The 128,824-nt window shown below is 35.4% G+C and overlaps 12 protein-coding genes and 2 long non-coding RNA genes across 22 annotated transcripts in view; 6 read left to right on the top strand and 8 right to left on the bottom strand.

Moving 5' to 3' along the window:
- Positions 1-10,430, top strand: part of LOC122403055 — an 11,672-nt gene extending 1,242 nt beyond the window's left edge. The window contains exons 2-4 of the mRNA XM_043406335.1: positions 5,590-5,758; positions 8,704-8,963; positions 9,331-10,430. Of these exons, the coding sequence (XP_043262270.1) occupies positions 5,591-5,758; positions 8,704-8,963; positions 9,331-9,430 (528 nt within the window). The 5' untranslated portion in view covers position 5,590 and the 3' untranslated portion in view covers positions 9,431-10,430. The remainder of the gene's footprint in view (positions 1-5,589; positions 5,759-8,703; positions 8,964-9,330) is intronic.
- Positions 10,431-18,004: 7,574 nt separating this feature from the next.
- LOC122403053 lies at positions 18,005-18,905 on the bottom strand. Its single transcript, XR_006259580.1, has 3 exons — positions 18,691-18,905; positions 18,560-18,642; positions 18,005-18,490 (listed from the first exon to the last, which is right to left on the bottom strand). It is a non-coding gene; the product is annotated as an uncharacterized LOC122403053 (long non-coding RNA).
- Positions 18,906-21,680: 2,775 nt separating this feature from the next.
- Positions 21,681-27,985, bottom strand: LOC122403067 (breast cancer type 2 susceptibility protein homolog). Of its 2 annotated transcripts, none has more exons than XM_043406357.1 (13): positions 26,171-27,985; positions 25,932-26,075; positions 25,772-25,860; positions 25,468-25,701; positions 24,730-24,880; positions 24,447-24,650; positions 24,170-24,380; positions 23,389-23,582; positions 22,858-23,117; positions 22,566-22,749; positions 22,428-22,492; positions 22,217-22,349; positions 21,681-22,106 (listed from the first exon to the last, which is right to left on the bottom strand). In XM_043406357.1, exons 1-13 carry the CDS (start codon positions 27,641-27,643, stop codon positions 21,720-21,722), a joined length of 3,729 nt encoding a protein of 1,242 aa, XP_043262292.1. In that variant the 5' UTR covers positions 27,644-27,985; the 3' UTR covers positions 21,681-21,719. The 2 variants fall into 2 exon arrangements, with proteins under 2 accessions (XP_043262292.1, XP_043262291.1); XM_043406356.1 differs by having other exon boundaries at positions 22,217-22,492; positions 26,171-27,670; positions 27,796-27,985.
- Positions 27,986-29,114: 1,129 nt separating this feature from the next.
- On the top strand, positions 29,115-38,525 carry LOC122403065 (general transcription factor 3C polypeptide 1). Of its 2 annotated transcripts, XM_043406355.1 has the most exons (12): positions 29,115-29,183; positions 29,261-29,314; positions 29,630-29,823; positions 30,545-31,174; positions 31,273-31,441; positions 31,854-32,740; positions 32,800-33,171; positions 33,260-33,500; positions 33,574-37,432; positions 37,550-37,742; positions 38,143-38,230; positions 38,324-38,525. In XM_043406355.1, the coding sequence occupies exons 3-12, from the start codon at positions 29,689-29,691 to the stop codon at positions 38,443-38,445; spliced, it is 6,696 nt and encodes a 2,231-aa protein (XP_043262290.1). In that variant the 5' UTR covers positions 29,115-29,183; positions 29,261-29,314; positions 29,630-29,688; the 3' UTR covers positions 38,446-38,525. The 2 variants fall into 2 exon arrangements, with proteins under 2 accessions (XP_043262290.1, XP_043262289.1); XM_043406354.1 differs by having other exon boundaries at positions 29,144-29,314.
- An 8,263-nt stretch (positions 38,526-46,788) lies between these two features.
- LOC122403025 (long-chain fatty acid transport protein 4) lies at positions 46,789-76,910 on the bottom strand. The gene is made up of 13 exons (XM_043406302.1): positions 76,369-76,910; positions 63,432-63,627; positions 63,066-63,360; positions 54,497-54,647; positions 53,438-53,675; positions 52,064-52,298; positions 50,001-50,202; positions 49,558-49,750; positions 49,346-49,486; positions 49,025-49,162; positions 48,692-48,849; positions 48,453-48,606; positions 46,789-48,163 (listed from the first exon to the last, which is right to left on the bottom strand). Exons 1-13 carry the CDS (start codon positions 76,441-76,443, stop codon positions 48,009-48,011), a joined length of 2,331 nt encoding a protein of 776 aa, XP_043262237.1. The 5' UTR covers positions 76,444-76,910; the 3' UTR covers positions 46,789-48,008.
- A 4,440-nt stretch (positions 76,911-81,350) lies between these two features.
- LOC122403050 lies at positions 81,351-81,855 on the top strand. Its single transcript, XR_006259577.1, has 3 exons — positions 81,351-81,552; positions 81,641-81,724; positions 81,799-81,855. It is a non-coding gene; the product is annotated as an uncharacterized LOC122403050 (long non-coding RNA).
- Positions 81,856-82,022: 167 nt separating this feature from the next.
- Positions 82,023-84,034, bottom strand: LOC122403048 (ER membrane protein complex subunit 4). 2 transcript variants are annotated; one of them, XM_043406333.1, is made up of 3 exons: positions 83,815-84,034; positions 83,136-83,399; positions 82,023-82,524 (listed from the first exon to the last, which is right to left on the bottom strand). In XM_043406333.1, exons 1-3 carry the CDS (start codon positions 83,873-83,875, stop codon positions 82,328-82,330), a joined length of 522 nt encoding a protein of 173 aa, XP_043262268.1. In that variant the 5' UTR covers positions 83,876-84,034; the 3' UTR covers positions 82,023-82,327. The 2 variants fall into 2 exon arrangements, with proteins under 2 accessions (XP_043262268.1, XP_043262267.1); XM_043406332.1 differs by having other exon boundaries at positions 82,031-82,524; positions 83,136-83,407; positions 83,811-84,025.
- Positions 84,035-86,942: 2,908 nt separating this feature from the next.
- LOC122403035 (EF-hand domain-containing family member B-like) lies at positions 86,943-91,774 on the top strand. Its single transcript, XM_043406315.1, has 10 exons — positions 86,943-86,981; positions 87,501-87,665; positions 88,028-88,208; positions 88,685-88,808; positions 88,877-89,050; positions 89,177-89,405; positions 89,727-89,919; positions 90,027-90,104; positions 90,565-90,680; positions 90,787-91,774. The coding sequence occupies exons 1-10, from the start codon at positions 86,943-86,945 to the stop codon at positions 90,964-90,966; spliced, it is 1,479 nt and encodes a 492-aa protein (XP_043262250.1). The 3' UTR covers positions 90,967-91,774.
- A 175-nt stretch (positions 91,775-91,949) lies between these two features.
- On the bottom strand, positions 91,950-93,087 carry LOC122403049 (M-phase phosphoprotein 6). Its single transcript, XM_043406334.1, has 3 exons — positions 92,865-93,087; positions 92,667-92,767; positions 91,950-92,483 (listed from the first exon to the last, which is right to left on the bottom strand). The coding sequence occupies exons 1-3, from the start codon at positions 92,910-92,912 to the stop codon at positions 92,189-92,191; spliced, it is 444 nt and encodes a 147-aa protein (XP_043262269.1). The 5' UTR covers positions 92,913-93,087; the 3' UTR covers positions 91,950-92,188.
- Positions 93,088-94,831: 1,744 nt separating this feature from the next.
- On the bottom strand, positions 94,832-106,727 carry LOC122403081 (AP-3 complex subunit delta-1). The gene is made up of 14 exons (XM_043406386.1): positions 106,439-106,727; positions 106,213-106,308; positions 106,007-106,135; positions 105,515-105,925; positions 104,399-104,472; positions 103,716-104,159; positions 103,411-103,638; positions 103,177-103,339; positions 100,387-100,569; positions 99,695-100,079; positions 99,345-99,613; positions 97,328-97,897; positions 96,743-97,168; positions 94,832-96,671 (listed from the first exon to the last, which is right to left on the bottom strand). Exons 1-14 carry the CDS (start codon positions 106,532-106,534, stop codon positions 96,570-96,572), a joined length of 3,576 nt encoding a protein of 1,191 aa, XP_043262321.1. The 5' UTR covers positions 106,535-106,727; the 3' UTR covers positions 94,832-96,569.
- A 2,235-nt stretch (positions 106,728-108,962) lies between these two features.
- LOC122403082 (zinc finger protein 345-like) lies at positions 108,963-112,780 on the top strand. 2 transcript variants are annotated; one of them, XM_043406388.1, is made up of 3 exons: positions 108,963-109,107; positions 109,766-110,074; positions 110,149-112,780. In XM_043406388.1, exons 2-3 carry the CDS (start codon positions 109,772-109,774, stop codon positions 112,099-112,101), a joined length of 2,256 nt encoding a protein of 751 aa, XP_043262323.1. In that variant the 5' UTR covers positions 108,963-109,107; positions 109,766-109,771; the 3' UTR covers positions 112,102-112,780. The 2 variants fall into 2 exon arrangements, with proteins under 2 accessions (XP_043262323.1, XP_043262322.1); XM_043406387.1 differs by having other exon boundaries at positions 108,963-109,255.
- A 2,416-nt stretch (positions 112,781-115,196) lies between these two features.
- Positions 115,197-117,936, bottom strand: LOC122403080. 4 transcript variants are annotated; one of them, XM_043406384.1, is made up of 6 exons: positions 117,776-117,919; positions 117,294-117,401; positions 116,991-117,182; positions 116,708-116,895; positions 116,569-116,643; positions 116,403-116,482 (listed from the first exon to the last, which is right to left on the bottom strand). In XM_043406384.1, exons 2-5 carry the CDS (start codon positions 117,366-117,368, stop codon positions 116,598-116,600), a joined length of 501 nt encoding a protein of 166 aa, XP_043262319.1. In that variant the 5' UTR covers positions 117,369-117,401; positions 117,776-117,919; the 3' UTR covers positions 116,403-116,482; positions 116,569-116,597. The 4 variants fall into 4 exon arrangements, with proteins under 4 accessions (XP_043262318.1, XP_043262316.1, XP_043262317.1 ...); XM_043406383.1 differs by lacking the exon at positions 116,569-116,643 and having other exon boundaries at positions 115,197-116,482; positions 117,856-117,936; XM_043406381.1 differs by lacking the exon at positions 116,569-116,643 and having other exon boundaries at positions 115,197-116,482; positions 117,776-117,912.
- Positions 117,937-118,395: 459 nt separating this feature from the next.
- On the top strand, positions 118,396-120,096 carry LOC122403022 (bystin). Its single transcript, XM_043406297.1, has 3 exons — positions 118,396-118,590; positions 118,682-119,607; positions 119,682-120,096. The coding sequence occupies exons 1-3, from the start codon at positions 118,447-118,449 to the stop codon at positions 119,908-119,910; spliced, it is 1,299 nt and encodes a 432-aa protein (XP_043262232.1). The 5' UTR covers positions 118,396-118,446; the 3' UTR covers positions 119,911-120,096.
- Positions 120,097-120,480: 384 nt separating this feature from the next.
- On the bottom strand, positions 120,481-122,361 carry LOC122403023 (ribonuclease H2 subunit B). 2 transcript variants are annotated; one of them, XM_043406298.1, is made up of 5 exons: positions 121,994-122,361; positions 121,582-121,820; positions 121,191-121,476; positions 120,883-121,103; positions 120,481-120,810 (listed from the first exon to the last, which is right to left on the bottom strand). In XM_043406298.1, exons 1-5 carry the CDS (start codon positions 122,079-122,081, stop codon positions 120,718-120,720), a joined length of 927 nt encoding a protein of 308 aa, XP_043262233.1. In that variant the 5' UTR covers positions 122,082-122,361; the 3' UTR covers positions 120,481-120,717. The 2 variants fall into 2 exon arrangements, with proteins under 2 accessions (XP_043262233.1, XP_043262234.1); XM_043406299.1 differs by having other exon boundaries at positions 122,024-122,361.
- Between the last annotated feature and the right edge of the window lie 6,463 nt (positions 122,362-128,824).

Genomic DNA, 128,824 nt, shown 5'->3' with positions numbered 1-128,824 from the left:
GGATATAGGTGGTGTATGGCGCTGGAACGGAGCCAGCCAAAGTTGCAACTGCATTTAGTACGACTGGCGATCGTGAGTCAACGTACGAGGAATTTCTCCTCGAATTTCACGTCCATAAATCAATGGCGTTCGGCGTTCACAAGGATTCCGGCCATTCGCACGGTCGATAATTAGGTCTCCGTGATTCGGTGCTGACAAACCTCCTACAATGGGCCATTTACCCCCCTCTCTCTCTCTCTCTACGAGCAAAACCCATTTATGTAATTACAATCTTTTTAAAAAGAGCTTGTTACTACGGTTTCTATAATCCTTTTGTTCAAACGTCGTTTTCGTTTTGGCGATACGTATCTTCAATTCCTTGCAAACCTAATAAACGAAGAAAAAGTCAGGTGAGAAGGGTTGGTCATGCGTACCATAGAATGAAAATTAATTATTTGGGAATTAGTTTAGCTTGCTTCCAGACTGGTGATTCGGTGCTGACAAACCTCCTACAATGGAGCCATTTACCCCCCCTCTCTCTTTTTTCTCTCTGAAACAAACAAAACCCATTTATATAATTATAATCTTTTTAAAAATTAAACGTGCTTGTTACTACGGTTTCTATATTCCTTCTAAGAATTTTATATTAGGGAATTTGTATTTGCAATTTCTTGTACTCCCTAATAAACAAAGAAGCCACACGAAATGGGTTAGAAATGTACGTACCATAGATTGAAAACTAATTATTTGTGAATTAGTTTAGCTTGCTTCCAGACTGATGATTCGGTGCTGACAAACCTCCTACAATGGGGTCATCTACCCCCCCCCTCTTTCTCTCTGAAACAAACAAAACCCATTTATGTAATTACAATCTTTTTAAAAATTAAACATACTTGTTACTACGGTTTCTGTATTCCTTCTATTTTACGAATTTTATATTAGAGTGATAGTTTAGGATATGCACTAGGTATTTATACACGTGGATGTTGAAGGATTTCACACAGGACTCAGACACGTTTTTTGGTAAACAATTTATCACAAGGTACTTTTTAAATATGTACAGTTTGTAACAGTGCTGCCAAAATTGACACTCTTACAAATGGTACCAACATTGTATTCCAATATAACAACATAGAGAATTTTTATTTTCAATTTCTTGTATTCCCTAATAAACGAAGAAAAAAATTGGACGTTTTTACAAAAGCTCGTGTTATCGAATAGTGTTATTTGGGAATTAGTTTAGCTTGTTTCCAGACTGGTGCATCGGTACATTCCGCGAAAGGGTGAACCACCTTGGTGTCGTGCCACCTTCGATAAAACCGACTTGCATGCGCCATGCGAACGCGCCTATTTGCATAAATACTTGCCAAGCTACTTTCTTTTATCGTTGATACTCTACGACTCCCATGGTTACGTCGATTAAACGGGGAAATTTTGAAAAAATGGCTCGACGACCCCTACGCCCAAGATTCGTAGCTGACGTATCCCGATGATTGATAAAAATTACAGAAAGAAACAAGTGTCGAGTAAAATGGCAATTGTTTACCATTTACAGGGTAAATAAATGAAAATTGCCCCGTAGATTACGCGTAGAATGTTCAGCCGTTCATAATCTCGTGGCAATAAACACGCGGCCAAGTAGCGACACCTACAATAAGGTTGAAGATCGTGTGGGGATTCCCGTGGCTTTTGTTCGAGTCGAGTCATTTGTTTAACCTATTTAATATGTAAAGAACGATTAAAGTGGTTGTATTTAACATTTTAATATTGTCTATATAATAGTAATTATTCTCGATCCTTGAACAGTCAGACGATAGACAGAGATAATTAAGAATTAACAATCGAGGCTCGACGACCCCTTCCAACTACACGCACAAAAATATTCGTAGCTAACGATTGATAAAGATTACAGAAAGAAACAAGTGTCGAGCAAAATGGCAATTGTTTACAATTTACCAAGGTAAATAAATGAAAATTGCCCCGTAAATTACGCTCAGGAAAGTAATTATTCTCGGTCAGGCGATAGACATAGATAATCGAGAATTAATAACGCGCGTGTGTGTTCGTCTTGGGGAAAATTGTAGAGGAAAGTAGAGCAGCGTGGGTGGTGGTGGAAAACAGACGAGTCCACTGTGTTGGCGTTACGCGGAAATATTAATCCGAGGTGTTCCCTCCCTCTGCTCTGATTTCCTCTCCCCTTTTCTTTTCTACGAGCGGCTCGACGACGGGAATCCCAAAGCTTTTGGCAAACGTCCAAGACGAAGGGAAACGGGTACTGGTTGCACATTCGTGTGTCTATACGGCCGCTCGTTCCACTCTCCTCGGTGCACATGCACATGCAGCTCTGCAGCCATGACACTAGGAATCAGACCACTGTCCCAGTTTACGCCTTTCCGAGCAATAAAGGTTACCCCTTCGTCGTGCACGTAACCGACTCGTTGCAAAAACCAACGCTGCTCCTCGATCCATCTAAAAAATATCAAATCAGTCAAATAATTATATTTAACAAAAATCTAAATTCTACCAGAAAAATCGACAGGGAGCAGTCCCCTTTTTCGGTGAAATTGAAAAGTTTCGAATCATTCCGGAAAAATTATATTTAGTTACAGGGGTCATTTACACGCATTTTTTGTGAATAGACATACCCCCGAAATCCTACTCAGTTTTGAGAAAAAAATTCGAATGCCTAAATTTTTTAACGAAAAAAAAAATTTCAAATCGTTCTGGAAAAATTATTTTCGGTTGTGGCGGTCAATTACAATCATTGTTGGTGAATAGACATAACCCCGAAATCCTACTCAGTTTCGAGAAAAAAATTCGAATAATGCCTAAATTTTTCGATGGGGGAAAAAAAAATTTCAAATCGTTTTGGAAAAATTATTTTCGGTTGCGGGGGTCAATTGCAATCATTTTTGGTGAATAGACATACCCCCGAAATCTTGCGCATTTTCGAGAAAAAAATTCAGTACGGGCGGAACTGCGTAATCAATGGATATTATGCTTTACAAAAATTTGTAAACATAGTTAAATATATAATAAATATATTCACAAAAACGCCGATTAAGTGCTCCTCAATATCTCGCAAAAAAAAAAATTACAAACATCTTTTCTTGTCTGTAAGGTAGAAGGAGAGAATGGGGGAATTCCCCTTACGAGATTCGATTTAAAACAAACTACTATTAACTCCTTACCGTACAATGACGAGTTTGGGTTTCCTTCTATCTATCTAGGCTGTAAATTCCAAATTTCAGTGCAGTTGAATAGCCCTGTTCGTGGAACGCATAGCAATAGCGAAGCAGAGCAGGGAGGATCGGATCGCGTGTCGTTCATCTCTCGTCCTTCGCGAACGTAACCGTGGGCACGCGAGATCGATCGTGTTTATCATTAACACGTGCGGAATTATTCTTTCGTAAGATTAACGATCGAATCGAATACATTTTTCACGAGCTTTTCAAACGGAACCGCCGCCTCGCAGAGCTTTTCGAGCAACTTTCAACGTTTGATCGTCAGCCTTGCAACCGCTCGCTTAGTCGATACGCAAACGAAGAAAATGGTAAACATTATTCATCGCTAGACACGATAAAGTCGAAAGGTTATCCGCGGGATTCGCAAAACCCGTTACTTCCGTGCACAAACTATCGCAAATTGCCACCATTTTCCTATTTATGGATCACTGCTACTTTACAAAGCGATTAACCACCTTGATGGCTTCGTTAATTTTTTACGATCATCGTTGAAAAATACCAGCGAACAGTATCAAAACGATTAAATTTTTGTAACAATTTAAAGTTAAAATTGTTGGGAACAAAAACTTTTTTTCCCCCTTTGTCATTAGCGACAGGTTCTATGCGGTTATTTTTTGGGTCATTCTGTTAAATTTTATTGTATAATTGGGTTCCCCTCGGATAGTTCAAGGTGTTCCTGATGTGGTCCTCCGAAGTCGACAATGTTTCTAGATGGAGTCCATGTTTTCTTCTTTGAACAGCAAATCTTTCATACAGTAGATAGTGTGTTGATATTAGCTGGTGACAAAGGTTGCAGATCTGATTTTTGTAATAAGTATTCCTGTGTAATCCTTGAGTGTCAGGTTCTGAGTCTTGATAGAGTAGTTCAAGGTGTTCCTGATGTGGTCCTCTGAAGTCAACAATGTTTCTAGATGGAGTCCATATTTTCTCTTTTGAACAGCAAATCTTGGGAATTCATACAGTAGATGATGTGTTGATCTGATTTGTATAGCAAGTATTTGTGAGTAATCCTTGAGTGTCCGGTTCTGAGTCTCGATAGAACTATTCTAGGGCAGAAAAATGAACTAATTTAACAATTCTAATAGGTAATAATTTAAGACGAGTTAGAATATAAACAAGCGTCGACAGATGCAGGGTCGATAATCGAAAAATTCAATCGTCCATTAATTTTTAGTGGCATATTCCGGGGTGAAGCAAATACGAGGCCAAAAGTGGGATTTGCGATAGTTTTCTAGCGGTGCAGCTGCACCCGGTGCAACTCTTCTGTTCGATAACCGAGGTGCAACGGCCCCAAGAGCGTATCTAGGCCACCAGCACCAGCATTTCCACCTCCATGCCACCATCGATATCACTGCTACACCCGCCACAACCATCGTGCATTAATACTACAACAACGTTTATTCTCCATTTGTTCGCTTTGAAATCTACAAACAATTTCTCCGACAAAGTACCGTGTATAGGGGTCCGGATAACGCAAAACAATGGGAATTATTCTTTCCAAATTGTGTCCACATGGATGACACAGATCACCGCAAGACTAAAGAAAGAAATTAAAATAAGATATTATATTAACGTTGAAAACGCCATGAAAACCACATTAAACGTGTCTAAGAAAGTAAAATAAGACAATATACTAGCGTTGCTAATAGCGACAAACGATAACATCATGTTATTCGTCCCCCAAACGCCATGAAAACCGAATACACGTGTTGAAAAGTGTTGTTTGTTTTTTAACAAAAACTGCACAATAAATAGATATTATGCTTTGAAAAAATTTGTAGACATAGTTAAATACATAATAAATACACCCACAAAAGCTCCAATCAAGCGCTCTTCAATATCTCGCAAAAAAAAATTACAAACATTCTCTTTTCTTGCCTACAACTTGCGAAACAAGCTTGTGCTTCTGACGCTAAAACTTTTGGTTCGAAATTATCCAGTTATTAATCTTCATCATAATGGGAATCGATGGTAAGATTCGTTGAGAAATGCCCGCTGCGTTCGCCTCGTGGGCGATTCTGAAACGTATCGACTTCGAAACGCTTCGAAGTTGTTGGACACGTAGGTCGGAGTTCGCGCGACGCCCACGCCTCCGGGCAGATGGAAATTTAAATTACGGATAGTAGATCGTGTAATTGTCAGTCTGTTGTTTCTACGAGAAATTCTCAATTATTGATTGCGTCACTTCGTTTCACGATCGGGACAGCATAATTGTCTTCGACGCTATTACGCATATTTCGACTAAACTACAGATCGTCGATGGGAAATAAACGTTGTTGAGCTCTACGATTTTCGTTTGAAAATATTGCGAATAGGATAATGGCGGTACGGTGACAGAGTTACAAGCTTCTGTATTTTTCTTCAGAATGATCACGGCGTTGCCAGTACCCTCGGTGAAGGTCTTCCACAAAACATATTACCAGGAAAAGGGATCCAGGATAGCTAGCAGTCAACCTGGTAGTCCGTTGGCCGAAAGCGAGGCAGTTTTAACGTTAAATTACAAGGATCCTCCAGAATACTACATCTGCGGCAAGGTAAGAGTTATTCCATACCTAAAATTGTAAAAAAATTTTTATCTATTTGTACGTTTCAATACTATAGTTTGCTATAGGAGAACGATTAAACGTTTATTTCCATTGCGTTATACTAAGTTCTTTGGTACAAATAAACATACCATAATTGTCGGTGATTCTAGCGTTAAACAATAAATGGGAAGATTAATAAAAATTCGACAACGGTAATCAATATTAGTATCTAGAAACGTTAGCAACGCCCACGCGAAATACGTTGCTCACTTTCAATTACGTCGTTTACGTTTCGTTCTTATTTGCTTAGCCCACACGATTCCTCGACAAATAATCGACCTTTCGACGAACAAACATAATCGTACGAGTCGTCTTCGTCATCCGTCCTTCAAATCAACGCAATAATTTACACGATCCTCGATTTTATTAGAAACGTGTAATTTTACTCGACAAAACATTCCAACGGTTCATTTATATTCGTTTTGAACCGCCATCTTTGTTCCATCTTGGTTCCATTAATCTAACAGTTTCGAGTTTCCCATCAAAGAAATTTAATTTTAAATATTTTTCGAATACTCAACTGTGTTAGGATCGTGTAATTTTCTTCGACAAAACAGTCAAACGGTTGCTCAAAGTCGGGCAAATTTTAAATTCGTCATGTCTAATTAAAATTTACCCACCGTCACTGTTTTCGACCGCCATCTTTGTCCCAACCTACAACGAGCTTTTATGGCTCCATTAACCCCTTAACGTATAATTTAATTCTAAATAATTTTTCAGACGTATACTATTTAATTTTGTTTAAATTTGTTCGTACAAGGCCACGAAAAAGAATAGATTTGTTTTATGAATATCTCGCGAATGTTAAAATGTGTTGATTTTTGTATACAGGGTGTTCGGCCACCCCTGGGAAAAATTTTAATGGGCGATTTTACAGGCCAAAATGAGACGAAAATCAAAAGAATACCAATTTGTTGATGGAGGGTTCGTTAAAAAGTTATTAACAAATAAATTCAAAAATTTCAAATCGTTTTGAAAAAATTATTTTCGGTTGCGGGGCTCAATTATAATCATTTTTGGTCTTTTGACACACCCTCGAAATCCTACTCACTTTCGAGAAAAAAATTCGAGAAGGTACAAAATATTTCGGCGAAATTAAAAAATTTCAAATCGTTCTAAAAAAATTATTTTTGGTTGTGGATATCAATTTCAATCATTTTTGGTGAATACACATACCCTCGAATTCCTACGGACTTTTGAGAAAAAAATTCGGGAAGGTGGACAAATTTTTCAGCGAAATTAAAAAATTTCAAATCGCTCTAAAAAAATTATTTTTGGTTGCGGGGGTCAATTACAATCATTTTTTATGAATAGACATACCCCCGAAATCCTACCCACTTTCGAGAAAAAAATTCCTCACCAAAAACATAGTGTGTGGCCCGAAATGGTTCCCTAAAATTTGCAAACAACGCATATTTTAATGAAGAATATGTAGAAATGCTAAAAATATTGGAAAACTTGTTCCTTGACCCCGTAAAGAGAGAAAAGCTCCATAAAAGTGGTCCAATTTGCAAACGACCATAACTCCTACAATAGTCGATGGATTTCATTGAAATTTAGTTTGGAAGTAGACCTCATGGATACCTACGAAAAAGTATAAGACAACATTTCCGTGCAGCGCTAACCAAATTTATTAAAAATGAAAAACGAATTTCTAAGAAAAATCGATAAGGGGGTAGTCCTCTTTTTCGGCGAAAAAAAAATTTTTCAAATCGTTCTAAAAAAATTATTTTCAGTTGCGGGGGTCAATTACAATAATTTTTGGTCATTATACATACCCCTGAAATCCATCGCACTTTCGAGAAAAAAATTCCTTACCGAAAAATCTAATTAGGTGCCAAAATTTTTCAACGAAAAAAAAAATTTCAAATCGTTTTGGAAAAATTATTTTCGGTTGCGGGAGACAATTACAATCATTTTTGATAATTTGTCACACCCTCGAAATCGTACCCACTTTCAAGAAAAAATTTTCGAAGAAGTATGAAATTTTTCGACATAATTAAAAAATTTCAAATCGTTCTGGAAAAATTATTCTCGGTTGCGGGGGTCAATTACAATTATTTTTGATGAATTCGATATACCCCCGAATTCCTACACATTTTCGACAAAAAAATTCAGTACGTGCGAATCTTTAAACGTTAATAACTTTTTAACAAAGCCTCCATCAACAAATTGGTATTCTTGATTTTCGTCTTATTTTAGCCTCTAGAATCCCCCATTAAAATTTTTCCTGAACACCCTGTATAAGATTTAATGACGAAATGAGTAGCTCCATGATTGTAAAACTTGACATCAAGAACTTGATACGAGTCAGACTCGTCATTGTAAGATAAGGGGTTAATCTATCAATTTTGAGATTCTCTTCAAAGAAATTTAATTTCAAATATTTTTCGAATCGTTAAAACGAGCGAAAGGAGTATTTCAAGTTTTACGAGTACGCCTCGTAAACGTTCGCCTAAATGAAACTTCTATTTTACGTAAAGCTTGTAAAACGTGGAAACAATCTTTGGTCGTTTACGACAGTTCAGTCGCGTGATTCATCTGCCGGGGACACGTACGAATTACTGGGAAATCTTTCTTCAGCGGTTCGAAACGCGTTATACGCTATGTAGCGGTTGTTGCCGCAGATTGGCTATATGGAATGGCCGACGGATGACGTCATTCAAAACGCGTGGGCGTTTAGAGGCATTAAGCAGCCCGTTGCTACATGATAAACCATAATATACCTCCTCTCGCAGACATCTTTGAAATTCACGTTATTTTCTTCTTAAATATCTTCTCGCCGTCCGTTTAGTTCTCTGGAATGAGTCGAAGGTAGCTCAAATTCCTAAAAAATAAAAAACTCGTTGGAAAAGTAAAAAAATTGCTTTTAATATCTTGTTGCTTTTGGAAAGGTGAACTCTTTGCACGTGGTGGTTGGCTCGTTGTTGCTGGGTACCGTGGTATTGATCGTGGGTCTGGTGCAACTTGCACCTGGAGCCGAAGCTGCACAAAACTCGACTTCCCTGATAGTCGTCGGGAACACGTTGCTGGCGATCGGCGGTCTCCTCGCGACGGTCAGAGCTCTGTGCATCAAGAAACAGAAGGCTGCACAGAAGGATGGAACCCATCAGAGAAGCGTCACCAGCATAGACATGCTGCTGGCCCAACACAAGTAACTTGACCATAATTTTATTTTCAATAGCTATTTACAGATAGAAGGTGTTCGACCAACCCTGGGAAAAATTTTAATGGGAGATTCTAGAGGGCAAAATAAGACGAAAATGAAGAATACAAATTTATTGATGGAGGCTTCGTTAAAAAGTTATTAACGTTTAAAGTTAAAGTGTGCAGCGCGCACGGTTCCCGTCTCACAGGCGGAACTTTAAACGCTAATAACTTTTTAACGAAGCCTCGATCAACAAATTTCTATTCTTCATTTTCGTCTTATTTTAGCCTCCAGAATCTCCTGTTAAAATTTTTTTCCCAGGGGTGGCCAAACACCCCTGCACATCAGCTCACATTTCGCATTTTACGAGCAGAGACTTCACGGTTTTGACGCCCGACGAATTCGAGGACCTCGTTGCACGGTCGACCTCCGCCCTGGAGAGCAACATCCGCAAACAGGGCCACAATACCTAGGTACTGTCGGCCTCGAAGAAGGCCCATCCATCGTCACCACTGTGCTCGAACACGCCATCGTCGTCGACGTCGCCAGGAACTAGCTCATCCATTCTCTACACGCATCGTTACGACTCTCGTGAACACAGTCTGGTTTAAAAGAGAAAACAAACTGGCGCCAGCCACAAATTTATCTTATTTCGTTCCTTTTCTTTCTTTCGTTTGAATGAAATTTTGTTTTACTTTACTATCGTGCACGCTGCTGCCTTCAGCTTGGCGCAAGCGGCGATTTACGCGAAACGTCGCGGACAGATCTACACGACTCGCGGTAAGCAATCGAATTGCCTGCGTTTTGGTGTACGATCATCGATTACAAGATTCATCCACAGAGAAATGGACGAACGCGTTGCTCTCGATCGCGAAAGACGAAAAAACTAAAAAGGGACCTAATCACCGATCGATCCGGCTGCCTTTGTTCGCTACGAGATCTTCGATCGAGAAAGAAAGATCCTGGAATTTATTTTGTTCTGGAGTTTTTTTTTTTTTTTAATTTTCAGTTTTTCGTTTTTCTCCAGCTCGATCGAAGGATCGACTTATTCAAGTTCGTCGAGGATCGATGGTACAGAGACACCCGAAGGCTGCTTCACGGCTAACGATCACTGAAAGTTTTCGATTGTTCGAGACCAAAAAAAAATTTCGTAATTTCGTAGTTTCGTTCGAGACTTGATTGTGTTCAAATCGCCAAGATACAAGTCTGACAGTATGTTAATCGTTAACGTTAATAGGAGAGAAATTCTATCGTAAAGTCTTTTGTACGAAATTTAGATTATCGACGGTATTTGATTGTAATTCATTGTATCATCTTCGTATCGGTGGAAAATGGGCAAATACAGGGTGTCCCTTAGGGTGGTCCTTATTTCTCGACTTTCGATTAATTTTTGACGCACCACTCCAGATTGTGACGCTTGGTGACCAAAAGTTCTCTGCAAAGTTTCAACGAGATTAGGCAACAGAAACACGTGATGCATTTAAATTAAAGTTTTGAAATTCTTAGGATTTCGCGTTCTGGAAAAATTATTTATAATTGCAGGGGTCAATTACAATCATTTTTTGTGAATAGATATACCCTCAAAATCCTACGCACTTTCGAAACAAAAATTCAGGAAGGTGGAAAATTTTTCGAAAAAATTGAAAAATTTCAAATCGTTCTAGAAAAATTATTTTCGGTTGCGGGGGCCAATTACAATCATTTTTGGTCAATACACATACCCCAGAAATCCTATCCACTTTCGAGGAAAAAATTCGAGAAGGTATGAAATTTTTCGAAAAATTTAAAAAATTTCAAATCGTTCTAGAAAAATTATTTTTGGTTGTGGAGGTCAATTTCAATCATTTTTTATGAATACAAATACCTCAGAAATCCTACGCACTTTCGAGAAAAAAATTCAGGAAGGTGGAAAATTTTTCGAAAAAATTAAAAAATTTCAAATCGTTCTAGAAAAATTATTTTCGGTTGAGGGGGCCAATTACAATCATTTTTGGTGAATACACATACCCCAGAAATCCTATCCACTTTCGAGGAAAAAATTCAGGAATGTGGAAAATTTTTCGAAAAAATTAAAAAATTTCAAATCGTTTTAGAAAAATTATTTTAATTGCGGGGGCCAATTACAATCATTTTTGGTGAATACACATACCCCAGAAATCCTATCCACTTTGTAGAAGAAAATTCGAGAAGGTATGAAATTTTTCGACAAAAGTAGAAAATTTCAAATCGTACTAAAAAAATTATTTTTGGTTGTGGAGGTAAATTTCAATCATTTTTGGTGAATACACATACCCCAGAAATCCTATCCATTTCGAGGAAAAAATTCAGGAAGGTGGAAAATTTTTCGAAAAAATTAAAAAATTTCAAATCGTACTAAAAAAATTATTTTTGGTTGTGGAGGTAAATTTCAATCATTTTTGGTGAATACACATACCGCAGAATTCCTACGCACTTTCGAGAAAAAAATTCGTGTTGAGTGGACAAATTTTATTAATAATTTTTAACAATAATTTTGTTAACAACTTGTTAACGAAATCTCAATCACCAAATTGGTATTCTTGATTTTCGTCTCATTTTGGCCTGTAGAATCTCTCATATTACTTTCAACAATATGAATATGTTAAGAGTTCGACGTATGCAGTTCACAAAATAAAAAAGAAAAAGTGAATGTGTAGAAAAATAGTCTCCTTGTTCTTTAAATTGAAAATAATCGTATGACAAAACGTAGCCCAAAAAATATCGGTTAATAAATTTCGAATAAGACGACACAAGTATGCGAAATCGTTATAATTTAAAAACTTCAATTCAAATGCAGCACGTGTTTTAGTTGTCCAATCACGCTAAAAGGCATAAATGATTTCTTCATCAAGTGTCACAATCTATATGCGTAAAAAAAAAACTAAAAAAAAATTTTGACCCCTCTAGCTAAGGACCATCCTAGTGTCCCTCCGAGTCTCGACAAAATGGAGTCTGATCACGCCACGATACGATTCCGTGGAATATAACAAGAGTTGTCCGGTTGCGGTTTAACCGTAATTATCTTAAATCTTCCAAGCGCGTAAAAACTAATTATCGTCATCGGATTACATTTTGTTCGACTCTGGTGTCCCTGAAAATGATGTGCAAGTGAACACCAAGCGATTCCTAATGAAACAACATTTCAAATAGTAAAATAATGCATAGTTTACTATTTAAAAAACACACATAAACGGTCCGAAACGTATTATTTTAACGTAAATGTACGCGCACGCACGCGCCAATAATAGGAAAAATGAAAATGTTAAAAAGTTTCCTTTTCTGAAACAAATTCGTTTCTATATTTGTTCTATATGTTTTTATAAGGAATCGCCTGGTGAGGTTGGAAAACGATCAAGCGAATCACGTAGCTTGGAGCGGCCTTGTCACAGTCGAAAGACACTCTACGAATATAATCGCGAAATAACTTTTACTCGAGTTCTCGAACCCAAGTCACTTGCCGCTATAGTACGTTTAAGTAAACTACTTTTCACACCGCCATGCATTTACACGCACATATCTTCGAGCATTAATTAGACACCGTACAAAACTGAGAAAGATTAACAAACGATTACGGAAACTCTCCGGAATCGTCCTTGACGCGTCGTCGATTCTTGCTAATACCAGCTTTCCACCCAACTGCACCACCACCCTCGCTTCTTCTATAAGTTACACTTTCACTACGATATTTGGAACAGAGAAAAATTGCCTTGAGAAGCTTGGACTGAAAATATTTGTATTCCTAACCTTTTTTTTTTGCACGAGGAGAAATCCTCATGGACACCCACGGGCCCAACCCGGAGGGAGGCACTCCACCCACCGTACTCCCACTCAACCGCAGGCGCCTGGTCACCAGCGCCCTCTTACCGGCTAATACCCCATGGTGACCATCCTCAGGCGCCTGACGGGAAGCTTTCATTCCGACCTCCGGGATGCCATGCGAGGATGTGGCCACTAGTCTTCTCAGGCTGATGATCTCATCCCCGCATCCCATCCCAGAGGCTGCCCCTATCCGCCACGCAGGGGTTCACCTCCCCTGCCGTCTGGACAACCTATTCCTAACTATTCCTAACCTAACCCAGACCTAACCCTTCATTCAGCTAACAAAAATAGTGTTTCGATTAATTTGTTCATCGTACAATGTGACACGACGGTTTTCGAACGGTGCATTTGGGTGGCTGGCTTAACGACGACGTAATAAATAAAATATTTTTATGACGAAAGTGAAAAGAAGAGAAACCTCCTCGGTTTCCGATCTTTTTAATTAGATGATAATTTAACGGGCTCTCGAGAGAGCTTTCGTTTCTCACCGTAACTCACCGGTTACGTTCATTTTCGCAACGTACATACGTATGTACCAACATACGTATACTGTATATTCTCATTTTCGTCCAGACACACCATAACGAATGACAGAGACGAACGTGACGCGAATTAGAATAATATAACTCGCGAAGTAAGCATCGTCGAAGCAGGACTTAACCTAAACACGCGAGGATCACGAAACGATTTCGTGGTTTTCGTCGATCCTGCGACGATTAAATGACGATTAGACGCGTGTTGGCCGATCGACGGGGCCGCACGAACGCTGAAACATACCGAAGATGAATATTATAATAATGTGCTTCATATTACGAAACATAAATCGATGTTTAGGCTTAGCTAACATAGGCGTTTAAGGCTGCTCGTGTGTTAAGGACAAAGAGACAGAGAATTCTCCAAGGAGAACGAAACTATCGAATGCGAGGGAGTGATTGCTCGAAAAATGATCGTAACCGATCCCAGAAAGGCTGTTGTTAGAATCGTACAACATTTTCTATTTCACGCATAACGCAACATGATTCATGGACGTAGGCCAGATTCGCGATACGCGACCAGTCGGCGGTAATTGTCGATTCAATTAATCGTACAAATTAAATACTTTTCCTAACGCGTACAAACTATTATAAATATCTATACGCTATAACAAACAGTGTTTATTCAACTTCACTTTTCGGTTTCGCTCCCGTTTGTACTTGGTGGCGCTGCTTCGCTGCGGTGGGAACTCGAACTATCGTAGGAGGGTAGAAAAGCAAAAAAGAGGGCGCGTTTCGTCCTGGCCTGCTGGTGGACTCATCAGTGAGGCTTTCTAGCAGGCCTTGCCTTAGACGACTGAGATTACTGGGATATTGGGAAGTTGGTCGAGTCTTGTGAGAGCGCCTCTGGTGGCGAGCATGGGAGGCGGCGCCACATATTTATTCATATATTTTAAAAAGTTCAATAACGATACCAGAAAAGACACGTAAGGAGAAAATTTTGTAAAATTTTTTAAGAAATAGTTACACGTGTACTACAAAGCTATATTTATAAAGCAACTGTAATAAAAATTTTCGATCACCGTCGATTGGCCGCATACAGTAGGGGTAGATCCGTACGATCGTCCAAAGGATTTATCGTTCGAAATTTTTATCGACTTTTTCATCCTTTAACCCTTTCGAAAACGATTCGTTAATTTTCTCAAACGCATACTGCTTAATTTATTTCGTTCGTTCGTGCAACGCCCACGGAAAAGGAACAGATTTCTTTTATAAATCGAGGAGTCAGACTCGTCGACTATAATTGTTAGTCGTATCGAAAGGGTTAAGATTGACCCTTAATTTTTCACGCAAAGTGAGAAATCAATGTCACGTGCAGCTTGATTTCCGTATTTCGTTAATATGTACATAGATACGTCGCGATAACGCCATCAGTTTCGTTTCGAACGATTATTGATTAATAATTAACGATGACAAAGTGAAAAACTAAACCGTAAACGTAAGTCGATAACGTAAGCTTAAGTTAAGGAAACATAGAACGTGGATAGACGCATACTACGTAGCGTTAATTTCAAGCAAATTCTGGAACAAGTATCGTCGTTTTGTTTCTAGACCAACTTAATCCTCGATTCTTTAATATTAAAATTTTAATTAAATAACAAGAGTAACGAGAATAATTGAGGATTAAACGAGTCAGGTTTTCTTTCCTTTCTGGAAGATGCGAACAACAATTTCGAAGGAAACATATCTATCGAGCAACCGATACGTAGATAACTATTTTTTCATTGCCATTAGTGTAAACAGCCGAATGGAGTAACGGGGGAAAGAACGATTTAGCCATTCGTTTATCGTCGTACGGTTTCCTTCTACGGTGCAGACGTTTCCCTTCATTTCGAACGTGTCAGCTTCCTTCCTTTATACATATACAGCGAGAAGCAAAACTGAACACATATACGACGTTTTAACAAAAACAATTTTTTATTCAATATTTGTATGTAGAATACAAACAAAAAAACACTTAGTATTATCTACAATATTTTGGCTTTTCAAAACAAATTTAATATTTATGATATCATTATTATTTCGATTCGTAAAATCTTTGTTCGTGTAATCGGTTTTGCACCGCGACTAATTTTTAGTAAACATTTCAGATTTTGGTACACTCAATATTTCGTCCATATACCTTTAACTTTTGCGACACAGGATTTCAGATAATAAAATAAATCCATGTTGCATAGAAATTTGATTGCGTTTTAAATTAAACAAAATTGGTATATTTTTATTAATAAAAGTATCACATAATGTAAAAACATAAAATAGTAATAGTTTAATTACATTTGCCGCAATTAACCTTCCGCTAGCAACAATTGGTGAATCAGTACTAGCATGTTGAATGTTGCCAACACGAGTGAATACATTTGTAACACTTGTTGATGATATTACCAACTGCTTTACGTAAATAAGACGAGATATGAACCTATGCGCGCGCATGCAGCCATTGCAATATAAAAATGTCCCACCGTGCATTACGGTGCATCAAAAAGGTGGGACACTTTTAATCCCAGCATGCCCCAACAAGTTTACTTTGATAATTGCTTCAGTACGTTCAAACATACTTAATGCTACATTTTCGCAATACTTTGGTGCAATAGAATCGCATCAATATAATGTCATAAAGTCATTATCTAAAGATGTTAAGAATAATATCACTTTCCAATTAAAATTGAGTTTATCAGAAAAGAATCAGGCAGAACAAGAAAAGATTGACAAGACACGTTACTTCAGAAATTGCAACGACAGCATCAATGACTGCAAAGCTATTAGAAAGCGATGCTGGAAACGGAAACTAGTAGGGGGACAGCTCAAAGAGCAATGAATGAAGCTAATCTCACAGCAATTGAGAAAAAAATATATCTGCCCTATCACAAAAGAATGTTGAGGCCTGTCTGAATTTGTCAAAAAAACATTTAAGCTGGAATATGGAGCAATGAAAAAAAGTAATTATTTCCAACGAATCAAAAATCAATTGAATTTCATCGGATGGATGTTGTTGGTGTTGGAAAAGCAAGACGAATCTCTTTTACCTTGTCATGTGTAGCAAACAATGAAATTTGGTGTTAGTTCGCTTACGGTGTGGAGGTGTATTACTGTGTACGGTGTAGGTTCAGCACATCGAATGAAAGGTACGGCGAACCAGTATACGTATAAGGATATTTTAGAAAAAAATTTAGTAGAAACAATTGAAAATATGCTGGTACCAGAGTGTGATGATGTATTCTAACATGACAATGCTCCTAGGCATTGTGCGAATAGCATGGTTTGTGGCAAAATGTGCAAGAACAATGGTATTCTATTACACCAGAGTATTACGACAATGTAGTATTAAGTATGTCTAAACGTATTGAAGCAATTATCAAGGTTAAAGGTTTATGAACGAAATATTATGTGTACCCAAATTCGAAATGTTTACTAAAAATTAGTTGCGGTGCAAAACTGACTACACGAAAAAGAAATTGTACGAAACGAAATAATAATGGTATCACAAATGTTAAATTTGTTTTGAAGAGCCAGAAGATTGTAGATAATACTAAGTATTTTGTCGTTTTTGTATTCTGATATGCAAATATTGAATAAAAAATTATTTTTGTTAAAATGTCGTATGTGTGTTCAGTTTTGCTCCTTACTGTATCTTAGAACAAGTTAGCGAACACGAATAGTTTCGTCGGAGAATAGTACCATACCCCGATACCTATTTAGGCGAACGAACAATTATTTTCGAATGCGACGCAAGTTCCAATAGAGGTAAGAGGCGTGACTGGAAATATTTTTGGGGGGGAATCGTTCGTTTCATCGGTGACCTTCGAACCGGCAACGTTTCGTTTCTCATACTTTTATTATTCACGCATTAATCACCGCGACAGTTTCAATTTTCTCCGTTCGATATCCGCGTAGATACATACGTAGACACATACATAAATTAAAGCTGCAAACCAATGAAAATTTTACGAGACAATTGAAACTGTTCTTTGCAAGAAAAATGAAATAACAAACGATCCGAGGACTTGTAAATTTCGACTATTGTGAATAAATGAAACCGCGTCGACGCGACGGCAGGAACATTAACCGCGTTAAACAACGAGTTAATAAATTTTCCTTTCTATCGTTCAAAATTGTTAAACGATCCTCTTTACTTATTGTTTAACGTTCCGACGTTTCTCCCCTGAATATTGTTCCCCACGGTAGTACTAATATGGCGCGAATTCTGGATAAAGTGCAACAAGGAATCAAACGCTAAACGAATTAATCAAAATTCTAAACTTACTTTTTCCAAATTAATTAATAAAAAACTCTTTTCCTTTGCCAATAGCATTCATAATTTCTGATCATTCTTTCTGCGGTATAGTTACGATATTAACCCTTTGCATTCAATTTTTGTATTAATTAAAATAAATAGCAATATACATGCAGTGCTGTAGCGCGAGTTTTAAAACTAACCAAAAATGTATAAACGCCAATAATTTAAATTTCATTCGTGTATTTTGTAAATTTAATTTCTGTTGCCATAAATGATACTTGAATTAAGTTACGATATGCTACAAGTAATAATAATAATAGCATTTTGTTAATATTAAAAAGAAGAAAAAAATTTTTTAAATAAAAAAATCAAGTATAAATTTAGAAATAATGTATATTATTTGTTAAATGCAAATTAAATGTTATTTTTCAAGTAACATACATACACATATCATGTACATACGTATGTATACAATATGTATCGCCATAGCGACCCGATTAGAATGCAAAGGGGCTTAATATTATTTGTAATAACGATCAAGACGAAGCGGTTTCCTTGTTGCACGTGTCCAACTTAATATTAAGTCATTCAACGCACACACATAGCTGTAAGGGTTTTTATAATGGTGCTCTATGAGATCGTCTCTGCCGTCGAATACGATATCATCGCTCGTCTCTTTTAAACATGAGATCACTTCTTTTCGCCGCTTGTATAACGCTGGAAGAAGGAATCGAGGGACATATTGCGCGCAAATCTTCGACTTTACTCCATAGAACACCATAGGTACAGTCCGCGCCACGATATAGCGTGGTAGTAAACCGAACTATCGAAAGTCGGCACCGTCTGCTGCACTCAGGGCCGTGCATGACATCTTGCTTAAGGGTGCCGTTTCGTGCCCGTAATTGCACTACCTTTTTTTCATTTTCTACCTGCATATGCCACGTGTAGGTAAATTAAGATATCAAAGACTCGAATAAGACCTGTACCTGTAACGGTACCTCTAAAAATGGCAACACTGGATCAAACATTTCTTCGTACGGCCCTGACTATGGTCTAAGGTCCTCATCTGAAAACATGTTTACTTTGACGCCTACCCGATTTTACGAGCTCGCTATATCGTGGCCAGGACTGTACCTACACGTCGAGTAAGTACTTGTAAATATTAGAGTTGATGGAGGTTGGGAAATGGGAAGAAACAGGAACAGGTTCCATGGCGCGCAATTGACCACTGTTCATTGGTCGTCGGGAATGTTCGATGGCCGTAAAGACGATTATTGTTGTTATTGTATAGGTAGTCGTTCAACGACCAACCGGGACACGCCACGTGTGGAAATCGTTCGAACGAATTTCGGTTAGGGTTACTGGCTGGACGATGTTCAATCCGTGTCTGACAAAAAAAAAACTATTTATACCTTAATGCGAATTCAGTGAAATTTAATTTTGAAAATAATATCATAGAAATAGTGTTGATCGACAACGATTGATTAATTTCGTTGATTAATCAAACGTGTATGCATCGTCCTTCCACGAGAAGAAGGCACAGCGTGTTTACATCCCCACTCTTGCTGCTGTCCGCTGATTGGCTGTCGCCGATCTTCGTCACCGTTTTCGACCAATAGCGAGTCAGCTGACAGCAACAGGAGTGGGGATGTAAACACGCTGTGCCTTCTCGTGGCTAATTTCAGAAACTAATATTTGTCAGACACGAATTAACGAGGCGCGTCGCACAGGAATTTACAAGAAAAAAAAAAAAAAAAAAACGGCTTAAACGCAAGAAATTTTGTAACGGCACCCATACATGTTGTATTGCCGATTAGTACACGTAATCGAGAAAGTTCTATCGATAAGTTTAACACTAGTGGTATCACGATAATGTCTACGGAATAATGGTAAAACGTTCACGATGGCGTAACTCCTCATCGTTACATCCGATCTAAGTTTGCCCGACGTTCCACAATAATATCTACATTGAGACGGTTACTTTGATCAAATATCGCCCATTTTTCTGCTTTTAGTTAAATACTAGAAACAAGCAACAATGGAAACGATACCAAGTCAATGTCGTTCCCATTGAAGCTAAAAATTTCATTTCCCAATAACGAATGAAAATTTTTAATTCGCAAATAGCTCGCATTTACGTTTTATTCGTATATTAGACAATATTATTGGACCCTTTCAGACACCGTATTTGACTTGGAAATTTTTTTTTGAAAATGAAATATGTTCAATTATGATTGAAGAATAGTAAACACTCTCGAGAACCAACTGGGATAAAGCAAACTTTTCGAGCGAAAAGTATAGTCTGTTTTATCACTGCCAGAGGGTGTGATCAGAGAAATTATGCAAATCCCCCAATGCCTGTAGTTACATAATTCGCCATCGTTATTTATTAATCGAAATTTTAAATTCTTTGGGGGGAGAGGGGCGAAAAAAAATACCGACTACTCGAATAAGTTATTATATTAATTATGATGGAACGAAAATCTAATAAAAATGATCAAATACCGATGTTTCCTTTCGCCATCGTAAACGTGTTGAAGCTACTACTGGCTAATGGCTATTACACATTACAAATATTTTATCGGGAATATTATTACCTTGTCGCTTGGAAGTTGTGTTAATCTGTATATTTTGTAAGCAAAGATTATCGATAGAGATTAATAAAGATATTATTACGACAGAAATCATTACTCTTTTAATTATAATAAACTCGAGTACAGGTAACCCCCCTACAACACGATTCATAAATTGCGAGAACCCTCCTACAACACTGTACTTCCACAGCACTGGATAACATGATTTTTGCGTAACAAATTTAAAAATCAAATTACCTTAAACTAATGACGCGAAGGAATAATTAACTATAGTGATTTTACATGAAAATATACAGAGTGCTCGGCCACCCCCGGGAAAAATTTTAATGGTAGATTCTAAAAAGTTATTAAAAAATTAAATTAAAAAATATCGAATCATTCTGAAAAAATTATGTTTAGTTACAGGGGTCAATTACAAGCATTTTTGGTGAACAGACGTGCCATCGAAATCCTACTCACTTTCGAGAAAAAAATTCCTTAGCAAAAACATAATGTGTGCCCCGAAATGATGCCCCAACATTTCATGCGTATCTTTAAAGCGTCATAACTTCTGGACGGATTGGACGATTTTAATGTTTCAAAATGCAAACAACGCGTATTTTCGTGAAGAATATGTGAAAGGTTCAAAAATATTCGAAAACTTATTCCTTGACTCCGCAAAATAAGAAAAACTCCATAAAAATGGTCCAATTTTCCAACGGCCATAACTCCTACAATAGTGAATATATTACAATGAAACTTTTTTCTGAAGTAGAGCTCCTGGACACCTACAAAAAAGTATTACACAACTTTTCTGTAGAGCGTCAAACAAATTTGTTAAAAATCAAAAGGGGTAGGTGGCTAAATTTTTCGACGGAAAACAAAATGTCAAATCGTTCTGGAAAAATTATTTTCGGTTGCGGGGGTCAATTACAATAATTTTTGGTGAATAGACCTACCCCCAAAATTCTACCTACTTTCTAGAAAAAAATTCCGTACGGGTGGAACTATAAACGTCAATAACGTTTTAACGAAGCCTCCATCAACAGATTAGTATTCTTAATTTTGATCTTATTTTGACTTCTAAAATCTCCCATTAAAATTTTTCCCAGGGTTGTTTAACTTAATCTTAATTTAATTTATTAAATTAAGGTTGCTTTAAATTAAAATAATATTTTTTGTTTTGTGTTATACGTACATTTATATTTTTCATAAAAATTAAGTTGCTTACTAAAAAAAGAATAAAAAAAAAAATATTTGTTTTTAATAAGTTTTCGGAACGTAACTCCCCTTTTTATACTGGCTCTGGATCTCATATAACACGGTTTCACAGAACACGACATTTTCTAGGAACCTATCTACCGTGTTACAGGAGGGTTACCTATATAAACTTTAAAAAACGTTTTATCGCGAAGAAACATTTTGTCTGCTTGAAACTACAATGATCGTGAAACTCGATTAATGCATTCGACCAGAAAAAATGTTAACAAATAATTTATTATACAAAAATATATTATAAACAATTTTATACATTTAATTGGATATTAAGTTGGTAACAATTTCGGCGCTCAAGATGTATCAAGTATCATCTGAGATTCTGGGAAAATTGTTTGTTCAACGATACCTGAGCTTTCCTTTCGTTTACATTCGACGATCGAACAGGCGACCGAAAATCCAACGATACTCGTTTTGAACTATTATTCAACATAATCGGAGACAAGCTTGACGGTTCTCCGTAATACTGGAGCCTTTCGAGACGTTTCTTAATAGCAACGGACTTGATAGTTTCATTGGTCGTTAAACTCATTCCTGAAAGTTCTCGTAACGTATTACTGCTACTCTCGTTGGTCGAAATCTTATCGAAATTGCTATTTCTATTTGGCGTATAGTGATCAGACGTTCTAGTTATCGATTTCTTTTCCACTTCTTCCGAAATTTCCGCTGCACACGCGGCAACGTACGCACCATTGTCCTTAAAAACATTTACGGATTATTATACCACGAGTAAATAACAATTAAATCAGCATTTAGATACAGAAGAATGGTAATATTTTCTAAATTATTAACTTTCTGTACGCGTACCATAATCGAACGCTTTAGATCTTCGAACGGCTGTTGGAAATGACTTTGGCGAGGATTCCGCGTAAAGGTGGTTCGTTCTGTGCAATACGCTATCGGTATGCTCCACGACGTAGCACGCCGCCATTCTAAATTGCTACAAGCGATGAAAGAGCCAACCGTCAGAATTTCTGCATATCCGTGAGAGGCTATTCCGTGCCAAAACAGTACTGACAGATACCAAGACCGGGAATTCATCGACGGATATGCGAAATGTACGGCTTCGAAGTTTTTCATACCCTGTAAAATATTATAGAAGCATGGAATATTTGATTTCACCATAATTACGCAGATGCTTAAAAGGTTAACGTACGTATGGCTCGCTTCCAACGGAAACAACGATTCCTACTGTGTCAAATTCTCCATAGGCTGGAGCGAAACTTGCTTCCTTTACCTCGCTTAACGCAGTGTAAGCTCTCCGTGGATAAACAATATTCGAAACATTTATCTGATTGAACAATGTACTTCGATTCGTAGTCAGCTGCACTTCGCCGCATCTGTTAACGTTCGACAGAATATGATTTAAAATTCTTTCTTTTTTCTAAACTATCCCGTCACTTTTCTATCAAGATACATACCGAGGTAATCTTTAACAAAATAAATACCTTTTCGCCAGGGGCATAACATTGGAAATCGATACGTAATTTCCCTCTTTCAATATGTCCGTTGTTTCTTCGTTAGAGGACCAAACAGAGAGTATTGCGCTCCTCTCTTCTTCGATTATTCGAATTTTTAGAACAGGCGTGACTTGTCGCGGCGCCGGCAAACTTTCCTGCAATCGAGACTCCAACGTTTTTCTAAACTTTTCCTCTTTCAGACGACGTTCGTTCATTAACCGTTCCTGCTCTTGCTTTGTCACGAATTCCTGCAACGAATGCGACGTGCCTTGTGATTTGTAAAAAAAAAAAAAAGAAAACACCTAAATCACACGCGACTCATTTTTCCACGAAAAGAAGGCACAGCGCACTGTGCGCTGCGCACAGCGTGTTTACATCCCCACTTCTGTTGCAGTCTGCTGACTCACAGGTATTGGTCGAAAACGGTGACGAAGATCGGTGACAGCCAATCAGCGGACAGCAGCAACAGTGGAGATGTAAACACGCTGTGCCTTCTTCTCGTGGAAGGACGATACATACCTCTCTGGACAATTTTTCAAAATCTTCGTCCCACTCGATCGATGCTAAATCAATACCTTCCGGATTTTCATTACTTTTTCTTCCCCCGGTAGAATAATATTTCTCCGCTTTCGCGTAAAATGATTCTATCATCGATCGACATTCTTTTTCGTATGCAATGTTGGCTTTCTCTTCGCACCTCGTATTACGGAATACTAAAATTAATCGATATAAACAATTAACAACTATAATGTTCTTGAAAGAAATATACAGTTTCGGATTAAGTGGTAAAGGAAATAAGTATAAATTAAATGTAACCAAAGTAGTATAACATTATACTATAAAGTAGTATAATATTATGCACTTATTCGCTAAATAATCTATGTACCATAAAGATATATAATATATCAAATTTAAGTGCGTAACATAGTGACGGGCAAAACTGAACATACAAATGACATTTTAACAAAAATAATTTTCGGCGATAATAATTTCGGAAATAATAATGGCGGTGCAAAATCGACTATACGTAAAAAAAATTGTATGAAGCGAAATAATAATGTTAAATTTGTTTTGAAAATCCAAAAGATTGTAGATAATACTAACTACTTTATTTCTTTTGTATTCTACATGCAAATATTGAATAAAAAATTATTTTTGTTAAAACGTCGTATATGCGTACAGTTTTGCTCCTTACTGTAGTTATACTATTTCGATTAAATTTAATTCATACCTATTTTCCTTACCCGTCCACTTAATTTTGTCCGTAACTGTATATATGTATATACACATATTATCTCACTAGATTCCCCGACACCAGTTTTTTCGTAGTACAAAATTGGATACACTCTTGCAATTAAAACTTTAATTTTCCCAATTAAACCACCATTTGGGCAAATGCTTCTTAATTTAACACACATCGGCCCCGAGGGAACTGTGTAACCCAATCTTGCGTCCCATCTAGCTCTTCTCGTCGAATTTGTATGTATTTTTAAAGAAACATTCTCCGGTACCTACCAATCAATTTCCACATTAACTTTCATCGATAGACTAAGTAACATCCGAGAAATTATATTTACTTCAAGGGGCGAATATCCTTGATCGCAATCTAATAATTCAGATCCATACGTAACGAGTTTCATCCCTTCTTTCACTTTGCCAGACGTTATATTTTGAATCATTGCCTGATCGATGAACGCCTGAACACTGTACCAACCATCCGTTAATATTAATTTCTTCGACGCCGATTTCAACGGATTTAAATTTACAGCAGAGTCATTACACTATAAAGAAATACTATATACATATAATAATATCGACTAATTTATAATAGATTTATATCCGCGTCGAAAAAAAAATTACCTCCGTGATAGACGACACGCATAAAATCATTCTCTTGGACGGGACATCGTCCTTTTCCAAAATTTTTCTTAAAGCAGATCTTTCAGATCTGTCGATTTCTCGATCGTAACGATATTTTAATTCCATCATTACTCTATCGGGAGTCAACGCTCTACAAAGCAATCGTATTTATATCGAATCGTGATTGAACCATTCGTTTGCCAAATCGATTAACTCCAGAAAAAGAAAAGAATAGAAATTTAATAAATAATATACATTCTTTCTTAGGTTTCCTTTTAAAAATTTAAATTTCTTTTTCTCGCTTTATAACACTTGGCATAATTATTAAGAAAATCTATGTATTCATCAAGTGTTTCGACACTAAAATTTTTAAAAACTCGAAACTGTTAGAAATAAAGCGCCATCTAGAGCTCTTCTGACTTACTACTATTGTACCGTGTATCTTTTGCATGTAACGAAGCCTCGTGCTCATTAAAAGTGTGTCGCTGAGAGGAAGTCGAGTTTTGCTCGTTTGAACCCCCAAATTTCCACAGATTATGAGGTTCAAATGAGCAAAACTCGACTTCCTCTCAGCGACACACTTTCAATGAGCACGAGGCTTCGTTACAGACAAAAGTAAGTAGTAAGTCAGAAGAACTCTAGATGGCGCTTTATTTCTAACAGAAACCTGGCACTAATCACTTTGGCGTGTAAACGATTCGATCAGGTTGAAAATATTAAAGCAATTAAAATTTCTACCTTGGCAATATCACGGAACCTAACATTATTCTGTCCATCGACGCTAATTTCCATACGATCCACCTATAATGATTTTTCACCCACCCAGTGGGAACCAAATTGGGATCTACGCCTGGACTCGCTAAAAAAGCTCTCATAATTTCTGTTATCCCTGCACAGCCATTTTCATCCAGAATCATATACGCTCCGTCCTCCAATCGTATACCTCCGATATTATTTTGTACCACATCCTGCCTAAATATATATTACTTTAACTTATCATTCGTCTAAAACGAAATTAATTATTGAGCGAAACTTTTCTTACTCATAAATATCTTTACATTGAAATTTGTATGATTCCGCATTATCGGCCGTAATATCCAAAATTTCAGGCGGCAATTTTCGCTCGACAAGCTAATAACAATTAAATCAATTAACGTATTACTAGTCGATTCATTTGCAATTAAATGTTATGTCTTGTTTACCTCTTCGTACGTGCATGGAACAGGTGCATTTCCTTTACTAATTTCTCTCCAAGATGTACGATTATTGTTGGTCTTTCGACGAGAATACAACACACTAATCGTTGGCTTAGGCTTATTTTTCTCTTTCAAATTAATCTGCGTTTCCTACAAGTACCATAACAAAACAAATTATAACACACGGTACAAACATAACGTCCGTTTTGTCACTTTTTCAAGTTTCACTACATGTTACGACTTACCTGCTTCGAAGCAGCTTCTAAACGTTTTTCTACTATATTCGCAGATTCGTCGATAAAGTCTATCATTAATTGCGTATCGCCAAAGTTACTAACGACAGAAGTATCACATTGTTCTTCCTCAGCAATCGACTTTTGTTTCTCTAATAATAAATTACCGTCTTCTTCTGGATTCTGCATGTAAATAGATTTCTGCATTTTATTCTTCAAAGCATTTAAACTTTTCCTTTGTCCGCCTACGCTCTTCCGCTTTCTGGGAATAAACTGTCCCCCTAATACAGGACTGGATGATTCGTTCGCAGTATCTTTGTTTTCTACGTTTTCAACCGGTGAGATCCATCGTTCGAAGGAATCTGAACTCTTTTCATCCGCCAACAGCGCGGCTGCACTCTCTACAATTTCATGGGAAATCAAGCGATTATCTTCCATTTCCTTGTGCTCTTTATTTGCTTCTGTTTTGTAAATATCATTAATAAATTTATCGACATTGTTGTTCGAAGGTAAAATCTCGACTACCCGATTTTCACTTTTATCATCATTCGTTACATTTTTCTTAACCTCAAATTCGCTGCTGAACCGTAACTTTTTAAACTGATTGGACGTCACTTGCTTATTTGCGATCGCATCGTCATTTAAATCTACAATTTTGCGTTTCTGCAGCAATTTCTTTGACGAGGCACTGCTCTCAAAATCTTCCAAACTTTCTTCGTTGAATAATGCTTTCGCTTTCGATAGAGCTTCCTCTGGAATGTTCATACATTGACCACTCGCAGTTTGAAACCCAACAGGTTTAACCGGCGTCTCGTAATTATTAGATTGCTTATCGACCAAGCATGTTTCTTCGAATGTGTTCGTGTCTTCCAAATCATTTGCAAATAGCTGCATTGCTTTCGTTACAGCCGTTTTGGAAACATTAATCGAACTGCCTCCTGCAGTACTGAAACCTATCGAAGACATATCTTTCATATCGTCTATGGTTTCTTTATGAAATAACATTCCTACACTTGGTGCTGCTCGTTTCATTGGCTCAGAACGTTGATCACCCACAGTTTGAAATCCATTATACGTTTCGTGATCTTCAAATTGTTGTACGGCTTTTGATAAATCTTCATCAGAGATGCAGAGTGAATTATAGCTGGCAGAAACAACATTACTCGTGTTATCTGAAGTTTCCGCAGGACACAATGCTTGCCTTTTTAGTAACGCTCCATTTCTTGCGTCAACAAGTTGCGCGTTTGTTTCAAGTCCAACATTCGGTATTTTCACACGAGACTCATTCGTTCGTGTTTGAATCTTGGATGGTTTTTGATGATTGTTGTCAGTAACTTCTGAATCGTCTTTAAAAAATTGCTGTGCTTTCGACAAAGCTTTATCGGATACTTTGATAGAACTACCGCCAGCAGTGGTAAAACCGAACGAAAAGGCGGCATTTTTATTACGAACATTCATGTTTATCGAATCTATTTTGTGACCCATGCGAGTATGTTCAACGAGAATGTTTGCCTTCGAATAATATCAGTTATGAAAATCATTTATTTTATTGTATTGACTCGTGTTTTATAAACATTTTACGCGTTTGTTGTACTCTAATGCGTTTAAATCGAAGGCTTCGATGTGTACCTACTTACCACTTACGACTTTTAGGTTCGTTTCGAAGAGTCACTAATAACAATGGCAACGGTACATCGATGTTTCGAATCGATATTATTAAATATAGATTACATACCTTTGATATTTTTTTTTTATTATTAATTACTACATTTGAATCTAATTCTCCTACAGTTACTTGTAAAAATTACTTTAAATGTTGTAAATTGTAAACTGCGGTTTACACCAGTGACGATAGACAGAGCCCTCAGTGCCAGTGATGGACATACGTGGGAATTTTGGTCATGCGCACTGGAGCGCATGATCATTGCCGTATACACTTAACTAGAATTTAGGGTACCCTTGGATCCCAGTAAGGAACAAAATTTAAGGAAATTACAGGGAAAGAGACAAAAACAAAAAATTTCCTCTTATATAGCTAGAGAAATACATAGGGGATCTTCGATAAGTTAATTTTTGTGTGATTGGCGAGCATTTGAAGTAGAAAATTCAATTTTGTACAAAACATGGGAACTTCCAACATGCACCTCTTTTTTGCGCTAAAGATACATCTATGGTAGCGGACGACATGTAGCTGTGACGTCAGCTTACGCATGCGCAGAAAAAAATCCCACGTGGGAAAATTCCAGTGCGCATGATCAAAATGCCCACGTGTCCATCACTGGTTTACACCAGTGACGCTAGACAGAGACCTCAGTGCACCGGGAACTCCTCACTCCACTATAGATGGCGTGCAAAATCACTAACAGTAATTTATCACTGTGATCACAAAATCACGATCACGCTCGTGATTAAACTCCATTCACGACCGTGATCCGAAAGATGGCGTTTTAGTAGCGGTTCACGTTAACTGTGATCGTTAGTGTTCCGCTAATTCCCTTCAGAGGAAATTCAAAGAAATGCGCCAAATTTAAATTGTATAGTAATGTAGTCTAACAATAAGCAATGAAAAAGGCTGGGTTAGATCTGGGTTATTGTTTAATGATAACAAAATAGATAATTTTGATGGTTTTAAATTAGTCTAGCTTTTGAAAATATCTTTTCGCCAATTCATCTAATGTTTTCTACTTTGCATATTAAAATATATGGTACGTTTTTACTTATAATAACTGCTTTAGCTATAATTGGCTCTTCTAATAATATGTATATTGCGATGCGGGAACAAAGCGCGGAACCGACTTATGTGGACAACGGACGGGAGTGTAATCGCCCTTTAAGCGTAAAAGCTTTACGCACTCGTTACAACCAGCGCGATCGAAGCGCCAATGCGACGCTAGCGCCACCACGAACAACCCTAGGAGGAAATCCCCAAATATTGAATAATACATTTGTCACGTGTGGAGCAATGTAAATTGTAAAAGTGCCAGTTGTTGGTTTAGCGCGTGAAAGCGCGAAAATAAATAAAGATGTGAGGAATATTTATGTTGTAAAGTGTATTTTAGAGCGTTATAACTATGGCGTCGTATCCGTCAATTAATTTGGTAGATTTAACCATTGACGAGGTTGCATTAGAAGGTTTGGATGGTATTACTTTAGAAGGTTAGTTTACACATTAATTTACGAACCAATAAATGTTTTATTAAATAGTATCGTGGTTTTTTAAGATATTTGTGTCAAGTATTTATTATAAATATTTATATTCTCAATGTATTGTAACTGTAACAGATAATTTAATTTCTTATATAGCGAATTTACATTACAGGAATGAACATTATTAAATATTTTATTTCGTATTGCATATGTAAATTTGACATCTAGCATTGCCCATAATTTCATCATTCTTCAAATTCGTTACATAATATTTTGTGTCGAGTATGCAAAGTTCATATTTCTAACGTTTAATTTCTTTCGTAGCATTATGGTCACGTTTATCGCAACGACTTCACAATCCTTTGCCGTTTTCAAAACCATTTATGGTTCAAATATGGTCGATATGTGTGCAGATCAGAGAATTTGGATTTTTTAAACTACAAACTGCAAGAGAGCCGCTTGCAATTTACGATCGTTACGAATTTGTGGATCCGGATTTAGGTATAATATTAGAACCAGTAAGTATTCCAGAAGAAATTTGGCGACAGTAGAACTCCATTTGTATGAACCTAATCGACGACATAGAATTCATATAACTGAGCACGTTCATGGAATAAGAATCGATGAACTATCCCCGTTATTTTTAATTTGTTCTAGTTTTGTTTTGGGGACCAGGAATTCTGCTATGAGACTCGTCTGAAAAGTTTTGAGCCTAACGTAGAAACAAGTATTTTTCCAGTTAAATATAGCTTCATTTCTCAACACAGTCTCCTCTTAACCTCTTCAGGGACGAACTTTTTTTTCTGGTCTGTTTATTATTCAATGGAAATCTCTGTCCAAGCGATATTTTAAGCTTAGGAAAGAGGAAAATATCGCTGGGGGCCAGATCTGGTGAATATGGTGGGTGATCAACCGATTCGAAACGCAATTCGTGAATTTTGGTCACCGCCAAAGTGTGAGCTGGTCTATCTTCACAAAAATACTGACATCGACCGACGCAAACGGCCGCCAAACAACAACTGAGCGTCCAAAATGGTTTTGACGAACAACGCCACCTTCATGTCGAGGCTCGAAACTTTTCAGAGTGGATATTATGAAACAAAAAAAAAAAAATAAGAGTCCGGCAAAAAATCACTAAATTGGCCATTAACAAAAATTTTGTTCCGATAGAGTTCGAATGAATAGAGTTCTACTGTTCATTATTAAATTACACGCAATATAAGATTACTATTTTTATAGGATAACATACCACCAGACATTTATCCACATTGTCCTATACAAGACATTACCAAAGGCATTATAGGGTCTTGCTCTACATATTACACTCGCAAAGAGATCACAGAAATTGCAAGGAATCTTAGTTTAGACGAAATTACAGAAAAATATGGAAATAAATTAGTTATCGTTGCATCGCAATCAGCGAGAAACTACTCATTGATGGGAGTTGAAGTATCACCGACGCTTGAATTAAACGTAATACAATATTGTTTTCTAGAGAGAGTGGGTAGATCACGCTATCACGGAGAAATTACTCAGGGAAAGCTAAGTCTCAATGCATTAAAAGAGGATCCTAAGAGTTTGTTCTATCATAGAAAATTACTATTACGGCATAAATTAATAACAAAGCAAATACATCATCAGAAAAGCGGCAGTCATAGTTGCAACGGAAGCCTTTTGCATCTTCCGAGGTTCTTCATTGAGAGGAAACCGAAAGCAATTTTCTTAGCCGAAGAAGTTATCAAAATTCTTAAATCGAAACCTAATTGTGTTGCAGAATATGATGAAATAAAACGCAAGTTACAAATTGAAAATGCAATAAGGAAATTATTTAAAACGTCGTTCTTTCAAAAAGTCGTAAAAACGGATATAGTAAGTAATAAATGTATACTTTTCGAATTGGTTTGGTAGCTTCGTTGTTACGGGTGTTGTTTAGATTGTTTGAGAGAAATGTCTCTGTTTTTAAATAGAGGGTACCGTATAGAACTTTGTATCCAAATGCTAAACCTACAGAATGGCAACAAAAGAATGATCCGACAAAGGAAAAGAAGATTAAAGTAGTGCAATTGCTACATCCCAATATTGATATTATTGAAGCATGGACTAAAGATGACGCACAAGAGGAGGAAGAATTGCATGGTGAGTTTATTAATTTTTTTGTTGTTAGGTATGTCTAAAAAAATTTTAATGAGGGATTCTAGAGGCCAAAATAAGACGAAAATCAAGAATAGCAATTTGTTGATTGAGGCTTCGTTAAAAAGTTATGAACGTTTAAAGTTAAAGTGTGCAGCGCGCACGGTTCCCGTCTCACAGGCGCAACTTTAAACGTTAATAACTTTTTAATGAAGCCTCAATCAAAAAATTATTATTCTTGATTTTCGTCTTATTTTGGCTCCTAGAATCTCCCATTAAAATTTTTCCCAGGGGTGGTCGAAAATCCTGTATAATTCTTAAAATGGTTCAGTAATATCAGTCCTTGTTATTGTTCCTATTATCTTTTGCATAATTATATCTTTTTAGTCTAATTCGTTTAATACATTATGTTTTGTAGAATTAAATATTTCAAGCCATAAATACGGTATACCCTATTTAAGACAAGCAAATATAGTAATCGAAGCTAGTGGAAGCGAGGGTGTATGCCAGGGAAGTTTGGCTAAAGTGATGGGATTGACCAAGTTACAGTCGCGGACGATTTTGCGAAACATAGTCAAAAGAGACATTGTTGCTACTTATATGAATGATATAGGTAGACAAAGGCTTACGAAATATGTATCAAAAAGGCTCGAGGAAGACAGTAAGTTGAGCAAACAGTTTCAGGAAGAAATGCATAAAATCAAAGAACTTACGAAACAAATTGTAACTGAAAATGATGGTCTGCAAAAAAGTGTGAACGTAAAACAAAAGGAAGATATTGTTATTAATGATCAGGAAAAGAATGTACAAGTAACTAAATCCAATGTAACTAGCGAAGGCAATGAAAACAATTGCGTAAGAATAGAAGGGGCATCAATTTCATCTACGATAGACATAGAAGCAACATTTCATGCTGTTAATCGAATATTATACAAGTATCATTTAACAAAATGCAGACATAAATATAAACGAACGTTCTCGAATTTTCAATCGATTAGAATTAATAAAGCACAAGCGAAAGAAGAAACTACAAATTCTAATAATATGTTATACAAAATTTCTGAGCTATCGAGAAACGAAAGGGCAGCAGCTGCGTATAAGAACATAAAAGTTAACTTGACAGTTTTAACACCAACGGATGAAGTCAAACCGGAGAACGAAGTATTTGGATTCATGGAAAATGTACAGAACAGTGAAAAGAAGAACATGTCAAATATTACGTACAGATTATTGCGAAGAGCTAATATGATTATAGAGTCGGTTAAAGAACATCAAGTTATCGATGATATGACAAAGCTGATGAAGGTAGGATAATAAGGAATTAAATACAATTTCTATTTCATAATGAAAGTAATTTTTTGTAGATGATATGCGAAGAAGAAGATAAAGAAGGATACGATGTGAAAATTGATAAGAAGTCCTTAATAAGACTGTTACAAAAGCTTGCGAAAGACAACTTAGTAAAAAGTATAAAAATAACACTCAGCGGAAATGGAAAAGAGAAACATTTGACATTTATATGTAATCCAAATTTGGATATTGACAGCGCTATTATTCAATCAGCCGTGGAGCAAGCGAAATTAAAGTTTTATGTACTATCGTCTCAGAGAACCAAATCATTTACAAGAAAATGTTCAGAAAAGCCAACGTCAACTAGAAATAATAATGCTGATGAAGCAGCAAACAAGTCTTCGTTTAAACAATTTAAAACTGCAACGTCTTGTAAATGTGGCCCCGTATGTATTTATTTAGTCTTCGATCAAATTCTAATTATAAAACAATTGTTGAGTAGTTAATGATACGAATCTCTTTCCTTTATTTCAGAGAGGATCGAAAAAGTATGGATATAGTCCAAAATTTATACGCATGCAAGCGTTACATATACTTTTGTTTTACTTAATTTATGATCATCCTGGCGAACAAACCCTTTCGAAGGAGGAACAATTACAAGCATTCCGAAATAATGATTTTCCAATCACAGACGAACTGGCGAGTGAATTCAGTACAATTTACACTAAAGATATTAGTTGGAAAACGTTCATTCCACCTTTACCAAAGTATACTGGTAATTATAAACACTGTATTACTCTTTTCAATATTTTACCCAATTTTCGTAAATCTAAATTATTGCTTTTCAGGTTGGCCTGAAGGATGGGCGTTAATGTGCGATATTCTATTGCGTCTGCCGTTGTCAATATTTTTAAAAATTCATTTTCTTTCTTTCGTTATACCCGAATTAGAGGAATACGCGAACCATCCGATCAGGAAGCATTACTTGGTCAGAGATTTACCGAACGATACCCGGAATGCTTTGCTATATGCACGGAAGTACATATTTAACGTTCACGAAACTGTGACGAGGTTGTGTTACATCGGACTGGTACAATTTGGTCCTCAAAGATTGAAAGAGAAGGACCAAGTGTTCATTTACTTGAATCGACGTACAGAATTGATGGACACGACTTCGTCCGCGCCGAGTTATCACATAATCGAGGACAAATCCTATCCAGTGACCAAATATAATTTCAATGGAATACAAGTGGTCGAGAAATACTGGTACGACATGTGGAACATATGTATGAACACATCGTTAGGTGGTAGGCTCGTTGTCCAAGGGAAAGACATAGTATTGGAGGATTTAAATAAAAAAAGTAACATGATCGAAGCAGTGGTAGCCCGATCACCGGACGAGGCTGTAAAATTGGATACTGGTAAAGTGCCTGGCGATCACAAAGGCGCTGCTGGAACGGACTCGGCCTGTTTCGCTCATCTCAAGCGTAACTGGAACTGGGGCATTGGCGGCAACACGAAGCAAACAAAGTGCAAACAGAATGTGCAGTACGAGAGGGATATGTACCTTTCCAAGATAAAAGCGAAACCTATAAAGTTCACCGAGTTCTCTGGCTTGAAGAGAGTGTTTGGTCCCCCTTCTGTGACTGCAGCAGATCTGAAAAAGAAAGTACAGTTTAAGACCGAGGAGGGATCGAGCCAACAGAAAAAATACGAGGCATTACCGTGTTATCGAAACTTGAAACAGAAATCCTTTGTGAGGAGAGTGTTGCCGCGTAAATCTAGCAACAAAAAGCGAACGAAGTACGATGAAATTGATTACCGAGCGTTGCAACGGATGCATAAATTGCGGGTGGATTGGGACCCGCAGGAGGATAAGATTTTGCTCGTTTGTAAGGTCGCTATGGTGTACCTCTGTTCAAATTCACGTAAACAAGTGATAACGTTTTCTATGGTGAGAGACGTATTGAGAACGTATTCGATCATTTCGTACAACAAGACGTCGAGAGCTTGCCAACGACGACTCTTGTACATGCTCAGAAAGCAACAGACTCTTAATACAATTGCGTTGGGCGTCGAGGAGATCAAGCAGAATTTTTTTATTCGAAAACGCTTTGATGGCATTATAGACAAGATCAAAGATGAGCATAAAAGTTATTATGAATTTGAGAAGGAAGTCGCGGAGACGTTCAAATCACTTGTTGCTTATATCGCGACGAAATATTTTGCTATTTCGGACGTTGAAGCGAACGAACCACTCCCAGTGCCAACGTCGATGCAAGAATTAAATATATTTTACAAAGTGGTGCATCCTACGAAACAGTTTGGTAATCGTGGATTCGTCAAAGACGTTCAGAACGTTAACGACATACATTCTGCAGTCATCAACTCTGTCATTCATAGTTCCATGTGTTGCGGTAAAGACAGAAGATCATGGGCGTACCAACTGTTCAAAGTGTATCAACAGTATCCGGAGATGCTTCTGCGAAACGCTATGGCAAAGATTCGAAGCGATCAAATGGTTACAGTTAAGAAGACCCAATTGCCTACAATAAGGAAGTATGGAACCTACATGCCGATGAGCAGCTCTCAGTATCAATTGAGCAGTAATTACGTATATAAATTTCACACAAAATGGCCGTACGATGTGTTCAAAGAATCGTACGACGTATTCTTTAAGCTCAGTAATTGGTATTGCCAAAATCAAAGTAACACGCGAAATAATTCCAACGGCATAGAAGTGCTGCCGGTCACTGGCGGCTTGATAGCGACAATACACGATTCTGTAATACGAAATCAAATGGATTTTGATATCGAGATACCTCATCAAGTAATAATGCTTGATCTGAGATTGAAAGAGAAGGACGAAACTCATTTTAGAATCGCGAAAAGGTACCAGGATGTTTTAGCCAGCTTGGACAATTTGAAATTTGTGAAAGAGTCGTCCTTTCAAAATGGCGGTGCAATTTCTGACTTTTTACAGAACAATGAACGCGAGAAACTTTCAAAGAATAACGACGACAATGCATGCAACGATGGAAAGTCGGATAAAGACGGTTTCTCAGATGTGGAAGCTGATAGAAGAAATTTCGAGGATGCGAAAAATTCTGTCGACTATAACGATTTGACTTTCGATAGCGATGAAGATAATGCTCGCAATGATGATGAACATAATATAATCAGGTTCCAAGATGGAACTAAAATCGTATTAAATAAAGATGACCTCGAACGTTCTACATTTTGTGACGACGATACGATAATGGAAACGGAAGAAATTAAAACATTCGAAAGGGATTGTAATAGCACTGAACTTCACAGTCGAACACAAGTACAAAAAGCTGTTTCGAATAATCTTCAAGATAACAGTACGTTGAATATAGAAAATTCAGGTCCATTTCAATCGTGCTTGATATCAAATACGAATGTACAGAAGCAATTAATTACATCTAAAAATAAAAGGGCGAGAGATACGGATAATGAAACATTTGACGAACCTGTAACAAAAAAAGGAAAATTAAATGATGAAATTTCAGATGCGAAGAAGCATGATGCCATGTCGACTGAAATATTAAGTCAAATGCAAGATGATGGTTTAAAAAAACAATCTATTAAAGAAGGTACAATACAAAGCATCGATGGTACAAAGGCTAACGAAGAAACCATTTCAACCATCTCGGAAAGCAAAAGTACTTTGCTGTCGAAGAAAAATAATAAACAGGCATTTACACGTGTCAGTGATATTCTGAAAAATAAACAATCTGAACACAATTATTTGTATCAGTACTGCAAAAGTGATGATCCATCCGATGAAAAGAAAAGGTATACTCGTATAGCTTTGCTGAGAATGAGAGAGGAATTGAGCGAACTCACAGCGGCTGACAGCCATCATGCGCATGACTACTTTGCTGTAAACATGTTTAAAATATTCTATTCTCTGTACACGTTGAATTCAGAAAGTCCCAACGGAAATGAAATTTTCAGAGGTCTTTCGATGCCTCCAGAATTATTGCCTCTAAGATTGAACGCTGCGTATAATCTGATTCAGGAAATAAACAGATTTGTTGTGTTTCCTAAAGACACCGTCTCTTATTCTGATTTTAAGAAAAGTTTGCCCAGCAATTTGTCAGTAAGTTTGAATAACATGGATGCGATTTATAAGTTTGTACGTGATAAAAAGGAACTTGGAGCCAGCGTTCAGGAATTGACGAATGAATTTGAAAGTACTATGGGAGAAGATTTACCTCGCATTATGTCACTTCTAACTGAATACCGGTTATTCTTGCGATCTGGTGTAACGACTGTTCGTTATATTCACCATCGTCATGCAGATTCTTGGCTCATACGTTCATATAAAATTTATCGTCTTGAGAGGGAATCGCTTATGCCTATGTCCAAGGAAACAATGTTTGTAACAGAACCCGAGGTAATAATAACCGAAGGCAACGACTTAAATCTGATCGAGGAAACCAACGAGAATCCTAGCTTTACAACAAAAAACGAATCGTTAATGGTTACCAATGAGCAATCCATTGAATCTGATATTCAGTTCGAAGCAAAAACCAACAAAAATGGAGATTGCGATAAGGATTCATCTAGTCATAGCGATGAAGACTGTAATATGCAAACAAAGAAACGAATGCAAAGAAAGAGGACTCTTTTACTACCTCAAAGGGATATATCCAGAGCTGCAAAGCAATTAGACTTTACGTGAGTTTCTTTTTGTACAAAATTTTCATTCGAATGTTAATAAGAGTAACGAAGTTAGAAAGTTAGAAATATAAATAAATTTCATTCATGTTCATTATGTTTCGAACTTTGTTACAGCACGAAAAAAGAAATAAGGGTCGTGATAAAACCGTGGATACGGATAGATGGTGCTTTAAATCGTAGAGTCCTTGATCGCATGTTAGGAGCAGTATTATTGTATTGCTTGACACACCCGGGTATAGCATTAACTAAAGTACAAAATAGATTTGTTCCTGCTCTTCAACCGTGTCATACAAGGGAATTGGTTGAGGTAATTCGTTATTATATCTAGGTCTATTCTACATAATTTTATCACATCTATCTACAGGATATGTATTGTCCTTCCACACGAAGAAGGCACTGCGTGTTGCGTGTTTACAATCCCCACTCCTGTTGCAGTCTGCTGACTCACAGGTATTGGTCGAGAACGGTGACGAAGTCAGCCAATCAGCGGACTGCAGCAAGAGTGGGGATGTAAACAAGCTGTGCTTTCTTCTCGTGGAAGGGGACATTCATTCATACATAGTTGTATGTATATCATGGCCCTGTCTGGCGATGTAACGCAATTGTACTATACTGATTATTCTTCTGACAAAATTGTGTCATTTTCTTTTATTCTATAGTGAAATATTTAGAATTCTTATATAATTTACTAATATTTTTTGCAACAGATGCTGGAAAAATTAAAATGCCTGGAAAAAATAATATTAAAAAAATCCCACGTAAATTTATTCTCAAAGCCATCACCAGTTGAGCCAAGTAAGCGAGACACAATTATTTTATTAAAGACAATTCTTCATTTTGTGCTTCCTACGGTAATAAAAATAATCATAAATTCTATATTTTTTTTAGAGATTACAAATAATGATTGGGTCGTTGAAGAAGATATTTTCCTTGAACCTGTAAATGGAGCAATGTTAAAATTCAGCGTGTTTCTGAGCACTAAGATGTATAAATCAGACTATATTACATAATTACAAGGCAATTAAATTCTGTAAGAATAGACCAAATTTGTATATTTAAATTTTATATACTATTATCGTCAACAAATAATTTCGTGTATTAATTTTTTTTAAATAAAGTAATATTCTGTTGTTTCGAATTCTTATTATCTTTTAAGATATTTCCAGAAACTTATAATTAAACTTTCTATATATGCCAATTATTAAATACACTTTTAATAGAAAGATCATATGTAAATACACGTAATACATAGTTAATGTTTGAGGTAAAATAGTTCGTTGAGAATATTATGTTATATGATTTATCTAAATAAATGCCCACGGAATTAAGTTCATATTTAAAGGAAAGCACACGTTTAATTGCGCTTATATTGTTGGTATAAATTTCATAACAGTTTTTGTAAAAAATAGAAAACTTTTATTTAAAAAAAGTTTAACAAATAACAAGTTTTCTGCACTAGAATGATACAAACATACCATAAAAGACACCAAAATATTTATACAATGTTAACAATTTTTGTAAATTCTCGTAATCGATGCATGATTGAAACACCTGATATCTAGTCGTAATTATCTTAAATCAAGGTACCCCGTGCTTACACGAGAAGAAGGCACAGCGTGTTTACATCCCCACTCCTGCTGCTGTCGGCTGACTCGCTATTGGTCGAAAACGGTGACGAAGATCGGTGACAGCCAATCAGCGGGCTGCAGCAAGAGTGGGGATGTAAACACGCTGTGCCTTCTTCTCGTGGAAGGACGATATATTAGACTGAATTGCATCTTCATTAAGGAAACAATAAATCGATTTAAATTGGAGTATAGTATAATTGCCACATAAAATATAACATAATGTAAATAAGATATTAAATAGATGAATACTGTTGAAGTATCTCTTACGAAATATGATACTATGTATTACGGTTTCAGAAACGATTCAATTATGTTCACAAATATTTTATGTGCACGAAACAATAGTATAATGTATGGATATTGGAATATGTTTTATATGAATTGACAAAACACAATTTTACATTTATCATAACAAGTTTAGAATTGATTATTTCCAAAAGTATTCATTTTTCTCTTTGCTTAAAAACATAATTATTTTATTATTTCGTACACATACATTTAATAACTTTATGATGTATATATGTATATGTAGGAGGCAAAAAAGGGCTTCGAGGAAGCGTTGCCGAACGCTGACGGTTAGGAGCAGCGTAAGAACGCGGGCAAAATCAGCTGTTAGGACGCATGTGAAAGTCGCTCGCCTATTGTCAACGACCGTAGTCGTAAACATGACCGAAAGGCGAGCGACCGCGAAAAACGAGTGCGAGAGAGAGACCATGTGTGCGAGAGAGAAACCCCACGAAAAGGCCAACAGCCGCAAAAATCGGTGTATCGGCAAGCGTGTGTGAGATTTTGTATATAAATCGAAGCGCTACGAAGAACGAAAGATTATTACGTACAAGCGAGACAGCGAGACAGCGAGTGTGAGTAAAATATATGAGTCAGTGAGTGCGAGTAAAATATATATATATATAATAATTTATAACATTAAACTACTGTTACTTATAATTTACCTCTGTTGAATTAATTTAAAAATCCCACAATTTTGGGGGCTCGTCCGGGATTGATCAAAACAAATAAAATTCGACAGTATAAATCAATCAACGTTTAAATCGAGATCCACAGTCAATTTAAAGTGTCATTGTGCTGAAACGAGATGGCAACAAGAAGTGCAATTGAGTTTTCTGTACAAGAATTAAGGGAAAAGCTCAGGTGCCGCGGCTTAGTCACTTCGGGCATTAAGAGCGAACTCATCGGCAGATTGATGGAGGCAGATCCATCCGGTCTATGGGTCCAAGAAGAGGAGAATCTACCCAGCACCGACGCAGCAGTGGTGCAACCGGAAGCAACTCCACTGCGCGTAAGTACAAACGAAATAGAATATATGCGCCGTGAAATGGAATTGATGCGAAAGGAAGAAGCACTTGACAAACGTGAACTTGAACTCGCTCGAAGAGAAATCGAGATTCTGCGTAGCCAGCAACGGCCGAATTTGAATGCAGAATCACGGGAAAACCTTGATTTAACGCCGCAAGATCCTCCAATTCAAATAACCCCAAGAAGACCCACCACCGAGACAACACCTCGGGTAAACATCGGTGCAATTTCGGAGCTGTTAAATTATTTCGACGGGAGAAGCGAACTCTATAATACGTGGGAAAGGCAAGTGACATTTTTGCAAGCCACTTACCAATTATCAGACGACCTCACTAAAATAATGATCGGCATGCGTCTCAAAGGAAGAGCACTTGACTGGTTTCATTCGAAAGCCGAATACGTCATCATGCCGGTAAACGAATTGCTAAGAAACATCAGGGAGATGTTCCAAAGACGTCAAAGCAAAGTCCAGCTCCGAAAACAATTCGAACAACGGATCTGGAAACGGGAAGAAACGTTCAGTGCGTATCTTCACGAGAAGCTGATATTGGCTAATTATATCGCCATAGATGAAGAGGAAGCAGTGGAATATCTCATAGAGGGAATTCCGGATGCGGCATTGCGAGACCAAGCAAAAGTGCAGCGCCTGAAGACGAAAGAAGACCTGTTGGAGGCCTTCGAGCAGATATCGCTACGCGGACGAGGGCACCAGAGTAACATCCCTACAAGAACCAGCAGCGGTGCGATGCAGCGACGGGATGCGGCGCATGACGTAACGGAGGTCCGGTGTCATAATTGCGGTATGCGGAAACACTATGCGGCCGACTGCCCAATGCGAAGTAAAGGTATGAGATGTTTTGAATGTCGTGAATTTGGTCATATCGCAGCGAAATGTCCAAAAAAAAACGCGAGCATAAAAGACGCATGTAGTGTTTCGGAACTAGCGGATGGCAAATATCATAAAGAGGTTACGATCAATAATCAGAAAATGTCCGCCCTCATAGACACGGGTAGTGATTTATCACTGATGAGCGCGGATCAGTATATTAAAATAGGCTCACCTAAATTAATACGAAACGAGATTAGTTTTCGCGGAATTGGGTCCGAGGGTAACAAAACATTAGGGGAATTCACGACTCATATTGAAATAGATGGAACTTGGTACTCAATTCTGATACGCGTGGTATCGAATACATTGATGCGGCATGAATTATTGATCGGAGCTGATTTCTTACGCAAAGTCGAGTTGAATATCAAGGACGGTAAAATTTCGGTTACGGAATGTAAAAAAGACTCCTTAAACGCGAGCGCACTACCCGAAATATTTAAAATAGATATCGAATACGAAAACAGCCCAGTAGACTTGTCGCATATTGAAGACAAAGAGCATAGGGAAACAGTCCGACGGTTAATACAGTCCTATAGCCCAAACAAAACACGCGAAACGAATATCGAAATGTCTATTGTTCTAACGGATAATGAACCAGTATACCAGAGGGCGAGAAGATTAGCACCATCCGAGCGAGAAGAAGTAAACCATCACGTAACCGAATGGCTGCGCAATGGTGTAATTCAACCGTCTCTGTCAGAGTATACGAGTCCAATAGTATTAGTGAGAAAGAAAAACGGCGATTCAAGATTATGCATTGATTACCGGCAGCTCAACAAAAAAATAGTTAAGGTCCGATTTCCACTCCCAATAATAGAAGACCAAATAAATTCATTAGAGAGCGCGAAAGTATTCACAACCCTCGACTTAAAAAACGGATTTTTTCACGTCCCGATCGAGGCAAAGAGTAGGAAATATACTTCGTTCATTATACCTGATGGACAATATGAATTTCGGTACGCTACTTTCGGTCTGTGTAATTCGCCAGCAATCTTTCAAAAATTCATAAACACAATTTTCGCAGATCTCATTAAACAGGAGAAGGTGTTAATTTACATAGACGATTTCATTATTGCCTCGCGAGATCATAATACGGGACTGGGAATATTGCGAGAAGTATTACAGGTCGCTTCATATCACGGGTTAAAGTTTAATTGGGGGAAAATGTTGCTTTCTACGGACGCGAATACAGTTTCTAGGCCACATAATCGAGAATGGAACAGTTCGCCCTTCCGAAGATAAAATAGAGGCAGTCATGAAATTTAAGCAACCCGAAAATATAAGACATATTCAAAGTTTCCTAGGGCTTACGGGCTATTTTAGAAAATATATACCCGGATATTCAATGATTGCGCGCCCGTTAACTGACCTTCTCAAGAAAAACGCGAAGTTTCAGTTCGATGAAAAAATCGAAGTTGCCTTTAACCAACTGAAACAATTATTATGTAATAAGCCTGTCCTAAGATTATACCGAGTTAAAGCAGAGACAGAGTTACATACGGACGCTTCAATGTACGGGTACGGGGCAATATTATTCCAGCGAGATAATTCCGATAATGCCTTACATCCCGTATATTTCGCGAGCGGAAGAACAACACCAGCCGAAATGAAGTATACGAGTTACGAACTAGAAGTATTAGCAATAATAAAAGCATTGAGGAAATTTCGGATTTACTTATTAGGCATACCATTCAAAATAATAACAGATTGTCAGGCATTTGCACAAACCATTGCCAAGCGAGATTTATGTGTGCGTGTAGCGCGATGGGCACTGACATTAGAAGAATATCAATATACAATCGAGCATCGCGGGGGCAAACATATGATGCACGTCGATGCATTGAGTCGAAACCCATTACCGTCAGTAATGTTAGTTAAAGAATGTGAGGATAGCATCATCGCGAGAATACAAAAAGCACAGCATAGTGACGCGGCGTTGAAAAATTTCTTTAAGGTGGCGGAACGGGGTCAATGCGAAGGATACGTGGTGCGGAACGGTTTGTTATATAAAGAAGAGGCGGGCGAGGTACAATTGATATTACCCAAAGCAATGCAACCCCAGATAATTAGGCAGACACATGAGATAGGGCACTTTTCGGTAGCCAAAACTGAGAACCTGTTAAAACGCGAGTATTGGTTTCCGAATATGCGCGCCACCGTTGAGAAAATTATACGAAATTGTATTAGCTGCATCTTATCGGAAAGGAAACACGGGAAACAAGAAGGTTTCCTAAATGCGATCGACAAGGGAACAGTTCCACTCGATACGTACCATATTGACCATATCGGCCCCTTGCCGTCCACCAAAAAGAGTTATCAACACGTGCTAGTAGTAGTCGATGCATTCGCGAAGTTCGTGTGGCTGTATGCGACTCGCTCCACAACAACAGCGGAAGTAATTTCTAAATTAAAGAAGCAGGCAGATATATTTGGCAATCCCAGACGGATCATATCGGATCGCGGAACAGCATTCACATCGCGAGAATTTGAGCTATATTGCAAAAATGAAAACATCCAGCATGTTTTGATAACGACAGGTGTCCCTAGAGCAAACGGACAAGTAGAACGAGTGAATCGCACTCTTATTCCAATGTTATCAAAACTAGCTGCACCAAAGACGAAAGAATGGTTTAAATATCTAGAATTATGCCAAAAATATCTGAATGCTACGCCAAGTAGGAGCACAGGCACCGCCCCATTCCAATTGTTATTCGGCGTTCCGATGCGTATAAGAGAGGATCCCAAAATAAAAGAATTAATTGAGAGTGAGTGGATTACGATGTTCAGCGAGCAGCGCAACGAGATGCGTGATCAGGCTAGGGAAAACATAGCAAAGATTCAGCGGGAAAATAGACATAGCTATAATCAGAAGAGAAAACGTCCAAATTTATACCACAGCGATGACCTAGTCGCCATAAAAAGAACGCAAACTGCACCCGGCTCTAAGCTGGCAGTAAAATATTACGGGCCATATCAAATTGTAAAAGCGTTGCGTAATGATAGATATATAGTGAAAAAAATCGGGGAACATGATGGGCCACCACAAACAACGACATCCGCTGATCACATGAAGCCCTAGCTAGAAAACGTATCAGACTATTCATATTCGACAGATGAGGAAGAAACCGATAATGCAGCTCTTGAGGACAGGAGCATTGTTCAGGACGGCCGAGTGTAGGAGGCAAAAAAGGGCTTCGAGGAAGCGTTGCCAAACGCTGACGGTTAGGAGCAGCGTAAGAACGCGTACAAAATCAGCTGTTAGGACGCATGTGAAAGTCGCTCGCCTATTGTCAACGACCGTAGTCGTAAACATGACCGAAAGGCGAGCGACCGCGAAAAACGAGTGCGAGAGAGAGACCATGTGTGCGAGAGAGAAAACCCACGAAAAGGCCAACAGCCGCAAAAATCGGTGTATCGGCAAGCGTGTGTGAGATTTTGTATATAAATCGAAGCGCTACGAAGAACGAGAGATTATTACGTACAAGCGAGACAGCGAGACAGCGAGTGTGAGTAAAATATATGAGTCAGTGAGTGCGAGTAAAATATATATATACAGTATTGTCTCTATAGAAGCGACGCTCTCGGGGCTCAACGCTCGGCTATATCGTGGACGAGAAACGATTCTTGATACAGTATTGTCTCTCTATAGACGCGAAGCTATCCCCACTACTTCGTTTGTAATCATCGCGCCGCGGCATCGGGTATCGGATATCAAAGAGAAAGCCGAAGAAAAGTCGACGAGCCCCATCCCCCTTGAACGCTCGAGCGTGAAATCAAAGAAAGCCGAATAGACTACTCGTCTCTCAAGTTGCGTGCGCCCGGTCCCGACACGCGCGGCTATAGAGAGACAATACTGTACTTTGTTGACGCCTACTGGAGGCGGCGAGTATAGAAAAGAACAGCGAGCATATGACAAAGAGGGACTGAGCGGCCGAGCATCGCCGAATTTGCTATCGCTTCCTTCGCTTCGGGTCGGCTGTAACGAAACACAGGCGATGTTTATGCGAGCCTATACGAAATCGGTGTTCTAATTCTGACTTCTACCTCTCTTGGTAGAGGTCGCAGAATGAAATACTGATTCTGTATAGGCTCGCGTAAACATCGCCTGTGTTTCGATACAGCCGACGTGGAGTCACTTGAGCGATGCATGCCTTTGATTTCTTATTGCGTTAGTAAATAGGACCTAAATTGTATATCGTATTTGGTGTCATTTTAATCAGAAAAGTGTCACGAATATGTTGATGAAGTTTGAAAAAAGGAAGAACAAAAATAAAGATGAATTTCGTTGTTGATTTAATATTGTATATGTACTAGTTAAATCGTGTCATAACTTCAGTACATATATGTATGTATCGATCGTTTACTGCAATAGTGATATAACCCGAAAAGATATACATAACTTGCGAATTTAAACTGTTTAACCAACTTATTTTACTCTGAGTTGTCTCACGATTTCGGCAAATAAATGATAGGTCAATTAAATTACAATTCCTTTTTTCAGATGAGGATACACTTTAAAGAAAGGTCAAATGTATATTATAATTTATGAAAAACAATAATAAAAATTATGTTGTACTTGATCTTAGTTAAATCAGAAAACTGTCACAGACATGTTAAAAGTTTCAAAACAAGAAAACGAAAAATAAAAAATTTGTGTTATTGCACTAGTGTTGCCTTAGTAATTTGAGCCCGTATCGTATGACAATGTTCGACGACCGACTGTCAAACGCGCCGCTATCTTGGGGAACCGCCCATAGGAAGGCATAGTCGCCGATACAGCGAGTGCTTAGTTCTAACGGTACGCAGTGGGGATAAGTAGAGGGGATATGATATTTGCCTATATCGTGGACGAGTTCCGAGCTTATATAGAGAAAATACTGTATATATTAAATTATAACATTAAACTACTGTTACTTATAATTTACCTCTGTTGAATTAATTTAAAAATCCCACATATATACATACATTATATAGTTTATATGAAACTTTTTAAGGATTTTATATCAAATAAGGATGAAATATTAATAAGTGGAAAATAATGTATCTATTTCTTACGATGTTATTAAATGTGACTATGGAAGTTCACTATTTTTACAATTGCCCATACTTCCTTAATTGCGATAATACATTCCATATGTTTACAAATCTGCACATTACCATCCAGAAAGTTTACTACTTCGCCTATTACAGATTAAAACAATAGCTAAAATATTTATAGAATTTACATTTTAACCAATTTTTGTCGAAAATTTTCCGTCTTTAATTCTATCGATTAGCAAATTGCGTAATGTTTTTTTTTTTTGAATTGATAAATTAACGTTGAATTTTAGATTTAACAATGATGTTCACACCTATTATTGAAATCAATAACATTATGAAACATAATGAACCTAACAAAAACACTAAGTATTTATACAGCATCATATTCTAATAAATATTTGCATATTTATCAGTATAAAGCAGCGACACTATTTTTATATTCTTATTTAGTATATTTATTTTGTATTTAATATGACATAGTACTGTGGCGCTGCTTCGCTGCGGTAGGAACTCGAACTATCGTAGGAGAGTAGAAAAGGAAAAGAGGGGGCACTAGTGGACTCATCAGTAATGCTTTCTAGCAGGCCCTGCCTTAGACGACTGGAACATTGAAAGGTCAGTAGAGTTGTATATATAGCAACCGAGTGGCCAGTCGAGCACTTATGAGAGCGCGACACCTCTGGTGGCGAGCATGAGAAGCGACGCCACACTATTCATATTAACTAAAATCGTTTGGCACTAATTAAAGCGAGTAAACTACGATATGTCGAATATTTAATAACCAAAGTAGATGATATCATTAGATGGTAATGTGTTATGATGAAATATTTCATAAAAATAATAATGGAATGTTTCATTGAATCATAACGTCTATATTCGTTATTATAAATATATATTTTTATCCAATTTTAATCATGGAAGTTTCTTAACGAAAATGTTAAATATCCTGTGTAGTAACACTATTAACAATAACGTACATATTTGTATATACTTCATAACAAAGATGGTACACGAACAACAACATATAGTAAAATATAGATACAACAGTACAACGCGTATAACAGTGGCTAGATTTCAAATTAATAGTTATACCCAGTTTATGTTACAAAATACATATTTTATTTACGTTTTTGTGCTATGTATAATTCAATATATAGTAGTTTATACGGAATTGAAGATTCCCAAGGTACATACAGTATGTACATTCTGTGCATCTTCTTTTCTAGAATACACATTTTTCTTTTTTTTCAAAATATTTAACTTCGATTTTTATAAATATAAATTAATTATTTCTTATATAATTTCTATTACAAAATGTGATGTAATTTCAAAATGAAATGATTGCAAAATTTATGCAAGATGTAGAATTAATAATAACGAACATTAACAATTCTAATTGTGAAAATATGAAATTCACCTCATTTTTAAGTCGGAGATCTTTTCTTCTATTTTTGATACAACGCATTTTATACGTTATTAAGATTCTATTTCCGAAATATAAGCTCATAAAAGATTATATTAGAAAGACAATGAAGCGAGAATCATAATAATTTAATTATTCTTGAAAAAATACGTCAGCATAAAATAAGCCGTTTGATTTAATATAGTGAAGATGAAAAGCCTTTCCTCACCTTGACGATGCACTTGTAAAACTGTTAAAACAAAAATTGTTCCCATGGATTTTCTTTCGTAAAAACGTAACTTAAAATCGAATGTTTCTTTGTTGAATTTGATCATAAATTTCAGGGGTTAATAACTGGTATCCCAATTTTTCACTCAAATAATACAACTTGTCTTGTATCCTTTTAGGATCATATCCTTCTTCTACGAGATCCTTCTTCTTTAATTTGAATGTACCTACAATTATTATTTATAAATGAGTTCCTTAAATATTTTTTATAATATTATGATATAATATTATACGTATATCTTATGCAATTAACATTAAATATTTTAATTCCAACCAATGCGAAGGCAAATATTAAAACACTTCTTCCGATGTGTCTGTATCATCGTTTAAAAAGGCAGTTATCTTAATTTATAACTCTATAAAATATTAAAATATAAGAAAGTTGTTTATCATTGTAAATACAAATTCTTCATTATCACTATTACCGAGTCTGATGAAGTTTACTAATAAAATTACCTGTGAGATCAATTTTGGTTAAAACCCTAATAAATCTAGGTATTGCATAAAATGCTAGGTGTTCTTTCAGGTCAACTGACAATTTATTAATTTCTAACGTAGCATTCGCATCATATATTGCTGCCATTCCAGCTTTACCTTCGACACCCGGGACCTGGCAAAAAATTCAAAGATATTAAGAGTTAAAAGACAGGAAAAATTATAGAAGATTTCGTGTATTTATTTAATCTATTATTTACCTCAACTCCATATACAATGCAGTCTCTATAGCTAACAACATTACTAATAATAGCTTCGACTTCAGATGTAGAAACATTTTCTCCCTTCCATCTAAATGTGTCGCCTGTTCTATCTTTAAAATATAAATAACCAAACTCATCTGCGATTAGAATGTCACCTATAAAGAGAAATGTACAAATTATTTTTATTCTGTATAGACATTGTATCTAGTTTATATACACAGTTTAAGAGTGTTAAAATTAATAATTCCGTAAAAAGTCTACAAAAATTGAACTAACAAGTATGAACAACAAATACGATATTTTTTTAATTCGATTAAACTAAATCTGTACCGGATATAAATGCTGAATCGCCTTTTGTAAATACATCACGAACTATTTTCTTTTCGGATGCTTTCTCGTCTACATATCCTAAAAATGCTCTAGATGGATTGCTGGGTATAATTTTTCCAACGAATACACCTGGTTCGTCTGAAAATAACAATATAAATAAAAATACTTTATTAAATATTTAACCGTGACATTTTGAACAAAAACTGAAACATATATTTTTGGTAGTGCCTGTGGTTCATTTAAACAAAACAATTTAATTAAACTACCGGTAAACCATTGTAAAGTGTTGGAAAAGTTAAAAAATTAAAATAGAATACTCACTCGGTTCACACACTTGACATAAACCTTTTGCATTTCTAATAGGTTCTCCATCAGCGTTTGCTTTCAAAATAGAAATAGGATAAACCGATGGAATGATTCGAGACATAAAGCCAATAGCTCCAACAGTGTTATCAGTATTTACTGAAAGAAAACAATGTATTAATAAAATAAAAGCCATGTAGAATGTATGTAAAATAAGGTAATTAATCTACCAATGTTAGCATTTCCTTCCGTTGCTCCATAAAACTCAGCAACTCGTGGAATATTAAATCGTTCTACAAATTCAGGCCATATCTGCGGCCTCAAGCCATTTCCAAACATCAGTCTAATATTATGTTTCTTGTCTTCTGGTTTTGGAGGTACAGCTAAGATGTACCTACACATTTCTCCAATATATTGGCCAACCTAAAAATAAATTACACCGATTAGCTCGTACTGAAATTATTTATGCATTATTTTCAAATATTTTAATTCTTTTTTATAGAAAATTGTATTTGCACAGGATTGTATTTACATTCTAATGTTCTTTTTTTGTAATATTAATATTCGATCAATTCTTCAGAAAGCTTAGTTTATTTTCCAAATGTAAGATCTCGCAATGAGTTTGAAATATTTTTGTTTTTATGTAATAAAAATACAATTAGAGATAACTCACTGTACAATTATATTTGATGCAGTCAGTGAAGTAGGAGCTCGCTGAAAACTTCTTCCTAATTACTGTAGTCGCTCCATGAAGAAGAGTTGCACCTGTGGTCATTGCGCCAGCTGCAGTATGATACAATGGCAATGGTGTATAAAACCTATCTGTACTTTTGAATTGCGCCATCATAAAAATACCAGTCGCTATAAACATATACCTGGAAAGGTGAAGGAATCAGATTTACAACGATGCTTTCGATAGAGAATAATTTTTGTTTGAAAAATTGTTCCGTTACATTTATATAGTTTTGTGGCGCTGCTTTGCTGGAGGGTAGGAACTCGAGAATCGTAGGAGGACTGAAAAGGAAAAGGAGGACTCATCAGTAAGGCTTTCTAGCAGGCCCTGCCTTAGATGACTTGGATATTGGGAAGTTTTTTTTTTTTGTCCTTTTCTCATGGTTGGCTGCAGTACCTTGGGCTGTGCCCTATAATCTGCACTTAGAATGAGGATGTTGTTAGAGAAAAAGTGTGCATTAACTTGAAGAAGTATTATCTTTTTTCTAATATTTTGCCGAGTAGGCTCAGCAAGCTAATTGGTCTGTAGTTATTTGTTTTCCAGGCAGTAGGGAAATATGCCAGCTGCCTGAAAATGTAATAAAGCTGTAGGGTCATTCTGGGAGGAAGATGCTTCAGTTGGATGGCTATGATTTTGTCAGGGCCTGGGGATTTTTTGTTTTTCAGGTTTCTGATCAGTCTATGGATTAGTTGGGTAATGGTTGATGGGTTTGGCAGGGAGGTGCTGGTGTTATTTAGTGTGCTTATGAGTTGCTCAGCTTCTTGTTCGGTGGGAGAGTTGTTGAGTATGATAGGAGGGAGGTGGAAAGCGCTGGCAAGTAATTCTGTTTTGTCAGTGTTGGTGAATGCTGTGGTGTTGCCGTCAGAGAGTGGTGGGATGGTAGTTTTGATTTGTTTTAGTGATTTGTAAGTCGTCCAGAGCCTGTTGGGGTTGTCCGCTATTTGACAAAGTTTGTACTGCCAGGCAGTGTTCTTGAGTTCGCAAATTTTGGATTGGATTTGGTTGGTGAGAGTGTTTTGGAGGTGTCTGTGGGTTAGCTGTGTTTTGGTATTTGCGTCTGTATCTGTTGCGTTAGTTTTATGAGGTTCAGGAGCTCGGAGTCTGGTTTGATTGTTTTGTGGTAGACGTGAGTGGTGGTGGTGGTTGCTCTTTTAAAGTTTTGCTTGATTGTGTTTTGGATTTTGGCGATCTCTCTTGTCTATTTCAAGAGTGGAGTTCAGATGTGGGTTCATGGGGTAGTTGTTCCCCTGGGAGCGGAATAGGTGCCAGTCGATGGTGGAGAGGGCGCAGTTTGTAAATAGAGTGTGATTTGTTGGTGTGATGTAGTATTATTGGGTGGTGATTGGAGATGACAAGATGTCAATGTTGGATGGTCTGGCGTGAAGCTGTTTGTGAGAATAGGTATCACTGTTGAGTATGTGGTAGGAGTTTTTAGTCATGTGGGAGTAAAGTGCTTTGTCGTTAGTGATGGTGTTGTTCCAGCAAGGAATTAGATAAGTTAGCCATTTATAAGTTCGGCAGCTTCAAGGAAAGCTTGTAGCTTCTGAACTTTGGTTTGACATGAACTTAATTTAGTGTAAAGGAAATCGAGGGCGCGGCCATATTGTTAATGTCCACAGGATTTCATTTATTGCTTGAGCCTTGGACGAATAGGTTTGAGAGGTCTGGTTGGGAAGTTGGTCGAGGAATGTATATATAGCAACCGAGGGGTCGATTGAGCGTTTGTGAGAGCGCGATCCCTCTGGTGGCGAGCATGGGAGGCGACGCCACAGTTTCAAAGATAATAAAGGCGCTAATTTTTACCGAAATACACTTATAATAGATTTGAACAGCGTATACGTGTGTTTAAAATTTTAACTGATATCAGTGATGTATTACGTTGCGTTGTATATCTAAAGGATGATTTAGTAGATGAGAGAACTGTAAAAACTAGTTCTTTTCAGTAATCATTTTCCTAAAATAGAATTTAATTTAAATACGTTTAAAAATTAGTTGTTTCTTACCTAGAGTTAGTTATAACTGCTGCTTTAGGAAGACCAGTTGTGCCGCTGGTGAAAATGTACAATAATTTATCATGGTGACAGCCTTTTTCTTGAAGAACCGGTGGAGCGGGAGAAATGTCAGCCAAAATGGCGTTTAAATCTTTCTCGTTTAGTTTTGATGTTTTGGAACTTGGTAAATTGCCAAATCTATACAATGTGAATTTTGGATCCAACGAGTCCACGATATCTGTCACAGCTGGAACAAATATTTTATCATATTACAGAGACGTTTGAACAGATATCTTTGAAATAAAACAAATTAATAACTAAGATATTTATACATATGTAACATTAATACGTGCTCCATCAATTGTGAGTTGAATTGTAAAGAAATGTGCACGTACCCCAGACAATTTCAGAATCGAATTTCTTGAAAACCAAGTCTCTCACCCAAAAAATTTATTCTACGTTTACGTTTTATTTTTACGTGAAGAATCGTCTCCTTATCGATTATACCACACTTTGCGGAACACCTTGTACCTTTAAACCTTTTATTAATTTTCATTAATCCGAGCAGTCTGATGTAACAAAAGTATAGTGCAGCAAAGAAAACAGATTGTCTATTATTAATTATATTTTTAACCCTAAATAAAAAGAATTGTATTTATTTGTAACTTTCGATAAAAGAAATTACTTTTTAGTAAAAAATTTTCAATAGAAATATCCCGGCTTAATTATAACTGATTGCTTGAAATTCTCATGAGCTAAATTTCACGTGCAATGCCTCCAATAAATAATTCCACGTGCACACTTCGTACTTAACTGATGTTGCGCAATCATTTATAAAATGGTCCTTGCATTGAATCGACGACAGCACGCAACCGAACACCTAATTTTCTTCCATTCCGAAGTAGTTAGTTCTATTTCCTATTATTGCATCAATCATTAGAGCAAGGACTATATATCTACAGTATAGTACTAGTTGGAAATTACGACTGTAAACATTTCGAGGAACGCGTTAAAATGCTATTCGTGTCTAGATAATGCGCATACATATTTCAGACGTTTTTCTTTTGTTTTTACAAATATTTTATTCGTGTATCGATTAACTGCAAATAAAATTTCAAGTATATTGCCTGAATGAGTAATTATAGACGTTTTTCTTTTCTTTACAAATATTTTATTCGTGTATCGAATAACTGCGAATAAATTTTCAAGTAATTATAAATTATTTATGCTTAGTTAAAAAGACCCACGTAACACACTTTATTTACAACGTTTGTTAGATTTAATAGTAGAAACTAGTACAGATGATCAAGTTTTGAAAATTGTAAGAAACAATTGACTGTTCAATAATTGACAAATGGTCAATTATTATATGATTGTTGTGCTTACCGTCAGTGAAGTCTGATCCGTAAATGAGGGCTTGACATTTAGACACATTGATACTGTGCAGGAGTGCAGCTTTCCGAAGATTTGTGTTAATGAGGGGCGTTATAATTCCCAGCTTACTCAGACCAAGCCAAATTGCAATGAACTCCACTCGATTTTCCAAAAGCACGGCGACCACGTCTCCTTTACGATATCCATAGGTTTTGAACATCGTTGCAACTTTGTTACTATAATCCTCCACCTGGAAGCACGTTAAATTAAATTAGAAACTCTTTCGAGTCAAAAATTTAATACACATTAGATAATAATCTGTGTAACACGTTAATAAGCGCCGAGCTAATTTCATTTCACTTTTCACTTTGTTGGACGACGAGTGAATAGAGAAAATGCGTTTATTTTAAAGAAAGCGGGATCTCTCAATGTTTATTTACAATGAGTGATGTCAAATAGATGCGATCAAAGCTAGCCTTTCATCGTTTGGAAGACTGGTAATTTGAATAATAAGAAACGAGTACATACAATGAGAGTAACGATTTAAGAAAATGCAATTAACATTTTAGCAATGGTTACGCAAAATCATGTTGGCGAGACAGCTTGAATGTAACAGTGACATATTTTGTTATTAATTTCATATTTTTGTTATAACTTCTTAACAAAGCATTTATCAATTTTTTGTTATATAGCGGTTTAGTCTTATTTTTACTTGTAAAACACATTGCTGAAGTATGTATACAGTTTCTCTGTATCTAACAGGAAATATCAACTGCTAATTTATAAATAAAAAAATGTATTAAACGGTGGAAGAGTAACAAATCCGTCAGTATTAGAAACCCGTTGTGTCGCATTAATCGTGTTTTTCTTTTAATCAGAGTACGCATTTATGTTGTCGCATTAATCAAATTCAAAGTGAAATGTAATTTAAACTAGTGTCTTGCATCGATTATGAATCCCATTAGAGTTGCTACCAAGAAAATAAAAAGAAATGGCTAAGAACCACTGATGTAGATAATTTCAAGTTTTCCTCGTGGAAAGAGTGTCTATAAATACTACGATGTGTCTTGCCTGTTGAAACGTCCATTCTTCATCTTCGTAAATAAAACAAACTTTGTTGGGATGCCTGGCGACATGCTGTCGAAATACATCAGCGACGCTACGATCCTTTTTCGAGTGACAACAAATTGTCCAAAGAATTTTCAAATACCCTGTGATGGCTCTGAAATTAACAAAAATATTTCTATTAATTTCTATTAATTATTAAAATTTAAATATCTTTATTAAGGTGAACATATTTATAAATGTATGTTATATCGAAAAAGTGATAGCATTTCGTTGCAAAAAATATGCGACACAAATACGACTGCAAAGGTTATGTGTAATTTAAGAATTTAAATGCGCATGCGTCCTAAAGGAAATACGCGGCGAGTATATACGTAACTTAGTTTATTCAACAGCCCAGTTAAAAGAAAGAAATCTGTATGCGGCGCATATAGTTTTAAGCTATTCACGGCTCATCGACACAACATTTTATGACATTGTATGCATACCGTACTTGTGTACAATGGTTAACCATTAATTTGTACACTAAAAAATCAAGGATACAACTTTATCTATGTTTACCTATTTTAACGGGAACGTATCGTTTGAGTAATACTTGAGATAACAAAACGAACTACCTATTATGTCCAATAAATATTCATTTTCAGGTTAAATATGAATGACAGCATCGAACACGGGCTTTTGAATATGCATCTCTACACCTTTTTCTAAAACGATGTTTCTTGTTTACTTTATACAAACACAAATTACGTGAGACAAAAAAATAAACAACCTATTATGTCCAATAAATATTCATTTCCAGATCAAATATTACTTGAAATATCATCGAACACTGACTTTGAAATATACATCTCTATACTTACTATTAAAACTATGTTTCTTTTTTACTTTATACGGAGTGCTCGACCACCCCTGGGAAAAATTTTAATGGGAGATTCTAGAGGCCAAAATAGGACGAAAATCAAGAATACCGATTTGTTGATGGAGGCTTCGTTAAAAAGTTATTAACGTTTAAAGTTAGTAATTAAAGAATTTTTTTTCTCGAAAATGCGCAGGATTTCGAGGGTATTTCTATTCACCAAAAATAATTGTAATTGATCCCCGTAACCGAAAATAATTTTCTTAGAACGATTTGAAAAATTTAGGCACCTACCCTGTCGATTGTTCTTTGAAATTCGTTTTTCATTTTTAATAAATTTAGTTGGCACTGAATAGAAATGTTATCTAATACTTTTTTGTAGGTGCCCATGGGCTCTACTTCAGAAAAAATTTCAATGAAATATATTCACTATTGTAGGAGTTATGAACATTTGAAAATTGGCCCATTTTTATGGGGGTTTTCTCATTTTGCGGAGTCAAGGAATAACTTCTAGAATATTGTTGGAATTTTCACATATTCTTCACTAAAATACGCGTTGTTTGCATTGTGAAAAATTAAAATCGTCCAATCCATTAAGAAGTTATGACGTTTTAAAGATACGCATGAAATTTTGGGGCACCATTTCGGGGCACACATTATGGTTTTGGTAAGGAATTTTTTTCTCGAAAGTGCGTAGGATTTCTGGGGTATGTGTATTCACCAAAAATGATTGTAATTGACCCCTGCAACCAAAAATAATTTTTTTAGAATGATTTGAAAGTTAACTTTTTCGAAAAATTTGTCCACCTTCCTGAATTTTTTTCTCGATAGTGCGTAGGATTTCGAGGGTATGTATATTCATCAAAAATGTTTGTAATTGATCCCCGTAACCGAAAATAATTTTCTTAGAACGATTTGAAAAATTCTTTTTTCGCTGAAAAATTTAGGCACCTACCCTGTCGATTGTTCTTTGAAATTCGTTTTTCATTTTTCATAAATTTAGTTGGCACTGAATAGAAATGTTATCTAATACTTTTTTGTAGGTGCCCATGGGCTCTACTTCAGAAAAAATTTCAATGAAATATATTCACTATTGTAGGAGTTATGAACATTTGAAAATTGGCCCATTTTTATGGGGGTTTTCTCATTTTGCGGAGTCAAGGAATAACTTCTCGAATATTGTTGGAATTTTCACATATTCTTCACTAAAATGCGCGTTGTTTGCATTGTGAAAAATTAAAATCGTCCAATCCGTTCAGAAGTTATGACGTTTTAAAGATATGCATGAAATTTTGGGGCACCATTTCGGGGCACACATTATGGTTTTGGTAAGGAATTTTTTTCTCGAAAGTGCGTAGGATTTCTGGGGTATGTGTATTCACCAAAAATAATTTTTTTAGTATGATTTGAAATTTGTTAATTTTTTCGAAAAATTTGTCCACATTCCTGAATTTTTTTCTCGATAGTGCGTAGGATTTCGAGGGTATGTATATTCATCAAAAATTTTTGTAATTGATCCCCGTAACCGAAAATAATTTTCTTAGAACGATTTGAAAAATTCTTTTTTCGCTGAAAAATTTAGGCACCTACCCTGTCGATTGTTCTTTGAAATTCGTTTTTCATTTTTAATAAATTTAGTTGGCACTGTATAGAAATGTTGTCTAATACTTTTTTGTAGGTGCCCATGGTCTCTACTTCAGAAAAAAATTTCAATGAAATATATTCACTATTGTAGGAGTTATGAACATTTGAAAATTGGCCCATTTTTATGGGGGTTTTCTCATTTTGCGGAGTCAAGGAATAACTTCTCGAATATTGTTGGAATTTTCACATATTCTTCACTAAAATGCGCGTTGTTTGCATTGTGAAAAATTAAAATCGTCCAATCCGTTCAGAAGTTATGACGTTTTAAAGATACGCATGAAATTTTGGGGCACCATTTCGGGGCACACATTATGGTTTTGGTAAGGAATTTTTTTCTCGAAAGTGCGTAGGATTTCTGGGGTATGTGTATTCACCAAAAATAATTTTTTTAGTATGATTTGAAATTTGTTAATTTTTTCGAAAAATTTGTCCACATTCCTGAATTTTTTTCTCGATAGTGCGTAGGATTTCGAGGGTATGTATATTCATCAAAAATGTTTGTAATTGATCCCCGTAACCGAAAATAATTTTCTTAGAACGATTTGAAAAATTCTTTTTTCGCTGAAAAATTTAGGCACCTACCCTGTCGATTGTTCTTTGAAATTCGTTTTTCATTTTTAATAAATTTAGTTGGCACTGTATAGAAATGTTATCTAATACTTTTTTGTAGGTGCCCATGGGCTCTACTTCAGAAAAAATTTCAATGAAATATATTCACTATTGTAGAGGTTATGAACATTTGAAAATTGGGCCGTTTTTATGGGGGTTTTCTCATTTTGCGAAGTCAAGGAATAACTTCTCGAATATTGTTGGAATTTTCACATATTCTTCACTAAAATGCGCGTTGTTTGCATTGTGAAAAATTAAAATCGTCCAATCCGTTCAAAAGTTATGACGTTTTAAAGATATGCATGAAATTTTGGGGCACCATTTCGGGGCACACATTATGGTTTTGGTAAGGAATTTTTTTCTCGAAAGTGCGTAGGATTTCTGGGGTATGTGTATTCACCAAAAATGATTGTAATTGACCCCTGTAACCAAAAATAATTTTTTTAGAATGATTTGAAAGTTAACTTTTTCGAAAAATTTGTCCACCTTCCTGAATTTTTTTCTCGATAGTGCGTAGGATTTCGAGGGTATGTATATTCATCAAAAATGTTTGTAATTGATCCCCGTAACCGAAAATAATTTTCTTAGAACGATTTGAAAAATTCTTTTTTCGCTGAAAAATTTAGGCACCTACCCTGTCGATTGTTCTTTGAAATTCGTTTTTCATTTTTAATAAATTTAGTTGGCACTGTATAGAAATGTTGTCTAATACTTTTTTGTAGGTGCCCATGGTCTCTACTTCAGAAAAAAATTTCAATGAAATATATTCACTATTTTTGGAGTTATGAACATTTGAAAATTGGCCCATTTTTATGGGGGTTTTCTCATTTTGCGGAGTCAAGGAATAACTTCTCGAATATTGTTGGAATTTTCACATATTCTTCACTAAAATACGCGTTGTTTGCATTGTGAAAAATTAAAATCGTCCAATCCGTTCAGAAGTTATGACGTTTTAAAGATACGCATGAAATTTTGGGGCACCATTTCGGGGCACACATTATGGTTTTGGTAAGGAATTTTTTTCTCGAAAGTGCGTAGGATTTCTGGGGTATGTGTATTCACCAAAAATGATTGTAATTGACCCCTGCAACCAAAAATAATTTTTTTAGAATGATTTGAAATTTGTTAATTTTTTCGAAAAATTTGTCCACCTTCCCGAGTTTTTTTCTCGAAAGTGCGTAGGATTTCGAGGGTATGTATATTCATCAAAAATTTTTGTAATTGATCCCCACAACCGAAAATAATTTTTTCAGAATGATTTGAAATTTTTTAATAACTTTTTAACCAAGCCTCAGTCAAGAAATTGATATTCTTGATTTTCGTCTTATTTTGGCCTCCAGAATCTCCCAATAAAATTTTTCCCAGGGTGGACCGAACACCCTGTATAAATAGGTAAATTTCTAATTAATAATTAAAAATACAATAATGGATAAGTATAAAAAACAAATAAAATACGATGTAAAAAGTAGCAACAGGAAGCCACTGAAGCACCGCAGATAGCTATCCAGGTAACAGAAATCAACTTTATCACAAGTGACCGTAAATAATACCAATGTTACGCAATAAGATAAACCGCATTGCGCGATTCTCGATTCTGAGATTGTTATCGACGTTGCAATTAATATTTTCTCGATGCACGAGAACTAGTCGCGCGCATAAATTTAATTGAACCGTGCGACTATTTATTCCAAGTTTGTGGACTATTTATTCAAATTATTGTCCCTTCTATTGTAAATCCCATTAATCTACATAAATTCTAGTTATTTCAATAAAAATAGTATTCTTATAGAAGTGCATCGTCGCATTTAAAAAAGAAAGATTTTACGTGTCATTTATCTTTTTCCTTGACATTCTTTCGTCAATGCATTGATAACGGAGTTGCGACCTGAAACGATTACGCGAACCAAATTGTAAGTTTCGATGTCTTCAGATTAAAACAAACCATTGATAAAATATTCTTACAGTATTTGCAAAATTATTACATATCTACTGTTTACAATAGAACGAATAATAATAGGGCAGAGCACCTCTTTAAACACAGAGTCATGCATAATAAGCTGTTACTTCGACAATTCACAGTGTAAATAAAAGTATAACGGGTGATACTGCTACGTCACAGTGGGAAACGAGAAAGTATAAATACTGCCTTTCAATGATAATCAGTATTTTTTATGCGCAAGGTAAAGCACCAGATAGTTACTCTTACGCGATTACCACAATAACTACGTTCTATTACGTGTTTGTAATCTAAGAAACGTGTATTAACACGTCCATTATTGACAGTTTTCCTCGCTCACGTTTAAGGATTTACAAGTGAGAAACGTCCACAAGCCAGAAACAAATGTTTACTCAACACACAACCTGTCCCGAAACTGAAATTAACAAACGTTGTCGTGCGAAAGTTTAATAGTTCTGTGGCCTACCTAACCCTAACCCCGACAAAATTCTGTCATAGCGATGACAAGTAACTGGAATGGGACTACTTATAGGTGACGATGCGTAGGAATTAATGGTGAATTCTTTCAATGCAGCCTATTATGATTTCTTTAACAATTTTCACCTGGACAGGAAATAAAAAAAAATCGACGCGCGCCATACAGTGCAGTGTCAACTCCCATTCTCGCCACCAGAGGGGTCGCGCTATTACAAGCATAATATAATATTATATTTCGCGCTTGACCGACCCCTCGATTGCTATACAGGGTGTTCGGCTACCCCTGGGAAAAATTTTATTGGGGGATTCTAGAGGCCAAAATAAGACGAAAATCAAGAATACCAATTTATTGATGAAGGCTTTGTCAAAAAGTTATTAACGTTTAAAGTTGTGTCTGTGAGACGGGAACCGTGCGCGCTTCGTGCACGGAGCTTTAAACGTTAATAACTTTTTAACGAAGCCTCAATCAACAAATTGGCATTCTTGATTTTCGTCTTATTTTGATCTCTAGAATCCCCCATTAAAATTTTTTTCAGACTTTATTCGACTTGTAGTGGATTTGTTTCTATTTCTTTTTTTTTTTAGAGACACCATTGATTGTAATTGACCCCCACAATCGAAAACAATTTTTTCAGATCGATTTGAAATTTTTTTTCTCCGTCGAAAAATTTAAGCAGCTAATTAGATTTTCGGTAAGGAATTTTTTTCTCGAAAGTGCGTAGGATTTCGGGGGTATGTGTAATGACAAAAAATGATTGTAATTGACCCCCGCAACCGAGAATAATTTTTCCAGAACGATTTGAAAGTTTTGAATTCAATTGTTAATAACTTTTTAACGAAGGCTCAGTCTAGAAATTGATATTCTTGATTTTCGCCTTATTTTGGCCTCTAGAATCTCCCATTAAAATTTTTTCCAGGGTAATGCTCGACCGACTTCCTAATATCTCAATCGTCTAAGACAGGGCCGGCTGGAAAGCCTTTACCGACTAGCGGGCCCCCTCCTTTCCTTTTCTGTCCTACGAATTCTCACGGAGTATCTACCCGCGAAAAAAGCAGCGCTACCAGTTCAAAGTCAGTCCGTGGCACGCGATAGAATATTCAATGTTTGTTCTAAAACGAGACGCAGCCGGAATATTTTACCACTTGCGTAAAGAGTTTAAAAAGAAAATATGGTAAACATTCTTGACTTGCGAATTACGCGTGTGCAATGTATGCATTGTCTCGAGACATTTAATTTTGTATGCTTTGTATTAATAAAAATAAAAAAATAACACAGAATTCAACAATAAACAAATGATTCATTCAGTATTTTAAAATACTGAACAAAACGAATAGCAGAAATATTTTGTTATCTTTCGTTAAAAGTTCACTTAAAACAGAATAAAAAATGTAAAACGTAACGTGCTTCAAGTTGCAAAAAAAAAAAAACAAACAAATAGATATAATGTAACAATAATTAGTTGAAGTATCAGTGATGATGTTCACGAATACCTTAAAATCATTTATGGACTTATCAAAATCGTTAATGAGTGGACATTCTACCTTGTTTATCATGCTGCATCTATTATCGCGCGCGCGCATATTAAAAGATTCTTATTTGAATACGTTCTTCGCGATCATATAAAACGTCATTATTGTGTAACAACTGTAATATCTAATAGTGCTACTTTAAAAATCAATTCTCCCACAGGGAAACGCAATGTTATGCTTTGATCGTCGATTTGCTAAATTGTGGGCGCCCACGTCACGTGATTCTACCCCTAATGCAACGCGATCAGCAAAAATGATTGGACGCGTTTCTTTTTTTAACAAGGTGAACTATTTCAAGATAATACGTGTCATACAAGCATATTTTAGATTCTATATCATAACTGAAACCACTTTTAAATCATTACGAAAAATCAAAACAATTTTTAATTTAATTTTCGTCTCCGAATTTTGTTAAAGGAAGTACAAGTTTCGATTGTCAGTTCAATTCTCCCTGCAATCTTTTTTGTAAATGACATTTAAAGTCGCACCAACCATTGACGTAATAACGACTGTAGAAATATTAGTAACAGCTTAACGTACTTTAAATATCATTAAGAATATTGCTATTACCAGCAAAATTAATTATATATTCCTAATATTCGAACGAATTATTCGAATGGATAGTTATGTGTATATAGATTTACTATTCAAGGTTGATAAAATGTTATTCCTGATTTGTACGCGCTATCCGTTATCCAGATTAAATTTCGACCGTCTCTGATCAGTATCAAGGTGTAGATAAATTATATATCACAAAGATAATGTATTTGGATGTTTTGCATTAGAGCAAAGTGCTAAAGAAACATTTTTACCGCGATAACAACTCTAAACATTAATCGAAATTTAAATTAGCACAGAACTGGTTGTATAATTGTCGGAAAATATTGAAAACTTCATCTCAGTCTACCTCAGTCGACCTCAAAATACCCAAACATTCCATTACAAACGAAACCAAGTTGTAAAATAATTTACAAGATAAGTGATAAAAAATAAACAACTATTATTTGAAAACAAGAGACTTGCCCAACTTATAAAACAAAAATATCCCATTATACGTTAATTTTTTTAAAATAATAATGGAGGAATAATTTTTTTACGTCAAAATGTGTAAAGAACTGTTATATTTGAATTATGTGTATATAAAAGTATGAAAAAGTGCTTTCTTCTCTCACTAATTAATTCCTTTTTGTCCCATTCTCTAATTCCGTGATTCACTATATTTAATACATCGGTAGATGAAAGATCTAGAAAATCGACGCGCGGAACGACCCGGTTCCGTTCAGCGAGAATGACAGGAGAATAAAATTCCGATACACCGTGCTACACCGTGCATTGTCGGTCGTAGAGATCCATATCGATGAATCGTTTCGTGCACTATTATTAGCCGATATAAACAACGACAATGCAGCCGATCGAATCGTTGAATAACACCGAAAGCTTTGGACCGCAAGAAGGAGCCAACGATCGATATACATCTCAAGAAAATAATTCTTACTCACATCACGTCCCTGGGCAAAGTTTTGAAGGCTACGTAAAACCATCTGAAACGTCCGCCGGAGACTAGATAGGCGACGAGAACAACCACAAGCAGCTGCACGAGGAAAATGGGGCCCGCGTACATGGCGATCAGCGCCAAACAGGCGACCAAGCTCGCCAACAGCATCATGATGAGCGCCAAGCGGCGAAGCAGGCGGCCGACTGCTTTCCACCGGCTCGGTTCGCCCGTTTCCGTTTCTGTTCCCGTTCGCGTCCTCGTCTTCGCCGTTGTCGTTGTCGTCGCCTCCGTCCCCGCTCCTGCACAGAAGACAACGCGTTAGAACCGACCGTGCCCGCGACTCCCGTTCGTCCTCTGCGTTCGACGTTACCTATCATCGGTTCATTGTTCGAGGCGACTACCACTTCCACCTCTACGCTCGCGACGTTCGGTCCATCTCTTGGTTTATCCTCGAGCTCGACCCTGTTCTCGGCCGACGTCGATGTCCGCGACGAAGACGTCGGCCGCGAACAAACCGACGACGAGAGGCCTACGCCGTCCGAATGAAGCTCGCCCTTTTCTACGTCCTGCAACAACCATCGAACAAGGACCATGTGACATATTCACGCGCAGTAACAAAAAAAAAACATCCACGGCCAGAGGGCCCCCGTCTAATTCTGGATACCAAGTGTTTCCCGATGGTTTTCTTGCTCTTCCGAGACGTGCCACTTTCGTGACTGGGTATACCGCTACGGATTAACCGCTGCTGCCACCACTCCGAGCAAATCGGGGTATCACGTTTCTACACAATACAAGAGATAAAAGGACACGAACGAGGGAACCAACGCGACGCGTGTTTACTTTACGCATGGCGACGTTTGGTGACTGCAATCTGCAAAGAAGCCAGTGCGTTCTGCAATGAGTGATACGATCCACGTGTTTTCACATGGTGTTTGTACAAATATCATCGAGAATATGGAATACAATTTTTTTTAAGCAGTTTCCTTATTGTGTTTACTGTTAATGTCACGGTTTTTTGACGTGTATTTAAGGCATGCGTACTTATTTACGTACGCACGTGCGTAGTTAGTAAATATATATATATACGGGTACTCAAATACTCTAGTAGGGAGTAAGGAACACCAGTGGTTCTCAACCAGTGTCGGACAAAAGTTATTATAATAAATTAGAATTATTCATTCTTTCATTCGAAATCTGCAAATAAAAATGAATTGTTAAATAATACTCAATAAATTTCTTAAAAAAAATCATTGAAGTCTTACATTTTACCACTTTATTTCAGTTATACTTGAAGTAGTCTGGTAAAAGTTTTCTTTTATACGGGATGTTCGGCCAACCCTGGGAAAAATTTTAACGGGAGATTCTAGAGGCCAAAATAAGACGAAAAACAAGAATATAAATTTCTTGACTGAGGCTTTGTTAAAAAGTTATTAACGTTTGAAGTTAAAGTGTGCAGCGCGCACGGTTGCCGTCTCACAGGCGCAACTATAAACGTTCGTAACTTTTTAACGAAGCCTCCATCAACAAATTGGTATTTTTGATTTTCGTCTTATTTTGGCCTCTAGAATCTCCCGTTAAAAATTTTTCCCATGGATGGCCGAACACCCTGTATAAAGGGTTCGCGGGAAGATGAAATTTGAGAAACACTGGTCTAGCTTACATAATACGTTAGAGCCCTTGAAACGCTGTATAGTTTACGGATAGTAGTTCGTATTAATAATGTTACAGACTTAAACGATTATTTATTTAAGATGTATACATTACTAATGCTACGGAGTAACTATTTAATTATTTTGTGTCGTGTATATTAATATTACCAATTTAAGCGAAGGGTCTAATTTCTTCGGGCAATATATATATATTAGTATCGTTTCACATACAAATAAGTGTGTCTCGAATCATATTAGCATTATGAATACGTTATAGATTCGATGATTGACAATTAAACTTATGCGTAGTATATTAAATATTACGCAGCAATGATTATCTTCTTTAAATATTTTCCTGTTTTGTACTGTTTACAGTTATCCGAAACACATGCCAAACATAAACGACAGTTATTGTAAATTCTCGATTTAACGAATTTGAATATTAAGTTATAACATAGACGAACGTTGATAGCATCTTTCCAATCAATGTATTATTCTGATATAACAAATTCTAATTTTTTGCATTAATTTGCAAAATTGAAGAATTACTGCAAACGTGTTTGTGTTCCTTTTTCTTAAATATTGCCTTTCATATCTGCTAGGATTTCTATACTTTCTACTTTCTCCTTGAGTTTCTCTCGTAAGATGCACCGTTCCTAAAATATCTCTTTGTTATTAATACATATTTTAATAATAAACTTTGTTTTATAAAGGTTTCTTTGTTTTTGAAATTGTACTCTTGTCCGTCGTATGAAAAATCATAATTATAATGTAATAATAAAAATATTATTCCGTTATTTAATGTCTTTCGATCTCTTTTTAGCGTCCTCGACGAACAATGCACTTTAAACATGTTTGTCTCCTTTACAATTATTTGAACATATATTATTTTATGTAAATTTATATTATATTTATAAATACAATTTATTACTATAAATTATTAAAACTACTAATGTCATTATGCTCTGATGTTTCAAATTAAAATAGTGAAACATTTTGGTAAGCCGTTTCATCAATGTATTCATATAATTTTCCAATATTTTTATATAATATTTACGAAAACCACAAAATTTGAAATTGAACTGGGTATAGGAATACCTTTTTCAACAAATATTTATTGAAATATCATACATTTTATTTTTGTAATATTCTATACAAAATTACAATTAATGCCTATATATATTTATAATTTTTTATTGCACCCTTATTTATAATGCGATCGAAGCGGCGCAGTCATAAAGCCATTCGAACAATTGTTAGTTGCAGAGTTACCGATAATCGGTAACAGAATCTCTGTAACAAAATTATAAATATACACATTTTACATATTTCCCTTCCATTATTTCTTTCCGTAACATGAACAAATTCGAAGTACATTCAATAGGGCCATTTCCTAAATTTCACAAATCACTTTATTGCCTATCTAACGACTATGCCAATATAACAATTTATTAAGATCAGAAAGTACAAGTAAGCTAACAGAAATATATTGAAAGCAAATGTAAATACACTGTTTATTTCAAACATTACAGTTCAAAGATCGGAGAAGAATAATATTTAATTTTTTAACATTTGAATTTCTGTATATGTATATGCATAGCATAATTTCATCTCTAAACTTTTTAAGCAAGGGGGCAACAGTTTATTCTTGTCATTCATTGTAATTGTAATCTCTATTTACTTATATAAATTTACAAAGAAGAGTCAAGAAAACTGACCTCCGACAAGCTGTACTAAACAAATATGGGACGCTAAGCATGATAATAAAAAAAGCTAATGTGATAAGTGAGGTAGTTTATCTTTTAGCCGTACACCTTAGACATTATCTATGGCAGACGATGTAGCATTATCGATTATATTTATAACTCACTTTCATATATCAACGACTTGTGATATAATGATTTTTACATGTTTTTATTGTTTCTTTTCTTTACAATCGACTGAACCAAATATTCTAAAATATTGTTTGTTCCATTATTTACCTTTTTGTTTATCATTTCACTTATGTTTAAACTACATTTTTATATCATGCATTTAACAGGTTACGTATCATTTTTATATATTTAAATACTTCACAAGCTTTAAATTATATTATTATTATTATAAGGTTTATATTTTTCGGTTTAAATCATTTTTTGTTCAATTTTCATACAATGCTATTGTTAACTTAATAAGCACAAGTGTTATTTAGTAAATTTTATTTAACATTGTTCCAAATAATTATTGGTAATTATAACAATTGAAAGTGTTTTGATTTTTCAGGCCTTTATTATGTAACATCCGAAAAGAATGTTTATCATTTATTTATTATCATTGGCATAAGAACCAAAAATCACTGTTATTTTATAATTTGAATATTCTTTGATAATTTTATTCCATTAATGTTGAAATTCCGAATTTGTGTTTCAACATGAAATAGGAATTCTTACTCACCCCAAAAAGATATTTATGACTTTGGTTAACGGTCTGATAGGAGGCTAGAACACATTTTTGTAGGACTCGTTTTAGTCGCGTGTTTGCTGTGCACAGTGAACATGCATCGAAATATACTTCCTTGACTATGAAAATGTACAATTTCCTCACTGAACCGACCAAAAGCAATACTTGTTTCCTAAATGCAATTTATAAAAACACCAGGGATCGTAATGTCTTGAAATCATCCCCAACAGTGGAACTTAATCAATAACCTTACATTAGTGCTATCGCGTGGCAAAATTCAGAAGCTTCTTGTCCACTACTCGACGAATGTTATCCACACAAAATCAATTCCAAATACAATTTTTAAATATACTGGGTGTTTGGCCAACCCTGGGAAAAAATTTAATGAGAGATTCTGGCGGCTAAAATAAGACGAAAATCAAGAATACCAATTTTTTGATGGAGGCTTTGTTAAAAAGTTATTTAATATATAAAATAATATAAAATGCGCAGGATTTCGGGGGTATGTTTATTCACCAAAAATGATTGTAAGTGACCCTCGCAACCGAAAATAATTTTTCCAGAACGATTTGACATTTTTTTTCCCGTCGAAAGATTTAGGTACCCACCACCTGTCGATTTTTGTTAAATATTTGTTTTTGATTTTTAGTAATTTTGTTTGACGCCCTATAGAAAAGTTGTCTAATACTTATTTGTAGGTATCCATGAGCTCTACTGCCCTACTAAATTTCAATGAGACACGTTCACTATTGTAGGAGTTATGGCTGTTTGAAAATTGGACAATTTTTATGGGGTTTTTCTCAGTTTGCCGTGCCAAGGATCAACTTTTCGAATATTTTTGGAATTTCCACATAATCTACACTAAAATACCCATTGTTTGTATTTTGAAACATTAAAATCGTCCAATCCATCCAGAAGTTATGACGTTTTAAAGATACCCATGAAATTTTGGGGCACCATTTCGGGGCACACATTATGTTTTTGGTAAGGAATTTTTTTCTTGAACGTGGATTGGATTTTTGGGGTATGTGTATTCACCAAAAATGATTGTAATTGACCCCCGCGACCGAAAATAATTTTTCTAGAACGATTTGACATTTTTTTTTCGTCGAAAAATTTAGGCACTGTCGATTTTTTTTTTAAATTCGTTTTTGATTTTTAACACATTTGTTTGACGCTCTACAGAAATGTTGTCTAATACTGTTTTGTAGATGCCCAGGAGCTCTACCGGAGAAAAAAGTTTCATTGAAATATATTCACTATTATGGGAGTTATTGTTGCTTGAAAATTGGACCATTTTTAAGGGGGTTTTCACAGTTTGCGGTGTCAAGAAGTAACTTTTCGAATATTTTTGGAATTTCCACATAACCTATACTAAAATACGCGTAATTTGCATTTAAAAAAATTAAAATCATCGACATCGTTCAGAAATTATGACATTTTAAAGATACGCATGAAATTACAAGGAGACACTTCTGGACCTGAAATTACATTTTCGGTAAGGAATTTTTTCTTGAAAATACGTAGGATTTCGGGAGTATGTCTATTGACCAAAAATGATTATAATTGACCCCCGGAAACAAAAATAATTTTTTTAGAAGAATTTGAAATTTTTTAATCTTGTCGAAAAATTTCGTATCTTCTTGAATTTTTGTCTAGAAAGTGCGTATGATTTCGGGGGTATGTGTAATGACCAAAAATGATTATAATTGACCCCCGGAACCAAAAATAATTTTTTTAGAAGAATTTGAAATTTTTTAATCTTGTCGAAAAATTTCATATCTTCTCGAATTTTTGTCTAGGAAGTGCGTAGGATTTCGGGGGTATGTGTAATGACCAAAAATGATTATAATTGACCGCCGGAACCAAAAATAATTTTTTTAGAAGAATTTGAAATTTTTTAATCTTGTCGAAAAATTTCATATCTTCTCGAATTTTTGTCTAGAAAGTGCATAGGATTTCGGGGGTATGTGTAATGACCAAAAATGATTATAATTGACCCCCGGAACCAAAAATAATTTTTTTAGAAGAATTTGAAATTTTTTAATCTTGTCGAAAAATTTCATATCTTCTCGAATTTTTGTCTAGAAAGTGCATAGGATTTCGGGGGTATGTGTAATGACCAAAAATGATTATAATTGACCCCCGGAACCAAAAATAATTTTTTTAGAAGAATTTGAAATTTTTTAATCTTGTCGAAAAATTTCATATCTTCTCGAATTTTTGTCTAGAAAGTGCATAGGATTTCGAGGGTATGTCTAATGACCAATAATGATTGTAATTGACCCCCAGAACCAAAAACAATTTTTTTAGAAGAATTTGAAATTTTTTAATCTTGTCGAAAAATTTCATATCTTCTCGAATTTTTGTCTAGAAAGTGCATAGGATTTCGAGGGTATGTCTAATGACCAATAATGATTGTAATTGACCCCCAGAACCAAAAACAATTTTTTTAGAAGAATTTGAAATTTTTTAATCTTGTCGAAAAATTTCATACCTTCTCGAATTTTCTTCTACAAAGTGGATAGGATTTCGGGGGTATATGTGTTCACCAAAAATGATTATAATTGACCCCCACAACCGAAAATAATTTTTCCAGAACAATTTGAAATTTTTTAATTCAATTGTTAATAACTTTTTAACGAAGCCTCCGTCAAGAAATTGATATTCTTAATTTTCATCTTATTTTGGCCTCTAGAATCCCCCATTAAAATTGTTCATACGATGAATCATGCATCTTATGGAAGTTGGTATCATACAAAAAATACTGAAAATACTCAAAGGATAAGGGTACACAGAGATTGGTTTCCCTATGATGTTTATTGAATATGACACTACGAGTCTGGTAATACGTATAAGTTGACATTGCCACATGAAGATATAATGCATTGAGTACGCCGTAATGTGCTTTATATTGATTTGTGAATCAAAACTGTAAAACCGATAGTCATTGATTGCGTGGCAGATCACGACCTCTATTAAGTATTCCTGTTTTAATGATTCTGTCGCTGAAGAATCATTACCTAACAATATAGCGCGTGGAAAACTTTGACGAGATCAACGATCATTTGTTCCTAATACGGTAACGAAAAATTCACTCTTAACTTTTAATAATTTTCATAAAAAACACTACGAGTTTTTAGGATAATTAGTTCCATGTCTCTTCTTTTCCCATTAAGTGCTCCTAATTACCTATTTATGTATACGATTCGTGATGGTTCATAAAATTTAATTGAATTCATCCTCGTTAAACATAAGTATTGAAAAAAGGTATGCGCACGTAACAATATAACGTTCAACGTTTATTAAGTTTTGCTGCGCTTCAAGAACATTCAATTTTATTGTTATCGTTGGGCATTGACTTTTAACTCTAATGCGTTTTAACATTTATTATATATTTAGTGTGTAACTTACAATTCTATATTTGGATTAATAATTACATTAGCACGTTTTACAAAACATATCAAACCGGAAGAGAGGGTAACCAGCGCAGGGGCATCCTACGTGGTGCCAACACAATATAATAAAACATTGCCAACCTAACCTATCTCTAACAGTTATACAGTTACGTTTAACGATGGAAGAAAGGAAGTTAACAATCAAATTCTCTGGTCGTTCCAAAAAAGGTAATTAAAAATCTTCGACTTGGAATAAAAATAATGTGAGAAATGCAACATTTTACTATAATGTCCTTCCAAGGAATTGCATCTGTTGCTGTAAAAATACCATCATAATTGCGGCCACCAAGACGTTTCGTAAGAAAGAGGAACTACAGCAAAACCAGTTAATATGCCCCAGTTGCCGCAAAGAAACGCATACCGTTATATTGAAAGTTTCTTCTGTTTTTAACGCTAAATGTTTACGAAACATTTTTAGAATTTTCCCTTCGTCGAAAAGTTATGCGTTAATATATGTATGCCTAATGGGAACGATAGAGGCGCAAAATCGAATATTTAGTCTCGTATTTATTTAGAAGGATTATTTCTACTAAAACTTTTTTATGTACTTTGTGTTTGATCATTTTTTGAGGTTAACAATGTATGGTCTCGTGCTTGAAAAATATTATCGTTGGGAATTTTATTTCAAGGCAAACTTGTGATGCTTGATCGTAAACTAATGGCCAGCAGAAAATGTTCAACGACCATCGTGATTACCTCAATATGGAAGTCTAGAACCACGCGGCGTAGCACGCTTTCTATTACGTCCGACGTAATCGCGCAGGAGTAACGCACTCTAACATAATCGCACTGGCTAACATAATCGTCCTCCATTCTGCAACAAACACTCGACTTCCTCAAGTACACTATTCTCAGACTTCTCTTAAATAAAAATCGAAATAACGAAAGAATAATACCACCTTCCATTAAAGATGAAAGAAAAATATAAATTATAGATTAATATACAGGGTGTTTGGCCAACCCTGGGGAAAAATTTAATGAGAGATTCTGGCGGCTAAAATAAGACGAAAATCAAGAATACCAATTTTTTGATGGAGACTTCGTTAAAAAGATATTAATGTTTAAAATTCCGCCCGTACTGAATTTTTTTCACGAAAATGCGTAAGATTCCGGGGGTATGTCTATTCACCAAAAATGATTGTAATTTACCCCCACAACCGAAAATAATTTTTTTAGAACAATTTGAAATTTTCTAATTTTGTCATACTTTTTCGAATTTTTTTCTAGAAAGTGGGTAGCATTTCAGGAGTATGTCTATTGACCAAAAATGATTATAATTGACCCCTGGAACCAAAAATAATTTTTTTAGAACAATTTGAAATTTTCTACTTTTGTCGAAAAATTTCATACCTTCTCGAATTTTCTGCTACAAAGTGGATAAGATTTCGGGGGTATGTGTGTTCACCAAAAATGATTGTAATTTACCCCCACAACCGAAAATAATTTTTCCAGAACGATTTGACATTTTTTTTCATTTTTTTTTTCACCTGTCGATTTTTGTTAAATATTTGTTTTTGATTTTTAGTAATTTTGTTTGACGCCCTACAGAAAAGTTGTCTAATACTTATTTGTAGGTATCCATGAGCTCTACTGCCCTACTAAATTTCAATGAGACACGTTCACTATTGTAGGAGTTATGGCTGTTTGAAAATTGGACAATTTTTATGGGGTTTTTATCAGTTTGCCGTGCCAAGGATCAACTTTTCGAATATTTTTGGAATTTCCACATAATCTACACTAAAATACGCATTGTTTGAATTTTGAAACATTAAAATCGTTCAATCCGATCAGGAGTTATGATGTTTTGAAGATTCACATGAAATTTCGGGGAACCATTTCAGATTTCAGGGGTATGTCTATTCACCAAAAATGATTGTAATTGAACCCTGGAACCAAAAATAATTTTTTTAGAACAATTTGAAATTTTCTAATTTTGTCATACTTTTTCGAATTTTTTTCTAGAAAGTGGGTAGCATTTCAGGAGTATGTCTATTGACCAAAAATGATTATAATTGACCCCTGGAACCAAAAATAATTTTTTTAGAACAATTTGAAATTTTCTACTTTTGTCGAAAAATTTCATACATTCTCGAATTTTCTTCTACAAAGTGGATAGGATTTCGGGGGTATGTCTATTCACCAAAAATGATTGTAATTTACCCCCACAACCGAAAATAATTTTTCCAGAACGATTTGACATTTTTTTTCATTTTTTTTTTCACCCGTCGATTTTTGTTAAATATTTGTTTTTGATTTTTAGTAATTTTGTTTGACGCCCTACAGAAAAGTTGTCTAATACTTATTTGTAGGTATCCATGAGCTCTACTGCCCTACTAAATTTCAATGAGACACGTTCACTATTGTAGGAGTTATGGCTGTTTGAAAATTGGACAATTTTTATGGGGTTTTTATCAGTTTGCCGTGCCAAGGATCAACTTTTCGAATATTTTTGGAATTTCCACATAATCTACACTAAAATACGCATTGTTTGAATTTTGAAACATTAAAATCGTTCAATCCGATCAGGAGTTATGATGTTTTGAAGATTCACATGAAATTTCGGGGAACCATTTCAGATTTCAGGGGTATGTCTATTCACCAAAAATGATTGTAATTGAACCCTGGAACCAAAAATAATTTTTTTAGAACAATTTGAAATTTTCTAATTTTGTCATACTTTTTCGAATTTTTTTCTAGAAAGTGGGTAGCATTTCAGGAGTATGTCTATTGACCAAAAATGATTATAATTGACCCCTGGAACCAAAAATAATTTTTTTAGAACAATTTGAAATTTTCTACTTTTGTCGAAAAATTTCATACATTCTCGAATTTTCTTCTACAAAGTGGATAGGATTTCGGGGGTATGTCTATTCACCAAAAATGATTGTAATTTACCCCCACAACCGAAAATAATTTTTCCAGAACGATTTGACATTTTTTTTCATTTTTTTTTTCACCCGTCGATTTTTGTTAAATATTTGTTTTTGATTTTTAGTAATTTTGTTTGTCGCCCTACAGAAAAGTTGTCTAATACTTATTTGTAGGTATCCATAAGCTCTACTGCCCTACTAAATTTCAATGAGACACGTTCACTATTGTAGGAGTTATGGCTGTTTGAAAATTGGACAATTTTTATGGGGTTTTTATCAGTTTGCCGTGCCAAGGATCAACTTTTCGAATATTTTTGGAATTTCCACATAATCTACACTAAAATACGCATTGTTTGAATTTTGAAACTTTAAAATCGTTCAATCCGATCAGGAGTTATGATGTTTTGAAGATTCACATGAAATTTCGGGGAACCATTTCAGATTTCAGGGGTATGTCTATTCACCAAAAATGATTGTAATTGAACCCTGGAACCAAAAATAATTTTTTTAGAACAATTTGAAATTTTCTAATTTTGTCATACTTTTTCGAATTTTTTTCTAGAAAGTGGGTAGCATTTCAGGAGTATGTCTATTGACCAAAAATGATTATAATTGACCCCTGGAACCAAAAATAATTTTTTTAGAACAATTTGAAATTTTCTACTTTTGTCGAAAAATGTCATACCTTCTCGAATTTTCTTCTACAAAGTGGATAAGATTTCGGGGGTATGTGTGTTCACCAAAAATGATTGTAATTGACCCCCGTAACCGAAAATAATTTTTCTAGAACGATTTGAAATTTTTTAATTTAATTGTTAATAACTTTTTAACAATGCCTCAGTCAAGAAATTGATATTCTTGTTTTTCGTCTTATTTTGGCCCCTAGAATCCCCCATTAAAATTTTCCCCAGTCGTGTATACAGTCCTGTATATTTAATTTATAATAAATATGAGGGGCCGTTTTATTTAAAAAAAATCTTCGTGTGTTTCTGCGAAAACGGCTTGTAACACGTCACAAAGGTTTCTTTTTTACCGTTGATTAATTCAGCAAAATGTTAATTACAACTCATAAAATCGTATATCCAACAGATGTGTTCAATATTCATATTGGTTAATCGTAACGTTAAAAAAATAAATTATTCGTTTAGGTCACGTTAGGATCGTTTCACACTGATACCTTTGGCAATTCATCAACTATGTTGATGTGACTTTCTTTTTACTCTACTTTGCCACTTGTCTAGCATCTCTTAGATGGACTATTTTCTCGAAAATATACATGCTATTTTGTTTAAATAAATAATTCTCTACCCTTAACGAACGATGTCTACTAATCTGCATAAAAAAAATATTATAAACAATAATAATAATAATAATAATAATAATAATAAGAAGAAGAAGAAGAAGAAGAAGAAGGATAATACTGAAAAAGAAGTACACTAAGTACACCTGAGAAAAGCTATATCTAAAAAATAATTTGAGATAGAAGAAATCTCATAAGGCAAAATTAAAATTAAAATTAAAATTTCGAATTTTTCCTTATGACGACTTTTTCGATTTCTAACTGTTTTAGAGATATACCTTTCCCCAGTTGGTTGGAACACCCTGTATGGCGTGAATTTTCTATCATGAATTAATTCATACATTCATAATCGTGTAATGCATAAACGAGAGCAAATAGTACGTATGCGTGCTTGTTATTGCAGCACACATAATTGCACAAAAAATTGTTTGCGGAGTGTGCATATACATTGATAATTATTGTCACGGAGTAATAGTATTTCTTCGAATTGTTTTGCAATTGAGACACCTATTTACAAATATGAACAATTATGTGTTCATACATTTTCAAAAAAAAACAGTGATGAGCAAAACTGAACACACTTTATAATATTTTCCAAACACACTATATCAATCTATATAAAAAAAAGATCGTTAAAAAAAATGTGTAGATCAAAAAATATCAATAGAATGAGAAAACTCTGAAAAAATATGAATTTGAAGAGTTTCGTATGAATTTTATTCCGCGATTAATTCTTCGAATCATAGTTCTTCCTCCATTTCTTTTTTTACTTTCTCGTCGTTCCTCGTTATGTGAGAGGTTTCAAAATGCTAGCGCGATTGAATTGAAAGAAAACCAGAGTTTATGGGGGCACATGGTAGGGGAAAAAGTACCGTTCTCTTACAGCAGGAGTTTAGTATTCAGAGAATCATAATTTACAATCAAATAACGGAAATGACACAGTTAATACACTTAGTTGTGTTCATTTCATTAACTTTAACATTTTCATCGAATTACCAAGGACGTAAATCAAATTTATGAGAATCGTCGACTTAAGTAAACGTTACTAAAAAATTAAGTATCGCCGACAAGACATTAATTCTACACGGTTATTATTTATTTTATCTTACGGTATCGATAAATTTCATTTATCATTTATCACGAATAAATAAACAGATTGAAATGTTTTGTTCGAGCAAAAAAACATATTAATGCAGCTCGTTGAATATTAAATATCTGATAACGATAGTAGTATAATTTTTCACTTTCGACGAAGCGTTATGTTGTATCAAATTTGTCGAAAATTGATTAAGAATTATAAAGAAAATTAACTTTTTATTTTTTATTTGATTCTCCTGACAAAATAGGACAAAAACTTTTGGAAAAAAATCAAAATTCTAAACGAGAGTTTCGAGTTTCGCGAATCGAAAAGTCAGATTTCGATCAATCTCTATCGTTGTAAGTCGATACATAACGTTCGATAGACTTTTCATGCGTTTAATAAGAGAAAGGTCTCGAATCTGGAACGTTACCGATCAAACGTTGCACCGCTGTTAAATTGTTTTCCCTATTAAAACAAATCGTGGACTAATTCAGTGTTCGTGATACTTACACGATCCTTGTCAGAAATTGCATTCGTCCCGTTCCCCACGTTGCTTGCCGATATCTTCGAGATCGTGGCTGACATGTTCAGACTATTTTCCAATAATTTTAACACCGATCATTAAATCGAACTATCATCCAACAATTATTGTCGCGTCAAGAAGTCAACACACCGAAACTCGTCTCGTATCTCCAAGTTTCACCTCGTATCGTATACATGCACAAATTCACTGGTTTGCAATAGTTTCTTAACGACTTTTGGTAAAAGTATAGAAAATCAACTGTCGATACACTATTACAAACTATCTTTTGTAAAGAAAACGCTTCTTTATCTTTTCTTTTCTTGTGTCGTACACCGCGAGTGGTCCAGTGTTTACTTTCCACCAATAACCTACAGCTCTCTCAAGGAGAGATTGCAATCGCAACCGTCTCGTTCGAGATGCAACAAAAACTCGTCGAACGATGAGAACACGCGAATAGGTACGTGGAACATGGAAAGAAAAGAATCCCTTCGTGTGTACACTGGCCACACGGTGATGTTAGTTAGCCCGCGTACTAAAGCGGAATACCTACCAGTACGAAGTTTGCTAGGTCGATCATACAAGCCGATCTCCCTCCATCGTTTCACAACCTGCTGTTGTAGATACCGGTGCTGAGAGCCACTTTGTACGCATCTTGGACTGAATTTTTTCGGTCCATCTTCCTGCGGAAGAAAGCTGAAGGTAAATATGACCGCATTACGAGGAAAAAGTGGGTGAATTGCATAAATGCTTCATAAAAATCACTGGATCCGACCTTTAAAAACAACTTGACGATTTCCGTCATTTTTAACAAAAATAACAATTTTTAATAACTATAAATTCTTTTAAAACGTTTCGAACAATATCGAATTTTTTCGCATTATTTGTTCATGATTATAAATTGTGATATTACGTCTGACACTAATTGTTAATGTTCTATGTATTTGGTATACAAAAAACAATTAAAGTTAGAGAAAGTTAAAATTGTTTGATCACAGAACCTTCAACGTTTTGAATCTCAAAGCTGAAATACGAAGTTAGAGGATATAATTAAACGCAACAAGTCGAATATTTAAATATAGAATTGTAAAGGATTTTTCGAAATCTAAATTCCATCCTTTTAAGCGCAATACTCGATCGTTTAATGAAACTTGGATTTCAAAGTTGAAATACGAAATTAGAGGTTATAATTGAACGCAACAAGTCGAATATTTAAATATAGAATTATAAAGGATTTTTCGTAATCTAAATTCCATCTTTTTAAGCGCAATACTCGATCGTTTAATGAAACTTGGATTTCAAAGTTGAAATACGAAATTAGAGGTTATAATTGAACGCAACAAGTCGAATATTTAAATATAGAATTATAAAGGATTTTTCGAAATCTAAATTCCATCCTTTTAAGCGCAATACTCGATCGTTTAATGAAACTTGGATTTCAAAGTTGAAATACGAAATTAGAGGTTATAATTAAACGCAACAAGTCGAATATTTAAATATAGAATTGTAATGGATTTTTCGAAATCTAAATTCCATCCTTTTAAGCGCAATACTCGATCGTTTAATGAAACTTGGATTTCAAAGTTGAAATACGAAATTAGAGGTTATAATTGAACGCAACAAGTCGAATATTTAAATATAGAATTGTAAAGGATTTTTCGAAATCTAAATTCCATTCTTTTAAGCGCAATACTAGATCGTTTAATGAAACTTGGATTTCAAAGTTGAAATACGAAATTAGAGGTTATAATTGAACGCAACAAGTCGAATATTTAAATATAGAATTGTAAAGGATTTTTCGAAATCTAAATTCCATCCTTTTAAGCGCAATACTCGATCGTTTAATGAAACTTGGATTTCAAAGTTGAAATACGAAATTAGAGGTTATAATTAAACGCAACAAGTCGAATATTTAAATATAGAATTATAAAGGATTTTTCGAAATCTAAATTCCATTCTTTTAAGCGCAATACTAGATCGTTTAATGAAACTTGGATTTCAAAGTTGAAATACGAAATTAGAGGTTATAATTGAACGCAATAAGTCGAATATTTAAATATAGAATTGTAAAGGATTTTTCGAAATCTAAATTCCATCCTTTTAAGCGCAATACTCGATCGTTTAATGTAACTTGGATTTCAAAGTTGAAATACGAAATTAGAGGTTATAATTGAACGCAACAAGTCGAATATTTAAATATAGAATTGTAAAGGATTTTTCGAAATCTAAATTCCATCCTTTTAAGCGCAATACTCGATCGTTTAATGAAACTTGGATTTCAAAGTTGAAATACGAAATTAGAGGTTATAATTGAACGCAACAAGTCGAATATTTAAATATAGAATTGTAAAGGATTTTTCGAAATCTAAATTCCATCCTTTTAAGTGCAATACTCGATCGTTTAATGAAACTTGGATTTCAAAGTTGAAATACGAAATTAGAGTTTATAATTGAACGCAACAAGTCGAATATTTAAATATAGAATTGTAAAGGATTTTTCGAAATCTAAATTCCATCCTTTTAAGCGCAATACTCGATCGTTTAATGTAACTTGGATTTCAAAGTTGAAATACGAAATTAGAGGTTATAATTGAACGCAACAAGTCGAATATTTAAATATAGAATTGTAAAGGATTTTTCGAAATCTAAATTCCATCCTTTTAAGCGCAATACTCGATCGTTTAATGTAACTTGGATTTCAAAGTTGAAATACGAAATTAGAGGTTATAATTGAACGCAACAAGTCGAATATTTAAATATAGAATTGTAAAGGATTTTTCGAAATCTAAATTCCATCCTTTTAAGCGCAATACTCGATCGTTTAATGAAACTTGGATTTCAAAGTTGAAATACGAAATTAGAGGTTATAATTGAACGCAACAAGTCAAGTACTTATACATAGAATTATATTTTTGAAATCTAAACTGCATCTTTTTGAGCGCAATATTCGATCGTTTAATGAAATTTCAATGATACCGTTAAATCTAAAAGTGACCACAACAAATGCGACACCCTGTATGATTAAAATCGTATTGTTAGAACTCCGTCCTGCTTTCTCTTACAATTATTTCCGTTACAAAAATGTGTTAAATAAGTGTTTTAAGGTCATTCTATACATATTTGATTAACGTAAATTTATATTTTCTTTATAATTACAAATGCTAAAATTTTGGTTAGGAAAAAATTGTTTAATCTAAGCAATAAATTTTGTAAGGGATAACATTTTTCAAATTCAAATTAATTTTTATGTAAAACTCAATTGAATTTCCCGCTTTCGCACATGCGCATGAGAAGTATGAAATCAAGTTATCTACATATATATAGTGTTGCGTGACCACGCGAAAGTAGCCCCAGAAATATAATAATCGATAGGTAAATTAGGAGCGAAATTCAAAAGCGGGTGGTTATGCGTGATTGAGAGTATATTGTTAAGGATGCGCGATGCTGGTGGCACGCGTGGGAAAGATCTTGGGTAGAGCTCGAAAACAGGAAGAGGACACCAATTAGCAGACCCCGAAACGAATCGCGAGTTTCTTGTAAGTCACGTAACCTCTTGAAAAGGCCTTGTCCTTTTGTTAGTCTTAGGAGCGTCGATCGACTCCAGAAATGTTGGCGACGCTAAGGAAGTCATAAATTTCCTTCAAGGGTTGTTCTCTCGATCCTCGGAGCAGAGCCTATTTTCTCTTCCCACGTAGGCACCCCGTTGTGTAACGGAAAAGCGCGACTCCACCGAGTTCCCACCACCACCCGAAGACGGAGGGAAAGTTAGACGCCGATTCGCGGGGGCGTGTGTGCATCGGAAGGACGGCCTACCGCTTGGATCTGATGCGTCCTTCACCCTGATTGGACTACGAGGATCTATGGGAGGACTAGGAGGATTTGGCCAACGACTTCGGCGAGGACCTCGGAGGAGACTTCGAAACGCTACGATTTTTCTTATGTCATTGTGTCTCTAACCGGCATTCGGACCAGTAAAATAAACTACGAAGTTTACCTAACAAAAGAGTTCTCTTGTCTAGTTTTATTAAAATTCCCACACTCCGACAAGCAGAGCGGTTCTGCGCTCCACGGGCACCAACCCGCGTTCTTATCTTAAATTCCCCGCTAAAATACGCGACAATAGTAACTGTTGCGCGTCCGGCGGCGTATTTCCGAAACTTCGTAGGGAATTCGGCGGGGAACGCTGCCCGTGGAGTGCTAAGGCACTCTGCTCCTTGGACGCGGGAGTTTCAAACGAAGATCGCTAGATAAGGAAAATAATAAATGGATACAAGGATTTGAACACACGTAAATAGTACTTTAATTAACTCAATAAAGGAATATAAAACAAAACAACCAAGATTTCGCAGGAATCTTGTAACCCGTTCGTACACTTCCGCTCTCTTAATACAAAATGTCTCTCTCTTTGCCGTTTCAAATAATACTTGTAAGATCTCGCTCCGTGTTTCAAAGTTACGTCCGTTCACTTTGGATCTCCGGATTCAAGTGAGTCGCTCTGCCGGCCGGTCGAGGCCCAGCCCACACGTAGGCCCCTCCAGATCGTCCTTTCCTTTATTCGGGCCGGGCGCAAAACTCTCGCACGCGCGTTCCTCGGCACACCCCCGATCCCTCGAGAACGGTCCTCTGCAGCACGTGGCCGTTATCGGCTTTCCCACGCAGCCCGTTTCCGGCTATCGATAGCGCACGGCCCAAGTTCCAGGAATTACACACTTAGGAGAAGGGATCAAAGGGGAGCTCACGACGATCCAAACATCCGTCTCCAATAAATTATTGGCTAATCTATGACCCGAAGTGAAGTCATTAAAAGAATCTCTGACCACTTTTAAACCTTAGAATTGGCGCGGACTCCACTTTGTCTCCCTTTCCTATTACATTCGTGTAATCTGATTTAAACCTCGCGCCCCCCAGAGCTTCTGCTACACGGCGCCAGGCGGCGACCACAACATAACAGGTGTATCGGTGTATCTTTTCACTGAAAACGTTGGTACTTTCTACGGTGTACGTCCAATGCAGTTAAGAATAATATTTTTGCCGATAAAATTAGAATTTAACCAGAATTTTGTAACAGTAGAATAAACATTTCAACCTTTGACGTATAAAACATCTTATACGTGTAATAAAGAAGTGTCGTCAAAGAATACAAAAATAATCGTGACGGATCGATTCGGAGTAAAGTACATGATCAAATATTTGTCAAGAAATCATAGAAATTGTAATTTGGTTTACTAAAATCTATCTATTCAGGGTCTGTTTAAATTTCAGAGTGATACACGGAATTATACGTTAACCTTTAGTTGTACATACCTGTAAGTGTAATAATCAATGATAACAATGTTTAAGTTTTTGGTAAGTTTGATCAATTATTTTTATAATTTCATATACGATAGAAATATTGAAAATATTCTGTATTTTTCATTTAGATAACCTTGGGCATTGGAGTTTATGCTGGTATGTACATAAGCCAAAATTATGAGGTAGGTTCAAAAAGCCACTTTAATATAACATGTTGAATTAGCTATGTAGAGAAACGATTACTAAAAACGCAAAATAATTTTTGATCTATTTAAGGTACCTCGTGTGGACGACCCTTCTAAGATAATAGAACGGATAAAGGAAATTACTGATGAATACAAAAAAAAGTAATAACTAGGATACCTAGGCACATACATGCACACACATATATATATACAAATGTGAAAATATATATATATATATGTATTATGTTTACAGAATATATTTAAATGTAATTTATTTTACACATATGTATATAAGCATGTAACACACAGTCATAACGCATAGTCTTTTTGATTTTATTTTAATAAAACATTTTCATGTAGTGTGTGTAACTTTTTATAATTTATGCACAAAGTAAAATATACCTAAATTTACAACAGTTATTTTCCTTAAGTATACATATATATAACACTTTCAATTTAATTATGTCTTGCGTCATACATATATAAATCCACCACCAGAATATTCCAATCGTGCTTGTGGTTCGACAAATGCTAACCAATCGGATGCATGCGTCGGAAGTAGTCCCATAGATTGACATTTATACAACGCCAATGCAATGTTTACCAGTTGCCCCAGAAAGTATACGAATTTCTGGCCGAAAGCATGTGTTCCTTCGATTACTTTAAACGCTATAAAAAAAAATACAATTTTCAAAATAGCAGCGCAAATATTTCTGTTCGCCCATATTTAATGTCTGCCGACTCTCATACAATGGAAAATCAATAACACGTAGAAAACTTAACCATTAACGCTCCAAGTGTACCTCTCAAGCACTACCAATGCACAGTGCTCTACTCCAAATGTATTTTTGGGTCGTTATCGGTAATTTTTTAGAAATAAAAAATAAGTGTCTTGTTTGTTCACCGAAAAGGAAGTATTGCGGCAAATAAACAAACAGTTTTCTACAGTGAGACCTGCGAACGCAAACCCAGTTTGCATCCCGATGTATGTTTTAAAAAATTCCACACATTACTCAATTATAATTAATATAAATATTGTAATCAAACTTATATTACTTCTACGATGAATAAAGATTCTTATGAACGACTTTAATATTATTATTTATACATCACTGTAGCATTTAAAATCTGACGCTTGAAAACTTGCAAGTCAAAGTACAATGAGAATAAGTTTGAGTTGTCGGTCGATATTCACCATTAAAAGTCGGAGTGTTAAGGGTTAATACTACGTATCATGGAACGCTATACGTATAAAAATACATACTAATATAAATACTTACTTTGTTGAAGAGTAAATAGCGCTTTCACTGGCCTGATGATCAACATACCAACCATCATTATAGGAAATATTGCAATAGAATTACCTGCCATGTATATAATAAATAAATTCATTGGAACTTGTTTCAAAGGACCTAATGCTAGATCCCATGATTTTTTCATTATCAAATGATTAGAATCTGTTTCTCTGATAGAATCTGCTGCGTGGAATAACGCAACAGCTGGTGTATAACCTGGTGGAAAAGGGATGTCCACATTTTTGTCCTGTTTACTTCTACAAAAGACAATATCATAAGTTTTATATTTATAGCGACCGAACATTAACAAAATGTACAAATAAGAATAATTACATTTTATTAACTCTAGGATGAAAAACATAACATTAACATTTTAATTTTAAACGCTTTAAATTTCTAATTAGTTCACAATATGATGCCAGACGACTACATAAATAAAATAGTATTTCATAACCTATACCCTTGCTAATTATGTATTAAAATCTACGATATAATTGAGAAACAATTTTCATTGATACATTTAGTTTCCATGACTAATATCATACGCTAGATAGAAATTTCAGACAATTCCATGTAATTCGATATATTGCAAGAAATTATAATTAGTAAACATAACGATTTTTACTTCAAAGACGTAAATTAAATAAGATGATTACTAACTTATGTGCAAAATCCAAAGCCCATTTCGATCGTTTTGTGTTTTGCTTAACTGCAGCCATTACCATTAAATGTAATTTATACTTCTTATATTATTATTGTTGTCTCTTTACGATTGTACATTACTCTTCGATACACACATTCATACACGACAGGCACAATATGGCTACGACTATATAATGATGTCTACTAGAGATGGCGTGAATTGCTACTGTTTATGGCGGCTAACGTCACAGGCGTAGCAAGCGCCATCTAGTTAAGTCCCTAGTTTTAGTTAGTTTAATTAAGATCTAAGTCACTAGTTGGTAGTATTAGATTTAAGATGCCGTAAGTACACCTTTTTTCTTGGCCCAGGAATATTTTAGGGACCAGTTCTGTTCGACGCCTACGCAAAGCAAGAATTAAGAAAGCAGAGTGTGCTTAAATAAAGTCTTTTTTTTAATACAACAATAGAATTGAATTTTATATCTGAAGACTCTCCCAGCGTGAACCTATCCACCTGTTTTTTCTTTTTTTTTTTTTTTTTAGTAATTGGACTTGTAAATGTATGTACATACCTTGAATATCAGCCTACTTAACCTATTCAGTCTTAGTTTATTTGTACTTATTTTACTACTTATGCCTAGATTATAATAACAGTTTATGGTGGAGTAGGAACGCATCAATGATCAGGAGCGCCTTAATGTTGGGTTGTTGCAGATATGTCTGAATGCGGTGAGGTGGTTTCCAGGTATTGTGTTCCAGATCTCTTATCATGGTTTCCCTCTGATCTTTAGTCAGGGGGCAGACCCACAGAATATGGTCTAGGGTCTGCTCACTGTATCCGCAGGTGCAAGCCGAGCTTGCTATGATATGGCACCTTGCAAGAGAAGCCGCCAGATTGTAGTGCCCAGCCCGAGCTCTGTTTATCCAGACTGTGGTCCGTCTTGGAAGTTTCGTGTTATAAAACCAGGGGTGTCTTGTTCTATGGTAGAAATCCCTGAAAAATAGGGTCCCTTTATAAATTCCCTGTGTTTTCCACTCCTCCTCTGAAACATGGTCGATATTCTCTTTTAGGTGTTGTGTGATGTCTGTATATGGGATGCAGCAGTTTGATGTGGAGAACGGTTTTGGCGAGTGAGTCAGCGAGCTCATTGCCTTCAATGTCGCTGTGCGAGGGGACCCACATGAGTGTGATCTCCCCAATTTTTGTTTCTTCCCTGAATGTTTTAAGTCCTTGTTTGATCTCTGCTATGTATCTGTTGGATTGAGGTGTGAGCGGGGCTTTTTGCAGGCTTTGTAACACACTGAGCGAATCCGTGCATATCAAGTATGACTTTGTCCGGTTTCTGAGTGCATATTCCACTGCCATCTTCATGGCTGCACATTCTGCCGTGAAGACGGAGGCAGACTTTGGAAGTGTCGTGGCTTCGCTGTAGCTGTTATGGGGCACAATGCAAGCTGCGCCGACAGTGGTACTGTGCTCCGATTTGGACCCATCAGTGAATATCATTATGTGGTTTTTGAAGAAGGTATTTGTGATGTCTAAAAAGACTTCTGCCGGTCTTGCAGAGGCTTGAAGGGATTTGGAAAGGGAAGTGGCTATTTCTGGCTGGAATACAAGAGTGGAGAAGTCTGTTGTGTTGTGTAGGAAGTCAGGTAGAGTATCGATGAGAGGTATGAAGTCTTCTATTGCCTTTAGGCTTCTTACTAGAGGTCTGTCCTTATGTGGGTGAGGGTTGCTCCTATGCTGCTGCATTCTGTATGTATCGCAGAACTGCACTAGAGTACTAAGGAAGGGGTGTGAGCTATTGGAGATACATTTAGCGAGGTACTTGGCCCCCAGAAAAGTAGCTCTGTCTTTTAAATATGCTATTTTGGCTTCTGCCATTATTACGTTTTTTGGAGTGGAGATTCTGTATCCCATTGCTATTCTTATGGCACTGCTTTGGATGCGTTCTAGCTGTCCTCTCGTTTCCTTGTCACGTGGATAGTACCACATGATGCCGTACTCTATTTTGACGCGAATTAGTGATCTGTAGATCAGTGTTAAGGTTTCAGGGTCGCACCCCCACCATGTTCCTCTCAGAAATTTTAGCACATTAAGCATTTTGAAGCCTTGAACGAGAATTTTTTGTGAGTGAGCCTTGAAATTTAAATGCTGGTCGATACGAACTCCCAGAAATCTTGCTGCCGGTTTACTTGTTATGGTATGATCGTCTATGCGTATGTCAGTTTGTAGAGGTCTCGTCGGGGAATTGTTGAATGATAATATTTCTGTTTTGGCCAGTGAGAGCTGTAGCCCTATTTCCTCAAGACTGCTTTTGATAGTGGAGATGGCTTCTGTCAGTCGTTCTTTGGCGTTTTGAAAAATGGTGTCCTGTGTAGATATTGCAATGTCGTCTGCATATTGTGTGATGAGCACACTCTCGTGGAGGTTGTCCATGATGCTCCCTGTGTACAAGTTAAAAAGTAGGGGACTGAGCACCCCTCCCTGAGGGACGCCTTTATGAACTTTTAGATTTTTGAAGTTTTTTTCCAGGTATTCATTTCCAATGAAGCTGGTTCTTCTCTCGTACATCCACTGCGAAATGAAATGCAGTGTGTGGCCTTTAATGTTATGTTCTGCGAGTTTTTTGCAGGAGGATGCTTCTTTGCACGCCCACCTATGTGTGAATCTAGCCGCTACTAAAACGCCATCTTTCGGATCACGATCGTGAATGGAGTTTAATCACGAGCGTGATCGTGATTTTGTGATCCCTGTGATAAATCACCGTCAGTGATTTTTCACGCCATCTCTAAATTGTCTACTATGGCATGAACTAATCAGTTTGCTAGAGAGATATGGATATTTAAAATATTCACGGATCGAACATAATCAATTGTGCAATTTAATTGTCAATTAAAAATAGAGGTAGGCCTGTATGTATCTAATCTGTGATGGATAGGTTTGCGCTGGGAGAGTCTTCAGATATAAAATTCAATTCTGTTGTTGAATTAACGAAAGAATTTATTTCGCGTCGAACAGAACTGGCTCCTAAAAATCCCTGGGCCAAGAAAAAGGGGGTGCGCCAACTTAAATCTAATACTACCAACTAGTGACTTAGATCTTACTTAAACTAACTAGAAACTAACTAAAACTAGGGACTTAACTAGATGGCGCTTGCTACGCCTGCGACGTTGCCGCCACAAATCGTAAAATGATTAGGATAAATTATGACATCTTCAAAATAAAAACATAATCATACTACTATATTTTGTCATTTTATTGTAATATTAATTTTGATTAATTTTTAATGCGCCAATACAGTTTTAGTTAATAATTTTATATTTTATGCGTGTATTAATCTATTTAATAAATAATGGACAAATACTGTATAAATGACCAAAATGAAATTTTGAGTAGAACTGAAGAAAACAGAAATCTTTTTAACAAGAAATCCATAAGCAAAGTTCGTTAGAATTTATTACATTAGTGTTTTATATATTGATTATAAACATAAACAATTTTTTATAAAAACTAATATAAAATAATATTATTAATTCTTTAATCACATTTCAATTTACTTTATTATTTATTATTATTAAATGGTTATTTTATTTCGTTATAGTGCTTTTATTATCTAATGCATGATATGGTTGTAATAATTTAAATATTCATGGCTATAGCGATCTATTAATATTTTTAATAGATTTATGATTTTTTACTTCTAGACGAAAAATGATATTTCGCTGTCTGATGTTAAAGACTGTCTCACAGAATATACTTTAGAAGACAAAGTTGAAGCTTTGAAAAATACCCTCGTCCACAATGAAAAACATAAACACGAACTACTATCATGCAGGAATATAATGCGCGATACTAAAAACAAAACTGGGGTAAGAGTTTAGCGAACAATAATTAGTTTTATTCCTTCAACCCTTTGACTGCCACACCGAAATCACATGTTTTGCTCAGAACGCCACAGGCGTGCACCATCAGACGCAGGACTTCATAGAAATTAATCTTTTATTATCGATGTTCTAATGAACATTTGTAATTGCTCAATGGGGCACTTGTTATTTCAAAGTATCTTCTAATTAGCGATTACGTTAAAAATGTACTAAGTGTAAATTTTCATTCGACTCTTACAATTGTAAGTAGTTCAAGCGCTCCGGTCACTGATGACCACTGTGGCGTCATGGGAGAAAACGTGGCTGGTCATGTATGACCAACGTGGCATTTCATTCATTTATTCAAGGTAAAAGAATGTCTACAAGCAAACCAAGAAACACCATTTCAAACGCTTATCTCTGAATTAAGAAACACTGTGATGAATAGTTACTGGAATAATGAAGTTGGTAGAACACGCTATCAGGTTCCAAATCTTCCGGTGGGTATGAACCCATTGGAAACAACTTTTGGGAAAAAAATTGAATCTGGTATAAATTAATTACTATTTGTATTATTGTGCATTACCTAATACTAAATAAAAGTAAATAAAAGTATAAAAAAAATTTTAATGGGAGATTCTTGGGGCCAAAATAAGACGAAAATCAAGAATGTCAATTTGTTGATCGAGGCTTCGTTAAAAAGTTATTAACGTTTAAAGTTGCCCCTGTAGATAGGCAATCTGCGTACGCGTCACTGCGCACGCGTCGGTATCGTGCGCGCGCAGCTGTTCTCAGATTGCCATTCTACAGGGGCAACTTTAAACGTTAATAACTTTTTAACGAAGCCTCGATCAACAAATTGACATTCTTGATTTTCGTCTTATTTTGGCCTCTAGAATCTCCCATTAAAATTTTTCCCAGAGAACACCCTGTATTTTATAAGAAAAAATTAATAACTATACTGTAACATTTAAAGTAAATCTCGGTACATTTTTATTATTAATAAAATGTTCTTTATCAATTAGAAGCAACTATGGCTGAATTACTTCAAGCAAAAACAAGTCAAATTGATATTTTAAACAAAGATGTTCTTGCAATGTATAAAAAAAGTCATAACAGTTATCAGCCTGGAGAGCAAATTAAGAGACAGTATGAGATAAAATTATAAATTTGTGTTTATTATTTCGTACCATACCGAACATAAATTCTGTTTTCAGCTATAAAGAACCATTCGATCAAAGTCTCGTATTTGGGAAATCAAAAAATATTAATATTGATGGGTCGCGAGTAAAAAAGCTACTAACATGGATCAATTCTGATCCTACCGCAGTAGTTAATTCTATTTTAGCAGATTTTATGGAACATTCACATTCTCGGGTTGGAGAAGTAAGGTATAATAAATACTAATGACAAATTAACTTTAACAAAGTTGCTAAAACGTTTTTTTATTTCATAAATTCAATTAAAAAATTGTAATATTTATGTTCCTTTTAAGTCATTGAAATTAATTTTTTCAGGAATATCAAGAATGCATATTTATATACGTCTATGATACATGGTAAAGCAAATGAAAGAAAAGAAACAGATCAAATGGCAACTGTTTTAAATAACTGCTCTATAAACAATGATGTAACGTTGCAACAAAAATACTTGCAATACATAAACAGTTTACGCCAAAAACTTAAAAAACGCATTCCAGAAATTCCATTTTTAGATATTTACGAGGATTTGTTGTGTCTTGATAAAGTAATGCATTTTTTATTTCATACTCCTATATTGAATTCTAAACTTGAATACAAAATTTAACAATAAATTTGAAAATCAATTTTTTTAATACAATGTACTAATTATACAAATTTTAGTACTCTGACATAATTACATTATTTTCATGAGAAGACTTTTTACTGAAAATACAACCAATCAAATATTTTTTAATTTCAAGAAAGGTATTTAAAAAGAACCTAAGTGATTAATATAGAAAGTCGTTTTCGTTCGATAAAAACAAAAATCTTCGGATTCTTATTGACGATTAATTTAAGTAATTAAAGAAAATTAACGTATGCATAGGATTATGTGGGAAACTTACCAGAAGACAATGTTATTTCTACGTTAGCTAAATACAAAATACATATAAATAAAGTACTTTTAACACCACTATTGGATCTCCTTCAAATACGTAAAAAAAATAATGTGAATTACAAAGAATTACTAAATCTGTTAAATTGGAAATACGATTTTCCTACATTACCAAAAGTAGAAAGTAATATATTTTAATCTTCTTTTAATAATATTATTTCTAATAACACTTTAATCATTCTATTAACATAATACACTCAGTCGAGACTTTTAAAAATCAAAATTTTTCAGAGATACCTATAGAATGTCAATACTATAGTACTACATATAAAGAGACAATAGGAAATATGGATGGAATAGATACTACAAGTTAGTACATTTGTTACGTAAATTTTATATACAGGGTGTTCGGCCACGCCTAGGAAAAATTTTAATTGGGAATTCTAGAGGCCAAAATAAGACGAAAATCAAGAATACCAATTTGTTGATCGAGGCTTCGTTAAAAAGTTATAAACGTTTAAAGTTAAAGTGTGCAGCGCGCGCGTTTCCCGTCTCACAGGCGCAACTTTAAACGTTAATAACTTCTTAACGAAGCCTCAATCAACAAATTGGTATTCTTGATTTTCGTCTTATTTTGGCCTCTGGAATCTACCATTAAAGTTTTTCCCAGGGGTGGCCGAACACTCCGTATATCTTTTATTAAAACAAGAATTAATTTTAATGAGAATGATTTTGAAATGTGTTATAGAGGACGTTATTTTGAATAACTTTTTAGATGCATCTAAAGTAGAAAATCTAGTAATTTTAATTTAAATGTTTATTTTCACAGATATTCCTACAGCAGGAATTTCGTCTGGAGATTTTAAAGATAGGACTTCTGCTTACAGCCTTATATTTCCAAACGTCTTCACAAGACATGGTCTAAGTCATACAGACCTCTTCAAAGTATGTATAACAAAAATATTAATTCGCGTAATAATATTTCGAACTACAAACTTGGAAATTTGAGGAATAATAATTAAATTCGACATTTATTAATAATATTCTATAGCTTAGAAGCAAAGAAGAAATAAGAAATATATTTGAAAATATTGGAGTTGAATTTTCTGATAACAGTTTTGATTTGCTGTGGGAAAAAGGATTAAAACAGGATGGCACAGACACTCTATCTGTTGAAACATTTAGGTCCTTACTTGACCAACACGATTCAATGATTAACAAAATAAATTAATAATCTGTACTGTATGTTTAAATAGTCTCTTATATTCGAAGTGTAACGTTCATTTCAACTATATACATAAATATAAATTTTCTGTACTTTTTGTACACTGTGTAGTAAGTTTTGAGATCATGTCGAACAAGTATTATGAAATCTATTTCTACTGTATTATATCTTTCTCTAAGTTATACAATTTTTTTGCAAATATCATTTTTTCCCTATGATTTAAAATTATAAAGATATAAAGATGTGTATTTCTATTATAGCAGGGCACACCCTCGCTCTCTGTCCGCGCGCGAGTGTATACAATGTTCGGCCATCCCTGGGAACGGCAATCTGCAAACAGCTGCGTGCGCACGATAGTGACGCGCACGCAGCTATGCGCAGGTTGCCTATCTACAAGCGCAACTTTAAACGTTAATAACTTTTTAACGAAACTTCAATCAACAAATTGCTATTCTTGATTTTCGTCTTATTTTGGCCTCTAGAATCTCCTATTAAAATTTTAAGATCAAAATTTTAATATTAATAATTCACCTATTATTTCATGAATTTAAACAAATCTTAAAAAATCAATGTGCACGAGTTCAGTATGATTTTAATAAGATAATTAACGAGTAAATATTCTTAAATTTGCGTTATAATACCACACGTGTTTAACAAGAATTTTGAACGTAAATCCTTTTCTTCGAAAGAATCCAATTCAGATCCTAAGAACTCAGGAAGATGTACGTCTTTTTTGATTTTTGATAAAATAATTCAGCCACCAGTGAATGTTTCCGGAATTAAAAATTTTAATGGGGGATTCTAGAGGCCAAAATAAGACGAAAATCAGGAATAATAATTTTTTCAATTAAGGCTTCGTTAAGAAGTTATTAACGTTTAAAGTTGCGCCTGTGAGACGGGAACCGTGCGCGCTGCACACTTTAACTTTAAACGTTTATAACCTTTTAACGGAGCCTCAATCAACAAATTGCTATTCTTGATTTTCGTCTTATTTTGGCCTCTAGAATCACCCATTAAAATTTTTCCCAGGGGTGGCCGAACTCTTTGTATACTTATATACAATTCTTCCCTGAGAAGGTACAGCATGTTTACATCCCCAATTCTGTTGCAGTCCGCTGACTCACAGGTATTGGCCAATCAGCGGACTGCAGCAAGAGTGGGGATGTAAACACGCGGTGCCTTCTTCTTATGGAAGGACGATACAAATACTTATCGTTCATAAATATCACTAATCTTGTGGTTTCAAAAATTTTGGTCGTTTCGGTAACGGTTCGTCACTATTTTCTTTCAATGGTTTTTCATACTTATATTCGTGTTTTACGTTTTTTCTAAAAGCTTTAAAATGTTCTGTCATTTGTTCATCCGACACGTCTGTTTCTTTTTTTGTTTCCACTACGCTGCGTTCATTGTTCCATTCCGCCTCCATTAGTTTTTCTATTTCAGGATTCATACCTTGGAAACTTACTCTACCTTCCATTAATTTCTCGCAGAAAACATAGCTAGGTTCAATGATGAATCTGTCTCTTGAATAAAAAAAATGAAGCACATATTTTATTTTTATTTTATATATAATTTTGTTACGTTCCATGTCAAATCATGTTTTATTGTTTCCAATCGATTTTAGTTTATAATTATTAGCTCCTTGCAGTTTATAGCGCAGCATATAGGGGCATAGGTATTTTTATTACAACGTAAAGAAAACTTACGAGTCTGTCTTCATGCGCTTCGTCAGTTCACTTCCGAAATATTCTTCACCTTCTTCTTGAAATTGTTGCTTTTCTACTTTCTCTTTAGTCCGTTTCATAAACTATTTGCACAAATAATACACAGTTTAATACTATAATAAATGTTGCGTAGAAATTTGTGTAATAGAAAAAACTGTAGTGTTAACCTCTTTAACTTACTTTCATCTCCAGAATACTTTTTGATAATTTTGCTTTATTCGATTCCATTGCTTTATTTTAAAAACTGAATTATTGCTATTATATTCAAATGAAAGTACACGTAACAATTATTGTTTTCGCGTTACAAATACACATTATTCGTTTCACGCAAATACGAAATGCGGGCAAACAAAACCACGTGACTGCAAGCTGTGTAACTATACACGTGCAAATCACGTTTTAAGCCCCCTCGCAGTGATGCCAGACAGAGCCCTCGGTGCACTCCTCATTTCACATCCGCACACTATGACAGATCACGCATAAGTGAGCTCGTAAAGTTTCGGAGATCAGTGATGGACATTCGTGGGAATTTCGGTCATGCGCACTGAAGCGTATGATCAATGCTAAGTTACAGGGAAAGAGACAAAAACAAAAAATTTTCTCTTAATCTACATGAGTATAGCTAGAGAAATACGTAGGGGATCTTCGATAAGTTAATTTTTGTGTGATTGGCGAGCATTTGAAGTAGAAAGTTTAATTTTGTACAAAACATGGGAATTTCCAACATGCGCCTCTTTTTTGCGCTAAAGATACATCTATGGTAGCGGGCGACATGTAGCTGTGACGTCAGCTTACGCATGCGCAGAAAAAAATCCCACGTGGGAAAATTCCAGTGCGCATGACCAAAATTCCCACGTGTCGATCACTGGTTTACACCAGTGACGCTAGACAGAGCCCTCAGTGCACCGGGAACTCCTCACTCCACTATAGATGGCGTGCAAAATCACTAACAGTAATTTATCACTGTGATCACAAAATCACGATCACGCTCGTGATTAAACTCCATTCACGACCGTGATCCGAAAGATGGCGTTTTAGTAGCGGTTCACGTTAACTGTGATCGTTAGTGTTCCGCTAATTCCCTTCAGAGGAAATTCAAAGAAATGCGCCAAATTTAAATTGTATAGTAATGTAGTCTAACAATAAGAAATGAAAAAGGCTGGGTTAGATCTGGGTTATTGTTTAAAGATAACAAAATAGATCATTTTGATGGTTTTAAATTAGTCTTGCTTTTGAAAATATCTTTTCGCCAATTCATCTAATATTTTCTACTTTGCATATTAAAATATATGGTACGTTTTTACTTATAATAACTGCTTTAGCTATAATTGGCTCTTCTAATAATATGTATATTGCGATGCGGGAACAAAGCGCGGAACCGACTTATGTGGACAACGCGCCTCTTTTTGCGCTAAAGATACATCTATGGCAGAAAGCTAACGCATGCGCAAAATGGAATCCCACGAGGGAAAATTCTAGTGCGCATGCCCAAAATTCCCACGAATGTACCGAACGACGCCTGGTTTGGAATTTGAAATATTTGAAATAGGTTCAAATTTATATAGATATATTACAAATTATGAAATGTGAAAATACTTTTCTTAATAAAATAAAAAAAAAAAGTATTTTAAAATATATTTTTAATAAATCAATTCTATTTTTTCCTTATATTCCAAGTACAAAAAATACGAAAATTTTGTTATGAATAAATGTAACATATTATTATTATTCGTAAAAACGAATACTATAGACATCGTTACACATAAATTATAAAAAATATAAAACACATTCTTAGTTTTTATAAACTGATAATATGTTTAATATTATATATGAATGTAAAAGTAAAACAAAACATTATAAGTTTTAAATATAATATTTATGTGTGAAGGTCGAAGTTGTTACGGATTGATCGTTTTTGGTTCAAGTATCGATATAACACAATAGAAAAATTTTGTTTTACAAAATTCATGTTCCCAAATATGATAACAAAATAAAATAAAAATTCAAAAGTTTTCATGAAACATACGCATTTAAGGTAAAAACTTAAACAAAATTGTAATATTTCTGTTATAAATATCTAATACCGATATTTACGTTCCTCATTGTATACGTCTACAATAATTTTCTAATTTTTAAAAATCGTTTGCTGGTTTATTTGTTATCACTGAACTAAAATGATGATTCGAAATTCTAACTGAACATTCAAGAACAACTTTCAAACGTGCATGTAGAAAAAAAGTTATATAGAGGAGCTCGTTAACTTGAATATTTCCATAATATTTAAAAATATGGAAAAACTTCATTTACTAGAGTTGTAACTATGACTACCACCATACTGAACAACTTTCGTAAATAAGATCTTTCCATGTTTTCAAAAATAAATGGAGATATTAAAATTGGTTAAAATTATTGGGCCATCCAGTATATAACGAAATTAATTGCTTAATAGTTTATGTAAATGAAATTCATTCTTGGAAGATATTTAAAATGAAAATATTGTTTATCAGTATAGGATACAAGTATTAGCTATTTACATTTGGTGTTTCATGTGTTACTGTTTTACTTATTTATATGTGTATCATAGATCCTTATACGTAATAAATTATTGATATTACAAATTCATTACATGCAGGAAGTATACACTTCGCTGAGAAACATCGATGTACATTCACACAATTCGCGAGTATCCGTAGTGTACTTTACAATTTAATAAGTTCAACAATATAATTACGATATTAATCTTCTAATAACACAAAATTGAAGATATCAGCCTATAAAGTAGTCAATTTTTAATGTACAGACCTTTGTTCTTTTTTATTATAATATTTTACAATTAGATACTTGTATGCTTTTGCTTAATATTATGGATTATACAATTTTTATTCATATCTAGATGAAATTTGATTCGACCAATTTTTAAGAAAAAAATTACCTCTTAAAATTGTCGCAAAAATTTTGAAATAATATTTACATACCTGTGACGATAATGAATATTTTATCCGCTATCTTATTATTGCACTTTAATTTACGAATTAAAATTATAGAACAGTGGTTCTCAACCAGGAGTCCACGGACCCCAAAAGGGTCGTAGATAGATTTCTGAAGATTCGTGAACTTGCACACAGAAATATTAAATATTTATTTTTGTTGCAGAAATTATACCTAAAAACGAAATGAAATGTTCATACCAAGTATGAAGTATCACAGAACAAAAATTTTGATAAAATCTAAACGCAAAAAGTCTCCAAGGATTTTGATATTCCTTGAAAGAAATCTTCGTCTTTGACATTAATTTTAATAATACTTGAACGTTATTTTGAGAGAGGAGGAGTCTCTGTTAGACTACCAAGGTCTGTAAAACAAATAAGTTGAAAACCGTTGGTGTAGTTAAAATGAACTACTTTTGTTCCGATATCTTCAATTCCTGGCAATAAATCTCTTTTCTTTTGTTAAAACAATACGCACACGTATATGCCTTCGTACATGTGTCTATTTATACAGATACATGTATATGTTTATATGTATATGTAACAAATTGTATTACCTAAGCCTCGATGCACACGAGAGGTGCATCGTCGTTTCTATGTTTTTTCTTGCTTCGCAATTGAAACAACGAAGCCAGACAAGACCAGCATTCCTATGTCTGTCTCGGCTGTTTCAAATTACAAGAGACAACATAGAACGTACCACTCGTATGCATCTAGCATAAATTAGACGCAGAGTTTAGATAAGATTTTGTTCTGAAAATATTGAGTAAGTTTGTAGATAAATTTTCTATAGCCATTATTTTATATTTAATGAATGCTGTCAGATGTTCGTCTTACTGTAATGTAATGGACATGACTGCAATGAATGATAGGAATCGTAAAATATAGACACTTCACTTCATATCCAAATTGTCAGGAACCTCACAATTTCATCCACAATTCCTGACAGTAATCTGTTATTGTCACCTTTACCTTCGATTACCAAATTGCGCGATGATCTCTGCAAAAAGACAATTTCGTCAGAAACGTTCGATTGCCACGTGCCAGTTGAAGGAATTATTTTCCACTCACGTCATATTTCCATAAAAGGCACACATGATGTCCTTTCAGAGATTGTCCATAGAGGGCCACAGTGTCGCCAATTCTTTCCACAATAATGAAATTGAACTTACAGCAGATGAAATTTAAAGTGTAACGAAAATCTCGGGAAAGAACTACGTCCTTTTTGACTTTGTATATGAGTCCAGTTTTAAGTATTAATTCTGTCGGTATGTCCTTGTGTGAAAAAGGACGGAACATAAACGTACTACATGGCAGCGTCATAGTAAAATCAATTTTTTCCTGTAAAGTACTTTCCTTGTTTTCTATCATGTACGTAAGCGTGCCCCTCAATTTCTGAGCAAATGTCACATCTGAAATTATGATAGTAAATTTTATTTCTTTACTAGTCTCCGAAGGCAGTTGGAATGGCACTTTTATACCAAATTCATCTCCAACCTGAAACAAAAAAAAATATGTTACAAGGTTTGGTCGTTGTACTTAGTAAATATTGTATGTAATGTAAGGATTGGTAAATTTAAACTGACATGCGATGAAGGCCTTAACTGTAAATTAGCATAATTTCTCTTTATTTAAAGCTGCCTTGTGCTAACTTACATTTCTCATTAATCTTAGCGAAGATGTATCTAGAACATCAAAAACTAGTTCCTTTACAGGATTTTGACAGTAATTCACAATCTGCACTATCGCTAGTAACTTATTTGACTCTTGAGGAATTTGTTCCAAGTAATACGTCATTGAAATCACTTTATCTTTAGCTAACTCTTCGTACGGATTCAATAATTCCGTGAACGGTTTTTTCTCATCGGAATTTGTAAAACTGTATCTCAAGTCTGGTAATATTTCTTTTGACGGAGTCGAGATTCCTGCTGTTTCTTCGTAATCTGAAGATTTCTTGTCCCTTTTACTTTTAGACTTCTTTGACTTTCGATGTTTTGTGTCATCGTCAGTTTTCTTATGCTTCTTTTGGCTTTTTGATTTTTTATGTTTAACATCCTTCTGTTCCGAATCTTTATCACCGAACACCTGTGTATATTCATTGATAACAGAAGACTGAATATTTTCCGAAGGAATATTATTTTCCAACCACATGTCGGCAAGTTCCAGCTGATTGTCATGTCGTTTCTCTTTAATTTCTTTAACTTTCTTCTTAGACTTCTTGTGTCCCTAGTAAACAATACAATTTTGTTAAACCGGAAACAATACTTAAGATAAATTACATCGCATTATACAGGGTGTTCGGCCACCCTTGGGAAAAATTTTAATGGTGGATTCTACAGACCAAACTAAGACGAAAATCAAGAATAGCAATTTGTTGATTGAGACTCCGTTAAAAAGTTATTAACGTTTAAAGTTGCGCCTGTGAGACGGGAACCGTGCGCGCTGCACACTTTAACTTTAAACGTTAATAACTTTTTAACGAAGCCTCCATCAACAAATTGCTATTCTTGATTTTCGTCTTATTTTGGCCTCCAGAATCTCCTATTAAAATTTTAAGATCAAAATTTTAATATTAATAATTCACCTATTATTTCATGAATTTAAACAAATCTTAAAAAATCAATGTGCACGAGTTCAGTATGATTTTAATAAGATAATTAACGAGTAAATATTCTTTAATTTGTGTTATAATACCACACGTGTTTAACAAGAATTTTGAACGTAAATCCTCCTTTCTTTGAAAAAATCTAACTCAGACCCTAAGAACTCAGGAAGATTTACGTCCTTTTTGATTTTTGGTAAAATAATTCAGCCACCAGTGAATGTTTCCGGAATTCAAAATTTTAATGGGGGATTCTAGAGGTTAAAATAAGACGGAAATTAAGAATTGCAATTTGTTGATTAATGCTTCGTTAAAAAGTTATTAACGTTTAAAGTTGCGCCTGTGAGACGGGAACCGTGCGCGCTGCACACTTTAACTTTAAACGTTAATAACTTTTTAACGAAGCCTCAATCAACAAATTGCTATTCTTGATTTTCGTCTTATTTTGGCCTCCAGAATCTCCTATTAAAATTTTAAGATCAAAATTTTAATATTAATAATTCACCTATTATTTCATGAATTTAAACAAATCTTAAAAAATCAATGTGCACGAGTTCAGTATGATTTTAATAAGATAATTAACGAGTAAATATTCTTTAATTTGCGTTATAATACCACACGTGTTTAACAAGAATTTTGAACGTAAATCCTCCTTTCTTTGAAAAAATCTAACTCAGACCCTAAGAACTCAGGAAGATTTACGTCCTTTTTGATTTTTGGTAAAATAATTCAGCCACCAGTGAATGTTTCCGGAATTAAACATTTTAATGGGGGTTTCTAGAGGCTAAAATAAGACGGAAATTAAGAATTGCAATTTGTTGATTAAGGCTTCGTTAAAAAGTTATTAACGTTTAAAGTTGCGCCTGTGAGACGGGAAACGCGCGCGCTGCACACTTTAACTTTAAACGTTAATAACTTTTTAACGAAGCCTCAATCAACAAATTGCTATTCTTGATTTTCGTCTTATTTTGGCCTCTAGAATCTCCCATTAAAATTTTTTCCCATGGGTTGACCGAACACCTTGTATTGAACTGTTTAAGACACAAACAAGTAAATAGAATAGAAAGTTACTTTTTCTTTTTTGTTTCCTTTAATTTCAGTACTTTCTCGAATCAAATTGTTTTCAAGAACTCTATGCTCTAGGACAGGCAACCTTTCATCTTCCCTCAAAGGCATATCTAGGTCAATATTTAGAGCTCTGTGAGGATCATTCGCATCCACTTTATCATAATCATCGCTATCGCTTAGTTCTGCACCGGGTGGAAGTTCACCTATACCTGTATTCACCACTTGAATAGGATAATCATCGTCTTGTTCGTCTTCTGAGGCAGATTTTTTATCTATTCAAGATTGAATAATTAAAATTAATTGTCAAGCATTTTGAAACACGAATGGGGATTAATATAAAATTTTAAACATACTTTTCTTGGATTTCTTCTTTTTTTTACCGTGCACTTTATACCTCTTATGACTGTTTACGATCTTTAAAGAAACCGGAATATCCAACTCCGCGACAGGAATGTTTTCAAACTCTTCGTAAATGTTCGATGAATTGTGATATGATCGGGAGTTCTTAAACGTGCCTTTCAAGTAATGTGGGTTGTTTTGTTGCTCCAATTTTCTAGCTTCACGACGCTTTTCAAGCTCTTCTGCCGACGGCTCATTAAATTCTCGTTTACAATAGGAATCATTTGTTTTATCTGTTTTAATAAAAATATCATTCATATCTAAATCTTCTGAATCTGAACTTTCTGACGGTGGATCGTTAATCCATGAATCTAAGTCCAGATCCTCAGGAATTGGCACCTAAGGAAAAACAAGATAGTTTATAGAATTTTATAACTCACCTTTATTATACAGGGTGCTCAATTTTAGTCCATGAATGCAAATTATTCGTAAATTATCCACTATATAAAAGAAATAGTTTACACAAAAATTTAGTAGCTTCGAAGGGAGCATAGTTTTTGGTTTTTTTTTTTCTAAATAGACACATTTTTTGTTATGCTAATCGATACAGCTCGTTATTATTTTTACCATACAAGACAATCTTTATATAACTTATGTAAGAAACGTTCTTTGTATGTACAAGAAATATATTTCAAGTAATCGTTACCTTTCGTTGTGCTTTGGGTGCAACAGGATTAAGTTCACCTTCGAACGCTTCCATAAGCTCTCGTGCCAAGCCAGGATTTTCTTTCAAACATTCAAGTAAAACCAGTGCAGAACTGGATCTTTCTTGAACCTCTAAATCCCCACTGCACACAAAAGCTGCTATTTTATCTTTCAGTTCATAAATCTATAAAATACAAAACCGTTTACGTATTCTCACAATGTGCCAATTCTTGACAAGTATTATATAACATATCGTAATTTACATTATAAGAGTTCTACAAGAGTTTTATAACAGTTTGAACTTAGTTTAATGTATTTGTGGCGCCACCTCCCCGCAGACTGGGCCTAGAGGTGACACCTAAAAAAACTGAGGCCATGAGAGTGGCAGGACAAACCGGTTAGGCTGTCCTACAGGATGACACAGGTGCTCACCGGGCATGGTTGCTTTGGTGAGTACCTGTGTCGAATCGGGAAGGAGGCGATGACGGTGTGCCACCATTGTGGAGACCCCCACGACACGGCGCAGCACATGCTGGAAGCCTGCCCAGCGTGGGCAGATGAGCGCCGTGTCCTGGAGCAAGAAGTTTGAACGAACCTCTCGCTGGCCACAGTAGTTGGCAAGATGGTGGCCAGTGAGAGGACATGGCAAGTGGTGGCCTCCTTTTGCGAGGCAACCTTCGCCTCCTGGCCCCCTCCAATAGCCCTGAGGTCCTGAGGGACCTCCAAGAGCTGGGGCGGCCCATCAACGTTCGCCTCCGGCCATCACGTCGGTGGCCGGGGGATGGATGGGCCGCCCCTGGTGGCTGCAGGTGCTCGGTGCAAGAGGCTCGAGCACCAAAGGCAGTCACGAGGCCGCGGGCGTCGGGTGACCTGGCGTCCTCATTGTTCGCTCTCACTGTCTTTGGACATTTTGACGCAATATGTCCGCGTTCTCTACATACAAAACGCTTTACACCGCGATCTATTGTTGGACAATTTACACTCAAATAATCACGTTCGCCGCAATTGTAACAGCGTGTCTTCTCGCTGACGTTGCCATCCTTTCATTGTCCTCTTGCGTAGACGTTGTCAAGCTTCTCCGTTCTCGTTGACGATGATGCATAGGACGTACCCCGATCCGGAAGCGTCACTTTCTCGAAAGTACTCAATAAATCGTTAATCGTTGTCAGTCGCTGAATACGTGCCTGATGGCGCAATATTTCCTCAGGAATACCCATCAATTATGTACTCTAGTATTTCTTCATCAACTCGGTTAGCCATAATAATTTTTCCATGTACGTATTCATGGAACGACTCACCTATTCTCCATGTACGCTCTTCAAATCCCTTTCTCAATATCAGTCTACATTGCCTGTGATGAAACATGGATTTGAGTTCGCTAAGTAGACGGTCGAATGGCATGGTGATGTGTTTGGCCTTAGAATGCAGCCACTCGAACGCTCGTCCCTTTAGTCGCATGTCCTCCGGTTGATACGTCGTTCTGAGCAACCTGATCTGATTTTCCCACATTTCGAAATCACCCTGACTTACCGTCATAGTTGCTCAACAAATCCGCCATGATGGTTATGTTCACTCGCGGTAGCATACTCGGAATCGAAACGTCATTTCTATGGTTGTTGTTCACCAAAGCAACGATGCCACTACCCCTGTCGCTTACATCAAGATGCCACGCTGCATCGGTTGCTGTAGCTCGATGTTGCTGTTTACGGCCACGGTAACCGGACGCAACGTCTGCCGCCATTGCTATTCGATTTCTGCATTTTGCTGATGATGATCTTTGAGTGTCCAAAGCTGTGGGGGAGGTATTGCACCCCCCGCCGGCCCCCACAGCATGAGCCAACCTCTCCTCCAAGCGGTGGACGCTGAGCAACGAGGCTCTGGCTAAGTAAATATGGGTCAAGTACGGTCGTGGGAGAGGAACCCATGGTTTCAAGATAAAGTAAGACTCTAGAATAAAAGTCCTCATAGTGCAGTAATGCCTTGGAGTCTTGGACTACCCCACCTCATTGATATGTCAAGTCATTCAGAGGGTTAGTAGTTCCAGGACTCGCAGATCTTGGTTGTGGTGAAATCACACCCAACACCGCTGGGATAGGCACACTCAGTACAGCAGAGCAGGACAGCACCAGCTGTATCCTGGAGCTCACAATAAAGGAAGACAATAACTGCATCGGGACTGATGTCTCCTCTCTTCCTTCGTCTTCTATCCACTATCCTGTTGGATCAGCTTCCAATGTACAAGCAAGTAACTCGATTTTTGAGCCTATGCTAGACAACCCATGGCATCATCAACAACTCTTTTAACGCTGGTATTGTGAATCTGTTCAAGTCTCTCGTCGCAACATTCTTTGAACGGCATGCACTACGATGTTCACCATCTCGTACAGACTCTGATACGTTGTCTCTTCTCTCTGTCCTCGCTTTGCATCGTTTCACTATCTTCACTATTCTCCAAAATGCTCCCTTGCTATTTGTAATCCCTGACGAGCCCCCAAATTATGTAGGATTTTTGCAATGGAGACTTAACTATTGGAGGAAAATGAATTGAATATATATACATATCAAACACACCGCAAACATTAACGATAACAAAAACGCACATGTCTCGCTCGTAGCCCCAACCCCCCAACCTAATCACCCCCCCCCCACATCGTTCACTACATCCTTCACTCCTACAAGAGTAAAGTAAGCCATTTTACCTAACACACCATTAAAACTTAAAATCGAAAGTAATGTTCACATAATTTTACAAAGTGTACAAAAAAAATGAAGGATTCACTGTTCATTTTACCTGGTTCATTTTGTCAGTATCCTCATACATTTCAGCTGTACATAATGTCGCTGTAGTAAGTTTTAAAATGTTATGAACATAAACAGCTTGAATATGCCCTGGTAAGCTAGAAGCTTGCGATCTTAACATCGACTGTAACGTTGCCAGAGGATCTTCTAATTCGCTGTCAATTTAATGCATTATTAATTATATTAAAATATTAATTTGAAACAATCTAGATGCATCGTACAATACCTGGAGAACTCCCCACAAATCCATGCAGCGGCATATAAAACTTCAGACATCGTTGCTCTTGGCTGACCTGTTAAAAGGTATGAATTCTCTAGCAGTAAGGCACATTGTTGAACTGCATATTTTCGTATAGCTTGTACACGAATTGCTACGTCAAGTAATTGAGTCGCTACTAATGGTCCATGTTTGGTACCTTCCATTCGTGTAAGTTCAACCAATACAGATATGTACCTATAAACATAAATAAGTATTATACAAATCGCATAGCCGAATAAAAATTAAACACTTTCTATATATCATCGCTTTACCATTCAAAGTAAGTAACAAATTGATAATTATTTTGCGAACAGATCTGAATAATTTTCGAGAGCAGTTCGTCTCTGTAAGCAGTGCCCTCAGCTTTATCCATATGCACCATTAATTTCTTAACTATTTCCATTAAATTTTTCTTCGAGACCATTCCATATAGTAAATCCAAGGCACGCAATCTTATACTTTCATCTTTATCATCCAAGCATTGCATTATAAGATCTTTGTGGGCTTGCACGCTCTTAGGATGAGTCTTCAAAATTTTCGACATTGCTAGCAGCCCCAAGTACTTCAAATTTTGATCAGAATCTTCTATCAGTATCCTTAACTTTTGAACACACAACTGTATTGAATCAGAGTGATTTGGCATGCCAGATGAAATCGAAATTAATACAGCTATTACTGTATTTATACATTCGTACAATAGAGACATTGCTGATGTACTAAAAACCAGTAATATTACGTAATTAGTACCAAATTACATATTTCATGTATGTATTGCTATACTTACATAATTGACAGTTTAGAAAATTAAAACAATAAAGAAGTTACAACAAAATACTGAAAGATTACGAAAAAAAAAAATATTCAAATAGAATTTAAAAGCCATTATACAAGCAGCAATCAAATCTGCTGGTGCATTGTATATCGTTATAATTATTGATAAAAATACATTAAATACCTGTGTATTAAATTTGTAAGGGGTTCTATTAATTTTTTGCCAAGCCTAGGTTCTAGAGGTGTCAACGCGCCAAACTGTAAATATAATTACAATCTAAGAAATATAAGACATAATATACAAATATTTCTAAACATAATTTACACAACGTACAAAGTAAACGCTCACAGGTAAGTATGAAAAGTAAACACAGGCTACTAACGCATACTGCAACTAATATCTATAACTTTACTATATTCTCGTGAGAAAAATAATCAACTAGTATGAAAACCTTGAAATCAGGTCAATTAGTGGTTGAGTGAGTCGCCGACCCATTTTTGGCTCAATCAGTGTTATAGTGGAGAACTGAGCACGTGAAACAATACCAATATTACTTGGCTCATATATATATTTTTAACCAGTTAGCTGTGATTGACGAGTATACTCGTCGTGGCGAAGTGGCAGGATTTTGTGTCATGACGAGTATACTCGTCGTGGAGAAGGGGCAAGATTTTGTGTCATGACGAGTATACTCGTCATGGAGAAGTGGCAGTATTTTGTGTCATGACGAGTATACTCGTCGTGGAGAAGTGGCAGTATTTTGTGTCATGACGAGTATACTCGTCATGGAGAAGTGACAGGATTATGTGTCATTACGAGTCATGAAGAAGTGACAGAATTTTGTGTCATGACGAGTATACTCGTCATGGAGAAGTAGCAGGATTTTGTGTCATGACGAGTCATGAAGAAGTGACAGAATTTTGTGTCATGACGAGTATACTCGTCACGGAGAAGTGGCAGGATTTTGTGTCGTGGGTGTTTTGGGTCATAACGAGTATACTCGTCATGCGTGAAAAATAGTGACCATTGGCTATTTAAATTGTAATTTTTGTGGAAAATAAAACTTATTCTCCAATTTCAATTTCCGATTTTCGCGACACATATAGATGCGCACTCTCAAAAGGGGGCGCCACAGCTAACTGGTTAGTAGCGACACTTACTCTGTGATTGACGAGTATACTCGTCATCGTTCGATTTTCGCGACACATATACGTGCACACTCTCAAAAGGGGCGCCACAGCTAACTGGTTAATCTGTTTCACCTTATTTTTATAAAATCGAAAAATAGCATCCACTCACCAGTTTAATAATTTTTATTAGCATCCAGTTATTGGTAGACGTTGTCATGAGCTTGAAAAATACAGGTGCTAGACTTAAATAGTTTTTTGGATTCTTTCTTGCTAATTCGCAAACTACATTAACTGCGGCGCTTTGCACGCCGCTGTCCGGATCTTCCAACTTTTCTTTCAATCTTGGAAATGCAGGCCGTAAAGCCTCTGGAAATCGTAAGAAAACTTTGTACATCATCAGTACAGCTTTCTTACGCAAGTACGGCTTCGTAGATGTTAATAATGTCATTATGTCGTTAACTAAATCGCGTGCAAGATCTGAGCTTATGAAGCAAGATAGACCGCTCAGAGCCAAACCAGCGTCGTACTGATTTTGGCTGTTCAAGTCTTTACGAATCATGTTGGTAGTCAACATCAAAAGCTGTAATAAATTATCACATTGATTACTATATTATAAAATCGATATTACATTATTTAATATCGATTTTAAATAACGTCATACTTCCGTATCCGCATGAAAACTCTGACTTCCCGCTAAATAACCGATTCGTTTATATGTAAATTTTGCTGATGACATCACTTCGATTATGTTGAAACCAGCCCAGCTAATATCATACCCCAACATTTGAAGCTAAATAAATTTAAATAAATTACATTAGTAATATACAAAATTTAACCGATTAGAAATTATGCGCACGTTAAACTTACATATGTTAGCTTCGCTACAGCGTTCGCTTTGACCGCAACATTGTCTTGTCGTAATTCTTGTTTGATCTCTTCTATACATTGTGCAATATATTTTGCCTATAATAACATCGAAATATTTATTAATAAAAACGAAAAGTAATTCAGATCCTTAATGAAAGTACGAATGAGGTTAGGTCGTCGTAATTGATATTCGAAACCAACCTACGATACATAATTATTAATGTACCTCGTTTTCCTTGTTGTTCCTAATTCCACGTACTAAATCCGTCAGATTTTTGTCGAACATACGTTCGAAATTCCCTTTTACTTTACGAAGAGCCATAATGGCATTTAAAAAATAGATGATATATTTTCAATACCGCTTAAAAGGTTTCTTTCCACATCCGTCCAATATTCCGACTTAATCGGATAATTTGCTTTGATTACATTACCGTATGTTAGAAACCTTAAACATTAATCACAGTCTTACATTTACATTTTTTGACAGATCGGCGGATAAGAAAGTCTTTCGACGATCAAACCTAAGAACTATCGCAAATAGACAAACTACTCAACATTCCATTCATTAGACGAAATTCGCGCAAACATAAAATTCCCAAGTTTCGTCAAATTATAGATTTGCTAGTTACAATTTATCTGTTTCGATTGGTTACCTAGTACGAACAGTGTCACTATATTATAGTTGTAATTAATAATGAAACTTAATAATATGGTTGTGAATAAAGAACAAATTTATAGAATATTTTTTAATATACAAAATATTCCATTCAAAACAAATCACCTAATTACATATTTTCTTTAATTGTGACGGTACAAAAAAATATTTCAAACATAATTTGAATAATTTTGAATAGATTTGCTAGTTACAATTTATCACTATATTATAGTTGTAATTAGAGATGGCGTGCAAGATCACTAACGGTGAGTTATCACAGTGATCACAAAATCACGATCACGCTCGTGATTAAAATTTAATCATTAAATTTCATTCACGACCGTGATCCGAAAGATGGCGTTTCAGTAGCGCAGCTTAGTACAAATGCGCCAAATTTAAATTGTAATGTAGTCTATTCAATGAAAAAGTCTGCTTAATTGCATATTTTGTACATTTCAAATGTGAAATTGTTTCAGACGATTGTTTAAATAAATGATAAGTTTGTTGCCACGAAAAGGTATTGCTCAGGTGTAAAACACTCGTTTTAAAATTAAGAAAAAGTATAAAATCATCAGAAATGAAAATTCTTATGTTCATTTATATGAAAACATACATATTATACATTTATATATGTTTTTATATATTAATATGACATTTTGTATATATTTATATTATAAAGAAATAAGTTAGAATTTAAAATTACAAACAGGTTAGTTTTGCGTATTTGTTGAAAAAGTTTACGAACATTTATGAAACGAATGTTGAAACAATGAGAAATGAAACTTATACTTATATCTATTTATCACTTTTAATTTTTCCTTTTCTTTCTCTTAATAAGAAAATTATGATAACGTTGCTTTTAGAGCATATTATAATATAATACATATTGTACAGTCTAAGGGCATAATTCGTGAAAAGTGAAGAGAACGCTCGCCACCAATCAAAAACGATCACGAAGTACTACGGATCACTGTGAAAAATCACCATGACTGGGACTGAACGTGATCGGATCACGAGTGATTCAAAAGTAACAATTCACGCCATCTCTAGTTGCAATTAATAATGAAACTTAATAATATGGTTGTGAATAAAGAACAAAATAGAATATTTTTTAATATACAAAATATTCCATTCAAAACAAATCACCTAATTACATATTTCCTTCAATTGTAACGATACAAAAAAATATTTCATTCATAATTCGAATAGTTTTAAATAACGAATGTGTTGTAAATAAAATATTCTTCCCAATGTCGTTTTTATCAGAATTTTTAAAGTCACCGATTCTGTCTTAATGTATGTATATTGTACATTAATTTAATATACATTCAGCTATTATAATAATACGACTTTAAAATGACCCAGAACTTGAAAATTTTTAATCAATGGACTTAGACATAATAGACACATAATATAGCCAATTTGTTTATCTGAACTTATACTATTGAACTTCTCTTTCTAAGAAAGATAACACGGAGATGTTTATCATGAATAACTAAACGATAACGCCAAAAAAACACGAAAGAACAAATGATTGGTGATTGTGTTACTAATATTCCAGAGACTATTGAAAAAGCATCGCTATCTATGTATTATTGATAAATGTTCTAAGTTGTTTTAGAGTCATATTATTATAATAACCGAATGGACACTAATGTCAAATATAACGTGCAATGGAAAACAATATACATTTAAATAAGACATCGGCGATCGATAGAAACTTAAAAAAAAAAAAAAAAATGATATTTGAAAGAAAACTTTCCCTGCGACATATTCGCTATTTAATATCATTAAAACGTTGTACGAAACATTTTTTCGTATCGTCGCTAATTAAAGAGATAATTGTGTTGTCTATTTCGAACGAGACACCCTGTATATCTTGTTACGCCTCTTATTATAGGCCGCATCTAACTTCTTATATCGCGTGGTTGTATTCTACTCCACACACGTAACAAAACCGTCGCGTGTAGTGCCAATTATCAAAGTGTACGTCCGTGTATTACACAGTTTATCTTTGTATTGACCCATCCAATACTCTGTTTCGCAAGTCCTCTATACGCTTATTTGCGAGCCCGTTTCAGATTGCTCTCAACTTTCGTAGTAAGCTTAACGGATATTTAGAGAAGCCATCGGAACAATAGGGCAGAGAAGCGTTAAATTTTTTCTCCGTAAAATGGTGTCACGAAAACAACGAACGCACAACCAACAATGAAACGTGCGACATTGTTCCATTGCGTACGGTAAAAATTTCATGGAAACAGTGCGTCGTAATAGTTCGAGGAACATATAAACTGTTCGAAGAAGCTTCGCGTTAATTCGCCTGGGCATCACTGCTTAGACATTGTCTCACATCGTGGCATGTTTTCGTGGTGCACAAAAGAGCCGAAGGTTGAGAACCTCCCATTTTTGTACATTTAATGTCTTTTTTTTTTTATTTGCGTTAAAAAAAAATACGTACATTTAAAATAACACGATCGTAGCTCGTACGTGTGTCTCGACTTCGCATTTCGTACATATTACTGACCGTACTGACGCATCTGAAACCGTACTTTGTCACAAACATGAATATTTTTTTAAATATTTACTATAATCGTACGAACATTTATAAGCTCTATTGCAATGCATTTTTCCTTTTTTACTAACAGTAATATCCGTACTAGATAAAATGTCTAAATACGTGCTGCTCACACATAGGTTTGAATTTTATAACAACTTAATGTTTATACCGTAAAGTGTATGTTTTTTTTTTTTTCTGATCGTAAAACACGTACAATAAAGACGATAGAAGTATATAAAGTGAGGGGAAATATTTTATTAAAAAAGTATACTTGCTAGCGAAACTGCCATGTAACTTGTCGATCGTTTGTATACAACAGATAAATTATTTTTTACTTTCAGTAAGCAATGACAGGATACTTCGATTTACCGTTTAATATGGACAGAATATGCAGAATTTGTCTTACAGAGGGTACTAATTTATCCCCTATTTTTTGTGGAGATCAAGAAGTAAGTGACTTTTCAGGTCTTCCACAAAAAATACAAATTTGCGGGTCGATAGAAATTCACGAACAAGACGGATTACCTTCGTTAATTTGCGATATTTGCATTTATAAAGCAAGCGTCGCACACGAATTTAGACAACAGTGTCAACATTCTGATGCCAAGTTACGAATGTACTATAATAAACCATCAAAGACTACGAACATGGTAAATACGATGCGATTCGTTTAGAATTTATATAAAACGTAGCATGTGTACGTATATTTTCTTAAATATTTTAGGACGAGCACATGCAAACAGACTCGAAGATAAGGACAGCAACACCAAAAAAACAAATCACAGAGGGAGATTATTTTGTGAAAGAGGAAGTGCAAATAGCATCGAATTCTCAAGAATACGTGCAGAGGAATACGTACGAATCGAGAGATGAATCTAGCTTAAACACCGAAGAGATTACTATACAAGATGAGAAACTTTTCATATGTTCTATCGGATTCGAAGGATCTAAGGAAACTGAAAAAGAACCTTGCATTCCGGAGAATAATATACACGAGACTTCTCTGACGCAAGGAAATAGCAATGATATTACAGAAACTATAGGTACGCAAAGTAAATTAGAAGAAAATCAAGATATCAATCAGAATACAGACGAAACTGACAAAAAACAAGAAAATGAGTTTCTCAACGAAAGTATATTAAGCGATAACATTACAGAAGAAGGGAGAATTCCACAAAAACGTACATCGACTCGGAAAATGAAATCAGTATCTAATAAAACTTATAACAAAGATGAAATCGATGACAACTATTATGACCCGGGTAGCGACAGTCAGGATTCCGGAGAATCAAAATTTAAATGCAAAGTATGCTCGAAACATTACAGTACACAAAAGGGCTTAAAAAAGCATTCCCTTGTTCACGAGAAAAAATATAAATGCGACATCTGTTTGAAAATGTTTTACAAGCAGGAGAATATGGAGACCCATAAAAAGATACACGCGGCGAAACCACTTGCATGTAAATTATGTCATGCGTCTTTCTCTAAACCTCAAGGCTTTGCACGCCATTTGAAGTCCCACACGGAAAAACTAAACAACATGATTAAACAAATCAATACGGACGAGCAGAAAGATAACAAAGAACCAAAAAAAGAAATGAAAGTCGAGGACGATACAGATGATGAGAGTGGTACCGTAAACGAGATCGATGAGTTTGAAAATGCACCTGAGTTGTACAAATGTGATGTTTGTAGTCAGTATTGTTCTTCATTAAAGAATCTAAAAAGACATGCTCTCGTGCATGGAGACAAAAAGTATTCCTGTACCGTATGTAAGAAATGGTTCTTCAGACCGGATACACTTAAGAAACACGCAGAGAAACATGGCCATGGATTATTAGACAATTTAGTAGACAATAATAAATTCTTCGATTCCGACGATGACCCTTTCCCAGATACTACAAGGAATGCTTTGCAAGAGAACGAAAGCGTTAAGAAGGAAGAGAGCGACGAGGATGGTTCTGGTGAATACAAATGTCAACACTGTGATAAAATCATGGCAACGAAGAAAGGTCTCAGACGTCATGTGTCGATGCATAAGCCAAAACCCGAACCAGTTACGTGTGAAATTTGTAGGAAAGTCTGTGCTAGTCAAGCCCGTCTTGTTCTTCATCAAAGGACACATAAGCCGAAGGAAAAGGTTCCCAGAGAATACTTGTGTCACATCTGTAGCAAAGTATATCCCAGTAATTCTTCTCTCACGTATCATATGAGAACTCATACTGGTGTAAAACCACATGTATGTAAAACATGTAACAGTGGATTTACTACAACGACCAGTTTGGCGAATCACATTAGAATCCACACGGGTGACAAACCGTTTGTTTGCCATGTTTGTAGCGCAGCGTTCGCTGTGAGTTCAGCTTTCAGGCGACACTTGACCAGACATACAGGCGAGGCAAATTATCTTTGTAAAACATGTGGTAAAGCATTCAAAAGACTTAGTACGTTAAAGGAACATACTTACACGCATTCTGGTGAAAAACCATACGTATGTAAAACATGTGGCGCCGCCTACAGTCACAGTGGTAGTTTGTTTGCGCATCAGAAGCGTTGTCGAGCTCAGTATGGTGAAATGGTTGTGGATGAGCATCACCATGCAGTTGCTCATCACATTCACGTGAATAATGTACAATCTGCAGTGCGGTCACTTGCTGTGATAGGACAGATGTTTTAGAAGACTAAAGATTCGTTGTATCAGAACTAACGATTTGAATTGTGCATCATAATGAATTATATATAGACTGTTAAAAGACTATAGAGCGTGCTACGATTTTCATAGTATATAATACAGCATTATTGTAGAGATCGTGCACTTGTGTAAATATATAAGCAGCTCCTTTTTTACAGAGAAACAATTATTTAAATACTCGTATAATAATTAATCAACCTATCCAGACTAGTGCTTTATCGCAAAAAAAAAAAAATTTATCTATTCGCGTAGTAAGTAAATATCCAGTGTACGAACATTTTTTAAAAATCTAGTTATTATTGACTCCAATAATGATTGTATAACTTGAGTATGTAATACACGCAACTTAAATGCATTCCGTACACATTTTTGCATTTTTTTTTCTCTCTCTTTTCATTGAGAAATTTCTTATCCGTGATAAACTTTATATTCTGCATTACCAAACGCTTTACTTTTCATGTTATACATCATTACTGCATTCATAACCTCAAAGCACTAGTTTAGGCATGTGATTAAGATGTGAAGATTTAATACGAAAAATGTACAAGGTAAATAATCAAAATTAAACCTACGTATTAGCCTCGCAAATATATTTTATTTTGAGTTATACTTAAAATTCATATTTAATATACGGGATATTCGGTCATACCTGGGGAAAATTTTAATGGGGGATTCTAGAGGCCAAAATAAGACGAAAATGAAGAATAGCAATTTGTTGATGAAGGCTTCGTTAAAAAGTTATTAACGTTTAAAGTTGAAGTGTGCAGCGTGCGCGGTTCCCGTCTCACAGGCGCAACTTTAGACGTTAATAACTTTTTAACGAAGCCTCAATCAACAAATTGCTATACTTGATTTTCGTTTTATTTTGGCTTCTAGAATCCCCCATTAAAATTTTTTCCAGGGTTGGCCGAACAGCCTGTATAAATTTGTACACACGTAACGAGAAATGTACAAAAATCTACAAATATTAGTTGCTATTAATAGATTGAAAAGAAAAGAGACTGATTCTCATTTATATAAATGCATTAATGATGAGAGAACATTTTATAACTCTTGTATCGAAAGTAATTAAACTAAAATCATTAGATGATCATTCCCAAAAATTGTTATATCTTTTTATTTTATATACGTATTATTATTACTTGGTCTTCAGTCTTTAATACAGTCTGTGTTATATTTAATTCATTAAAAGACATTATATTTACTTCGAACATTAGATCTACATTAATTTAAAAAAAAATTTTGCAAGGTACTACTATTACATTCATTGTAAGTATAAATTTATCATTGCTAATATGTATCATCTATGCAAATTTTTATGTATGTACTTTCTTATATTTTCGTATGTCAATTTCTCAAGTACAAAGTTTTATAATTTTTATTTTAAATGTACAAAAATATCTTACACTTTAATGCATCATTTTATATGCTTAATCGTTCACATATAATCAACGCATACATACCATAAATAGTAATTCATTGTGCCATCCAGATAACATAAATGACATGAACTTAAAGAAATATCATTTGAGTCATTATTTTGTTTTATTTTTTATTATATTTTTTATTTAACGTACAAAATATTCTGTACTTTATATTAAATTTCAATATTATATGCACGTTTACCTTAATTAAGATATTAGTAAACTTAAAGTTCCGGCAAATGGATGCTAATATTTAGATAAATAAATAAATATATATCTTAAACGATAACATTTTTCACTGGGCAATGCGTAATCAAAACTTATTTAATATTAAAGTAATTTATATTAATTACGGCACATTCGTTTACAGATACAATTTATGTGTATGTATATAACAGTAATACTACAAAATAAAACGGAAAGCATTATCATGAAATATTACCATAAATCAATGAAGTGTAACGAATTGCCTGCTTAAGCATTTTTAAATGTACATAACTATTACTATTTTAATTTATTATTAGACTTTTTTCATAATATTGTGAAAATAGTAGATAACAATCTATAAATTTATCATATTATAGTAGACAAAGTAAAACATAATAATTATACAGGGTGTTACGTTTAAGTGTGAAAGGTGGAATATCTCACGAGGTATTAAAATTATCAAAAAAGTGTTCTGATGAAAATTGTTTCACTTAAAAGGGCACATTATGTAGTATAAATAATTTTTGTGTAGGTGGAGTGGTGGGGGAGATTTCAAGGTCAAACTAATTTTTCTAAATGGAAACATATAGTGTTCGGTCACTCCTGGGAAAAATTTTAATAGGGGATTCTAGAGGCCAAAATAAGACGAAAATTAAGAATAGCAATTTGTTGATTGAGGCTTCGTTAAAAAGTTATTAACGTCTAAAGTTGCGCCTGTGAGACGGGAACCGCGCACGCTGCACACTTCAACTTTAAACGTTAATAACTTTTTAACGAAGCCTCCATCAACAAATTGGAATTCTTCATTTTCGTCTTATTTTGGCATCTAGAATCCCCCATTAAAATTTTTCCCAGGGGTGGCTGAACACTCTGTATTTTTGTTAATAATATGATAGCGTTTGTTGAGATTCAACGACTACATGACATTCCATGCTATAGAGCCATAATTATTGAGATGCAAGGCAGTCGGATCAACGCGAATTGTGAGTTAGTTAAAATGAATTCTGCGCGATTACACTATTTGCTTGTGCCGGACCGATCCAGTTTTTAATCAGTTTTTCCTGAGATTGTGGAGATGTCAATCCTACAATTAATATGAGAAATTATGAATTATTCCAGATGTTATAAATGATTGTTTTTAATGTTTACTTATTACACTAGTTTGTAATAACAATTATTAATTAATGACGTCGCTATGCATCGTTCTTCCACGAGAAGAAGGCACAGTGTGTTTACATCCCCACTCCTGATGCAGTCCGCTGACTCACTATTGGTCGAAAACGGTGACAGCCAATCAGCAGACTGCAGCAAGAGTGGGGATGTAAACACGCTGTGTCTTCTCGTGGAAGGACGGTATCTTAACCTTCAACATATCCACCATCGTTGAGTATGCTAAGTATAACTGAAAACACTAAAAATAACTAATATTATAAATTAAAACGTTCTTTCTTCGGCTTCTTAACTCTTTGCGGCGCAGGATTTCAGATAATAAAATAGAGCCATGTTGCATAGAAATTTTATTTCGATTTAAATTAAACAAAATTGGTATACTTTTAATAATAAAGGTATCACACAATGTATAAACATAAAAAAATAGTAATAGTTTAATTAAACTATGAACCTGTATTGGTATATCGAATATTGCCAACACAACATTTGTTGAACATATTACCAACTGCTTTACGTAAATAGAACGAAATATAAACCTATGCGCACGCTTGCAGCTATTGCGATACTTCGAAGTGGGACTAAATATGTCCCGCCATGCATTGCGATTCATCAAAAAGGTGGGCCACTTGCAATCCCAGCGTGCTCCAAAGAGTTAAAGTGACTATTCAAAGTCGAAAGTATAAACTTAGAAGCCTAAGTGGAGGTAAAGTTCGCCGCAGTACGTAGGGTTCGACTAGTAATTCATCTGACTTATAATGATATCATATATTAGCTCGTTGAATTTGTCTCAACAAATGCTATCATATTATGAACAAAGTAATATATGGTTCCATTTAAAAAAATTAGCTTAACCTTGAAATCTCCCGCACCACTCCACGTATACAAAAATTATTTATACCACAAAATGTGCCCCTTTAAATAAAACAACTTCTGTAAGAACACGTTTTTAATACCTTCGATACCTCGTGAGATATTCCACCTTTCGCAGTTAAACGTGACGCACTGTATACAGGGTGTTCAGCCACCCGTGGGAAAAATTTTAATGGGGTATTCTAGAGGCCAAAATAAGACGAGAATTAAGAATACTAATTTGTTAATTGAGGCTTCGTTAAAAAGTTATGAACGTTTATAGTTGCGCCTGTGAAACGGGAACCGTGCGCGCTGCACACTTAAATTTTAAACGTTAATAACTTTTTCACGAAGCCTCCATCAACAAATTGGTATTCTTCATTTTCATCTTATTTTGGCCTCTAGAATCTCCCATTAAAATTTTTCCCAGGGGTATTTTTTTGTAAAAGATTGATACGAGGATTTCAAGGATTTAAAGACACTCACATTAACGAAAGTAACAGAAAAGCTAATACACGTTAATGTACGAGTCTCTTATTGTCACTTTTTATTCCTTGCTGCGCTGCCGTTTTTTCTTGAGTATCTTGTAACGACGCCAAATAGAAGCTCGTGTTCGTCTTAGAACTTTTGCCAAATCTGAATATTTCCGTTTCTCATCAAGTTTTGTATTGTGTTCCAGGTGATCTAGAATCATTCTGTCTTCGTCCGGAAGGAACCTTAAAAATTTAAATAAAATATTCTTATACAATAGACAGAAATTATAAATTATAATTAGGATAATTCTAAGCTCGATGTTGATTGCCAACGATTATTTTGATTTTTAAAAGAGTTTTAAAAATTGTGTATATAAAAAGCAAGTAACCACCATCTTGTGTTCCTAGGTTAAAATATATATAATATTTATACGATGCTGCTTTATCTTTAAGAATTAAATGCTTCACCTTCTTTGCACGTGGTTTGCGTATAAAACTCTAAATCGATGATATACACTGTACAATGTACGATTTGGTAAGCCATCTGCTAGAAATTGAACGAACTTTCGTCTTTCTCTCTTGCTACGAATGTACGTTCTATTTTCTTCTCTTAAAAGTAAAAATGGTTGAACTTTTTCGTACTTCCATTTATGCAACTACATGAAAGAGTAGAAATATGTTTAAATTAATGAAAAACAAAATTTTACTACATGTACAGAAACCACGGAAAATACAAATATTATTAACAAACCTTACAAAATGATCGCCAGTTACTAGTGATTATTTTATCTTCTGATGGATCGTAACATCCCTTTTTAATTGGACTGATTTCTTCAAACCTTTCTATTTCATAATGCGTTGGAGGGCGGGAACCAGCTCTTGATTCGATTTCATGCTGCGGCAATAGAGGGTTTTGTAACTGTATTTGTAAATATCGTAGAGCCTATAATAATGAAATAACGTTGTAAGATAACATACATAGTGTATACAAGAAAAAAGTATATTCCCAATTTATAAACTATTAACATTAAAGAATTGTTGTTAAACGTATTACCTTTGCATCGGTTTCAGAAAGTCTATTTTCTTCTCTGATTTCTTGTGCAAGTATATTAACATCATCGAGTTCCATCTTTCAAGCTTCTTTACTTTACTCACGAGCTGTCTAAATGTTTGAAAAAGTAAAAACATAAACACGCTTATATCTATAAGGTCCTATGACACCAACCGAAACCTAACCAAACTTTTGATTTTTACGATGATATACATTTAAAACAGAAAATATAATTATGGATATATTTATTTTGTGTTTGCAACATTTGTGATTAGGTTCTAAAGGATTAGTGCGCAGTAATGACATTAATAAAGTTCCTTTATTGATTAAAAACGGATGTTGTATGATTCTTTGAGTGATTTAAAAAGTTACTCCAAACCAATAAAGGAACAAAACGAGAGAAAGATTTTACATGGTATAAATTATACAGAATCATATATTTATTGTAAGTGTAGGGGATACGTTTACTTTTAAAAAAAATTTACCACTTATTTTATCAGAAAACAAAAATACAATTCCATACAATCGACAGTAGTGTAGCCAGATCGAGCATAATTGAACGTACAAAACACGATTAGAGTAACGATGAATTTGAAACCTTTAGCGGTGGGGAAAGCAAACACATTTACATATTACCGTCCTTCCACGAAAAGAAGGCACAGCGTGTTTACATCCCCACTCTTGCTACAGTCCGCTGATTGGCTGTCACCGATCTTCGTCACCGTTTTCGACCAATAGTGAGTCAGCGGCCTACAACAGGAGTGGGGATGTAAACACGCTGTGCCAGTTTGTACGAACACTGTATGTGAACTCGACACTTCGCGCGCATTCGAAAGATTCACTGCCGTATACACTTAACTAGAATTTAGGATACCGTTGGATCCCAGTAAGGAACAAAATTTAAGGAAGTTACCGGGAAAGAGACTAAACAAAAAATTTCCTCGTAATCTACATGATGGAATTCCCAACGTGCACCTCTTTTTGCGCTAAAGGTACATCTATGGCAGCGGACGACAGGTAGCTGTGACGTCAGCTTACGCATGCGCAGAAAGGAATCCCACGAGGGAAAATTCCAGTGCGCATGACCAAAATACCGACGATGTCCATCACTGCGTGTCACGTGTATTTTGGTTAATTATACAAATAATAGAGGAAAATGGGAAAAGCGAAGAAACTAAAAGTTTCGAAAGGTGGGACGAAACAATCAAAAGTGGCTTTGTTAGATCAAATAGAAGAAGAAAAAGTAGTGAAATTGAAAAATAGAAACAAGACCAGAATTCGCAACGATGGAGACGAGGAGGTTATATTCTTACATATATCATTAATATCATTAATATAAAATCTTGCACTATATCAATTTTAAATATATTGTTTCATTTTATGATATACAGTTTGTGGATTCTTCTCTTTCAAAGAAGATTTTGTCGCAAGCTAGACAACAGCAAATTGAAATCGAGGAAGAAATTGGAATGGTACAGTCATCGGGAGTTACAAAAAGTCCAGTGGTGAAGCTTTCCACTGAATTTAGCGATACAGAGGAACATTCGAGCGAAGATGAATACGATGGTTCGCATTATTATGAGAATATCGAAATAAACGAGGAGGATGAGCGAGCTATAGAAATGTTTATGTCTAAGAATGCTACGCCTACGAAAACGTTAGCTGACATAATACTAGAAAAGTTGACGGAAAAGAAAACAGAAATTGAAACTCAATTCTCGGATGTAGGTTCTATTCAAATGCAAGAATTGGATCCGAGGGTTAAAGCAATGTACCAGGGCGTTGGAAATGTTTTAACAAAGTATCGCAGCGGAAAATTACCGAAAGCGTTTAAAATCGTTCCTACTTTAAGAAATTGGGAACAAATATTATACATTACAGATCCACCAAAATGGTCGGCTGCAGCGATGTATCAAGCTACTCGAATATTTGCTTCTAATCTTAAAGAGAAAATGGCGCAAAGATTTTATAACTTAGTACTGTTGCCCCGTATCAGAGACGACTTGGTAGAATATAAAAGACTCAACTTTCATTTGTATCAAGCGTTACGAAAAGCATTATATAAGCCTGCTGGTTTTATGAAAGGATTCTTACTTCCTTTATTAGAATCTGGAACTTGTACGTTAAGAGAAGCCGTTATCATCGGATCTGTGATCGCTAAGAATTCAATACCAATTTTACATTCGTCTGCAACGATATTGAAAATCGCAGAAATGGATTACACCGGTGCAAATAGTATTTTCCTTAGGATATTTTTAGATAAAAAATATGCACTTCCGTACAGGGTCGTAGATGGCGTTGTATTTCATTTTCTTAGGTAAGATTATATTTAATTTAAATTACGTAATATTTTTAATCATTATCGTATTTAAAAATAACATTTAATCGTAGGTTTGAAAGTGATCACAGAGAATTACCAGTTTTATGGCACCAGGCATTATTGACTTTTGCACAACGTTACAAAAGCGATATTAGTTCTGAACAGAAGGAGGCTTTATTAGGATTATTAAAGAAGAAATTTCATCATTCGATTACACCTGAAATACGAAGAGAATTGCAACATGCAAAATGCAGAGATCTAGAAATCACGGAACCTAAACCAGAACCAATGATATGTTGAAGGTTCAAGTTCTTTCACCTTATAAAAATTGTAAATTATATTTCTTTAGGAACAAAGAATTCCTTAATCTCTTACGAACCAAATTGAACCTCGAATACTTTACATCGCATTGGTATAAAAAATATATACAAAAAATGGTTGTACTGTTAAATTTATTTTAAAAATCGCAATATAGAAGTATTCAATTACAGGTATTAATGAATATCGTATAATATATCAACTTTTCAATTATACATAATTATTGTTTGCAGTTCGTTTAAAAATAAAAATAAAAATTCTGATATCCTCTACAACGAATATATAATACTTTGTGAACGTTTGTTATGTTTAATGGTTGCTATAAATTATAAAGTTAAGATCACATTAAAAACTCTATTAAAAATAATAAAAATAACTTTCGTATTTAAATCTAACAAAATGTAAACAAAACATTAGAATTATATTTTTAATATTAGGGTATTTATATCTAAATTGACGTATTTTTTTTTTTTAAGTATTTGTATACCTTCTCGCAATATATTTTATATATATACAGAATTTAAATACAATAATTATTTAAATGAACGCTGTTTGCATTTAAGTTCAGAGACATTGCAATATAAAAATACCTACCAATAAAGTATAAAAGAAAATTACCTCTCTATTGTTTAAACAACTATCTGACAAGTAGTTTTACATACTTTTGCATCTATTTCCTACATGAGAACGGTAAAAATCATACTAATACAAATCATATATATATATATATTACAATATTCGAAATTTTAAACGTTTGCGGTGCTTTAACTTTCTACAACCGTTTAAAGTTTATTTCTTTTTGAAAAATGTGGTAATATTTTTGGATCCGGCAGCTGCCTTTTGTCTGGCTAACTCCTTTTTACCAACGGTAGTTTTTTGAGGCTACGTAATACAAATATTGTAAGAATACATACGACAAGAATATATTTACACGCATAGAAAAGAAAACGTTACCTTTTCTGATTTGGACAAATCAGGAACTTTTGGTTTCAGTATTGACTCATTTTCAGTTAAATCTTTCTTGGATCTCTTCTCACTCGTAGCGTCTTTAGGACTACTTAATTTTCGTTTCTTAGTTTCGGTTTCATCCGGTATATTTAAGTGTTGCGCTAACTTTTTGGACAAATCTTCCGAAAGATATTCCGATACTATACCATGTGCGTATTTTAAATACTCTGTAGAAAAAGATAAATGTATGTTATTTCCACTTTCACATTCACCGCGATAGAGGTAAGATATACGAGGCTGATTTTAATTCTTACCCACTTCCGAAGCATTCTCAAGCTTAACGCTTTTAACGTAAGTAGCACTAATAGCACCCTGCGACACATGAATACCCTTTTGTTTTAGTACGTCTGCTACTCTTTCTACTTTCTTTTGTAACCAGATTAACGTCTTTTCTTCGTTAAATTTGTAAGCTTGCAACGATTCGTCTCCCTTACGGTCGGCTACCAACGTCAACTTTAAACTCTGACACTGAGCGAGACGAGACGTTTCTGGGAAATCTTCGTCCCATAGACATTGATCTAACGGTTGTGCTTGTTGTGACTATGAACGTAACATTTAAGATTATTAATCCTAGATCGGCAAATTGAAGCATCATACTATATGAAAATGATATCGACGTAACGTGGCAACGGAAGAAACATTTACCTTTCTTAAATAAGGTAGTACTAAGAATATTGGATCGATGGGAGTGGATAAATGCATTTTTCCATCTGATTTCACATTATCGTCTATGAACCACGATCTTTTGTTCTCATCGAATGTTAAAACTTCTTGTACTGTTAAGTTACCAGGACTAAAGACGAACATAGCAGGTTGATTAGAGGCTGGGTGTCTTAATTTAATTACATCGGGTATTCCCCCGTGTGTATTATCTAAACCATCGCCTAAAACATTTAAAACATGTCTTGAAAGGATGATCTAAGAAACGAGGTAAAAATATAAAATACTCGTAAGTGTCGAATAAACCACAGAGAAAATACCGGTAAATGTTTAACTGCAACACGAACAGTTAAGGCGAAAAGTTGAAATACGAAATTATTTTTACCCATTTATTCACCTTTCATAAGAAAAACCCACGTATTTGTACCTGGATACGAGTTTGTTGTTTTGACGCACTTTTTTGGTGATGCTTTGGTACGCGGCATATTTACGCGCGTTTTACACGATCGATATCACGTTAGGTTATTTACACCTCACGCACAATTTTCACCGTGTATCAATACATATGCATAAAACAAATTTAGCGATCAGCCATTTTTGGTAAAAGGACCGACTCTTAATTTTTTATTACTTGTTGACCGTTGTATACCACACTGCGTATCTATTTCGGTAAACGAGCACGTTAAACGCGACATGCCGCTGGCGTTATACGGGATAACATTTGAAATCTCGATGTGTGGTCGAACGTCAGCGAATGGTCGATGATCGGAGAACCGGGCCGAGAAGAGGCGTTGCCGCGCTACAAGCCATCTTTTGAAAAAGAGAAGTGCATCAAAATCGTGCTCTAGCGTGAAAGATTTAAACTACAACGCGTAAAATTTCTATCGATAAAAACATATTGAGTTTCTATGAATACACAGTAGCCCTTCCCGACGAGCATTGTACTTGCAACGGAAATCGTTCTACGCATAATTTGATTAAAAAATAGATAAGCATTAAACAATACTTATCTATTTCAATGAGGATATTTGCAAACTTTTTACGTATTCCTTTTATTCATAATAATCATATTAAAGAATTTTACTTTTAAGATTTTCAGTTATTTCGTGGAATGTTTATTTTAACTTTGTAACAAAATAAAAAATATTAAAATTTCATTAGGGCGAATCATGGACCTGAAGAACGATGTATACATATTTTGTTGTGGGGTTAGGTTCCCCGAAAGGGGAAATCACTTTTAAAACATCAGCCATTTTCTTAAATGTGGGGTCGTCGCCTCTTGTATTCAACATCAGAGGGATCGTTCTCAGAAGCAGTGATGGACATTCGTGGGAATTTTGGTCATGCGCACTGGAGCGCATGATCGCTGCCGTATACACTTAACTAGAATTTAGGGTACCGTTGTGGATCCCAGTAAGGAAGTTACAGGGAAAAAGATAAAAACAAAAAATTTTCTCTTAATCTACATGAGTATAGCTTGAGAAATACGTAGGGGATCTTCGATAAGTTAATTTTTGTGTGATTGGCGAGCATTTGAAGTAGAAAGTTCAATTTTGTACAAAATATGGGAACTCCCAACATGCACCTCTTTTTGCGCTAAAGATACGTCTATGGTAGCGGACGACAGGTAGCTGTGACGTCAGCTTACGCATGCGCAGAAAGGAATCCCACGAGGGAAAATTCCCACGAATGTCCATCGCTGCTCAGAGAAACCGTGTGACCAGATTTGGCATAATTGAGTGCATCGACAACAACACTAGTAACAACGAACTTTGTTAGCGTCTAAAGAATGCTGGGGAAAGCAGACGTATCCTATCGTATGGATCATTTGGCACGCGAGCCTGGTATTTTGAGCAACTTTGGGAAATCGAGAAAAAAAAGGTGAGTGTGAAGTTCGACCTCACGACAATTTGCATACGGTGTTGACTGGGGCCACTCGACCATTGAAGTGCATTTCTATGTTCTTCCTTGTTCTGCAACTGAAAACAACGAAGACAGACAAGATCGATGTTTTTTTATGTCTGACTTGGTTGTTTTCAATAGTAAGACGAGGAAGAACATAAGAACGACCGTCGTTTCTATTGGATATTGCATTTGTATTTCTTATTGTATGAGTGTGCTGCCATCTAGCGTATAATGTGTCGTATCCAGAGGTGCTAAAAAGCATCGACGGTGCCCTACTCACGCATGCTAGATCACGCGTACGTGAGCTCGTGGAGTTTCGGTGAGTCGACAAAGGCAAACTGACACATGCCTTCTTTCTCGATTCTCCGAAGCTGCCCGAAGTAATTTCGGACCGCCTCGTGGGAGTCGAGAGAGAAAGACTCACATTTGCTTTCTCGCTCTTGAACAACTGAAATTCGACCTCACGTCATCGCCATACAATTCCAAGTCTCCGACCAATTTTCCGACCAATGTAGGAGCACATAAGCAAAGTACTACAGTATTGTCTCTATAGAAGCGACGCTCTCGGGGCTCAACGCTCGGCTATATCGTGGACGAGAAACGATTCTTGATACTTTGTTGACGCCTACTGGAGGCGGCGAGTATAGAAAAGAACAGCGAGCATATGACAAAAAGGGACTGAGCGGCCGAGCATCGCCGAATTTGCTATCGCTTCCTTCGCTTCGGGTCGGCTGTAACGAAATACAGGCGATGTTTATGCGAGCCTATACGAAATCGGTGTTCTAATTCTGACTTCTACCTCTCTTGGTAGAGGTCGCAGAATGAAATACTGATTCTGTATAGGCTCGCGTAAACATCGCCTGTGTTTCGATACAGCCGACGTGGAGTCACTTGAGCGATGCATGCCTTTGATTTCTTATTGCGTTAGTAAATAGGACCTAAATTGTATATCGTATTTGGTGTCATTTTAATCAGAAAAGTGTCACGAATATGTTGATGAAGTTTGAAAAAAGGAAGAACAAAAATAAAGATGAATTTCGTTGTTGATTTAATATTGTATATGTACTAGTTAAATCGTGTCATAACTTCAGTACATATATGTATGTATCGATCGTTTACTGCAATAGTGATATAACCCGAAAAGATATACATAACTTGCGAATTTAAACTGTTTAACCAACTTATTTTACTCTGAGTTGTCTCACGATTTCGGCAAATAAATGATAGGTCAATTAAATTACAATTCCTTTTTTCAGATGAGGATACACTTTAAAGAAAGGTCAAATGTATATTATAATTTATGAAAAACAATAATAAAAATTATGTTGTACTTGATCTTAGTTAAATCAGAAAACTGTCACAGACATGTTAAAAGTTTCAAAACAAGAAAAGGAAAAATAAAAAATTTGTATTATTGCACTAGTGTTGCCTTAGTAATTTGAGCCCGTATCGTATGACAATGTTCGACGACCGACTGTCAAACGCGCCGCTATCTTGGGGAACCGCCCATAGGAAGGCATACTCGCCGATACAGCGAGTGCTTAGTTCTAACGGTACGCAGTGGGGATAAGTAGAGGGGATATGATATTTGCCTATATCGTGGACGAGTTCCGAGCTTATATAGAGAAAATACTGTATAATGAAAAAAAATTTTGTGAAATTTGTCTTACGTAAATACACGTTTTAAGACCCCCCGATCATATTTGAATTATTGAAAAAAAAGAAATTCTTTTTTATTATTCCTATGTATGAGCGTACACATGTATATCGTTTCAGATATCACTTCTGATACTTCTGACAACGTATAACGATTACTACGGGCTACTGCCAACGTCTCCCGGCCTCTACTGGCTTCTGCTGGCCTCTGCTGACCACCGCTTATATTTCTGACAACGTATAACGATTACTACTTGTTACTGCTTGCCCCTGCTGGTCTCTGCATGCCTCTGCATTTCTCTGCTGGCCCCTGCCGACCATTGCTGACCACTGCTGATCTTTGTTGACAACTTCTGATATGACGTATACGTATTAAAGCCTTGTATAATGTAAATCTATGGCAATAAATGATATAATTTCAAAGAATTCTATGTGTTCTCATCATTTTTACCTTTCTTCCGTTTTTCCAGTAAAAACTGGAATCCCAAAGTGCACAGAACATTTCCAAAATGTCGGTGTCCTTGACCCGCTTTCGAAATTAGATCAAGGCCATCCGGATTTCCAAAGTATCCCGAATTTTTTTAAAATTCAAATGGCCTTGACCTTGACTTAGTTTCGAAATTGGGTCAAGGCCATCCGGATTTCCAAAGCGCCCGGAATTTTTCTAAAATTCGAATGGCCTTGATCTTGATCTTGACCCACTTTCGAAAGGGGGTGAAGGCCATCTGGATTTCCAAAGCGTCCGGAATTTTTTTTAAATTCGAGTGGCCTTGGCCTTGACCTTGACCTGGACCTTAAACCCAAGGCCATCCGGATTTCCAAAGCGCCATGAATTTTTCTAAAATTCGAATAGCCTTGGCCTTGACCTTGACCTTGACCTTGAACCCAAGGCCATCCGGATTTTCAAAATGCGCGGAATTTTTCTAAAATTCGAGTGGCCTTGGCCTTGAAATTGGGTCAAGATCAAGGTCAAGGCCAAATCCGGATTTGCAAAGTGAGCGGAATTTTTCTAAAATTCGAGTGGCCTTGACCTTGATATTGAGTTGAGAATTTGATCAAGGTCTAGGTCGACAGATTTGTTTAAATCCATGAAATGGTGAGTGAATTATTAATATTAAAATTTTAATTTTAAAATTTTTATGGGAGATTCTAGAGGCCAAAATAAGACGAAAATCAAGAATACCAATTTGTTGATTGAGGCTTCGTTAAAAAGTTATTAACGTTTAAAGTTAAAGTGTGCAGCGCGCACGGTTGCCGTCTCACAGGCGCAACTTTAAACGTTAATAACTTCTTAACGAAGCCTCAATCAACAAATTGCTATTCTTGATTTTCGTCTTATTTTGGCTTCTAGAATGTCGCATTAAAATTTTTTCCAGGGGTTAGGCTGAACACCCTGTATTTCGATGACTTACACCTTTTGCGTTTAACAGTGCAGTGTTCCTTAACGGGAAGGTGATTATAAATAAAAATTGTCCGAGTTTGTTAGTGAAAACGTTTCATTAAACTCTGAAAGTTACAATAGCAGTAGAGTTTTTGTCTGTTATTCACGATTATTTCTTTACTATAGAATCACATATAAGGTTACAGTATTTGAGGCCACCTCCATGCGTTATAATTGCGACCTACTTCTCTGCGAACCTTAAATTTCGTCGTAATTCCGTGTTCACGATCTCGTTTAAAAAAACCAAGAAACAATTCAGTCTTTCGAAATCTTTTTCCCCGACGCTTTTCGACGAACATCGCTAGCAAATTTCAAAAACTTGAAATCAAACCGTTCGTTAAATGGTTCCAATACGATCAACGATAAAAGATTTCATGATTTTTCCAGTTTAAGATAAGCATTCCTTGCTGGATCGTGCGTCGTAAAATAATGGAAACAAGATTTCTTTCGAAAAAAGGAAGATTTACGTTCAAAATTCTTGTTAGACGCGTGTGGTATTATAGTACAAAATTAAAAAATATTTACTGGTTGATTATCGTATCAGGGAAAGTCAAATTCCTCCAAACGCATGCATATTAATTTTTTAAAAAGGAAATTTAAATATCTAGGTCGACAGATTTGTTTAAATCCATGAAATGGTGGGTGAATTATTAATATTAAAATTTTAATTTTAAAATTTTTATGGGAGATTCTAGAGGCCAAAATAAGACGAAAATCAAGAATACCAATTTGTTGATTGAGGTTTCGTTAAAAAGTTATTAACGTTTAAAGTTAAAGTGTGCAGCGCGCACGGTTCCCGTCTCACAGACGCAACTTTAAACGTTAATAACTTTTTAACGAAGCCTCAATCAACAAATTGCTATTCTTGATTTTCGTCTTATTTTGGCCTCTAGAATGTCCCATTAAAATTTTTAATTCCAAAAACATTCACTGGTGGCATAATTATTTTACAAAAAATCAAACAGGACGTAAATCTTCCAAAGTTCCTAGAATCTGCTTGATAAAAGGCACGAATTTACGACGATCTCGTATACGAGAAGAAAACGAACGATTATGCCATACGTTGATGCGTGCGATTATCAGATAATTTCGCGGACAAACGTAACCACGCGTGTTTTATGGCTCTGTGCGTGGGCGTGTGTGTAAACATTGAAGGATCTCCCTTTTTCTCGTTTTTACTCCCCAGTTTCATTCTCTCAGCCACGCACTCGGATGAAAGGTCTGTTGCAATTGGTCGTGAAACGAAAATTTGGGGCGAGATTCGTGCGTGATTACTTTGATCATGTACAATACTAATTATTCTGCTACGGTTTCAGCGTTCCTGATAGAACACGCGGAGCGTTACACGACAGAGGCGAGTATATATAAAATATAACATACTTTTTAGAAGCTAGAAGATCACATAATCTCGCGAGAAATAGAGTTTCTGTTACGCTGTGCACGGCGAACGTCTTCCTTTCGTTCTCCATGTTTTCGTCGACGCTTATTTTCTTATATGTATAGTGTGTACAGAGACGAGGATTCGGAGTACCTCAGACGATGATCAAAAAGGAGAACTACAAACCGGTTTTGCACACCAAAATTCAACCTTTTGCAAATTAAATTTCATTTCTTTTTCTAAACTTTTCTAGCGGAGATCACATTAAATGCAAATTTATTCCTAAAGTAGACAGTGGACGAAATTTGCATAGGGACCCCATGCTTTGCTAACATCGATTTCAATTGCGAATTTTTGTTAGAAGTTGGAAACCTCATGAGCACCACAGCGCTGTTACTGGGAAGCTGCAGTTAAAATTTTTATGGGTGATTCTAGAGGCCAAAATAAGACGAAAATCAAGAATACTAATTTGTTGATTGAGGCTTCGTTAAAAAGTTATTAACGTTTAAAGCTCCGCGCATGCAGCGCGCACGGTTCCCGTCTCACAGGCGCAACTTTAAACGTTAATAACTTCTTAACGAAGCCTTAATTGAAAAATTATTATTCTTGATTTTCGTCTTATTTTAGCCTCTAGAATCCCCTATTAAAATTTTTCCCAGGGGTGGTCGAACACCCTGTATAATCATCCTTTAATTATTATCTACTGTTTATAAAAAAAACAAAAGCGGTTTTTTGTTTGTTAAGACGCCACTCTATTTCTTATCATTCTCTCATATGTCTCACCGACTTTGAATTTTATTAATACTTAATTTTATTTATTAAAAAATATTAGTGTCCATATACAAATT

The sequence above is a fragment of the Colletes gigas genome, unplaced genomic scaffold (genome assembly GCF_013123115.1).
Source record: "Colletes gigas isolate AHSC1104 unplaced genomic scaffold, ASM1312311v1 Colletes_gigas_Sc00043, whole genome shotgun sequence".
Lineage (NCBI taxonomy): Eukaryota > Metazoa > Arthropoda > Insecta > Hymenoptera > Colletidae > Colletes > Colletes gigas.
The sequence above is the reverse complement of the archived record's forward strand: the minus strand, read 5'-3'. Positions and strand labels throughout refer to the sequence as shown.

Coding starts and splice junctions, on each gene's coding strand:
- LOC122403067 (XM_043406356.1), bottom strand. CDS start 27,643: ATGGGTCACAAAATAGATTCGATAAACATGAATGTTCGTAATAAAAAT. Junction 24,881..25,467: donor GGTTCCGTGATATTGCCAAG/GTAGAAATTTTA, acceptor ATTGCTTTGTAG/AGCGTTGACTCCCGATAGAG. Junction 23,583..24,169: donor AACTGGTGTCGGGGAATCTA/GTGAGATAATAT, acceptor GATTAATTTTAG/TATTCCGTAATACGAGGTGC.
- LOC122403065 (XM_043406354.1), top strand. CDS start 29,230: ATGGCGTCGTATCCGTCAATTAATTTGGTAGATTTAACCATTGACGAG. Junction 29,315..29,629: donor GGATGGTATTACTTTAGAAG/GTTAGTTTACAC, acceptor TTTCTTTCGTAG/CATTATGGTCACGTTTATCG. Junction 32,741..32,799: donor ATATGACAAAGCTGATGAAG/GTAGGATAATAA, acceptor AATTTTTTGTAG/ATGATATGCGAAGAAGAAGA.
- LOC122403025 (XM_043406302.1), bottom strand. CDS start 76,443: ATGTCAGCCACGATCTCGAAGATATCGGCAAGCAACGTGGGGAACGGG. Junction 53,676..54,496: donor AAGAATGGACGTTTCAACAG/GCAAGACACATC, acceptor ACGTGCTTCCAG/GTGGAGGATTATAGTAACAA. Junction 50,203..52,063: donor GCAGTTATAACTAACTCTAG/GTAAGAAACAAC, acceptor TCACCTTTCCAG/GTATATGTTTATAGCGACTG.
- LOC122403048 (XM_043406332.1), bottom strand. CDS start 83,875: ATGGTAATGGCTGCAGTTAAGCAAAACACAAAACGATCGAAATGGGCT. Junction 83,408..83,810: donor GCTTTGGATTTTGCACATAA/GTTAGTAATCAT, acceptor TGTCTTTTGTAG/AAGTAAACAGGACAAAAATG. Junction 82,525..83,135: donor GCTATTTACTCTTCAACAAA/GTAAGTATTTAT, acceptor TTTTTTTTATAG/CGTTTAAAGTAATCGAAGGA.
- LOC122403035 (XM_043406315.1), top strand. CDS start 86,943: ATGGCGCTTGCTACGCCTGCGACGTTGCCGCCACAAATC. Junction 86,982..87,500: donor CGACGTTGCCGCCACAAATC/GTAAAATGATTA, acceptor TTTTACTTCTAG/ACGAAAAATGATATTTCGCT. Junction 87,666..88,027: donor ATACTAAAAACAAAACTGGG/GTAAGAGTTTAG, acceptor CATTTATTCAAG/GTAAAAGAATGTCTACAAGC.
- LOC122403049 (XM_043406334.1), bottom strand. CDS start 92,912: ATGGAATCGAATAAAGCAAAATTATCAAAAAGTATTCTGGAGATGAAA. Junction 92,768..92,864: donor AAAGTATTCTGGAGATGAAA/GTAAGTTAAAGA, acceptor TTGTGCAAATAG/TTTATGAAACGGACTAAAGA. Junction 92,484..92,666: donor AAGCGCATGAAGACAGACTC/GTAAGTTTTCTT, acceptor TTTTTATTCAAG/AGACAGATTCATCATTGAAC.
- LOC122403081 (XM_043406386.1), bottom strand. CDS start 106,534: ATGGCTCTTCGTAAAGTAAAAGGGAATTTCGAACGTATGTTCGACAAA. Junction 103,639..103,715: donor TTTGTTACTTACTTTGAATG/GTAAAGCGATGA, acceptor TTATGTTTATAG/GTACATATCTGTATTGGTTG. Junction 99,614..99,694: donor AAAGAAGAAATCCAAGAAAA/GTATGTTTAAAA, acceptor AATCTTGAATAG/ATAAAAAATCTGCCTCAGAA.
- LOC122403082 (XM_043406388.1), top strand. CDS start 109,772: ATGACAGGATACTTCGATTTACCGTTTAATATGGACAGAATATGCAGA. Junction 110,075..110,148: donor CATCAAAGACTACGAACATG/GTAAATACGATG, acceptor TAAATATTTTAG/GACGAGCACATGCAAACAGA.
- LOC122403080 (XM_043406383.1), bottom strand. CDS start 117,368: ATGGAACTCGATGATGTTAATATACTTGCACAAGAAATCAGAGAAGAA. Junction 116,896..116,990: donor ACTGGCGATCATTTTGTAAG/GTTTGTTAATAA, acceptor TCTTTCATGTAG/TTGCATAAATGGAAGTACGA. Junction 116,483..116,707: donor GCAAACCACGTGCAAAGAAG/GTGAAGCATTTA, acceptor TAAATTTTTAAG/GTTCCTTCCGGACGAAGACA.
- LOC122403022 (XM_043406297.1), top strand. CDS start 118,447: ATGGGAAAAGCGAAGAAACTAAAAGTTTCGAAAGGTGGGACGAAACAA. Junction 118,591..118,681: donor GCAACGATGGAGACGAGGAG/GTTATATTCTTA, acceptor TATGATATACAG/TTTGTGGATTCTTCTCTTTC. Junction 119,608..119,681: donor GTTGTATTTCATTTTCTTAG/GTAAGATTATAT, acceptor ATTTAATCGTAG/GTTTGAAAGTGATCACAGAG.
- LOC122403023 (XM_043406298.1), bottom strand. CDS start 122,081: ATGCCGCGTACCAAAGCATCACCAAAAAAGTGCGTCAAAACAACAAAC. Junction 121,821..121,993: donor GTGGGTTTTTCTTATGAAAG/GTGAATAAATGG, acceptor TAAATGTTTTAG/GCGATGGTTTAGATAATACA. Junction 121,104..121,190: donor TGAGAATGCTTCGGAAGTGG/GTAAGAATTAAA, acceptor CTTTTTCTACAG/AGTATTTAAAATACGCACAT.